Consider the following 144,179-nt stretch of genomic DNA (forward strand, 5'->3'; position numbering starts at 1 on the left):
GGCGGACACTGTGGAAACACCTGTCGGGCCGGCCGGAACCACATCTCAGACGTGCCAGAACCATGTGCATGAGATGCTGGAACCACACCCCGAACAGACGGAAAACACCTGCCAGACCCGTCTGAACAACCTGCCGAGCACGCCGGAGCCACCTGCTCGACTCGCCGGAACCACCTACCTGACATGCCCAAATCACCAGCCGGGTATGCCAGAACCACTTGGCGGACACTCCGGAATCATCTGCCGGACATGCCGGAACCAGCTCTCAGACACACCAGAACCACGTGCCGGAGACGCCGGAAGCACCTGCCGAGCATGCCGGAGCCACCTGCTCGACTCGCCAGAAACACCTGCCGGACACGCCAAAATCACCTGCCGGGTACGCCAGAACCACCTGGCGGACACTCCGAAACCACCTGTCGCGCATGCCGGAACCACCTCTCAGACGTGCCGGAAGCACGCGCCGGACACGCCGGAATCACCTACCGGACAGACCGGAACCACCTGCCGAGCACGCCGGAGCCACCTGTTCGACTCGCTGGAACCACCTGCCGGACAGGCCAATATCAACTGCTGGCTATGCCAGAACCACCTGGGGGACGGTCCGGAATCACCTGCCAGCCATGGCGGAACCACCTCTCAGACGTACCAGAACCACCTGCCGGAGAAGCTGGAAACACGTCCTGGACAGTCTGGAACCACCTGTCGGCCAAGCCTGAACCACCTGCCAAGCACAACGGAACAACCTGCCAGACACGCCAAAATCACCTGCGTGTTATGCCAGAACCACTTGGAGGACTCTCTGGGATGACCTGCCGGGCATGCCGGAACCACCTCTCAGACGTGCCAGAACCATGTGGCGGACAGTCCGGAATCACCTGTTGGGCATGCGCAACCACCTCTGAGACGTACCAGAACCACATGCCGTGCAGGCCGGAACCACCTACCGGACACACCGGAATCACCTTTCGGGCATGCCGGAACCACCTGTCATATGTGCCAGAAACACGTGCCGGAGACGCCGGAAGCACCTGCCAAGCACGTTGGAACCACCTGCTCAACTCGCCTGAACCACCTGCCGGACATGCCAAAATCACCTGCCGACTATGCCAGAACCACTTGGCGAACACTCCGGAATCACTTGCCGGGCATGCAGGAACCACCTCTCAGACATGCCAGAACCCCGTGCCAATGACCCCGGAAGCACCAGCCGAGCACGCCGGAACCACCTGCTCGACTCGCCAGAACCACCTGCCGATCACGCAAAAATCACCTGCCGGCTACGCCACAACCAGTTGGTGAACACTTTGGAATCACCTGCCAGGCTTGCTGGAACCACCTGCCAGTCATGCCAAAATCACCTGCCAACTATGCCAGAACCGCTTGGCGGACACTGCGGAAACACCTGTCGGGCCGGCTGGAACCACATCTCAGACGTGCCAGAAACGTGTTCATGAGATGCTGGAACCACACCCCGAACAGACGGATACCACCTGCCAGAACCGCCTGAACCACCTGCTGAGCACGCCGGAACCACCTGCTCGACACACCGGTACCACCTCCCTGACACGCCAAAATCACCTGCTGGGTATGCCAGAACCACTTGGCGCACACTCCGGAATCATCTGCCGGACATGCCGGAACCAGCTCTCAGACACACCAGAACCAAGTGCCGGAGACGCCGGAAGCACCTGCCGAGCATGCCGGAGCCACCTGCTCGACTCGCCAGAAACACCTGCCGGACACGCCAAAATCACCTGCCGGGTATGCCAGAACCACCTGGCGGACACTACGGAATCACCTGCCGCGCATGCCGGAACCACCTCTCAGACGTGCCGGAAGCACGTGCAAGACACTCCGGAAACACCTACCGGACAGACCGGAACCACCTGCCAAGAACGCCGGAGCCAACTGTTCGACTCGCTGGAACCACCTGCCGGACAGGCCAATATCAACTGCTGCCTATGCCAGAACCACCTGGGGGACAGTCCGGGATCACCTGCCAGCCGTGGCGGAACCACCTCTCAGACGTACCAGAACCACCTGCCGGAGAAGCTGGAAACGCGTCCTGGACAGACTGGAACCACGTGACGGCCATGCCTGAACCACCTGCCGAGCACGGCGGAACCACCTGCCGGACACGCCAAAATCATCTGCCGGCTACGCCAGAACCACTTGGACGACTCTCCGAAATGACCTGCCGGGCATGTTGGAACCACCTCTCAGACGTGCCAGAAGCACGTGGCGGACAGTCCGGAATCACCTGTTGGGCATACGCAACCACCTCTGAGACGTACCAGAACCACATGCCGTGCAGGCTGAAACCACCTACCGGACAGACCGGAATCACCTTTCGGGCATGCCGGAACCACCTGTCAGATGTGCCAGAAACACGTGCCGGAGACGCCGGAAGCACCTGCCGAGCACGTCGCAACCACCTGCTCAACTCGCCTGAACCACCTGCCGGACACGCCAAAATCACCTGCCCGCTACACCAGCACCACTTCGGGGACAAGCCGGAATCACGTGAGGGGCATGCCGGCACAGCCTCTCAGACTGAACCTCGTGCCGGACACCACAGAACCACCTGCTGGACAGACCGGAACCACCTGCCGGACACGCCGGAACCACCGGCTCGACCCGCCGGAACGACCGCTGGACATGCAAAATCACCTGCCGGCTACGCCGGAAACACTTGGCGAACACTCCGGAATCACCTGCCGTGCATGCCGGAACCACCTCTCAGATATGCCAGAACCACGTGCCAATGACCCCGGAAGCACCTGCCGAGCACGCCGGAACCACCTGCTCGACTCGCCAGAACCACCTGCCGGACACGCAAAAATCACCTGCCGGCTACGCCACAACCAGTTGGGGAACACTTCGGAATCACCTGCCGGGCTTGCTGGAACCACCTGCCGGTCATGCCAAAATCACCTGCCAACTACGCCAGTACCACTTGGCGGACACTGTGGAAACACCTGTCGGGCCGGCCGGAACCACATCTCAGACGTGCCAGAACCATGTGCATGAGATGCTGGAACCACACCCCGAACAGACGGAAAACACCTGCCAGACCCGTCTGAACAACCTGCCGAGCACGCCGGAGCCACCTGCTCGACTCGCCGGAACCACCTACCTGACATGCCCAAATCACCAGCCGGGTATGCCAGAACCACTTGGCGGACACTCTGGAATCATCTGCCAGACATGCCGGAACCAGCTCTCAGACACATCAGAACCAAGTGCCGGAGACGCCGGAAGCAGCTGCCGAGCATGCCGGAGCCACCTGCTCGACTCGCCAGAAACAGCTGCCGGACACGCCAAAATCACCTGCCGGGTACGCCAGAACCACCTGGCGGACACTCCGAAACCACCTGTCGCGCATGCCGGAACCACCTCTCAGACGTGCCGGAAGCACGCGCCGGACACACCGGACTCACGTACCGGACAGACCGGAACCACCTGCCGAGCACGCCGGAGCCACCTGTTCGACTCGCTGGAACCACCTGCCGGACAGGCCAATATCAACTGCTGGCTATGCCGGAACCACCTGGGGGACGGTCCGGAATCACCTGCCAGCCATGGCGGAACCACCTCTCAGACGTACCAGAACCACCTGCCGGAGAAGCTGGAAACACGTCCTGGACAGTCTGGAACCACCTGCCGGCCAAGCCTGAACCACCTGCCAAGCACAACGGAACAACCTGCCAGACACGCCAAAATCACCTGCGTGTTATGCCAGAACCACTTGGAGGACTCCTTGGGATGACCTGCCGGGCATGCCGGAACCACCTCTCAGACGTGCCAGAACCATGTGGCGGACAGTCCGGAATCACCTGTTGGGCATGCGCAACCACCTCTGAGACGTACCAGAACCACAACCGTGCAGGCTGGAACCACCTACCGGACACACCGGAATCACCTTTCGGGCATGCCGGAACCACCTGTCAGATGTGCCAGAAACACGTGCCGGAGACGCCGGAAGCACCTGCCAAGCACGTTGGAACCACCTGCTCAACTCGCCTGAACCACCTGCCGGACATGCCAAAATCACCTGCCGACTATGCCAGAACCACTTGGTGAACACTCCGGAATCACTTGCCGGGCATGCAGGAACCACCTCTCAGACATGCCAGAACCCCGTGCCAATGACCCCGGAAGCACCAGCCGAGCACGCCGGAACCACCTGCTCGACTCGCCAGAACCACCTGCCGATCACGCAAAAATCACCTGCCGGCTACGCCACAACCAGTTGGTGAACACTTTGGAATCACCTGCCAGGCTTGCTGGAACCACCTGCCAGTCATGCCAAAATCACCTGCCAACTACGCCAGAACCGCTTGGCGGACACTGCGGAAACACCTGTCGGGCCGGCCGGAACCACATCTCAGACGTGCCAGAACCATGTGCATGAGATGCTGGAACCACACCCCGAACAGACGGAAAACACCTGCCAGACCCGTCTGAACAACCTGCCGAGCACGCCGGAGCCACCTGCTCGACTCGCCGGAACCACCTACCTGACATGCCCAAATCACCAGCCGGGTATGCCAGAACCACTTGGCGGACACTCCGGAATCATCTGCCGGACATGCCGGAACCAGCTCTCAGACACACCAGAACCACGTGCCGGAGACGCCGGAAGCACCTGCCGAGCATGCCGGAGCCACCTGCTCGACTCGCCAGAAACACCTGCCGGACACGCCAAAATCACCTGCCGGGTACGCCAGAACCACCTGGCGGACACTCCGAAACCACCTGTCGCGCATGCCGGAACCACCTCTCAGACGTGCCGGAAGCATGTGCCGGACACGCCGGAATCACCTACCGGACAGACCGGAACCACCTGCCGAGCACGCCGGAGCCACCTGTTCGACTCGCTGGAACCACCTGCCGGACAGGCCAATATCAACTGCTGGCTATGCCAGAACCACCTGGGGGACGGTCCGGAATCACCTGCCAGCCATGGCGGAACCACCTCTCAGACGTACCAGAACCACCTGCCGGAGAAGCTGGAAACACGTCCTGGACAGTCTGGAACCACCTGCCGGCCAAGCCTGAACCACCTGCCAAGCACAACGGAACAACCTGCCAGACACGCCAAAATCACCTGCGTGTTATGCCAGAACCACTTGGAGGACTCTCTGGGATGACCTGCCGGGCATGCCGGAACCACCTCTCAGACGTGCCAGAACCATGTGGCGGACAGTCCGGAATCACCTGTTGGGCATGCGCAACCACATCTGAGACGTACTAGAACCACGTGCCGTGCACGCCGGAACCACCTACCGGACAGACCGGAATCAACTTTTGGGCATGCCGGAACCACCAGTCAGATGTGCCAGAAACACGTGCCGGAGACGCCGGAAGCACCTGCCGAGCACGTCGCAACCACCTGCTCAACTCGCCTGAACCACCTGCCGGACACGCCAAAATCACCTGCCCGCTACACCAGCACCACTTCGGGGACAAGCCGGAATCACGTGAGGGGCATGCCGGCACAGCCTCTCAGACTGAACCTCGTGCCGGACACCACAGAACCACCTGCCGGACAGACCGGAAACACCTGCCGGACACGCCGGAACCACCGGCTCGACCCGCCGGAACGACCGCTGGACATGCAAAATCACCTGCCGGCTACGCCGGAAACACTTGGCGAACACTCCGGAATCACCTGCCGGGCATGCCGGAACCACCTCTCAGATATGCCAGAACCACGTGCCAATGACCCCGGAAGCACCTGCCGAGCACGCCGGAACCACCTGCTCGACTCGCCAGAACCACCTGCCGGACACGCAAAAATCACCTGCCGGCTACGCCACAACCAGTTGGGGAACACTTCGGAATCACCTGCCGGGCTTGCTGGAACCACCTGCCGGTCATGCCAAAATCACCTGCCAACTACGCCAGTACCACTTGGCGGACACTGTGGAAACACCTGTCGGGCCGGCCGGAACCACATCTCAGACGTGCCAGAACCATGTGCATGAGATGCTGGAACCACACCCCGAACAGATGGAAAACACCTGCCAGACCCGTCTGAACAACGTGCCGAGCACGCCGGAGCCACCTGCTCGACTCGCCGGAACCACCTACCTGACATGCCCAAATCACCAGCCGGGTATGCCAGAACCACTTGGCGGACACTCCGGAATCATCTGCCGGACATGCCGGAACCAGCTCTCAGACACACCAGAACCACGTGCCGGAGACGCCGGAAGCACGTGCCGAGCATGCCGGAGCCACCTGCTCGACTCGCCAGAAACACCTGCCGGACACGCCAAAATCACCTGCCGGGTACGCCAGAACCACCTGGCGGACACTCCGAAACCACCTGTCGCACATGCCGGAACCACCTCTCAGACGTGCCGGAAGCACGTGCCGGACACGCCGGAATCACCTACCGGACAGACCTGAACCACCTGCCGAGCACGCCGGAGCCACCTGTTCGACTCGCTGGAACCACCTGCCGGACAGGCCAATATCAACTGCTGGCTATGCCAGAACCACCTGGGGGACGGTCCGGAATCACCTGCCAGCCATGGCGGAACCACCTCTCAGACGTACCAGAACCACCTGCCGGAGAAGCTGGAAACACGTCCTGGACAGTCTGGAACCACCTGCCGGCCAAGCCTGAACCACCTGCCAAGCACAACGGAACAACCTGCCAGACACGCCAAAATCACCTGCGTGTTATGCCAGAACCACTTGGAGGACTCTCTGGGATGACCTGCCGGGCATGCCGGAACCACCTCTCAGACATGCCAGAATCCCGTGCCAATGACCCCGGAAGCACCAGCCGAGAACTCCGCAACCACCTGCTCGACTCGCCAGAAACACCTGCCGGACACGCAAAAATCACCTGCCGGCTACGCCACAACCAGTTGGTGAACACTTTGGAATCACCTGCCAGGCTTGCTGGAACCACCTGCCAGTCATGCCAAAATCACCTACCAACTACGCCAGAACCGCTTGGCGGACACTGCGGAAACACCTGTCGGGCCGGCTGGAACCACATCTCAGACGTGCCAGAAACGTGTTCATGAGATGCTGGAACCACACCCCGAACAGACGGATACCACCTGCCAGAACCGCCTGAACCACCTGCTGAGCACGCCGGAACCACCTGCTCGACTCACCGGTACCACCTCCCTGACACGCCAAAATCACCTGCTGGGTATGCCAGAACCACTTGGCGGACACTCCGGAATCATCTGCCGGACATGCCGGAACCAGCTCTCAGACACACCAGAACCAAGTGCCGGAGACGCCGGAAGCACCTGCCGAGCATGCCGGAGCCACCTGCTCGACTCGCCAGAAACACCTGCCGGACACGCCAAAATCACCTGCCGGGTACGCCAGAACCACCTGGCGGACACTCCGAAACCACCTGTCGCGCATGCCGGAACCACCTCTCAGACGTGCCGGAAGCACGTGCCGGACACGCCGGAATCACCTACCGGACAGACCGGAACCACCTGCCGAGCACGCCGGAGCCACCTGTTCGACTCGCTGGAACCACCTGCCGGACAGGCCAATATCAACTGCTGGCTATGCCAGAACCACCTGGGGGACGGTCCGGAATCACCTGCCAGCCATGGCGGAACCACCTCTCAGACGTACCAGAACCACCTGCCGGAGAAGCTGGAAACACGTCCTGGACAGTCTGGAACCACCTGCCGGCCAAGCCTGAACCACCTGCCAAGCACAACGGAACAACCTGCCAGACACGCCAAAATCACCTGCGTGTTATGCCAGAACCACTTGGAGGACTCTCTGGGATGACCTGCCGGGCATGCCGGAACCACCTCTCAGACGTGCCAGAACCATGTGGCGGACAGTCCGGAATCACCTGTTGGGCATGCGCAACCACCTCTGAGACGTACCAGAACCACATGCCGTGCAGGCTGGAACCACCTACCGGACACACCGGAATCACCTTTCGGGCATGCCGGAACCACCAGTCAGATGTGCCAGAAACACGTGCCGGAGACGCCGGAAGCACCTGCCAAGCACGTTGGAACCACCTGCTCAACTCATCTGAACCACCTGCCGGACATGCCAAAATCACCTGCCGACTATGCCAGAACCACTTGGCGAACACTCCGGAATCACTTGCCGGGCATGCAGGAACCACCTCTCAGACATGCCAGAACCCCGTGCCAATGACCCCGGAAGCACCAGCCGAGCACGCCGGAACCACCTGCTCGACTCGCCAGAACCACCTGCCGATCACGCAAAAATCACCTGCCGGCTACGCCACAACCAGTTGGTGAACACTTTGGAATCACCTGCCAGGCTTGCTGGAACCACCTGCCAGTCATGCCAAAATCACCTGCCAACTACGCCAGAACCGCTTGGCGGACACTGCGGAAACACCTGTCGGGCCGGCTGGAACCACATCTCAGACGTGCCAGAAACGTGTTCATGAGATGCTGGAACCACACCCCGAACAGACGGATACCACCTGCCAGAACCGCCTGAACCACCTGCTGAGCACGCCGGAACCACCTGCTCGACTCACCGGTACCACCTCCCTGACACGCCAAAATCACCTGCTGGGTATGCCAGAACCACTTGGCGGACACTCCGGAATCATCTGCCGGACATGCCGGAACCAGCTCTCAGACACACCAGAACCAAGTGCCGGAGACGCCGGAAGCACCTGCCGAGCATGCCGGAGCCACCTGCTCGACTCGCCAGAAACACCTGCCGGACACGCCAAAATCACCTGCCGGGTATGCCAGAACCACCTGGCGGACACTACGGAATCACCTGCCGCGCATGCCAGAACCACCTCTCAGACGTGCCGGAAGCACGTGCCAGACACGCCGGAAACACCTACCGGACAGACCGGAACCACCTGCCAAGAACGCCGGAGCCACCTGTTCGACTCGCTGGAACCACCTGCCGGACAGGCCAATATCAACTGCTGGCTATGCCAGAACCACCTGGGGGACGGTCCGGGATCACCTGCCAGCCATGGCGGAACCACCTCTCAGACGTACCAGAACCACCTGCCGGAGAAGCTGGAAACACGTCCTGGACAGTCTGGAACCACCTGCCGGCCAAGCCTGAACCACCTGCCAAGCACAACGGAACAACCTGCCAGACACGCCAAAATCACCTGCGGGCTACGCCAGAACCACTTGGACGACTCTCCGAAATGACCTGCCGGGCATGTTGGAACCACCTCTCAGACGTGCCAGAAGCACGTGGCGGACAGTCCGGAATCACCTGTTGGGCATACGCAACCACCTCTGACACGTACCAGAACCACGTGCCGTGCACGCCGGAACCACCTACCGGACAGACCGGAATCAACTTTTGGGCATGCCGGAACCACCAGTCAGATGTGCCAGAAACACGTGCCGGAGACGCCGAAAGCACCTGCCGTGCACGTTGCAACCACCTGCTCAACTCGCCTGAACCACCTGCCGGACACGCCAAAATCACCTGCCCGCTACACCAGCACCACTTCGGGGACAAGCCGGAATCACGTGAGGGGCATGCCGGCACAGCCTCTCAGACTGAACCTCGTGCCGGACACCACAGAACCACCTGCCGGACAGACCGGAACCACCTGCCGGACACGCCGGAACCACCGGCTCGACCCGCCGGAACGACCGGTGGACATGCAAAATCACCTGCCGGCTATGCCGGAAACACTTGGCGAACACTGCGGAATCACCTGCCGGGCATGCCGGAACCACCTCTCAGATATGCCAGAACCACGTGCCAATGACCCCGGAAGCACCTGCCGAGAACGCCGGAACCACCTGCTCGACTCGCCAGAACCACCTGCCGGACACGCAAAAATCACCTGCCGGCTACGCCACCACCAGTTGGGGAACACTTCGGAATCACCTGCCGGGCTTGCTGGAACCACCTGCCGGTCATGCCAAAATCACCTGCCAACTACGCCAGTACCACTTGGCGGACACTGTGGAAACACCTGTCGGGCCGGCCGGAACCACATCTCAGACGTGCCAGAACCATGTGCATGAGATGCTGGAACCACACCCCGAACAGACGGAAAACACCTGCCAGACCCGTCTGAACAACGTGCCGAGCACGCCGGAGCCACCTGCTCGACTCGCCGGAACCACCTACCTGACATGCCCAAATCACCAGCCGGGTATGCCAGAACCACTTGGCGGACACTCCGGAATCATCTGCCGGACATGCCGGAACCAGCTCTCAGACACACCAGAACCACGTGCCGGAGACGCCGGAAGCACGTGCCGAGCATGCCGGAGCCACCTGCTCGACTCGCCAGAAACACCTGCCGGACACGCCAAAATCACCTGCCGGGTACGCCAGAACCACCTGGCGGACACTCCGAAACCACCTGTCGCACATGCCGGAACCACCTCTCAGACGTGCCGGAAGCACGTGCCGGACACGCCGGAATCACCTACCGGACAGACCGGAACCACCTGCCGAGCACGCCGGAGCCACCTGTTCGACTCGCTGGAACCACCTGCCGGACAGGCCAATATCAACTGCTGGCTATGCCAGAACCACCTGGGGGACGGTCCGGAATCACCTGCCAGCCATGGCGGAACCACCTCTCAGACGTACCAGAACCACCTGCCGGAGAAGCTGGAAACACGTCCTGGACAGTCTGGAACCACCTGCCGGCCAAGCCTGAACCACCTGCCAAGCACAACGGAACAACCTGCCAGACACGCCAAAATCACCTGCGTGTTATGCCAGAACCACTTGGAGGACTCTCTGGGATGACCTGCCGGGCATGCCAGAACCACCTCTCAGACGTGCCAGAACCATGTGGCGGACAGTCCGGAATCACCTGTTGGGCATGCGCAACCACCTCTGAGACGTCCCAGAACCACATGCCGTGCAGGCTGGAACCACCTACCGGACAGACCGGAATCACCTTTCGGGCATGCCGGAACCACCTGTCAGATGTGCCAGAAACACGTGCCGGAGACGCCGGAAGCACCTGCCAAGCACGTTGGAACCACCTGCTCAACTCGCCTGAACCACCTGCCGGACATGCCAAAATCACCTGCCGACTATGCCAGAACCACTTGGCGAACACTCCGGAATCACTTGCCGGGCATGCAGGAACCACCTCTCAGACATGCCAGAACCCCGTGCCAATGACCCCGGAAGCACCAGCCGAGCACGCCGGAACCACCTGCTCGACTCGCCAGAACCACCTGCCGATCACGCAAAAATCACCTGCCGGCTACGCCACAACCAGTTGGTGAACACTTTGGAATCACCTGCCAGGCTTGCTGGAACCACCTGCCAGTCATGCCAAAATCACCTGCCAACTACGCCAGAACCGCTTGGCGGACACTGCGGAAACACCTGTCGGGGCGGCTGGAACCACATCTCAGACGTGCCAGAAACGTGTTCATGAGATGCTGGAACCACACCCCAAACAGACGGAGACCACCTGCCAGAAGCGCCTGAACCACCTGCTGAGTAGGCCGGAACCACCTGCTCGACTCACCGGTACCACCTCCCTGACACGCCAAAATCACCTGCTGGGTATGCCAGAACCACTTGGCGGACACTCCGGAATCATCTGCCGGACATGCCGGAACCAGCTCTCAGACACACCAGAACCAAGTGCCGGAGACGCCGGAAGCACCTGCCGAGCATGCCGGAGCCACCTGCTCGACTCGCCAGAAACACCAGCCGGACACGCCAAAATCACCTGCCGGGTACGCCAGAACCACCTGGCGGACACTACGGAATCACCTGCCGCGCATGCCGGAACCACCTCTCAGACGTGCCGGAAGCACGTGCCGGACACGCCGGAAACACCTACCGGACAGACCGGAATCAACTTTTGGGCATGCCGGAACCACCAGTCAGATGTGCCAGAAACACGTGCCGGAGACGCCAGAAGCACCTGCCGAGCACGTCGCAACCACCTGCTCAACTCGCCTGAACCACCTGCCGGACACGCCAAAATCACCTGCCCGCTACACCAGCACCACTTCGGGGACAAGCCGGAATCACGTGAGGGGCATGCCGGCACAGCCTCTCAGACTGAACCTCGTGCCGGACACCACAGAACCACCTGCCGGACAGACCGGAACCACCTGCCGGACACGCCGGAACCACCGGCTCGACCCGCCGGAACGACCGCTGGACATGCAAAATCACCTGCCGGCTACGCCGGAAACACTTGGCGAACACTCCGGAATCACCTGCCGGGCATGCCGGAACCACCTCTCAGATATGCCAGAACCACGTGCCAATGACCCCGGAAGCACCTGCCGAGCACGCCGGAACCACCTGCTCGACTCGCCAGAACCACCTGCCGGACACGCAAAAATCACCTGCCGGCTACGCCACAACCAGTTGGGGAACACTTCGGAATCACCTGCCGGGCTTGCTGGAACCACCTGCCGGTCATGCCAAAATCACCTGCCAACTACGCCAGTACCACTTGGCGGACACTGTGGAAACACCTGTCGGGCCGGCCGGAACCACATCTCAGACGTGCCAGAACCATGTGCATGAGATGCTGGAACCACACCCCGAACAGACGGAAAACACCTGCCAGACCCGTCTGAACCACCTGCTGAGCACGCCGGAACCACCTGCTCGACTCACCGGTACCACCTCCCTGACACGCCAAAATCACCTGCTGGGTATGCCAGAACCACTTGGCGGACACTCCGGAATCATCTGCCGGACATGCCGGAACCAGCTCTCAGACACACCAGAACCAAGTGCCGGAGACGCCGGAAGCACCTGCCGAGCATGCTGGAGCCACCTGCTCGACTCGCCAGAAACACCAGCCGGACACGCCAAAATCACCTGCCGGGTACGCCAGAACCACCTGGCGGACACTACGGAATCACCTGCCGCGCATGCCGGAACCACCTCTCAGACGTGCCGGAAGCACGTGCCGGACACGCCGGAAACACCTACCGGACAGACCGGAATCAACTTTTGGGCATGCCGGAACCACCTCTCAGACGTGCCGGAAGCACGTGCCAGACACTCCGGAAACACATACCGGACAGACCGGAACCACCTGCCGAGCACGCCGGAGCCACCTGTTCGACTCGCTGGAACCACCTGCCGGACAGGCCAATATCAACTGCTGGCTATGCCAGAACCACCTGGGGGACGGTCCGGAATCGCCTGCCAGCCATGGCGGAACCACCTCTCAGACGTACCAGAACCACCTGCCGGAGAAGCTGGAAACACGTCCTGGACAGTCTGGAACCACCTGCCGGCCAAGCCTGAACCACCTGCCCAGCACAACGGAACAACCTGCCGGACACGCCGAAATCACCTGCGTGTTATGCCAGAACCACTTGGAGGACTCTCTGGGATGACCTGCCGGGCATGCCGGAACCACCTCTCAGATGTGCCAGAACCATGTGGCGGACAGTCCGGAATCACCTGTTGGGCATGCGCAACCACCTCTGAGACGTACCAGAACCACATGCCGTGCAGGCTGGAACCACCTACCGGACAGACCGGAATCACCTTTCGGGCATGCCGGAACCACCTGTCAGATGTGCCAGAAACACGTGCCGGAGACGCCGGAAGCACTTGCCAAGCACGTTGGAACCACCTGCTCAACTCGCCTGAACCACCTGCCGGACATGCCAAAATCACCTGCCGACTATGCCAGAACCACTTGGCGAACACTCCGGAATCACTTGCCGGTCATGCCGGAACCACCTCTCAGACATGCCAGAACCCCGTGCCAATGACCCCGGAAGCACCTGCCGAGCACGCCGGAACCACCTGCTCGACTCGCCAGAAACACCTGCCGGACACGCCAAAATCACCTGCCGGGTACGGTAGAACCACCTGGCGGACACTCCAAAATCACCTGTCGCGCATGCCGGAACCACCTCTCAGACGTGCCGGAAGCACGTGCCAGACGCGCCAGAAAATCCCACCGGACAGACCGGAACCACCAGCCAAGAACGCGGGAGCCACCTGTTCGACTCGCTGGAACCACCTGCCGGACAGGCCAATATCAACTGCTGACTATGCCAGAACCACCTGGGGGACCGTCCGGGATCACCTGCCAGCCATGGCGGAACCACCTCTCAGACGTACCAGAACCACCTGCCGGAGAAGCTGGAAACACGTCCTGGACAGACTGGAACCACGTGACGGCCATGCCTGAACCAACTGCCGAGCACGGCGGAACCACCTGCCGGACACGCCAAAATCACCTGCGGGCTACGCCAGAACCACTTGGACGACTCTCCGAAATGACCTGCCGGGCATGTTGGAACCACCTCTCAGACGTGCCAGAAGCACGTGGCGGACAGTCCGGAATCACCTGTTGGACATACGCAAGCACCTCTGAGACGTACCAGAACCACGTGCCGTGCACGCCGGAACCACCTACCGGACAGACCGGAATCAACTTTTGGGCATGCCGGAACCACCAGTCAGATGTGCCAGAAACACGTGCCGGAGACGCCGGAAGCACCTGCCGAGCACGTCGCAACCACCTGCTCAACTCGCCTGAACCACCTGCCGGACACGCCAAAATCACCTGCCCGCTACACCAGCACCACTTCGGGGACAAGCCGGAATCACGTGAGGGGCATGCCGGCACAGCCTCTCAGACTGAACCTCGTGCCGGACACCACAGAACCACCTGCCGGACAGACCGGAAACACCTGCCGGACACGCCGGAACCACCGGCTCGACCCGCCGGAACGACCGCTGGACATGCAAAATCACCTGCCGGCTACGCCGGAAACACTTGGCGAACACTCCGGAATCACCTGCCGGGCATGCCGGAACCACCTCTCAGATATGCCAGAACCACGTGCCAATGACCCCGGAAGCACCTGCCGAGCACGCCGGAACCACCTGCTCGACTCGCCAGAACCACCTGCCGGACACGCCAAAATCACCTGCCGGCTACGCCACAACCAGTTGGGGAACACTTCGGAATCACCTGCCGGGCTTGCTGGAACCACCTGCCGGTCATGCCAAAATCACCTGCCAACTACGCCAGTACCACTTGGCGGACACTGTGGAAACACCTGTCGGGCCGGCCGGAACCACATCTCAGACGTGCCAGAACCATGTGCATGAGATGCTGGAACCACACCCCGAACAGACGGAAAACACCTGCCAGACCCGTCTGAACAACCTGCCGAGCACGCCGGAGCCACCTGCTCGACTCGCCGGAACCACCTACCTGACATGCCCAAATCACCAGCCGGGTATGCCAGAACAACTTGGCGGACACTCCGGAATCATCTGCCAGACATGCCGGAACCAGCTCTCAGACACATCAGAACCAAGTGCCGGAGACGCCGGAAGCACCTGCCGAGCATGCCGGAGCCACCTTCTCGACTCGCCAGAAACACCTGCCGGACACGCCAAAATCACCTGCCGGGTACGCCAGAACCACCTGGCAGACACTCCGAAACCACCTGTCGCGCATGCCGGAACCACCTCTCAGACGTGCCGGAAGCACGTGCCGGACACGCCGGAATCACCTACCGGACAGACCGGAACCACCTGCCGAGCACGCCGGAGCCACCTGTTCGACTCGCTGGAACCACCTGCCGGACAGGCCAATATCAACTGCTGGCTATGCCAGAACCACCTGGGGGACGGTCCGGAATCACCTGCCAGCCATGGCGGAACCACCTCTCAGACGTACCAGAACCACCTGCCGGAGAAGCTGGAAACACGTCCTGGACAGTCTGGAACCACCTGCCGGCCAAGCCTGAACCACCTGCCAAGCACAACGGAACAACCTGCCAGACACGCCAAAATCACCTGTGTGTTATGCCAGAACAACTTGGAGGACTCTCTGCGATGACCTGCCGGGCATGCCGGAACCACCTCTCAGACGTGCCAGAACCATGTGGCGGACAGTCCGGAATCACCTGTTGGGCATGCGCAACCACCTCTGAGACGTACCAGAACCACATGCCGTGCAGGCTGGAACCACCTACCGGACAGACCGGAATCACCTTTCGGGCATGCCGGAACCACCTGTCAGATGTGCCAGAAACACGTGCCGGAGACGCCGGAAGCACCTGCCAAGCACGTTGGAACCACCTGCTCAACTCGCCTGAACCACCTGCCGGACATGCCAAAATCACCTGCCGACTATGCCAGAACCACTTGGCGAACACTCCGGAATCACTTGCCGGGCATGCAGGAACCACCTCTCAGACATGCCAGAACCCCGTGCCAATGACCCCGGAAGCACCAGCCGAGCACGCCGGAACCACCTGCTCGACTCGCCAGAACCACCTGCCGATCACGCAAAAATCACCTGCCGGCTACGCCACAACCAGTTGGTGAACACTTTGGAATCACCTGCCAGGCTTGCTGGAACCACCTGCCAGTCATGCCAAAATCACCTGCCAACTACGCCAGAACCGCTTGGCGGACACTGCGGAAACACCTGTCGGGCCGGCTGGAACCACATCTCAGACGTGCCAGAAACGTGTTCATGAGATGCTGGAACCACACCCCGAACAGACGGAAAACACCTGCCAGACCCGTCTGAACAACCTGCCGAGCACGCCGGAGCCACCTGCTCAACTCGCCGGAACCATCTACCTGACATGCCCAAATCACCAGGCGGGTATGCCAGAACCACTTGGCGGACACTCCGGAATCATCTGCCGGACATGCCGGAACCAGCTCTCAGACACATCAGAACCAAGTGCCGGAGACGCCGGAAGCACCTGCCGAGCATGCCGGAGCCACCTGCTCGACTCGCCAGAAACACCTGCCGGACACGCCAAAATCACCTGCCGGGTACGCCAGAACCACCTGGCGGACACTCCGAAACCACCTGTCGCGCATGCCGGAACCACCTCTCAGACGTGCCGGAAGCACGTGCCGGACACGCCGGAATCACCTACCGGACAGACCGGAACCACCTGCCGAGCACGCCGGAGCCACCTGTTCGACTCGCTGGAACCACCTGCCGGACAGGCCAATATCAACTGCTGACTATGCCAGAACCACCTGGGGGACCGTCCGGGATCACCTGCCAGCCATGGCGGAACCACCTCTCAGACGTACCAGAACCACCTGCCGGAGAAGCTGGAAACACGTCCTGGACAGACTGGAACCACGTGACGGCCATGCCTGAACCAACTGCCGAGCACGGCGGAACCACCTGCCGGACACGCCAAAATCACCTGCGGGCTACGCCAGAACCACTTGGACGACTCTCCGAAATGACCTGCCGGGCATGTTGGAACCACCTCTCAGACGTGCCAGAAGCACGTGGCGGACAGTCCGGAATCACCTGTTGGACATACGCAAGCACCTCTGAGACGTACCAGAACCACGTGCCGTGCACGCCGGAACCACCTACCGGACAGACCGGAATCAACTTTTGGGCATGCCGGAACCACCAGTCAGATGTGCCAGAAACACGTGCCGGAGACGCCGGAAGCACCTGCCGAGCACGTCGCAACCACCTGCTCAACTCGCCTGAACCACCTGCCGGACACGCCAAAATCACCTGCCCGCTACACCAGCACCACTTCGGGGACAAGCCGGAATCACGTGAGGGGCATGCCGGCACAGCCTCTCAGACTGAACCTCGTGCCGGACACCACAGAACCACCTGCCGGACAGACCGGAACCACCTGCCGGACACGCCGGAACCACCGGCTCGACCCGCCGGAACGACCGCTGGACATGCAAAATCACCTGCCGGCTACGCCGGAAACACTTGGCGAACACTCTGGAATCACCTGCCGGGCATGCCGGAACCACCTCTCAGATATGCCAGAACCACGTGCCAATGACCCCGGAAGCACCTGCCGAGCACGCCGGAACCACCTGCTCGACTCGCCAGAACCACCTGCCGGACACGCAGAAATCACCTGCCGGCTACGCCACAACCAGTTGGGGAACACTTCGGAATCACCTGCCGGGCTTGCTGGAACCACCTGCCGGTCATGCCAAAATCACCTGCCAACTACGCCAGTACCACTTGGCGGACACTGTGGAAACACCTGTCGGGCCGGCCGGAACCACATCTCAGACGTGCCAGAACCATGTGCATGAGATGCTGGAACCACACCCCGAACAGACGGAAAACACCTGCCAGACCCGTCTGAACAACCTGCCGAGCACGCCGGAGCCACCTGGTCGACTCGCCGGAACCACCTACCTGACATGCCCAAATCACCAGCCGGGTATGTCAGAACCGCTTGGCGGACACTCCGGAATCATCTGCCGGACATGCCGGAACCAGCTCTCAGACACACCAAAACCACGTGCCGGAGACGCCGGAAGCACCTGCCGAGCATGCCGGAGCCACCTGCTCGACTCGCCAGAAACACCTGCCGGACACGCCAAAATCACCTGCCGGGTATGCCAGAACCACCTGGCGGACACTACGGAATCACCTGTCGCGCATGCCGGAACCACCTCTCAGACGTGCCGGAAGCACGTGCCAGACACGCCGGAAACACCTACCGGACAGACCGGAACCACCTGCCGAGCACGCCGGAGCCACCTGTTCGACTCGCTGGAACCACCTGCCGGACAGGCCAATATCAACTGCTGGCTATGCCAGAACCACCTGGGGGACGGTCCAGAATCGCCTGCCAGCCATGGCGGAACCACCTCTCAGACGTACCAGAACCACCTGCCGGAGAAGCTGGAAACACGTCCTGGACAGTCTGGAACCACCTGCCGGCCAAGCCTGAACCACCTGCCCAGCACAACGGAACAACCTGCCAGACACGCCGAAATCACCTGCGTGTTATGCCAGAACCACTTGGAGGACTCTCTGGGATGACCTGCCGGGCATGCCGGAACCACCTCTCAGATGTGCCAGAACCATGTGGCGGACAGTCCGGAATCACCTGTTGGGCATGCGCAACCACCTCTGAGACGTACCAGAACCACATGCCGTGCAGGCTGGAACCACCTACCGGACAGACCGGAATCACCTTTCGGGCATGCCGGAACCACCTGTCAGATGTGCCAGAAACACGTGCCGGAGACGCCGGAAGCACTTGCCAAGCACGTTGGAACCACCTGCTCAACTCGCCTGAACCACCTGCCGGACATGCCAAAATCACCTGCCGACTATGCCAGAACCACTTGGCGAACACTCCGGAATCACTTGCCGGGCATGCCGGAACCACCTCTCAGACATGCCAGAACCCCGTGCCAATGACCCCGGAAGCACCTGCCGAGCACGCCGGAACCACCTGCTCGACTCGCCAGAAACACCTGCCGGACACGCCAAAATCACCTGCCGGGTACGGTAGAACCACCTGGCGGACACTCCAAAATCACCTGTCGCGCATGCCGGAACCACCTCTCAGACGTGCCGGAAGCACGTGCCAGACGCGCCAGAAAATCCCACCGGACAGACCGGAACCACCAGCCAAGAACGCGGGAGCCACCTGTTCGACTCGCTGGAACCACCTGCCGGACAGGCCAATATCAACTGCTGACTATGCCAGAACCACCTGGGGGACCGTCCGGGATCACCTGCCAGCCATGGCGGAACCACCTCTCAGACGTACCAGAACCACCTGCCGGAGAAGCTGGAAACACGTCCTGGACAGACTGGAACCACGTGACGGCCATGCCTGAACCAACTGCCGAGCACGGCGGAACCACCTGCCGGACACGCCAAAATCACCTGCGGGCTACGCCAGAACCACTTGGACGACTCTCCGAAATGACCTGCCGGGCATGTTGGAACCACCTCTCAGACGTGCCAGAAGCACGTGGCGGACAGTCCGGAATCACCTGTTGGACATACGCAAGCACCTCTGAGACGTACCAGAACCACGTGCCGTGCACGCCGGAACCACCTACCGGACAGACCGGAATCAACTTTTGGGCATGCCGGAACCACCAGTCAGATGTGCCAGAAACACGTGCCGGAGACGCCGGAAGCACCTGCCGAGCACGTCGCAACCACCTGCTCAACTCGCCTGAACCACCTGCCGGACACGCCAAAATCACCTGCCCGCTACACCAGCACCACTTCGGGGACAAGCCGGAATCACGTGAGGGGCATGCCGGCACAGCCTCTCAGACTGAACCTCGTGCCGGACACCACAGAACCACCTGCCGGACAGACCGGAACCACCTGCCGGACACGCCGGAACCACCGGCTCGACCCGCCGGAACGACCTGACGATCACGCAAAAATCACCTGCCGGCTACGCCACAACCAGTTGGTGAACACTTTGGAATCACCTGCCAGGCTTGCTGGAACCACCTGCCAGTCATGCCAAAATCACCTGCCAACTACGCCAGAACCGCTTGGCGGACACTGCGGAAACACCTGTCAGGCCGGCTGGAACCACATCTCAGACGTGCCAGAAACGTGTTCATGAGATGCTGGAACCACACCCCGAACAGACGGATACCACCTGCCAGAACCGCCTGAACCACCTGCTGAGCACGCCGGAACCACCTGCTCGACTCACCGGTACCACCTCCCTGACACGCCAAAATCACCTGCTGGGTATGCCAGAACCACTTGGCGGACACTCTGGAATCATCTGCCGGACATGCCGGAACCAGCTCTCAGACACACCAGAACCAAGTGCCGGAGACGCCGGAAGCACCTGCCGAGCATGCCGGAGCCACCTGCTCGACTCGCCAGAAACACCTGCCGGACACGCCAAAATCACCTGCCGGGTACGCCAGAACCACCTGGCGGACACTCCGAAATCACCTGTCGCGCATGCCGGAACCACCTCTCAGACGTGCCGGAAGCACGTGCCGGACACGCCGGAATCACCTACCGGACAGACCGGAACCACCTGCCGAGCACGCCGGAGCCACCTGTTCGACTCGCTGGAACCACCTGCCGCACAGTCCAATATCAAGTGCTGGCTATGCCAGAACCACCTGGGGGACGGTCCAGAATCACCTGCCAGCCATGGCGGAACCACCTCTCAGACGTACCAGAACCACCTGCCGGAGAAGCTGGAAACAGGTCCTGGACAGTCTGGAACCACCTGCCGGACAAGCCTGAACCACCTGCCAAGCACAACGAAACAACCTGCCAGACACGCCAAAATCACCTGCGTGTTATGCCAGAACCACTTGGAGGACTCTCTGGGATGACCTGCCGGGCATGCCGGAACCACCCCTCAGACGTGCCAGAACCATGTGGCGGACAGTCCGGAATCACCTGTTGGGCATGCGCAACCACCTCTGAGACGTACCAGAACCACATGCCGTGCAGGGTGGAACCACCTACCGGACAGACCGGAATCACCTTTCAGGCATGCCGGAACCACCAGTCAGATGTGCCAGAAACACGTGCCGGAGACGCCGGAAGCACCTGCCAAGCACGTTGGAACCACCTGCTCAACTCGCCTGAACCACCTGCCGGACATGCCAAAATCACCTGCCGACTATGCCAGAACCACTTGGCGAACACTCCGGAATCACTTGCCGGGCATGCAGGAACCACCTCTCAGACATGCCAGAACCCCGCGCCAATGACCCCGGAAGCACCAGCCGAGCACGCCGGAACCACCTGCTCGACTCGCCAGAACCACATGCCGATCACGCAGAAATCACCCCCCGGCTACGCCACAACCAGTTGGTGAACACTTTGGAATCACCTGCCAGGCTTGCTGGAACCACCTGCCAGTCATGCCAAAATCACCTGCCAACTACGCCAGAACCGCTTGGCGGACACTGCGGAAACACCTGTCGGGCCGGCTGGAACCACATCTCAGACGTGCCAGAAACGTGTTCATGAGATTTTGGAACCACACCCTGAACAGACGGATACCACCTGCCAGAACCGCCTGAACCACCTGCTGAGCACGCCGGAACCACCTGCTCGACTCACCGGTACCACCTCCCTGACACGCCAAAATCACCTGCTGGGTATGCCAGAACCACTTGGCGGACACTCCGGAATCATCTGCCGGACATGCCGGAACCAGCTCTCAGACACACCAGAACCAAGTGCCGGAGACGCCGGAAGAACCAGCGAGCATGCCGGAGCCACCTGCTCGACTCGCCAGAAACACCTGCCGGACATGCCAAAATCACCTGCTGGCTACGCCAGAACCACTTGGACGACTCTCCGAAATGACCTGCCGTGCATGTTGGAACCACCTCTCAGACGTGCCAGAAGCACGTGGCGGACAGTCCGGAATCACCTGTAGGGCATACGCAACAACCTCTGAGACATACCAGAACCATGTGCCGTGCACGCCGGAACCACCTACCGGACAGACCGGAATCAAATTTTGGGCATGCCGGAACCACCAGTCAGATGTGCCAGAATCACGTGCCGGAGACGCCGGAAGCACCTGCCGAGCACGTCGCAACCCCCTGCTCAACTCGCCTGAACCACCTGCCGGACACGCCAAAATCACCTGCCCGCTACACCAGCACCACTTCGGGGACAAGCCGGAATCACGTGAGGGGCATGCCGGCACAGCCTCTCAGACTGAACCTCGTGCCGGACACCACAGAACCACCTGCCGGACAGACCGGTACCACCTGCCGGACACGCCGGAACCACCGGCTCGACCCGCCGGAACGACTGCTGGACATGCAAAATCACCTGCCGGCTACGCCACAAACACTTGGCGAACACTCCGGAATCACCTGCCGGGCATGCCGGAACCACCTCTCAGATATGCCAGAACCACGTGCCAATGACCCCGGAAGCACCTGCCGAGCACGCCGGAACCACCTGCTCGACTCGCCAGAACCACCTGCCGGACACGCAGAAATCACCTGCCGGCTACGCCACAACCAGTTGGGGAACACTTCGGAATCACCTGCCGGGCTTGCTGGAACCACCTGCCGGTCATGCCAAAATCACCTGCCAACTACGCCAGTACCACTTGGCGGACACTGTGGAAACACCTGTCAGGCCAGCCGGAACCACATCTCAGACGTGCCAGAACCATGTGCATGAGATGCTGGAACCACACCCCAAACAGACGGAAAACACCTGCCAGACCCGTCTGAACAACCTGCCGAGCACGCCGGAGCCACCTGCTCGACTCGCCGGAACCACCTACCTGACATGCCCAAATCACCAGCCGGGTATGCCAGAACCACTTGGCGGACACTCCGGAATCATCTGCCGGACATGCCGGAACCAGCTCTCAGACACACCAGAACCACGTTCCGGAGACGGCGGAAGCACCTGCCGAGCATGCCGGAGCCACCTGCTCGACTCGCCAGAAACACCTGCCGGACACGCCAAAATCACCTGCCGGGTACGCCAGAACCACCTGGCGGACACTCCGAAACCACCTGTCGCGCATGCCGGAACCACCTCTCAGACGTGCCGGAAGCACGTGCCGGACATGCCGGAATCACCTACCGGACAGACCGGAACCACCTGCCGAGCACGCCGGAGCCACCTGTTCGACTCGCTGAACCACCTGCCGGAGAGGCCAATATCAACTGTTGGCTATGCCAGAACCACCTGGGGGACGGTCCGGAATCACCTGCCAGCCATGGCGGAACCACCTCTCAGACGTACCAGAATCACCTGCCGGAGAAGCTGGAAACACGTCCTGGACAGTCTGGAACCACCTGCCGGCCAAGCCTGAACCACCTGCCAAGCACAACGGAACAACCTGCCAGACACGCCAAAATCACCTGCGTGTTATGCCAGAACCACTTGGAGGACTCTCTGGGATGACCCGCCGGGCATGCCGGAACCACCTCTCAGACGTGCCAGAACCATGTGGCGGACAGTCCGGAATCACCTGTTGGGCATGCGCAACCACCTCTGAGACGTACCAGAACCACATGCCGTGCAGGCTGGAACCACCTACCGGACACTGCGGAATCACCTTTCGGGCATGCCGGAACCACCTGTCAGATGTGCCAGAAACACGTGCCGGAGACGCCGGAAGCACCTGCCAAGCACGTTGGAACCACCTGCTCAACTCGCCTGAACCACCTGCCGGACATGCCAAAATCACCTGCCGACTACGCCAGAACCACTTGGCGAACACTCCGGAATCACTTGCCGGGCATGCAGGAACCACCTCTCAGACATGCCAGAACCCCGTGCCAATGACCCCGGAAGCACCAGCCGAGCACGCCGGAACCACCTGCTCGACTCGCCAGAACCACCTGCCGATCACGCAAAAATCACCTGCCGGCTACGCCACAACCAGTTGGTGAACACTTTGGAATCACCTGCCAGGCTTGCTGGAACCACCTGCCAGTCATGCCAAAATCACCTGCCAACTACGCCAGAACCGCTTGGCGGACACTGCGGAAACACCTGTCGGGCCGGCTGGAACCACATCTCAGACGTGCCAGAAACGTGTTCATGAGATGCTGGAACCACACCCCGAACAGACGGATACCACCTGCCAGAACCGCCTGAACCACCTGCTGAGCACGCCGGAACCACCTGCTCGACTCACCGGTACCACCTCCCTGACACGCCAAAATCACCTGCTGGGTATGCCAGAACCACTTGGCGGACACTCCGGAATCATCTGCCGGACATGCCGGAACCAGCTCTCAGACACACCAGAACCAAGTGCCGGAGACGCCGGAAGCACCTGCCGAGCAGGCCGGAGCCACCTGCTCGACTCTCCAGAAACACCAGCCGGACACGCCAAAATCACCTGCCGGGTATGCCAGAACCACCTGGCGGACTCTACGGAATCACCTGCCGCGCATGCCGGAACCACCTCTCAGACGTGCCGGAAGCACGTGCCAGACGCGCCAGAAAATCCCACCGGACACACCGGAACCACCAGCCAAGAACGCGGGAGCAACCTGTTCGACTCGCTGGAACCACCTGCCGGACAGGCCAATATCAACTGCTGACTATGCCAGAACCACCTGGGGGACCGTCCGGGATCACCTGCCAGCCATGGCGGAACCACCTCTCAGACGTACCAGAACCACCTGCCGGAGAAGCTGGAAACACGTCCTGGACAGACTGGAACCACGTGACGGCCATGCCTGAACCAACTGCCGAGCACGGCGGAACCACCTGCCGTACACGCCAAAATCACCTGCGGGCTACGCCAGAACCACTTGGACGACTCTCCGAAATGACCTGACGGGCATGTTGGAACCACCTCTCAGACGTGCCAGAAGCACGTGGCGGACAGTCCGGAATCACCTGTTGGGCATACGCAAGCACCTCTGAGACGTACCAGAACCACGTGCCGTGCACGCCAGAACCACCTACCTGACAGACCGGAATCAACTTTTGGGCATGCCGGAACCACCAGTCAGATGTGCCAGAAACACGTGCCGGAGATGCCAGAAGCACCTGCCGAGCACGTCGCAACCACCTGCTCAACTCGCCTGAACCACCTGCCGGACACGCCAAAATCACCTGCCCGCTACACCAGCACCACTTCGGGGACAAGCCGGAATCACGTGAGGGGCATGCCGGCACAGCCTCTCAGACTGAACCTCGTGCCGGACACCACAGAACCACCTGCCGGACAGACCGGAACCACCTGCCGGACACGCCGGAACCACCGGCTCGAACCGCCGGAACGACCTGACGATCACGCAAAAATCACCTGCCGGCTACGCCACAACCAGTTGGTGAACACTTTGGAATCACCTGCCAGACTTGCTGGAACCACCTGCCAGTCATGCCAAAATCACCTGCCAACTACGCCAGAACCGCTTGGCGGACACTGCGGAAACACCTGTCGGGCCGGCTGGAACCACATCTCAGACGTGCCAGAACCATGTGCATGAGATGCTGGAACCACACCCCGAACAGACGGAAAACACCTGCCAGACCCGTCTGAACAACGTGCCGAGCACGCCGGAGCCACCTGCTCGACTCGCCGGAACCACCTACCTGACATGCCCAAATCACCAGCCGGGTATGCCAGAACCACTTGGCGGACACTCCGGAATCATCTGCCGGACATGCCGGAACCAGCTCTCAGACACACCAGAACCACGTGCCGGAGACGCCGGAAGCACGTGCCGAGCATGCCGGAGCCACCTGCTCGACTCGCCAGAAACACCTGCCGGACACGCCAAAATCACCTGCCGGGTACGCCAGAACCACCTGGCGGACACTCCGAAACCACCTGTCGCACATGCCGGAACCACCTCTCAGACGTGCCGGAAGCACGTGCCGGACACGCCGGAATCACCTACCGGACAGACCGGAACCACCTGCCGAGCACGCCGGAGCCACCTGTTCGACTCGCTGGAACCACCTGCCGGACAGGCCAATATCAACTGCTGGCTATGCCAGAACCACCTGGGGGACGGTCCGGAATCACCTGCCAGCCATGGCGGAACCACCTCTCAGACGTACCAGAACCACCTGCCGGAGAAGCTGGAAACACGTCCTGGACAGTCTGGAACCACCTGCCGGCCAAGCCTGAACCACCTGCCAAGCACAACGGAACAACCTGCCAGACACGCCAAAATCACCTGCGTGTTATGCCAGAACCACTTGGAGGACTCTCTGGGATGACCTGCCGGGCATGCCAGAACCACCTCTCAGACGTGCCAGAACCATGTGGCGGACAGTCCGGAATCACCTGTTGGGCATGCGCAACCACCTCTGAGACGTCCCAGAACCACATGCCGTGCAGGCTGGAACCACCTACCGGACAGACCGGAATCACCTTTCGGGCATGCCGGAACCACCTGTCAGATGTGCCAGAAACACGTGCCGGAGACGCCGGAAGCACCTGCCAAGCACGTTGGAACCACCTGCTCAACTCGCCTGAACCACCTGCCGGACATGCCAAAATCACCTGCCGACTATGCCAGAACCACTTGGCGAACACTCCGGAATCACTTGCCGGGCATGCAGGAACCACCTCTCAGACATGCCAGAACCCCGTGCCAATGACCCCGGAAGCACCAGCCGAGCACGCCGGAACCACCTGCTCGACTCGCCAGAACCACCTGCCGATCACGCAAAAATCACCTGCCGGCTACGCCACAACCAGTTGGTGAACACTTTGGAATCACCTGCCAGGCTTGCTGGAACCACCTGCCAGTCATGCCAAAATCACCTGCCAACTACGCCAGAACCGCTTGGCGGACACTGCGGAAACACCTGTCGGGGCGGCTGGAACCACATCTCAGACGTGCCAGAAACGTGTTCATGAGATGCTGGAACCACACCCCAAACAGACGGAGACCACCTGCCAGAAGCGCCTGAACCACCTGCTGAGTAGGCCGGAACCACCTGCTCGACTCACCGGTACCACCTCCCTGACACGCCAAAATCACCTGCTGGGTATGCCAGAACCACTTGGCGGACACTCCGGAATCATCTGCCGGACATGCCGGAACCAGCTCTCAGACACACCAGAACCAAGTGCCGGAGACGCCGGAAGCACCTGCCGAGCATGCCGGAGCCACCTGCTCGACTCGCCAGAAACACCAGCCGGACACGCCAAAATCACCTGCCGGGTACGCCAGAACCACCTGGCGGACACTACGGAATCACCTGCCGCGCATGCCGGAACCACCTCTCAGACGTGCCGGAAGCACGTGCCGGACACGCCGGAAACACCTACCGGACAGACCGGAATCAACTTTTGGGCATGCCGGAACCACCAGTCAGATGTGCCAGAAACACGTGCCGGAGACGCCAGAAGCACCTGCCGAGCACGTCGCAACCACCTGCTCAACTCGCCTGAACCACCTGCCGGACACGCCAAAATCACCTGCCCGCTACACCAGCACCACTTCGGGGACAAGCCGGAATCACGTGAGGGGCATGCCGGCACAGCCTCTCAGACTGAACCTCGTGCCGGACACCACAGAACCACCTGCCGGACAGACCGGAACCACCTGCCGGACACGCCGGAACCACCGGCTCGACCCGCCGGAACGACCGCTGGACATGCAAAATCACCTGCCGGCTACGCCGGAAACACTTGGCGAACACTCCGGAATCACCTGCCGGGCATGCCGGAACCACCTCTCAGATATGCCAGAACCACGTGCCAATGACCCCGGAAGCACCTGCCGAGCACGCCGGAACCACCTGCTCGACTCGCCAGAACCACCTGCCGGACACGCAAAAATCACCTGCCGGCTACGCCACAACCAGTTGGGGAACACTTCGGAATCACCTGCCGGGCTTGCTGGAACCACCTGCCGGTCATGCCAAAATCACCTGCCAACTACGCCAGTACCACTTGGCGGACACTGTGGAAACACCTGTCGGGCCGGCCGGAACCACATCTCAGACGTGCCAGAACCATGTGCATGAGATGCTGGAACCACACCCCGAACAGACGGAAAACACCTGCCAGACCCGTCTGAACCACCTGCTGAGCACGCCGGAACCACCTGCTCGACTCACCGGTACCACCTCCCTGACACGCCAAAATCACCTGCTGGGTATGCCAGAACCACTTGGCGGACACTCCGGAATCATCTGCCGGACATGCCGGAACCAGCTCTCAGACACACCAGAACCAAGTGCCGGAGACGCCGGAAGCACCTGCCGAGCATGCTGGAGCCACCTGCTCGACTCGCCAGAAACACCAGCCGGACACGCCAAAATCACCTGCCGGGTACGCCAGAACCACCTGGCGGACACTACGGAATCACCTGCCGCGCATGCCGGAACCACCTCTCAGACGTGCCGGAAGCACGTGCCGGACACGCCGGAAACACCTACCGGACAGACCGGAATCAACTTTTGGGCATGCCGGAACCACCTCTCAGACGTGCCGGAAGCACGTGCCAGACACTCCGGAAACACATACCGGACAGACCGGAACCACCTGCCGAGCACGCCGGAGCCACCTGTTCGACTCGCTGGAACCACCTGCCGGACAGGCCAATATCAACTGCTGGCTATGCCAGAACCACCTGGGGGACGGTCCGGAATCGCCTGCCAGCCATGGCGGAACCACCTCTCAGACGTACCAGAACCACCTGCCGGAGAAGCTGGAAACACGTCCTGGACAGTCTGGAACCACCTGCCGGCCAAGCCTGAACCACCTGCCCAGCACAACGGAACAACCTGCCGGACACGCCGAAATCACCTGCGTGTTATGCCAGAACCACTTGGAGGACTCTCTGGGATGACCTGCCGGGCATGCCGGAACCACCTCTCAGATGTGCCAGAACCATGTGGCGGACAGTCCGGAATCACCTGTTGGGCATGCGCAACCACCTCTGAGACGTACCAGAACCACATGCCGTGCAGGCTGGAACCACCTACCGGACAGACCGGAATCACCTTTCGGGCATGCCGGAACCACCTGTCAGATGTGCCAGAAACACGTGCCGGAGACGCCGGAAGCACTTGCCAAGCACGTTGGAACCACCTGCTCAACTCGCCTGAACCACCTGCCGGACATGCCAAAATCACCTGCCGACTATGCCAGAACCACTTGGCGAACACTCCGGAATCACTTGCCGGTCATGCCGGAACCACCTCTCAGACATGCCAGAACCCCGTGCCAATGACCCCGGAAGCACCTGCCGAGCACGCCGGAACCACCTGCTCGACTCGCCAGAAACACCTGCCGGACACGCCAAAATCACCTGCCGGGTACGGTAGAACCACCTGGCGGACACTCCAAAATCACCTGTCGCGCATGCCGGAACCACCTCTCAGACGTGCCGGAAGCACGTGCCAGACGCGCCAGAAAATCCCACCGGACAGACCGGAACCACCAGCCAAGAACGCGGGAGCCACCTGTTCGACTCGCTGGAACCACCTGCCGGACAGGCCAATATCAACTGCTGACTATGCCAGAACCACCTGGGGGACCGTCCGGGATCACCTGCCAGCCATGGCGGAACCACCTCTCAGACGTACCAGAACCACCTGCCGGAGAAGCTGGAAACACGTCCTGGACAGACTGGAACCACGTGACGGCCATGCCTGAACCAACTGCCGAGCACGGCGGAACCACCTGCCGGACACGCCAAAATCACCTGCGGGCTACGCCAGAACCACTTGGACGACTCTCCGAAATGACCTGCCGGGCATGTTGGAACCACCTCTCAGACGTGCCAGAAGCACGTGGCGGACAGTCCGGAATCACCTGTTGGACATACGCAAGCACCTCTGAGACGTACCAGAACCACGTGCCGTGCACGCCGGAACCACCTACCGGACAGACCGGAATCAACTTTTGGGCATGCCGGAACCACCAGTCAGATGTGCCAGAAACACGTGCCGGAGACGCCGGAAGCACCTGCCGAGCACGTCGCAACCACCTGCTCAACTCGCCTGAACCACCTGCCGGACACGCCAAAATCACCTGCCCGCTACACCAGCACCACTTCGGGGACAAGCCGGAATCACGTGAGGGGCATGCCGGCACAGCCTCTCAGACTGAACCTCGTGCCGGACACCACAGAACCACCTGCCGGACAGACCGGAAACACCTGCCGGACACGCCGGAACCACCGGCTCGACCCGCCGGAACGACCGCTGGACATGCAAAATCACCTGCCGGCTACGCCGGAAACACTTGGCGAACACTCCGGAATCACCTGCCGGGCATGCCGGAACCACCTCTCAGATATGCCAGAACCACGTGCCAATGACCCCGGAAGCACCTGCCGAGCACGCCGGAACCACCTGCTCGACTCGCCAGAACCACCTGCCGGACACGCAAAAATCACCTGCCGGCTACGCCACAACCAGTTGGGGAACACTTCGGAATCACCTGCCGGGCTTGCTGGAACCACCTGCCGGTCATGCCAAAATCACCTGCCAACTACGCCAGTACCACTTGGCGGACACTGTGGAAACACCTGTCGGGCCGGCCGGAACCACATCTCAGACGTGCCAGAACCATGTGCATGAGATGCTGGAACCACACCCCGAACAGACGGAAAACACCTGCCAGACCCGTCTGAACAACCTGCCGAGCACGCCGGAGCCACCTGCTCGACTCGCCGGAACCACCTACCTGACATGCCCAAATCACCAGCCGGGTATGCCAGAACAACTTGGCGGACACTCCGGAATCATCTGCCAGACATGCCGGAACCAGCTCTCAGACACATCAGAACCAAGTGCCGGAGACGCCGGAAGCACCTGCCGAGCATGCCGGAGCCACCTTCTCGACTCGCCAGAAACACCTGCCGGACACGCCAAAATCACCTGCCGGGTACGCCAGAACCACCTGGCAGACACTCCGAAACCACCTGTCGCGCATGCCGGAACCACCTCTCAGACGTGCCGGAAGCACGTGCCGGACACGCCGGAATCACCTACCGGACAGACCGGAACCACCTGCCGAGCACGCCGGAGCCACCTGTTCGACTCGCTGGAACCACCTGCCGGACAGGCCAATATCAACTGCTGGCTATGCCAGAACCACCTGGGGGACGGTCCGGAATCACCTGCCAGCCATGGCGGAACCACCTCTCAGACGTACCAGAACCACCTGCCGGAGAAGCTGGAAACACGTCCTGGACAGTCTGGAACCACCTGCCGGCCAAGCCTGAACCACCTGCCAAGCACAACGGAACAACCTGCCAGACACGCCAAAATCACCTGTGTGTTATGCCAGAACAACTTGGAGGACTCTCTGGGATGACCTGCCGGGCATGCCGGAACCACCTCTCAGACGTGCCAGAACCATGTGGCGGACAGTCCGGAATCACCTGTTGGGCATGCGCAACCACCTCTGAGACGTACCAGAACCACATGCCGTGCAGGCTGGAACCACCTACCGGACAGACCGGAATCACCTTTCGGGCATGCCGGAACCACCTGTCAGATGTGCCAGAAACACGTGCCGGAGACGCCGGAAGCACCTGCCAAGCACGTTGGAACCACCTGCTCAACTCGCCTGAACCACCTGCCGGACATGCCAAAATCACCTGCCGACTATGCCAGAACCACTTGGCGAACACTCCGGAATCACTTGCCGGGCATGCAGGAACCACCTCTCAGACATGCCAGAACCCCGTGCCAATGACCCCGGAAGCACCAGCCGAGCACGCCGGAACCACCTGCTCGACTCGCCAGAACCACCTGCCGATCACGCAAAAATCACCTGCCGGCTACGCCACAACCAGTTGGGGAACACTTCGGAATCACCTGCCGGGCTTGCTGGAACCACCTGCCGGTCATGCCAAAATCACCTGCCAACTACGCCAGTACCACTTGGCGGACACTGTGGAAACACCTGTCGGGCCGGCCGGAACCACATCTCAGACGTGCCAGAACCATGTGCATGAGATGCTGGAACCACACCCCGAACAGACGGAAAACACCTGCCAGACCCGTCTGAACCACCTGCTGAGCACGCCGGAACCACCTGCTCGACTCACCGGTACCACCTCCCTGACACGCCAAAATCACCTGCTGGGTATGCCAGAACCACTTGGCGGACACTCCGGAATCATCTGCCGGACATGCCGGAACCAGCTCTCAGACACACCAGAACCAAGTGCCGGAGACGCCGGAAGCACCTGCCGAGCATGCTGGAGCCACCTGCTCGACTCGCCAGAAACACCAGCCGGACACGCCAAAATCACCTGCCGGGTACGCCAGAACCACCTGGCGGACACTACGGAATCACCTGCCGCGCATGCCGGAACCACCTCTCAGACGTGCCGGAAGCACGTGCCGGACACGCCGGAAACACCTACCGGACAGACCGGAATCAACTTTTGGGCATGCCGGAACCACCTCTCAGACGTGCCGGAAGCACGTGCCAGACACTCCGGAAACACATACCGGACAGACCGGAACCACCTGCCGAGCACGCCGGAGCCACCTGTTCGACTCGCTGGAACCACCTGCCGGACAGGCCAATATCAACTGCTGGCTATGCCAGAACCACCTGGGGGACGGTCCGGAATCGCCTGCCAGCCATGGCGGAACCACCTCTCAGACGTACCAGAACCACCTGCCGGAGAAGCTGGAAACACGTCCTGGACAGTCTGGAACCACCTGCCGGCCAAGCCTGAACCACCTGCCCAGCACAACGGAACAACCTGCCGGACACGCCGAAATCACCTGCGTGTTATGCCAGAACCACTTGGAGGACTCTCTGGGATGACCTGCCGGGCATGCCGGAACCACCTCTCAGATGTGCCAGAACCATGTGGCGGACAGTCCGGAATCACCTGTTGGGCATGCGCAACCACCTCTGAGACGTACCAGAACCACATGCCGTGCAGGCTGGAACCACCTACCGGACAGACCGGAATCACCTTTCGGGCATGCCGGAACCACCTGTCAGATGTGCCAGAAACACGTGCCGGAGACGCCGGAAGCACTTGCCAAGCACGTTGGAACCACCTGCTCAACTCGCCTGAACCACCTGCCGGACATGCCAAAATCACCTGCCGACTATGCCAGAACCACTTGGCGAACACTCCGGAATCACTTGCCGGTCATGCCGGAACCACCTCTCAGACATGCCAGAACCCCGTGCCAATGACCCCGGAAGCACCTGCCGAGCACGCCGGAACCACCTGCTCGACTCGCCAGAAACACCTGCCGGACACGCCAAAATCACCTGCCGGGTACGGTAGAACCACCTGGCGGACACTCCAAAATCACCTGTCGCGCATGCCGGAACCACCTCTCAGACGTGCCGGAAGCACGTGCCAGACGCGCCAGAAAATCCCACCGGACAGACCGGAACCACCAGCCAAGAACGCGGGAGCCACCTGTTCGACTCGCTGGAACCACCTGCCGGACAGGCCAATATCAACTGCTGACTATGCCAGAACCACCTGGGGGACCGTCCGGGATCACCTGCCAGCCATGGCGGAACCACCTCTCAGACGTACCAGAACCACCTGCCGGAGAAGCTGGAAACACGTCCTGGACAGACTGGAACCACGTGACGGCCATGCCTGAACCAACTGCCGAGCACGGCGGAACCACCTGCCGGACACGCCAAAATCACCTGCGGGCTACGCCAGAACCACTTGGACGACTCTCCGAAATGACCTGCCGGGCATGTTGGAACCACCTCTCAGACGTGCCAGAAGCACGTGGCGGACAGTCCGGAATCACCTGTTGGACATACGCAAGCACCTCTGAGACGTACCAGAACCACGTGCCGTGCACGCCGGAACCACCTACCGGACAGACCGGAATCAACTTTTGGGCATGCCGGAACCACCAGTCAGATGTGCCAGAAACACGTGCCGGAGACGCCGGAAGCACCTGCCGAGCACGTCGCAACCACCTGCTCAACTCGCCTGAACCACCTGCCGGACACGCCAAAATCACCTGCCCGCTACACCAGCACCACTTCGGGGACAAGCCGGAATCACGTGAGGGGCATGCCGGCACAGCCTCTCAGACTGAACCTCGTGCCGGACACCACAGAACCACCTGCCGGACAGACCGGAAACACCTGCCGGACACGCCGGAACCACCGGCTCGACCCGCCGGAACGACCGCTGGACATGCAAAATCACCTGCCGGCTACGCCGGAAACACTTGGCGAACACTCCGGAATCACCTGCCGGGCATGCCGGAACCACCTCTCAGATATGCCAGAACCACGTGCCAATGACCCCGGAAGCACCTGCCGAGCACGCCGGAACCACCTGCTCGACTCGCCAGAACCACCTGCCGGACACGCAAAAATCACCTGCCGGCTACGCCACAACCAGTTGGGGAACACTTCGGAATCACCTGCCGGGCTTGCTGGAACCACCTGCCGGTCATGCCAAAATCACCTGCCAACTACGCCAGTACCACTTGGCGGACACTGTGGAAACACCTGTCGGGCCGGCCGGAACCACATCTCAGACGTGCCAGAACCATGTGCATGAGATGCTGGAACCACACCCCGAACAGACGGAAAACACCTGCCAGACCCGTCTGAACAACCTGCCGAGCACGCCGGAGCCACCTGCTCGACTCGCCGGAACCACCTACCTGACATGCCCAAATCACCAGCCGGGTATGCCAGAACAACTTGGCGGACACTCCGGAATCATCTGCCAGACATGCCGGAACCAGCTCTCAGACACATCAGAACCAAGTGCCGGAGACGCCGGAAGCACCTGCCGAGCATGCCGGAGCCACCTTCTCGACTCGCCAGAAACACCTGCCGGACACGCCAAAATCACCTGCCGGGTACGCCAGAACCACCTGGCAGACACTCCGAAACCACCTGTCGCGCATGCCGGAACCACCTCTCAGACGTGCCGGAAGCACGTGCCGGACACGCCGGAATCACCTACCGGACAGACCGGAACCACCTGCCGAGCACGCCGGAGCCACCTGTTCGACTCGCTGGAACCACCTGCCGGACAGGCCAATATCAACTGCTGGCTATGCCAGAACCACCTGGGGGACGGTCCGGAATCACCTGCCAGCCATGGCGGAACCACCTCTCAGACGTACCAGAACCACCTGCCGGAGAAGCTGGAAACACGTCCTGGACAGTCTGGAACCACCTGCCGGCCAAGCCTGAACCACCTGCCAAGCACAACGGAACAACCTGCCAGACACGCCAAAATCACCTGTGTGTTATGCCAGAACAACTTGGAGGACTCTCTGCGATGACCTGCCGGGCATGCCGGAACCACCTCTCAGACGTGCCAGAACCATGTGGCGGACAGTCCGGAATCACCTGTTGGGCATGCGCAACCACCTCTGAGACGTACCAGAACCACATGCCGTGCAGGCTGGAACCACCTACCGGACAGACCGGAATCACCTTTCGGGCATGCCGGAACCACCTGTCAGATGTGCCAGAAACACGTGCCGGAGACGCCGGAAGCACCTGCCAAGCACGTTGGAACCACCTGCTCAACTCGCCTGAACCACCTGCCGGACATGCCAAAATCACCTGCCGACTATGCCAGAACCACTTGGCGAACACTCCGGAATCACTTGCCGGGCATGCAGGAACCACCTCTCAGACATGCCAGAACCCCGTGCCAATGACCCCGGAAGCACCAGCCGAGCACGCCGGAACCACCTGCTCGACTCGCCAGAACCACCTGCCGATCACGCAAAAATCACCTGCCGGCTACGCCACAACCAGTTGGTGAACACTTTGGAATCACCTGCCAGGCTTGCTGGAACCACCTGCCAGTCATGCCAAAATCACCTGCCAACTACGCCAGAACCGCTTGGCGGACACTGCGGAAACACCTGTCGGGCCGGCTGGAACCACATCTCAGACGTGCCAGAAACGTGTTCATGAGATGCTGGAACCACACCCCGAACAGACGGAAAACACCTGCCAGACCCGTCTGAACAACCTGCCGAGCACGCCGGAGCCACCTGCTCAACTCGCCGGAACCATCTACCTGACATGCCCAAATCACCAGGCGGGTATGCCAGAACCACTTGGCGGACACTCCGGAATCATCTGCCGGACATGCCGGAACCAGCTCTCAGACACATCAGAACCAAGTGCCGGAGACGCCGGAAGCACCTGCCGAGCATGCCGGAGCCACCTGCTCGACTCGCCAGAAACACCTGCCGGACACGCCAAAATCACCTGCCGGGTACGCCAGAACCACCTGGCGGACACTCCGAAACCACCTGTCGCGCATGCCGGAACCACCTCTCAGACGTGCCGGAAGCACGTGCCGGACACGCCGGAATCACCTACCGGACAGACCGGAACCACCTGCCGAGCACGCCGGAGCCACCTGTTCGACTCGCTGGAACCACCTGCCGGACAGGCCAATATCAACTGCTGACTATGCCAGAACCACCTGGGGGACCGTCCGGGATCACCTGCCAGCCATGGCGGAACCACCTCTCAGACGTACCAGAACCACCTGCCGGAGAAGCTGGAAACACGTCCTGGACAGACTGGAACCACGTGACGGCCATGCCTGAACCAACTGCCGAGCACGGCGGAACCACCTGCCGGACACGCCAAAATCACCTGCGGGCTACGCCAGAACCACTTGGACGACTCTCCGAAATGACCTGCCGGGCATGTTGGAACCACCTCTCAGACGTGCCAGAAGCACGTGGCGGACAGTCCGGAATCACCTGTTGGACATACGCAAGCACCTCTGAGACGTACCAGAACCACGTGCCGTGCACGCCGGAACCACCTACCGGACAGACCGGAATCAACTTTTGGGCATGCCGGAACCACCAGTCAGATGTGCCAGAAACACGTGCCGGAGACGCCGGAAGCACCTGCCGAGCACGTCGCAACCACCTGCTCAACTCGCCTGAACCACCTGCCGGACACGCCAAAATCACCTGCCCGCTACACCAGCACCACTTCGGGGACAAGCCGGAATCACGTGAGGGGCATGCCGGCACAGCCTCTCAGACTGAACCTCGTGCCGGACACCACAGAACCACCTGCCGGACAGACCGGAACCACCTGCCGGACACGCCGGAACCACCGGCTCGACCCGCCGGAACGACCGCTGGACATGCAAAATCACCTGCCGGCTACGCCGGAAACACTTGGCGAACACTCTGGAATCACCTGCCGGGCATGCCGGAACCACCTCTCAGATATGCCAGAACCACGTGCCAATGACCCCGGAAGCACCTGCCGAGCACGCCGGAACCACCTGCTCGACTCGCCAGAACCACCTGCCGGACACGCAGAAATCACCTGCCGGCTACGCCACAACCAGTTGGGGAACACTTCGGAATCACCTGCCGGGCTTGCTGGAACCACCTGCCGGTCATGCCAAAATCACCTGCCAACTACGCCAGTACCACTTGGCGGACACTGTGGAAACACCTGTCGGGCCGGCCGGAACCACATCTCAGACGTGCCAGAACCATGTGCATGAGATGCTGGAACCACACCCCGAACAGACGGAAAACACCTGCCAGACCCGTCTGAACAACCTGCCGAGCACGCCGGAGCCACCTGGTCGACTCGCCGGAACCACCTACCTGACATGCCCAAATCACCAGCCGGGTATGTCAGAACCGCTTGGCGGACACTCCGGAATCATCTGCCGGACATGCCGGAACCAGCTCTCAGACACACCAAAACCACGTGCCGGAGACGCCGGAAGCACCTGCCGAGCATGCCGGAGCCACCTGCTCGACTCGCCAGAAACACCTGCCGGACACGCCAAAATCACCTGCCGGGTATGCCAGAACCACCTGGCGGACACTACGGAATCACCTGTCGCGCATGCCGGAACCACCTCTCAGACGTGCCGGAAGCACGTGCCAGACACGCCGGAAACACCTACCGGACAGACCGGAACCACCTGCCGAGCACGCCGGAGCCACCTGTTCGACTCGCTGGAACCACCTGCCGGACAGGCCAATATCAACTGCTGGCTATGCCAGAACCACCTGGGGGACGGTCCAGAATCGCCTGCCAGCCATGGCGGAACCACCTCTCAGACGTACCAGAACCACCTGCCGGAGAAGCTGGAAACACGTCCTGGACAGTCTGGAACCACCTGCCGGCCAAGCCTGAACCACCTGCCCAGCACAACGGAACAACCTGCCAGACACGCCGAAATCACCTGCGTGTTATGCCAGAACCACTTGGAGGACTCTCTGGGATGACCTGCCGGGCATGCCGGAACCACCTCTCAGATGTGCCAGAACCATGTGGCGGACAGTCCGGAATCACCTGTTGGGCATGCGCAACCACCTCTGAGACGTACCAGAACCACATGCCGTGCAGGCTGGAACCACCTACCGGACAGACCGGAATCACCTTTCGGGCATGCCGGAACCACCTGTCAGATGTGCCAGAAACACGTGCCGGAGACGCCGGAAGCACTTGCCAAGCACGTTGGAACCACCTGCTCAACTCGCCTGAACCACCTGCCGGACATGCCAAAATCACCTGCCGACTATGCCAGAACCACTTGGCGAACACTCCGGAATCACTTGCCGGGCATGCCGGAACCACCTCTCAGACATGCCAGAACCCCGTGCCAATGACCCCGGAAGCACCTGCCGAGCACGCCGGAACCACCTGCTCGACTCGCCAGAAACACCTGCCGGACACGCCAAAATCACCTGCCGGGTACGGTAGAACCACCTGGCGGACACTCCAAAATCACCTGTCGCGCATGCCGGAACCACCTCTCAGACGTGCCGGAAGCACGTGCCAGACGCGCCAGAAAATCCCACCGGACAGACCGGAACCACCAGCCAAGAACGCGGGAGCCACCTGTTCGACTCGCTGGAACCACCTGCCGGACAGGCCAATATCAACTGCTGACTATGCCAGAACCACCTGGGGGACCGTCCGGGATCACCTGCCAGCCATGGCGGAACCACCTCTCAGACGTACCAGAACCACCTGCCGGAGAAGCTGGAAACACGTCCTGGACAGACTGGAACCACGTGACGGCCATGCCTGAACCAACTGCCGAGCACGGCGGAACCACCTGCCGGACACGCCAAAATCACCTGCGGGCTACGCCAGAACCACTTGGACGACTCTCCGAAATGACCTGCCGGGCATGTTGGAACCACCTCTCAGACGTGCCAGAAGCACGTGGCGGACAGTCCGGAATCACCTGTTGGACATACGCAAGCACCTCTGAGACGTACCAGAACCACGTGCCGTGCACGCCGGAACCACCTACCGGACAGACCGGAATCAACTTTTGGGCATGCCGGAACCACCAGTCAGATGTGCCAGAAACACGTGCCGGAGACGCCGGAAGCACCTGCCGAGCACGTCGCAACCACCTGCTCAACTCGCCTGAACCACCTGCCGGACACGCCAAAATCACCTGCCCGCTACACCAGCACCACTTCGGGGACAAGCCGGAATCACGTGAGGGGCATGCCGGCACAGCCTCTCAGACTGAACCTCGTGCCGGACACCACAGAACCACCTGCCGGACAGACCGGAACCACCTGCCGGACACGCCGGAACCACCGGCTCGACCCGCCGGAACGACCTGACGATCACGCAAAAATCACCTGCCGGCTACGCCACAACCAGTTGGTGAAAACTTTGGAATCACCTGCCAGGCTTGCTGGAACCACCTGCCAGTCATGCCAAAATCACCTGCCAACTACGCCAGAACCGCTTGGCGGACACTGCGGAAACACCTGTCAGGCCGGCTGGAACCACATCTCAGACGTGCCAGAAACGTGTTCATGAGATGCTGGAACCACACCCCGAACAGACGGATACCACCTGCCAGAACCGCCTGAACCACCTGCTGAGCACGCCGGAACCACCTGCTCGACTCACCGGTACCACCTCCCTGACACGCCAAAATCACCTGCTGGGTATGCCAGAACCACTTGGCGGACACTCTGGAATCATCTGCCGGACATGCCGGAACCAGCTCTCAGACACACCAGAACCAAGTGCCGGAGACGCCGGAAGCACCTGCCGAGCATGCCGGAGCCACCTGCTCGACTCGCCAGAAACACCTGCCGGACACGCCAAAATCACCTGCCGGGTACGCCAGAACCACCTGGCGGACACTCCGAAATCACCTGTCGCGCATGCCGGAACCACCTCTCAGACGTGCCGGAAGCACGTGCCGGACACGCCGGAATCACCTACCGGACAGACCGGAACCACCTGCCGAGCACGCCGGAGCCACCTGTTCGACTCGCTGGAACCACCTGCCGCACAGTCCAATATCAAGTGCTGGCTATGCCAGAACCACCTGGGGGACGGTCCAGAATCACCTGCCAGCCATGGCGGAACCACCTCTCAGACGTACCAGAACCACCTGCCGGAGAAGCTGGAAACAGGTCCTGGACAGTCTGGAACCACCTGCCGGACAAGCCTGAACCACCTGCCAAGCACAACGAAACAACCTGCCAGACACGCCAAAATCACCTGCGTGTTATGCCAGAACCACTTGGAGGACTCTCTGGGATGACCTGCCGGGCATGCCGGAACCACCCCTCAGACGTGCCAGAACCATGTGGCGGACAGTCCGGAATCACCTGTTGGGCATGCGCAACCACCTCTGAGACGTACCAGAACCACATGCCGTGCAGGGTGGAACCACCTACCGGACAGACCGGAATCACCTTTCAGGCATGCCGGAACCACCAGTCAGATGTGCCAGAAACACGTGCCGGAGACGCCGGAAGCACCTGCCAAGCACGTTGGAACCACCTGCTCAACTCGCCTGAACCACCTGCCGGACATGCCAAAATCACCTGCCGACTATGCCAGAACCACTTGGCGAACACTCCGGAATCACTTGCCGGGCATGCAGGAACCACCTCTCAGACATGCCAGAACCCCGCGCCAATGACCCCGGAAGCACCAGCCGAGCACGCCGGAACCACCTGCTCGACTCGCCAGAACCACATGCCGATCACGCAGAAATCACCCCCCGGCTACGCCACAACCAGTTGGTGAACACTTTGGAATCACCTGCCAGGCTTGCTGGAACCACCTGCCAGTCATGCCAAAATCACCTGCCAACTACGCCAGAACCGCTTGGCGGACACTGCGGAAACACCTGTCGGGCCGGCTGGAACCACATCTCAGACGTGCCAGAAACGTGTTCATGAGATTTTGGAACCACACCCTGAACAGACGGATACCACCTGCCAGAACCGCCTGAACCACCTGCTGAGCACGCCGGAACCACCTGCTCGACTCACCGGTACCACCTCCCTGACACGCCAAAATCACCTGCTGGGTATGCCAGAACCACTTGGCGGACACTCCGGAATCATCTGCCGGACATGCCGGAACCAGCTCTCAGACACACCAGAACCAAGTGCCGGAGACGCCGGAAGAACCAGCGAGCATGCCGGAGCCACCTGCTCGACTCGCCAGAAACACCTGCCGGACATGCCAAAATCACCTGCTGGCTACGCCAGAACCACTTGGACGACTCTCCGAAATGACCTGCCGTGCATGTTGGAACCACCTCTCAGACGTGCCAGAAGCACGTGGCGGACAGTCCGGAATCACCTGTAGGGCATACGCAACAACCTCTGAGACATACCAGAACCATGTGCCGTGCACGCCGGAACCACCTACCGGACAGACCGGAATCAAATTTTGGGCATGCCGGAACCACCAGTCAGATGTGCCAGAATCACGTGCCGGAGACGCCGGAAGCACCTGCCGAGCACGTCGCAACCCCCTGCTCAACTCGCCTGAACCACCTGCCGGACACGCCAAAATCACCTGCCCGCTACACCAGCACCACTTCGGGGACAAGCCGGAATCACGTGAGGGGCATGCCGGCACAGCCTCTCAGACTGAACCTCGTGCCGGACACCACAGAACCACCTGCCGGACAGACCGGTACCACCTGCCGGACACGCCGGAACCACCGGCTCGACCCGCCGGAACGACTGCTGGACATGCAAAATCACCTGCCGGCTACGCCACAAACACTTGGCGAACACTCCGGAATCACCTGCCGGGCATGCCGGAACCACCTCTCAGATATGCCAGAACCACGTGCCAATGACCCCGGAAGCACCTGCCGAGCACGCCGGAACCACCTGCTCGACTCGCCAGAACCACCTGCCGGACACGCAGAAATCACCTGCCGGCTACGCCACAACCAGTTGGGGAACACTTCGGAATCACCTGCCGGGCTTGCTGGAACCACCTGCCGGTCATGCCAAAATCACCTGCCAACTACGCCAGTACCACTTGGCGGACACTGTGGAAACACCTGTCAGGCCAGCCGGAACCACATCTCAGACGTGCCAGAACCATGTGCATGAGATGCTGGAACCACACCCCAAACAGACGGAAAACACCTGCCAGACCCGTCTGAACAACCTGCCGAGCACGCCGGAGCCACCTGCTCGACCCGCCGGAACCACCTACCTGACATGCCCAAATCACCAGCCGGGTATGCCAGAACCACTTGGCGGACACTCCGGAATCATCTGCCGGACATGCCGGAACCAGCTCTCAGACACACCAGAACCACGTTCCGGAGACGGCGGAAGCACCTGCCGAGCATGCCGGAGCCACCTGCTCGACTCGCCAGAAACACCTGCCGGACACGCCAAAATCACCTGCCGGGTACGCCAGAACCACCTGGCGGACACTCCGAAACCACCTGTCGCGCATGCCGGAACCACCTCTCAGACGTGCCGGAAGCACGTGCCGGACATGCCGGAATCACCTACCGGACAGACCGGAACCACCTGCCGAGCACGCCGGAGCCACCTGTTCGACTCGCTGAACCACCTGCCGGAGAGGCCAATATCAACTGTTGGCTATGCCAGAACCACCTGGGGGACGGTCCGGAATCACCTGCCAGCCATGGCGGAACCACCTCTCAGACGTACCAGAATCACCTGCCGGAGAAGCTGGAAACACGTCCTGGACAGTCTGGAACCACCTGCCGGCCAAGCCTGAACCACCTGCCAAGCACAACGGAACAACCTGCCAGACACGCCAAAATCACCTGCGTGTTATGCCAGAACCACTTGGAGGACTCTCTGGGATGACCCGCCGGGCATGCCGGAACCACCTCTCAGACGTGCCAGAACCATGTGGCGGACAGTCCGGAATCACCTGTTGGGCATGCGCAACCACCTCTGAGACGTACCAGAACCACATGCCGTGCAGGCTGGAACCACCTACCGGACACTGCGGAATCACCTTTCGGGCATGCCGGAACCACCTGTCAGATGTGCCAGAAACACGTGCCGGAGACGCCGGAAGCACCTGCCAAGCACGTTGGAACCACCTGCTCAACTCGCCTGAACCACCTGCCGGACATGCCAAAATCACCTGCCGACTACGCCAGAACCACTTGGCGAACACTCCGGAATCACTTGCCGGGCATGCAGGAACCACCTCTCAGACATGCCAGAACCCCGTGCCAATGACCCCGGAAGCACCAGCCGAGCACGCCGGAACCACCTGCTCGACTCGCCAGAACCACCTGCCGATCACGCAAAAATCACCTGCCGGCTACGCCACAACCAGTTGGTGAACACTTTGGAATCACCTGCCAGGCTTGCTGGAACCACCTGCCAGTCATGCCAAAATCACCTGCCAACTACGCCAGAACCGCTTGGCGGACACTGCGGAAACACCTGTCGGGCCGGCTGGAACCACATCTCAGACGTGCCAGAAACGTGTTCATGAGATGCTGGAACCACACCCCGAACAGACGGATACCACCTGCCAGAACCGCCTGAACCACCTGCTGAGCACGCCGGAACCACCTGCTCGACTCACCGGTACCACCTCCCTGACACGCCAAAATCACCTGCTGGGTATGCCAGAACCACTTGGCGGACACTCCGGAATCATCTGCCGGACATGCCGGAACCAGCTCTCAGACACACCAGAACCAAGTGCCGGAGACGCCGGAAGCACCTGCCGAGCAGGCCGGAGCCACCTGCTCGACTCTCCAGAAACACCAGCCGGACACGCCAAAATCACCTGCCGGGTATGCCAGAACCACCTGGCGGACTCTACGGAATCACCTGCCGCGCATGCCGGAACCACCTCTCAGACGTGCCGGAAGCACGTGCCAGACGCGCCAGAAAATCCCACCGGACACACCGGAACCACCAGCCAAGAACGCGGGAGCAACCTGTTCGACTCGCTGGAACCACCTGCCGGACAGGCCAATATCAACTGCTGACTATGCCAGAACCACCTGGGGGACCGTCCGGGATCACCTGCCAGCCATGGCGGAACCACCTCTCAGACGTACCAGAACCACCTGCCGGAGAAGCTGGAAACACGTCCTGGACAGACTGGAACCACGTGACGGCCATGCCTGAACCAACTGCCGAGCACGGCGGAACCACCTGCCGTACACGCCAAAATCACCTGCGGGCTACGCCAGAACCACTTGGACGACTCTCCGAAATGACCTGACGGGCATGTTGGAACCACCTCTCAGACGTGCCAGAAGCACGTGGCGGACAGTCCGGAATCACCTGTTGGGCATACGCAAGCACCTCTGAGACGTACCAGAACCACGTGCCGTGCACGCCAGAACCACCTACCTGACAGACCGGAATCAACTTTTGGGCATGCCGGAACCACCAGTCAGATGTGCCAGAAACACGTGCCGGAGATGCCAGAAGCACCTGCCGAGCACGTCGCAACCACCTGCTCAACTCGCCTGAACCACCTGCCGGACACGCCAAAATCACCTGCCCGCTACACCAGCACCACTTCGGGGACAAGCCGGAATCACGTGAGGGGCATGCCGGCACAGCCTCTCAGACTGAACCTCGTGCCGGACACCACAGAACCACCTGCCGGACAGACCGGAACCACCTGCCGGACACGCCGGAACCACCGGCTCGAACCGCCGGAACGACCTGACGATCACGCAAAAATCACCTGCCGGCTACGCCACAACCAGTTGGTGAACACTTTGGAATCACCTGCCAGACTTGCTGGAACCACCTGCCAGTCATGCCAAAATCACCTGCCAACTACGCCAGAACCGCTTGGCGGACACTGCGGAAACACCTGTCGGGCCGGCTGGAACCACATCTCAGACGTGCCAGAACCATGTGCATGAGATGCTGGAACCACACCCCGAACAGACGGAAAACACCTGCCAGACCCGTCTGAACAACGTGCCGAGCACGCCGGAGCCACCTGCTCGACTCGCCGGAACCACCTACCTGACATGCCCAAATCACCAGCCGGGTATGCCAGAACCACTTGGCGGACACTCCGGAATCATCTGCCGGACATGCCGGAACCAGCTCTCAGACACACCAGAACCACGTGCCGGAGACGCCGGAAGCACGTGCCGAGCATGCCGGAGCCACCTGCTCGACTCGCCAGAAACACCTGCCGGACACGCCAAAATCACCTGCCGGGTACGCCAGAACCACCTGGCGGACACTCCGAAACCACCTGTCGCACATGCCGGAACCACCTCTCAGACGTGCCGGAAGCACGTGCCGGACACGCCGGAATCACCTACCGGACAGACCGGAACCACCTGCCGAGCACGCCGGAGCCACCTGTTCGACTCGCTGGAACCACCTGCCGGACAGGCCAATATCAACTGCTGGCTATGCCAGAACCACCTGGGGGACGGTCCGGAATCACCTGCCAGCCATGGCGGAACCACCTCTCAGACGTACCAGAACCACCTGCCGGAGAAGCTGGAAACACGTCCTGGACAGTCTGGAACCACCTGCCGGCCAAGCCTGAACCACCTGCCAAGCACAACGGAACAACCTGCCAGACACGCCAAAATCACCTGCGTGTTATGCCAGAACCACTTGGAGGACTCTCTGGGATGACCTGCCGGGCATGCCAGAACCACCTCTCAGACGTGCCAGAACCATGTGGCGGACAGTCCGGAATCACCTGTTGGGCATGCGCAACCACCTCTGAGACGTCCCAGAACCACATGCCGTGCAGGCTGGAACCACCTACCGGACAGACCGGAATCACCTTTCGGGCATGCCGGAACCACCTGTCAGATGTGCCAGAAACACGTGCCGGAGACGCCGGAAGCACCTGCCAAGCACGTTGGAACCACCTGCTCAACTCGCCTGAACCACCTGCCGGACATGCCAAAATCACCTGCCGACTATGCCAGAACCACTTGGCGAACACTCCGGAATCACTTGCCGGGCATGCAGGAACCACCTCTCAGACATGCCAGAACCCCGTGCCAATGACCCCGGAAGCACCAGCCGAGCACGCCGGAACCACCTGCTCGACTCGCCAGAACCACCTGCCGATCACGCAAAAATCACCTGCCGGCTACGCCACAACCAGTTGGTGAACACTTTGGAATCACCTGCCAGGCTTGCTGGAACCACCTGCCAGTCATGCCAAAATCACCTGCCAACTACGCCAGAACCGCTTGGCGGACACTGCGGAAACACCTGTCGGGGCGGCTGGAACCACATCTCAGACGTGCCAGAAACGTGTTCATGAGATGCTGGAACCACACCCCAAACAGACGGAGACCACCTGCCAGAAGCGCCTGAACCACCTGCTGAGTAGGCCGGAACCACCTGCTCGACTCACCGGTACCACCTCCCTGACACGCCAAAATCACCTGCTGGGTATGCCAGAACCACTTGGCGGACACTCCGGAATCATCTGCCGGACATGCCGGAACCAGCTCTCAGACACACCAGAACCAAGTGCCGGAGACGCCGGAAGCACCTGCCGAGCATGCCGGAGCCACCTGCTCGACTCGCCAGAAACACCAGCCGGACACGCCAAAATCACCTGCCGGGTACGCCAGAACCACCTGGCGGACACTACGGAATCACCTGCCGCGCATGCCGGAACCACCTCTCAGACGTGCCGGAAGCACGTGCCGGACACGCCGGAAACACCTACCGGACAGACCGGAATCAACTTTTGGGCATGCCGGAACCACCAGTCAGATGTGCCAGAAACACGTGCCGGAGACGCCAGAAGCACCTGCCGAGCACGTCGCAACCACCTGCTCAACTCGCCTGAACCACCTGCCGGACACGCCAAAATCACCTGCCCGCTACACCAGCACCACTTCGGGGACAAGCCGGAATCACGTGAGGGGCATGCCGGCACAGCCTCTCAGACTGAACCTCGTGCCGGACACCACAGAACCACCTGCCGGACAGACCGGAACCACCTGCCGGACACGCCGGAACCACCGGCTCGACCCGCCGGAACGACCGCTGGACATGCAAAATCACCTGCCGGCTACGCCGGAAACACTTGGCGAACACTCCGGAATCACCTGCCGGGCATGCCGGAACCACCTCTCAGATATGCCAGAACCACGTGCCAATGACCCCGGAAGCACCTGCCGAGCACGCCGGAACCACCTGCTCGACTCGCCAGAACCACCTGCCGGACACGCAAAAATCACCTGCCGGCTACGCCACAACCAGTTGGGGAACACTTCGGAATCACCTGCCGGGCTTGCTGGAACCACCTGCCGGTCATGCCAAAATCACCTGCCAACTACGCCAGTACCACTTGGCGGACACTGTGGAAACACCTGTCGGGCCGGCCGGAACCACATCTCAGACGTGCCAGAACCATGTGCATGAGATGCTGGAACCACACCCCGAACAGACGGAAAACACCTGCCAGACCCGTCTGAACCACCTGCTGAGCACGCCGGAACCACCTGCTCGACTCACCGGTACCACCTCCCTGACACGCCAAAATCACCTGCTGGGTATGCCAGAACCACTTGGCGGACACTCCGGAATCATCTGCCGGACATGCCGGAACCAGCTCTCAGACACACCAGAACCAAGTGCCGGAGACGCCGGAAGCACCTGCCGAGCATGCTGGAGCCACCTGCTCGACTCGCCAGAAACACCAGCCGGACACGCCAAAATCACCTGCCGGGTACGCCAGAACCACCTGGCGGACACTACGGAATCACCTGCCGCGCATGCCGGAACCACCTCTCAGACGTGCCGGAAGCACGTGCCGGACACGCCGGAAACACCTACCGGACAGACCGGAATCAACTTTTGGGCATGCCGGAACCACCTCTCAGACGTGCCGGAAGCACGTGCCAGACACTCCGGAAACACATACCGGACAGACCGGAACCACCTGCCGAGCACGCCGGAGCCACCTGTTCGACTCGCTGGAACCACCTGCCGGACAGGCCAATATCAACTGCTGGCTATGCCAGAACCACCTGGGGGACGGTCCGGAATCGCCTGCCAGCCATGGCGGAACCACCTCTCAGACGTACCAGAACCACCTGCCGGAGAAGCTGGAAACACGTCCTGGACAGTCTGGAACCACCTGCCGGCCAAGCCTGAACCACCTGCCCAGCACAACGGAACAACCTGCCGGACACGCCGAAATCACCTGCGTGTTATGCCAGAACCACTTGGAGGACTCTCTGGGATGACCTGCCGGGCATGCCGGAACCACCTCTCAGATGTGCCAGAACCATGTGGCGGACAGTCCGGAATCACCTGTTGGGCATGCGCAACCACCTCTGAGACGTACCAGAACCACATGCCGTGCAGGCTGGAACCACCTACCGGACAGACCGGAATCACCTTTCGGGCATGCCGGAACCACCTGTCAGATGTGCCAGAAACACGTGCCGGAGACGCCGGAAGCACTTGCCAAGCACGTTGGAACCACCTGCTCAACTCGCCTGAACCACCTGCCGGACATGCCAAAATCACCTGCCGACTATGCCAGAACCACTTGGCGAACACTCCGGAATCACTTGCCGGTCATGCCGGAACCACCTCTCAGACATGCCAGAACCCCGTGCCAATGACCCCGGAAGCACCTGCCGAGCACGCCGGAACCACCTGCTCGACTCGCCAGAAACACCTGCCGGACACGCCAAAATCACCTGCCGGGTACGGTAGAACCACCTGGCGGACACTCCAAAATCACCTGTCGCGCATGCCGGAACCACCTCTCAGACGTGCCGGAAGCACGTGCCAGACGCGCCAGAAAATCCCACCGGACAGACCGGAACCACCAGCCAAGAACGCGGGAGCCACCTGTTCGACTCGCTGGAACCACCTGCCGGACAGGCCAATATCAACTGCTGACTATGCCAGAACCACCTGGGGGACCGTCCGGGATCACCTGCCAGCCATGGCGGAACCACCTCTCAGACGTACCAGAACCACCTGCCGGAGAAGCTGGAAACACGTCCTGGACAGACTGGAACCACGTGACGGCCATGCCTGAACCAACTGCCGAGCACGGCGGAACCACCTGCCGGACACGCCAAAATCACCTGCGGGCTACGCCAGAACCACTTGGACGACTCTCCGAAATGACCTGCCGGGCATGTTGGAACCACCTCTCAGACGTGCCAGAAGCACGTGGCGGACAGTCCGGAATCACCTGTTGGACATACGCAAGCACCTCTGAGACGTACCAGAACCACGTGCCGTGCACGCCGGAACCACCTACCGGACAGACCGGAATCAACTTTTGGGCATGCCGGAACCACCAGTCAGATGTGCCAGAAACACGTGCCGGAGACGCCGGAAGCACCTGCCGAGCACGTCGCAACCACCTGCTCAACTCGCCTGAACCACCTGCCGGACACGCCAAAATCACCTGCCCGCTACACCAGCACCACTTCGGGGACAAGCCGGAATCACGTGAGGGGCATGCCGGCACAGCCTCTCAGACTGAACCTCGTGCCGGACACCACAGAACCACCTGCCGGACAGACCGGAAACACCTGCCGGACACGCCGGAACCACCGGCTCGACCCGCCGGAACGACCGCTGGACATGCAAAATCACCTGCCGGCTACGCCGGAAACACTTGGCGAACACTCCGGAATCACCTGCCGGGCATGCCGGAACCACCTCTCAGATATGCCAGAACCACGTGCCAATGACCCCGGAAGCACCTGCCGAGCACGCCGGAACCACCTGCTCGACTCGCCAGAACCACCTGCCGGACACGCAAAAATCACCTGCCGGCTACGCCACAACCAGTTGGGGAACACTTCGGAATCACCTGCCGGGCTTGCTGGAACCACCTGCCGGTCATGCCAAAATCACCTGCCAACTACGCCAGTACCACTTGGCGGACACTGTGGAAACACCTGTCGGGCCGGCCGGAACCACATCTCAGACGTGCCAGAACCATGTGCATGAGATGCTGGAACCACACCCCGAACAGACGGAAAACACCTGCCAGACCCGTCTGAACAACCTGCCGAGCACGCCGGAGCCACCTGCTCGACTCGCCGGAACCACCTACCTGACATGCCCAAATCACCAGCCGGGTATGCCAGAACAACTTGGCGGACACTCCGGAATCATCTGCCAGACATGCCGGAACCAGCTCTCAGACACATCAGAACCAAGTGCCGGAGACGCCGGAAGCACCTGCCGAGCATGCCGGAGCCACCTTCTCGACTCGCCAGAAACACCTGCCGGACACGCCAAAATCACCTGCCGGGTACGCCAGAACCACCTGGCAGACACTCCGAAACCACCTGTCGCGCATGCCGGAACCACCTCTCAGACGTGCCGGAAGCACGTGCCGGACACGCCGGAATCACCTACCGGACAGACCGGAACCACCTGCCGAGCACGCCGGAGCCACCTGTTCGACTCGCTGGAACCACCTGCCGGACAGGCCAATATCAACTGCTGGCTATGCCAGAACCACCTGGGGGACGGTCCGGAATCACCTGCCAGCCATGGCGGAACCACCTCTCAGACGTACCAGAACCACCTGCCGGAGAAGCTGGAAACACGTCCTGGACAGTCTGGAACCACCTGCCGGCCAAGCCTGAACCACCTGCCAAGCACAACGGAACAACCTGCCAGACACGCCAAAATCACCTGTGTGTTATGCCAGAACAACTTGGAGGACTCTCTGGGATGACCTGCCGGGCATGCCGGAACCACCTCTCAGACGTGCCAGAACCATGTGGCGGACAGTCCGGAATCACCTGTTGGGCATGCGCAACCACCTCTGAGACGTACCAGAACCACATGCCGTGCAGGCTGGAACCACCTACCGGACAGACCGGAATCACCTTTCGGGCATGCCGGAACCACCTGTCAGATGTGCCAGAAACACGTGCCGGAGACGCCGGAAGCACCTGCCAAGCACGTTGGAACCACCTGCTCAACTCGCCTGAACCACCTGCCGGACATGCCAAAATCACCTGCCGACTATGCCAGAACCACTTGGCGAACACTCCGGAATCACTTGCCGGGCATGCAGGAACCACCTCTCAGACATGCCAGAACCCCGTGCCAATGACCCCGGAAGCACCAGCCGAGCACGCCGGAACCACCTGCTCGACTCGCCAGAACCACCTGCCGATCACGCAAAAATCACCTGCCGGCTACGCCACAACCAGTTGGTGAACACTTTGGAATCACCTGCCAGGCTTGCTGGAACCACCTGCCAGTCATGCCAAAATCACCTGCCAACTACGCCAGAACCGCTTGGCGGACACTGCGGAAACACCTGTCGGGCCGGCTGGAACCACATCTCAGACGTGCCAGAAACGTGTTCATGAGATGCTGGAACCACACCCCGAACAGACGGAAAACACCTGCCAGACCCGTCTGAACAACCTGCCGAGCACGCCGGAGCCACCTGCTCAACTCGCCGGAACCATCTACCTGACATGCCCAAATCACCAGGCGGGTATGCCAGAACCACTTGGCGGACACTCCGGAATCATCTGCCGGACATGCCGGAACCAGCTCTCAGACACATCAGAACCAAGTGCCGGAGACGCCGGAAGCACCTGCCGAGCATGCCGGAGCCACCTGCTCGACTCGCCAGAAACACCTGCCGGACACGCCAAAATCACCTGCCGGGTACGCCAGAACCACCTGGCGGACACTCCGAAACCACCTGTCGCGCATGCCGGAACCACCTCTCAGACGTGCCGGAAGCACGTGCCGGACACGCCGGAATCACCTACCGGACAGACCGGAACCACCTGCCGAGCACGCCGGAGCCACCTGTTCGACTCGCTGGAACCACCTGCCGGACAGGCCAATATCAACTGCTGACTATGCCAGAACCACCTGGGGGACCGTCCGGGATCACCTGCCAGCCATGGCGGAACCACCTCTCAGACGTACCAGAACCACCTGCCGGAGAAGCTGGAAACACGTCCTGGACAGACTGGAACCACGTGACGGCCATGCCTGAACCAACTGCCGAGCACGGCGGAACCACCTGCCGGACACGCCAAAATCACCTGCGGGCTACGCCAGAACCACTTGGACGACTCTCCGAAATGACCTGCCGGGCATGTTGGAACCACCTCTCAGACGTGCCAGAAGCACGTGGCGGACAGTCCGGAATCACCTGTTGGACATACGCAAGCACCTCTGAGACGTACCAGAACCACGTGCCGTGCACGCCGGAACCACCTACCGGACAGACCGGAATCAACTTTTGGGCATGCCGGAACCACCAGTCAGATGTGCCAGAAACACGTGCCGGAGACGCCGGAAGCACCTGCCGAGCACGTCGCAACCACCTGCTCAACTCGCCTGAACCACCTGCCGGACACGCCAAAATCACCTGCCCGCTACACCAGCACCACTTCGGGGACAAGCCGGAATCACGTGAGGGGCATGCCGGCACAGCCTCTCAGACTGAACCTCGTGCCGGACACCACAGAACCACCTGCCGGACAGACCGGAACCACCTGCCGGACACGCCGGAACCACCGGCTCGACCCGCCGGAACGACCGCTGGACATGCAAAATCACCTGCCGGCTACGCCGGAAACACTTGGCGAACACTCTGGAATCACCTGCCGGGCATGCCGGAACCACCTCTCAGATATGCCAGAACCACGTGCCAATGACCCCGGAAGCACCTGCCGAGCACGCCGGAACCACCTGCTCGACTCGCCAGAACCACCTGCCGGACACGCAGAAATCACCTGCCGGCTACGCCACAACCAGTTGGGGAACACTTCGGAATCACCTGCCGGGCTTGCTGGAACCACCTGCCGGTCATGCCAAAATCACCTGCCAACTACGCCAGTACCACTTGGCGGACACTGTGGAAACACCTGTCGGGCCGGCCGGAACCACATCTCAGACGTGCCAGAACCATGTGCATGAGATGCTGGAACCACACCCCGAACAGACGGAAAACACCTGCCAGACCCGTCTGAACAACCTGCCGAGCACGCCGGAGCCACCTGGTCGACTCGCCGGAACCACCTACCTGACATGCCCAAATCACCAGCCGGGTATGTCAGAACCGCTTGGCGGACACTCCGGAATCATCTGCCGGACATGCCGGAACCAGCTCTCAGACACACCAAAACCACGTGCCGGAGACGCCGGAAGCACCTGCCGAGCATGCCGGAGCCACCTGCTCGACTCGCCAGAAACACCTGCCGGACACGCCAAAATCACCTGCCGGGTATGCCAGAACCACCTGGCGGACACTACGGAATCACCTGTCGCGCATGCCGGAACCACCTCTCAGACGTGCCGGAAGCACGTGCCAGACACGCCGGAAACACCTACCGGACAGACCGGAACCACCTGCCGAGCACGCCGGAGCCACCTGTTCGACTCGCTGGAACCACCTGCCGGACAGGCCAATATCAACTGCTGGCTATGCCAGAACCACCTGGGGGACGGTCCAGAATCGCCTGCCAGCCATGGCGGAACCACCTCTCAGACGTACCAGAACCACCTGCCGGAGAAGCTGGAAACACGTCCTGGACAGTCTGGAACCACCTGCCGGCCAAGCCTGAACCACCTGCCCAGCACAACGGAACAACCTGCCAGACACGCCGAAATCACCTGCGTGTTATGCCAGAACCACTTGGAGGACTCTCTGGGATGACCTGCCGGGCATGCCGGAACCACCTCTCAGATGTGCCAGAACCATGTGGCGGACAGTCCGGAATCACCTGTTGGGCATGCGCAACCACCTCTGAGACGTACCAGAACCACATGCCGTGCAGGCTGGAACCACCTACCGGACAGACCGGAATCACCTTTCGGGCATGCCGGAACCACCTGTCAGATGTGCCAGAAACACGTGCCGGAGACGCCGGAAGCACTTGCCAAGCACGTTGGAACCACCTGCTCAACTCGCCTGAACCACCTGCCGGACATGCCAAAATCACCTGCCGACTATGCCAGAACCACTTGGCGAACACTCCGGAATCACTTGCCGGGCATGCCGGAACCACCTCTCAGACATGCCAGAACCCCGTGCCAATGACCCCGGAAGCACCTGCCGAGCACGCCGGAACCACCTGCTCGACTCGCCAGAAACACCTGCCGGACACGCCAAAATCACCTGCCGGGTACGGTAGAACCACCTGGCGGACACTCCAAAATCACCTGTCGCGCATGCCGGAACCACCTCTCAGACGTGCCGGAAGCACGTGCCAGACGCGCCAGAAAATCCCACCGGACAGACCGGAACCACCAGCCAAGAACGCGGGAGCCACCTGTTCGACTCGCTGGAACCACCTGCCGGACAGGCCAATATCAACTGCTGACTATGCCAGAACCACCTGGGGGACCGTCCGGGATCACCTGCCAGCCATGGCGGAACCACCTCTCAGACGTACCAGAACCACCTGCCGGAGAAGCTGGAAACACGTCCTGGACAGACTGGAACCACGTGACGGCCATGCCTGAACCAACTGCCGAGCACGGCGGAACCACCTGCCGGACACGCCAAAATCACCTGCGGGCTACGCCAGAACCACTTGGACGACTCTCCGAAATGACCTGCCGGGCATGTTGGAACCACCTCTCAGACGTGCCAGAAGCACGTGGCGGACAGTCCGGAATCACCTGTTGGGCATACGCAACCACCTCTGACACGTACCAGAACCACGTGCCGTGCACGCCGGAACCACCTACCGGACAGACCGGAATCAACTTTTGGGCATGCCGGAACCACCAGTCAGATGTGCCAGAAACACGTGCCGGAGACGCCGGAAGCACCTGCCGAGCACGTCGCAACCACCTGCTCAACTCGCCTGAACCACCTGCCGGACACGCCAAAATCACCTGCCCGCTACACCAGCACCACTTCGGGGACAAGCCGGAATCACGTGAGGGGCATGCCGGCACAGCCTCTCAGACTGAACCTCGTGCCGGACACCACAGAACCACCTGCCGGACAGACCGGAACCACCTGCCGGACACGCCGGAACCACCGGCTCGACCCGCCGGAACGACCTGACGATCACGCAAAAATCACCTGCCGGCTACGCCACAACCAGTTGGTGAACACTTTGGAATCACCTGCCAGGCTTGCTGGAACCACCTGCCAGTCATGCCAAAATCACCTGCCAACTACGCCAGAACCGCTTGGCGGACACTGCGGAAACACCTGTCAGGCCGGCTGGAACCACATCTCAGACGTGCCAGAAACGTGTTCATGAGATGCTGGAACCACACCCCGAACAGACGGATACCACCTGCCAGAACCGCCTGAACCACCTGCTGAGCACGCCGGAACCACCTGCTCGACTCACCGGTACCACCTCCCTGACACGCCAAAATCACCTGCTGGGTATGCCAGAACCACTTGGCGGACACTCTGGAATCATCTGCCGGACATGCCGGAACCAGCTCTCAGACACACCAGAACCAAGTGCCGGAGACGCCGGAAGCACCTGCCGAGCATGCCGGAGCCACCTGCTCGACTCGCCAGAAACACCTGCCGGACACGCCAAAATCACCTGCCGGGTACGCCAGAACCACCTGGCGGACACTCCGAAATCACCTGTCGCGCATGCCGGAACCACCTCTCAGACGTGCCGGAAGCACGTGCCGGACACGCCGGAATCACCTACCGGACAGACCGGAACCACCTGCCGAGCACGCCGGAGCCACCTGTTCGACTCGCTGGAACCACCTGCCGCACAGTCCAATATCAAGTGCTGGCTATGCCAGAACCACCTGGGGGACGGTCCAGAATCACCTGCCAGCCATGGCGGAACCACCTCTCAGACGTACCAGAACCACCTGCCGGAGAAGCTGGAAACAGGTCCTGGACAGTCTGGAACCACCTGCCGGACAAGCCTGAACCACCTGCCAAGCACAACGAAACAACCTGCCAGACACGCCAAAATCACCTGCGTGTTATGCCAGAACCACTTGGAGGACTCTCTGGGATGACCTGCCGGGCATGCCGGAACCACCCCTCAGACGTGCCAGAACCATGTGGCGGACAGTCCGGAATCACCTGTTGGGCATGCGCAACCACCTCTGAGACGTACCAGAACCACATGCCGTGCAGGGTGGAACCACCTACCGGACAGACCGGAATCACCTTTCAGGCATGCCGGAACCACCAGTCAGATGTGCCAGAAACACGTGCCGGAGACGCCGGAAGCACCTGCCAAGCACGTTGGAACCACCTGCTCAACTCGCCTGAACCACCTGCCGGACATGCCAAAATCACCTGCCGACTATGCCAGAACCACTTGGCGAACACTCCGGAATCACTTGCCGGGCATGCAGGAACCACCTCTCAGACATGCCAGAACCCCGCGCCAATGACCCCGGAAGCACCAGCCGAGCACGCCGGAACCACCTGCTCGACTCGCCAGAACCACATGCCGATCACGCAGAAATCACCCCCCGGCTACGCCACAACCAGTTGGTGAACACTTTGGAATCACCTGCCAGGCTTGCTGGAACCACCTGCCAGTCATGCCAAAATCACCTGCCAACTACGCCAGAACCGCTTGGCGGACACTGCGGAAACACCTGTCGGGCCGGCTGGAACCACATCTCAGACGTGCCAGAAACGTGTTCATGAGATTTTGGAACCACACCCTGAACAGACGGATACCACCTGCCAGAACCGCCTGAACCACCTGCTGAGCACGCCGGAACCACCTGCTCGACTCACCGGTACCACCTCCCTGACACGCCAAAATCACCTGCTGGGTATGCCAGAACCACTTGGCGGACACTCCGGAATCATCTGCCGGACATGCCGGAACCAGCTCTCAGACACACCAGAACCAAGTGCCGGAGACGCCGGAAGAACCAGCGAGCATGCCGGAGCCACCTGCTCGACTCGCCAGAAACACCTGCCGGACATGCCAAAATCACCTGCTGGCTACGCCAGAACCACTTGGACGACTCTCCGAAATGACCTGCCGTGCATGTTGGAACCACCTCTCAGACGTGCCAGAAGCACGTGGCGGACAGTCCGGAATCACCTGTAGGGCATACGCAACAACCTCTGAGACATACCAGAACCATGTGCCGTGCACGCCGGAACCACCTACCGGACAGACCGGAATCAAATTTTGGGCATGCCGGAACCACCAGTCAGATGTGCCAGAATCACGTGCCGGAGACGCCGGAAGCACCTGCCGAGCACGTCGCAACCCCCTGCTCAACTCGCCTGAACCACCTGCCGGACACGCCAAAATCACCTGCCCGCTACACCAGCACCACTTCGGGGACAAGCCGGAATCACGTGAGGGGCATGCCGGCACAGCCTCTCAGACTGAACCTCGTGCCGGACACCACAGAACCACCTGCCGGACAGACCGGTACCACCTGCCGGACACGCCGGAACCACCGGCTCGACCCGCCGGAACGACTGCTGGACATGCAAAATCACCTGCCGGCTACGCCACAAACACTTGGCGAACACTCCGGAATCACCTGCCGGGCATGCCGGAACCACCTCTCAGATATGCCAGAACCACGTGCCAATGACCCCGGAAGCACCTGCCGAGCACGCCGGAACCACCTGCTCGACTCGCCAGAACCACCTGCCGGACACGCAGAAATCACCTGCCGGCTACGCCACAACCAGTTGGGGAACACTTCGGAATCACCTGCCGGGCTTGCTGGAACCACCTGCCGGTCATGCCAAAATCACCTGCCAACTACGCCAGTACCACTTGGCGGACACTGTGGAAACACCTGTCAGGCCAGCCGGAACCACATCTCAGACGTGCCAGAACCATGTGCATGAGATGCTGGAACCACACCCCAAACAGACGGAAAACACCTGCCAGACCCGTCTGAACAACCTGCCGAGCACGCCGGAGCCACCTGCTCGACCCGCCGGAACCACCTACCTGACATGCCCAAATCACCAGCCGGGTATGCCAGAACCACTTGGCGGACACTCCGGAATCATCTGCCGGACATGCCGGAACCAGCTCTCAGACACACCAGAACCACGTTCCGGAGACGGCGGAAGCACCTGCCGAGCATGCCGGAGCCACCTGCTCGACTCGCCAGAAACACCTGCCGGACACGCCAAAATCACCTGCCGGGTACGCCAGAACCACCTGGCGGACACTCCGAAACCACCTGTCGCGCATGCCGGAACCACCTCTCAGACGTGCCGGAAGCACGTGCCGGACATGCCGGAATCACCTACCGGACAGACCGGAACCACCTGCCGAGCACGCCGGAGCCACCTGTTCGACTCGCTGAACCACCTGCCGGAGAGGCCAATATCAACTGTTGGCTATGCCAGAACCACCTGGGGGACGGTCCGGAATCACCTGCCAGCCATGGCGGAACCACCTCTCAGACGTACCAGAATCACCTGCCGGAGAAGCTGGAAACACGTCCTGGACAGTCTGGAACCACCTGCCGGCCAAGCCTGAACCACCTGCCAAGCACAACGGAACAACCTGCCAGACACGCCAAAATCACCTGCGTGTTATGCCAGAACCACTTGGAGGACTCTCTGGGATGACCCGCCGGGCATGCCGGAACCACCTCTCAGACGTGCCAGAACCATGTGGCGGACAGTCCGGAATCACCTGTTGGGCATGCGCAACCACCTCTGAGACGTACCAGAACCACATGCCGTGCAGGCTGGAACCACCTACCGGACACTGCGGAATCACCTTTCGGGCATGCCGGAACCACCTGTCAGATGTGCCAGAAACACGTGCCGGAGACGCCGGAAGCACCTGCCAAGCACGTTGGAACCACCTGCTCAACTCGCCTGAACCACCTGCCGGACATGCCAAAATCACCTGCCGACTACGCCAGAACCACTTGGCGAACACTCCGGAATCACTTGCCGGGCATGCAGGAACCACCTCTCAGACATGCCAGAACCCCGTGCCAATGACCCCGGAAGCACCAGCCGAGCACGCCGGAACCACCTGCTCGACTCGCCAGAACCACCTGCCGATCACGCAAAAATCACCTGCCGGCTACGCCACAACCAGTTGGTGAACACTTTGGAATCACCTGCCAGGCTTGCTGGAACCACCTGCCAGTCATGCCAAAATCACCTGCCAACTACGCCAGAACCGCTTGGCGGACACTGCGGAAACACCTGTCGGGCCGGCTGGAACCACATCTCAGACGTGCCAGAAACGTGTTCATGAGATGCTGGAACCACACCCCGAACAGACGGATACCACCTGCCAGAACCGCCTGAACCACCTGCTGAGCACGCCGGAACCACCTGCTCGACTCACCGGTACCACCTCCCTGACACGCCAAAATCACCTGCTGGGTATGCCAGAACCACTTGGCGGACACTCCGGAATCATCTGCCGGACATGCCGGAACCAGCTCTCAGACACACCAGAACCAAGTGCCGGAGACGCCGGAAGCACCTGCCGAGCAGGCCGGAGCCACCTGCTCGACTCTCCAGAAACACCAGCCGGACACGCCAAAATCACCTGCCGGGTATGCCAGAACCACCTGGCGGACTCTACGGAATCACCTGCCGCGCATGCCGGAACCACCTCTCAGACGTGCCGGAAGCACGTGCCAGACGCGCCAGAAAATCCCACCGGACACACCGGAACCACCAGCCAAGAACGCGGGAGCAACCTGTTCGACTCGCTGGAACCACCTGCCGGACAGGCCAATATCAACTGCTGACTATGCCAGAACCACCTGGGGGACCGTCCGGGATCACCTGCCAGCCATGGCGGAACCACCTCTCAGACGTACCAGAACCACCTGCCGGAGAAGCTGGAAACACGTCCTGGACAGACTGGAACCACGTGACGGCCATGCCTGAACCAACTGCCGAGCACGGCGGAACCACCTGCCGTACACGCCAAAATCACCTGCGGGCTACGCCAGAACCACTTGGACGACTCTCCGAAATGACCTGACGGGCATGTTGGAACCACCTCTCAGACGTGCCAGAAGCACGTGGCGGACAGTCCGGAATCACCTGTTGGGCATACGCAAGCACCTCTGAGACGTACCAGAACCACGTGCCGTGCACGCCAGAACCACCTACCTGACAGACCGGAATCAACTTTTGGGCATGCCGGAACCACCAGTCAGATGTGCCAGAAACACGTGCCGGAGATGCCAGAAGCACCTGCCGAGCACGTCGCAACCACCTGCTCAACTCGCCTGAACCACCTGCCGGACACGCCAAAATCACCTGCCCGCTACACCAGCACCACTTCGGGGACAAGCCGGAATCACGTGAGGGGCATGCCGGCACAGCCTCTCAGACTGAACCTCGTGCCGGACACCACAGAACCACCTGCCGGACAGACCGGAACCACCTGCCGGACACGCCGGAACCACCGGCTCGAACCGCCGGAACGACCTGACGATCACGCAAAAATCACCTGCCGGCTACGCCACAACCAGTTGGTGAACACTTTGGAATCACCTGCCAGACTTGCTGGAACCACCTGCCAGTCATGCCAAAATCACCTGCCAACTACGCCAGAACCGCTTGGCGGACACTGCGGAAACACCTGTCGGGCCGGCTGGAACCACATCTCAGACGTGCCAGAAACGTGTTCATGAGATGCTGGAACCACACCCCGAACAGACGGATACCACCTGCCAGAACCGCCTGAACCACCTGCTCAGCACGCCGGAACCACCTGCTCGACTCACCGGTACCACCTCCCTGACACGCCAAAATCACCTGCTGGGTATGCCAGAACCACTTGGCGGACACTCTGGAATCATCGGCCGGACATGCCGGAACCAGCTCTCAGACACACCAGAACCACGTGCCGGAGACGCCGGAAGCACCTGCCGAGCATGCCGGAGCCACCTGCTCGACTCGCCAGAAACACCTGCCGGACACGCCAAAATCACCTGCCGGGTACGCCAGAACCACCTGGGGGACACTCCGAAATCACCTGTCGCGCATGCCGGAACCACCTCTCAGACGTGCCGGAAGCACGTGCCGGACACGCCGGAATCACCTACCGGACAGACCGGAACCACCTGCCGAGCACGCCGGAGCCACCTGTTCGACTCGCTGGAACCACCTGCCGCACAGGCCAATATCAAGTGCTGGCTATGCCAGAACCACCTGGGGGACGGTCCGGAATCACCTGCCAGCCATGGCGGAACCACCTCTCAGACGTACCAGAACCACCTGCCGGAGAAGCTGGAAACAGGTCCTGGACAGTCTGGAACCACCTGCCGGCCAAGCCTGAACCACCTGCCAAGCACAACGGAACAACCTGCCAGACACGCCAAAATCACCTGCGTGTTATGCCAGAACCACTTGGAGGACTCTCTGGGATGACCTGCCGGGCATGCCGGAACCACCTCTCAGACGTGCCAGAACCATGTGGCGGACAGTCCGGAATCACCTGTTGGGCATGCGCAACCACCTCTGAGACGTACCAGAACCACATGCCGTGCAGGGTGGAACCACCTACCGGACAGACCGGAATCACCTTTCAGGCATGCCGGAACCACCAGTCAGATGTGCCAGAAACACGTGCCGGAGACGCCGGAAGCACCTGCCAAGCACGTTGGAACCACCTGCTCAACTCGCCTGAACCACCTGCCGGACATGCCAAAATCACCTGCCGACTATGCCAGAACCACTTGGCGAACACTCCGGAATCACTTGCCGGGCATGCAGGAACCACCTCTCAGACATGCCAGAACCCCGCGCCAATGACCCCGGAAGCACCAGCCGAGCACGCCGGAACCACATGCTCGACTCGCCAGAACCACATGCCGATCACGCAGAAATCACCCCCCGGCTACGCCACAACCAGTTGGTGAACACTTTGGAATCACCTGCCAGGCTTGCTGGAACCACCTGCCAGTCATGCCAAAATCACCTGCCAACTACGCCAGAACCGCTTGGCGGACACTGCGGAAACACCTGTCGGGCCGGCTGGAACCACATCTCAGACGTGCCAGAAACGTGTTCATGAGATGTTGGAACCACACCCTGAACAGACGGATACCACCTGCCAGAACCGCCTGAACCACCTGCTCAGCACGCCGGAACCACCTGCTCGACTCACCGGTACCACCTCCCTGACACGCCAAAATCACCTGCTGGGTATGCCAGAACCACTTGGCGGACACTCCGGAATCATCTGCCGGACATGCCGGAACCAGCTCTCAGACACACCAGAACCAAGTGCCGGAGACGCCGGAAGCACCAGCGAGCATGCCGGAGCCACCTGCTCGACTCGCCAGAAACACCTGCCGGACACGCCAAAATCACCTGCTGGCTACGCCAGAACCACTTGGACGACTCTCCGAAATGACCTGCCGGGCATGTTGGAACCACCTCTCAGACGTGCCAGAAGCACGTGGCGGACAGTCCGGAATCACCTGTAGGGCATACGCAACCACCTCTGAGACGTACCAGAACCATGTGCCGTGCACGCCGGAACCACCTACCGGACAGACCGGAATCAACTTTTGGGCATGCCGGAACCACCAGTCAGATGTGCCAGAAACACGTGCCGGAGACGCCGGAAGCACCTGCCGAGCACGTCGCAACCCCCTGCTCAACTCGCCTGAACCACCTGCCGGACACGCCAAAATCACCTGCCCGCTACACCAGCACCACTTCGGGGACAAGCCGGAATCACGTGAGGGGCATGCCGGCACAGCCTCTCAGACTGAACCTCGTGCCGGACACCACAGAACCACCTGCCGGACAGACCGGAACCACCTGCCGGACACGCCGGAACCACCGGCTCGACCCGCCGGAACGACCGCTGGACATGCAAAATCACCTGCCGGCTACGCCACAAACACTTGGCGAACACTCCGGAATCACCTGCCGGGCATGCCGGAACCACCTCTCAGATATGCCAGAACCACGTGCCAATGACCCCGGAAGCACCTGCCGAGCACGCCGGAACCACCTGCTCGACTCGCCAGAACCACCTGCCGGACACGCAGAAATCACCTGCCGGCTACGCCACAACCAGTTGGGGAACACTTCGGAATCACCTGCCGGGATTGCTGGAACCACCTGCCGGTCATGCCAAAATCACCTGCCAACTACGCCAGTACCACTTGGCGGACACTGTGGAAACACCTGTCGGGCCGGCCGGAACCACATCTCAGACGTGCCAGAAACGTGTTCATGAGATGTTGGAACCACACCCTGAACAGACGGATACCACCTGCCAGAACCGCCTTAACCACCTGCTGAGCACGCCGGAACCACCTGCTCGACTCACCGGTACCACCTCCCTGACACGCCAAAATCACCTGCTGGGTATGCCAGAACCACTTGGCGGACACTCCGGAATCATCTGCCGGACATGCCGGAACCAGCTCTCAGACACACCAGAACCAAGTGCCGGAGACGCCGGAAGCACCTGCCGAGCAGGCCGGAGCCACCTGCTCAACTCGTCAGAAACACCTGTCGTACACGCCAAAATCACCTGCCGGGTATGCCAGAACCACCTGGCGGACACTCCGAAATCACCGTTCGCGCATGCCGGAACCACCTCTCAGACGTGCCGGAAGCACGTGCCGGACACGCCGGAAACAACTACAGGACAGACCGGAACCACCTGCCAAGAACGCCGGAGCAACCTGTTCGACTCGCTGGAACCACCTGCCGGACAGCCCAATATCAACTGATGGCTATGCCAGAACCACCTGGGGGACAGTCCGGGATCACCTGCCAGCCGTGGAGGAACCACCTCTCAGACGTACCAGAACCACCTGGCAGAGAAGCTGGAAACACGTACTGGACAGACTGGAACCACGTGACGGCCATGCCTGAACCACCTGCCGAGCACGGCGGAACCACCTGCCGGACACGCCAAAATCACCTGCGGGCTACGCCAGAACCACTTGGACGACTCTCCGAAATGACCTGCCGGGCATGTTGGAACCACCTCTCAGACGTGCCAGAAGCACGTGGCGGACAGTCCGGAATCACCTGTTGGGCATACGCAACCACCTCTGACACGTACCAGAACCACGTGCCGTGCACGCCGGAACCACGTACAGGACAGACCGGAATCAACTTTTGGGCATGCCGGAACCACCAGTCAGATGTGCCAGAAACACGTGCCGGAGACGCCAGAAGCACCTGCCCGCTACACCAGCACCACTTCGGGGACAAGCCGGAATCACGTGAGGGGCATGCCGGCACAGCCTCTCAGACTGAACCTCGTGCCGGACACCACAGAACCACCTGCCGGACAGTCCGGAACCACCTGCCGGACACGCCGGAACCACCGGCTCGACCCGCCGGAACGACCGCTGGACATGCAAAATCACCTGCCGGCTACGCCGGAAACACTTGGCGAACACTCCGGAATCACCTGCCGGGCATGCCGGGACCACCTCTCAGATATGCCAGGACCACGTGCCAATGACCCCGGAAGCACCTGCCGAGCACGCCGGAACCACCTGCTCGACTCGCCGGAACCACCTACCTGACATGCCCAAATCACCAGCCGGGTATGCCAGAACCACTTGGCGGACACTCCGGAATCATCTGCCGGACATGCCGGAACCAGCTCTCAGACACACCAGAACCACGTGCCGGAGACGCCGGAAGCACCTGCCGAGCATGCTGGAGCCACCTGCTCGACTCGCCAGAAACACCTGCCGGACACGCCAAAATCACCTGCCGGGTACGCCAGAACCACCTGGCGGACACTCCGAAACCACCTGTCGCGCATGCCGGAACCACCTCTCAGACGTGCCGGAAGCACGTGCCGGACACGCCGGAATCACCTACCGGACAGACCGGAACCACCTGCCGAGCACGCCGGAGCCACCTGTTCGACTCGCTGGAACCACCTGCCGGACAGGCCAATATCAACTGCTGGCTATGCCAGAACCACCTGGGGGACGGTCCGGAATCACCTGCCAGCCATGGCGGAACCACCTCTCAGACGTACCAGAACCACCTGCCAGAGAAGCTGGAAACGCGTCCTGGACAGCCTGGAACCACCTGCCGGCCAAGCCTGAACCACCTGCCAAGCACAACGGAACAACCTGCCAGACACGCCAAAATCACCTGCGTGTTATGCCAGAACCACTTGGAGGACTCTCTGGGATGACCTGCCGGGCATGCCGGAACCCCCTCTCAGACGTGCCAGAACCATGTGGCGGACAGTCCGGAATCACCTGTTGGGCATGCGCAACCACCTCTGAGACGTCCCAGAACCACATGCCGTGCAGGCTGGAACCACCTACCGGACAGACCGGAATCACCTTTCGGGCATGCCGGAACCACCTGTCAGATGTGCCAGAAACACGTGCCGGAGACGCCGGAAGCACCTGCCAAGCACGTTGGAACCACCTGCTCAACTCGCCTGAACCACCTGCCGGACATGCCAAAATCACCTGCCGACTATGCCAGAACCACTTGGCGAACACTCCGGAATCACTTGCCGGGCATGCAGGAACCACCTCTCAGACATGCCAGAACCCCGTGCCAATGACCCCGGAAGCACCAGCCGAGCACGCCGGAACCACCTGCTCGACTCGCCAGAACCACCTGCCGATCACGCAAAAATCACCTGCCGGCTACGCCACAAACAGTTGGTGAACACTTTGGAATCACCTGCCAGGCTTCCTGGAACCACCTGCCAGTCATGCAAAAATCACCTGCCAACTATGCCAGAACCGCTTGGCGGACACTGCGGAAACACCTGTCGGGCCGGCTGGAACCACATCTCAGACGTGCCAGAAACGTGTTCATGAGATGCTGGAACCACACCCCGAACAGACGGATACCACCTGCCAGAACCGCCTGAACCACCTGCTGAGCACGCCGGAACCACCTGCTCGACTCACCGGTACCACCTCCCTGACACGCCAAAATCACCTGCTGGGTATGCCAGAACCACTTGGCGGACACTCCGGAATCATCTGCCGGACATGCCGGAACCAGCTCTCAGACACACCAGAACCAAGTGCCGGAGACGCCGGAAGCACCTGCCGAGCATGCCGGAGCCACCTGCTCGACTCGCCAGAAACACCTGCCGGACACGCCAAAATCACCTGCCGGGTATGCCAGAACCACCTGGCGGACACTACGGAATCACCTGCCGCGCATGCCGGAACCACCTCTCAGACGTGCCGGAAGCACGTGCCGGACACGCCGGAAACACCTACCGGACAGACCGGAACCACCTGCCAAGAACGCCGGAGCCACCTGTTCGACTCGCTGGAACCACCTGCCGGACAGGCCAATATCAACTGCTGGCTTTGCCAGAACCAGCTGGGGTACAGTCCGGGATCACCTGCCAGCCATGGCGGAACCACCTCTCAGACGTACCAGAACCACCTGCCGGAGAAGCTGGAAGCACGTCCTGGACAGAATGGAACCACGTGACGGCCATGCCTGAACCACCTGCCGAGCACGGCGGAACCACCTGCCGAACACGCCAAAATCACCTGCGGGCTACGCCAGAACCACTTGGACGACTCTCCGAAATGACCTGCCGGGCATGTTGGAACCACCTCTCAGACGTGCCAGAAGCACGTGGCGGACAGTCCGGAATCACCTGTTGGGCATACGCAACCACCTCTGACACGTACCAGAACCACGTGCCGTGCACGCCGGAACCACCTACCGGACAGACCGGAATCAACTTTTGGGCATGCCGGAACCACCAGTCAGATGTGCCAGAAACACGTGCCGGAGACGCCGGAAGCACCTGCCGAGCACGTCGCAACCACCTGCTCAACTCGCCTGAACCAGCTGCCGGACACGCCAAAATCACCTGCCCGCTACACCAGCACCACTTCGGGGACAAGCCAGAATCACGTGAGGGGCATGCCGGCACAGCCTCTCAGACTGAACCTCGTGCCGGACACCACAGAACCACCTGCCGGACAGACCGGAACCACCTGCCGGACACGCCGGATCCACCGGCTCGACCCGCCGGAACGACCGCTGGACATGCAAAATCACCTGCCGGCTACGCCGGAAACACTTGGCGAACACTCCGGAATCACCTGCCGGGCATGCCGGAACCACCTCTCAGATATGCCAGAACCACGTGCCAATGACCCCGGAAGCACCTGCCGAGCACGCCGGAACCACCTGCTCGACTCGCCAGAACCACCTGCCGGACACGCAAAAATCACCTGCCGGCTACGCCACAACCAGTTGGGGAACACTTCGGAATCACCTGCCGGGCTTGCTGGAACCACCTGCCGGTCATGCCAAAATCACCTGCCAACTACGCCAGTACCACTTGGCGGACACTGTGGAAACACCTGTCGGGCCGGCCGGAACCACATCTCAGACGTGCCAGAACCATGTGCATGAGATGCTGGAACCACACCCCGAACAGACGGAAAACACCTGCCAGACCCGTCTGAACAACCTGCCGAGCACGCCGGAGCCACCTGCTCGACTCGCCGGAACCACCTACCTGACATGCCCAAATCACCAGCCAGGTATGCCAGAAGGACTTGGCGGACACTCCGGAATCATCTGCCGGACATGCCGGAACCAGCTCTCAGACACACCAGAACCACGTGCCGGAGACGCCGGAAGCAGCTGCCGAGCATGCCGGAGCCACCTGCTCGACTCGCCAGAAACACCTGCCGGACACGCCAAAATCACCTGCCGGGTAAGCCAGAACCACCTGGCGGACACTCCGAAACCACCTGTCGCGCATGCCGGAACCACCTCTCAGACGTGCCGGAAGCACGTGCCGGACACGCCGGAAACACCTACCGGACAGACCGGAACCACCTGCCAAGAACGCCGGAGCCACCTGTTCGACTCGCTGGAACCACCTGCCGGACAGGCCAATATCAACTGCTGGCTATGCCAGAACCACCTGGGGGACGGTCCGGAATCACCTGCCAGCCATGGCGGAACCACCTCTCAGACATACCAGAACCACCTGCCGGAGAAGCTGGAAACACGTCCCGGACAGTCTGGAACCACCTGCCGGCCAAGCCTGAACCACCTGCCAAGCACAACGGAACAACCTGCCAGACACGCCAAAATCACCTGCGTGTTATGCCAGAACCACTTGGAGGACTCTCTGGGATGACCTGCCGGGCATTCCGGAACCACCTCTCAGACGTGCCAGAACCATGTGGCGGACAGTCCGGAATCACCTGTTGGGCATGCGCAACCACCTCTGAGACGTACCAGAACCACAGGCCATGCAGGGTGGAACCACCTACCGGACAGACCGGAATCACCTTTCGGGCATGCCGGAACCACCTGTCAGATGTGCCAGAAACACGTGCCGGAGACGCCGGAAGCACCTGCCAAGCACGTTGGAACCACCTGCTCAACTCGCCTGAACCACCTGCCGGACATGCCAAAATCACCTGCCGACTATGCCAGAACCACTTGGCGAACACTCCGGAATCACTTGCCGGGCATGCAGGAACCACCTCTCAGACATGCCAGAACCCCGTGCCAATGACCCCGGAACCACCAGCCGAGCACGCCGGAACCACCTGCTCGACTCGCCAGAACCACCTGCCGATCACGCAAAAATCACCTGCCGGCTACGCCACAAGCAGTTGGTGAACACTTTGGAATCACCTGCCAGGCTTGCTGGAACCACCTGCCAGTCATGCCAAAATCACCTGCCAACTACGCCAGAACCGCTTGGCGGACACTGCGGAAACACCTGTCGGGCCGGCTGGAACCACATCTCAGACGTGCCAGAAACGTGTTCATGAGATGCTGGAACCACACCCCGAACAGACGGATACCACCTGCCAGAACCGCCTGAACCACCTGCTGAGCACGCCGGAACCACCTGCTCGACTCACCGGTACCACCTCCCTGACACGCCAAAATCACCTGCTGGGTATGCCAGAACCACTTGGCGGACACTCCGGAATCATCTGCCGGACATGCCGGAACCAGCTCTCAGACACACCAGAACCAAGTGCCGGAGACGCCGGAAGCACCTGCCGAGCATGCCGGAGCCACCTGCTCGACTCGCCAGAAACACCTGCCGGACACGCCAAAATCACCTGCCGGGTATGCCAGAACCACCTGGCGGACACTATGGAATCACCTGCCGCGCATGACGGAACCACCTCTCAGACGTGCCGGAAGCACGTGCCGGACACGCCGGAAACACCTACCGGACAGACCGGAACCACCTGCCAAGAACGCCGGAGCCACCTGTTCGACTCGCTGGAACCACCTGCCGGACAGGCCAATATCAACTCCTGGCTTTGCCAGAACAACCTGGGGTACAGTCCGGGATCATCTGCCAGCCATGGCGGAACCACCTCTCAGACGTACCAGAACCACCTGCCGGAGAAGCTGGAAGCACGTCCTGGACAGAATGGAACCACGTGACGGCCATGCCTGAACCACCTGACGAGCACGGCGGAACCACCTGCCGGACACGCCAAAATCACCTGCGGGCTACGCCAGAACCACTTGGACGACTCTCCGAAATGACCTGCTGGGCATGTTGGAACCACCTCTCAGACGTGCCAGAAGCACGTGGCGGACAGTCCGGAATCACCTGTTGGGCATACGCAACCACCTCTGACACGTACCAGAACCACGTGCCGTGCACGCCGGAACCACCTACCGGACAGACCGGAATCAACTTTTGGGCATGCCGGAACCACCAGTCAGATGTGCCAGAAACACGTGCCGGAGACGCCGAAAGCACCTGCCGAGCACGTCGCAACCACCTGCTCAACTCGCCTGAACCAGCTGCCGGACACGCCAAAATCACCTGCCCGCTACACCAGCACCACTTCGGGGACAAGCCGGAATCACGTGAGGGGCATGCCGGCACAGCCTCTCAGACTGAACCTCGTGCCGGACACCACAGAACCACCTGCCGGACAGACCGGAACCACCTGCCGGACACGCCAGAACCACCGGCTCGACCCGCCGGAATGACCGCTGGACATGCTAAATCACCTGCAGGCTACGCCGGAAACACTTGGCGAACACTCCGGAATCACCTGCCGGGCATGCCGGAACCACCTCTCAGATATGCGAGAACCACGTGCCAATGACCCCGGAAGCACCTGCCGAGCACGCCGGAACCACCTGCTCGACTCGCCAGAACCACCTGTCGGACACGCGAAAATCACCTGCCGGCTACGCCACAACCAGTTGGGGAACACTTCGGAATCACCTGCCGGGCTTGCTGGAACCACCTGCCGGTCATGCCAAAATCACCTGCCAACTACGCCAGTACCACTTGGCGGACACTGTGGAAACACCTGTCGGGCCGGCCGGAACCACATCTCAGACGTGCCAGAACCATGTGCATGAGATGCTGGAACCACACCCCGAACAGACGGAAAACACCTGCCAGACCCGTCTGAACAACCTGCCGAGCACGCCGGAGCCACCTGCTCGACTCGCCGGAACCACCTACCTGACATGCCCAAATCACCAGCCGGGTATGCCAGAACGACTTGGCGGACACTCCGGAATCATCTGCCGGACATGCCGGAACCAGCTCTCAGACACACCAGAACCACGTGCCGGAGACGCCGGAAGCACCTGCCGAGCATGCCGGAGGCACATGCTCGACTCGCCAGAAACAGCTGCCGGACACGCCATAATCACCTGCCGGGTACGCCAGAACCACCTGGCGGACACTCCGAAACCACCTGTCGCGCATGCCGGAACCACATCTCAGACGTGCCGGAAGCACGTGCCGGACACGCCGGAATCACCTACCGGACAGACCAGAACCACCTGCCGAGCACGCCGGAGCCACCTGTTCGACTCGCTGGAACCACCTGCCGGACAGGCCAATATCAACTGCTGGCTATGCCAGAACCACCTGGGGGACGGTCCGGAATCACCTGCCAGCCATGGCGGAACCACCTCTCAGACGTACCAGAACCACCTGCCGGAGAAGCTGGAAACACGTCCCGGACAGTCTGGAACCACCTGCCGGCCAAGCCTGAACCACCTGCCAAGCACAACGGAACAACCTGCCAGACACGCCAAAATCACCTGCGTGTTATGCCAGAACCACTTGGAGGACTCTCTGGGATGACCTGCCGGGCATGCCGGAACCACCTCTCAGACGTGCCAGAACCATGTGGCGGACAGTCCGGAATCACCTGTTGGGCATGCGCAACCACCTCTGAGACGTACCAGAACCACAGGCCGTGCAGGCTGGAACCACCTAACGGACAGACCGGAATCACCTTTCGGGCATGCCGGAACCACCTGTCAGATGTGCCAGAAACACGTGCCGGAGACGCCGGAAGCACCTGCCAAGCACGTTGGAACCACCTGCTCAACTCGCCTGAACCACCTGCCGGACATGCCAAAATCACCTGCCGACTATGCCAGAACCACTTGGCGAACACTCCGGAATCACTTGCCGAGCATGCAGGAACCACCTCTCAGACATGCCAGAACCCCGTGCCAATGACCCCGGAAGCACCAGCCGAGCACGCCGGAACCACCTGCTCGACTCGCCAGAACCACCTGCCGATCACGCAAAAATCACCTGCCGGCTACGCCACAACCAGTTGGTGAACACTTTGGAATCACCTGCCAGGCTTGCTGGAACCACCTGCCAGTCATGCCAAAATCACCTGCCAACTACGCCAGAACCGCTTGGCGGACACTGCGGAAACACCTGTCGGGCCGGCTGGAACCACATCTCAGACGTGCCAGAAACGTGTTCATGAGATGCTGGAACCACACCCCGAACAGACGGAAAACACCTGCCAGACCCGTCTGAACAACCTGCCGAGCACGCCGGAGCCACCTGCTCGACTCGCCGGAACCACCTACCTGACATGCCCAAATCACCAGCCGGGTATGCCAGAACCACTTGGCGGACACTCCGGAATCATCTGCCGGACATGCCGGAACCAGCTCTCAGACACACCAGAACCACGTGCCGGAGACGCCGGAAGCACCTGCCGAGCATGCCGGAGCCACCTGCTCGACTCGCCAGAAACACCTGCCGGACACGCCAAAATCACCTGCCGGGTACGCCAGAACCACCTGGCGGACACTCCGAAACCACCTGTCGCGCATGCCGGAACCACCTCTCAGACGTGCCGGAAGCACGTGCCGGACACGCCGGAATCACCTACCGGACAGACCGGAACCACCTGCCGAGCACGCCGGAGCCACCTGTTCGACTCGCTGGAACCACCTGCCGGACAGGCCAATATCAACTGCTGGCTATGCCAGAACCACCTGGGGGACGGTCCGGAATCACCTGCCAGCCATGGCGGAACCACCTCTCAGACGTACCAGAACCACCTGCCGGAGAAGCTGGAAACACGTCCTGGACAGTCTGGAACCACCTGTCGGCCAAGCCTGAACCACCTGCCAAGCACAACGGAACAACCTGCCAGACACGCCAAAATCACCTGCGTGTTATGCCAGAACCACTTGGAGGACTCTCTGGGATGACCTGCCGGGCATGCCGGAACCACCTCTCAGACGTGCCAGAAGCACGTGGCGGACAGTCCGGAATCACCTGTTGGGCATACGCAACCACCTCTGACACGTACCAGAACCACGTGCCGTGCACGCCGGAACCACCTACCGGACAGACCGGAATCAACTTTTGGGCATGCCGGAACCACCAGTCAGATGTGCCAGAAACACGTGCCGGAGACGCCGGAAGCACCTGCCGAGCACGTCGCAACCACCTGCTCAACTCGCCTGAACCACCTGCCGGACACGCCAAAATCACCTGCCCGCTACACCAGCACCACTTCGGGGACAAGCCGGAATCACGTGAGGGGCATGCCGGCACAGCCTCTCAGACTGAACCTCGTGCCGGACACCACAGAACCACCTGCCGGACAGACCGGAACCACCTGCCGGACACGCCGGAACCACCGGCTCGACCCGCCGGAACGACCGCTGGACATGCAAAATCACCTGCCGGCTACGCCGGAAACACTTGGCGAACACTCCGGAATCACCTGCCGGGCATGCCGGAACCACCTCTCAGATATGCCAGAACCACGTGCCAATGACCCCGGAAGCACCTGCCGAGCACGCCGGAACCACCTGCTCGACTCGCCAGAACCACCTGCCGGACACGCAAAAATCACCTGCCGGCTACGCCACAACCAGTTGGGGAACACTTCGGAATCACCTGCCGGGCTTGCTGGAACCACCTGCCGGTCATTTCAAAATCACCTGCCAACTATGCCAGTACCACTTGGCGGACACTGTGGAAACACCTGTCGGGCCGGCCGGAACCACATCTCAGACGTGCCAGAACCATGTGCATGAGATGCTGGAACCACACCCCGAACAGACGGAAAACACCTGCCAGACCCGTCTGAACAACCTGCCGAGCACGCCGGAGCCACCTGTTCGACTCGCCGGAACCACCTACCTGACATGCCCAAATCACCAGCCGGGTATGCCAGAACCACTTGGCGGACACTCCGGAATCATCTGCCGGACATGCCGGAACCAGCTCTCAGACACACCAGAACCACGTGCCGGAGACGCCGGAAGCACCTGCCGAGCATGCCGGAGCCACCTGCTCGACTCGCCAGAAACACCTGCCGGACACGCCAAAATCACCTGCCGGGTACGCCAGAACCACCTGGCGGACACTCCGAAACCACCTGTCGCGCATGCCGGAACCACCTCTCAGACGTGCCGGAAGCACGTGCCGGACACGCCGGAATCACCTACCGGACAGACCGGAACCACCTGCCGAGCACGCCGGAGCCACCTGTTCGACTCGCTGGAACCACCTGCCGGACAGGCCAATATCAACTGCTGGCTATGCCAGAACCACCTGGGGGACGGTCCGGAATCACCTGCCAGCCATGGCGGAACCACCTCTCAGACGTACCAGAACCACCTGCCGGAGAAGCTGGAAACACGTCCTGGACAGTCTGGAACCACCTGTCGGCCAAGCCTGAACCACCTGCCAAGCACAACGGAACAACCTGCCAGACACGCCAAAATCACCTGCGTGTTATGCCAGAACCACTTGGAGGACTCTCTGGGATGACCTGCCGGGCATGCCGGAACCACCTCTCAGACGTGCCAGAACCATGTGGCGGACAGTCCGGAATCACCTGTTGGGCATGCGCAACCACCTCTGAGACGTACCAGAACCACATGCCGTGCAGGCCGGAACCACCTACCGGACACACCGGAATCACCTTTCGGGCATGCCGGAACCACCTGTCAGATGTGCCAGAAACACGTGCCGGAGACGCCGGAAGCACCTGCCAAGCACGTTGGAACCACCTGCTCAACTCGCCTGAACCACCTGCCGGACATGCCAAAATCACCTGCCGACTATGCCAGAACCACTTGGCGAACACTCCGGAATCACTTGCCGGGCATGCAGGAACCACCTCTCAGACATGCCAGAACCCCGTGCCAATGACCCCGGAAGCACCAGCCGAGCACGCCGGAACCACCTGCTCGACTCGCCAGAACCACCTGCCGATCACGCAAAAATCACCTGCCGGCTACGCCACAACCAGTTGGTGAACACTTTGGAATCACCTGCCAGGCTTGCTGGAACCACCTGCCAGTCATGCCAAAATCACCTGCCAACTATGCCAGAACCGCTTGGCGGACACTGCGGAAACACCTGTCGGGCCGGCTGGAACCACATCTCAGACGTGCCAGAAACGTGTTCATGAGATGCTGGAACCACACCCCGAACAGACGGATACCACCTGCCAGAACCGCCTGAACCACCTGCTGAGCACGCCGGAACCACCTGCTCGACTCACCGGTACCACCTCCCTGACACGCCAAAATCACCTGCTGGGTATGCCAGAACCACTTGGCGGACACTCCGGAATCATCTGCCGGACATGCCGGAACCAGCTCTCAGACACACCAGAACCAAGTGCCGGAGACGCCGGAAGCACCTGCCGAGCATGCTGGAGCCACCTGCTCGACTCGCCAGAAACACCTGCCGGACACGCCAAAATCACCTGCCGGGTATGCCAGAACCACCTGGCGGACACTACGGAATCACCTGCCGCGCATGCCAGAACCACCTCACAGACGTGCCGGAAGCACGTGCCAGACACGCCGGAAACACCTACCGGACAGACCGGAACCACCTGCCAAGAACGCCGGAGCCACCTGTTCGACTCGCTGGAACCACCTGCCGGACAGGCCAATATCAACTGCTGGCTATGCCAGAACCACCTGGGGGACAGTCCGGGATCACCTGCCAGCCATGGCGGAACCACCTCTCAGACGTACCAGAACCACCTGCCGGAGAAGCTGGAAACACGTCCTGGACAGACTGGAACCACGTGACGGCCATGCCTGAACCACCTGCCGAGCACGGCGGAACCACCTGCCGGACACGCCAAAATCATCTGCCGGCTACGCCAGAACCACTTGGACGACTCTCCGAAATGACCTGCCGGGCATGTTGGAACCACCTCTCAGACGTGCCAGAAGCACGTGGCGGACAGTCCGGAATCACCTGTAGGGCATACGCAACAACCTCTGAGACGTACCAGAACCATGTGCCGTGCACGCCGGAACGACCTACCGGACAGAGCGGAATCAACTTTTGGGCATGCCGGAACCACCAGTCAGATGTGCCAGAAACACGTGCCGGAGACGCCGGAAGCACCTGCCGAGCACGTCGCAACCCCCTGCTCAACTCGCCTGAACCACCTGCCGGACACGCCAAAATCACCTGCCCGCTACACCAGCACCACTTCGGGGACAAGCCGGAATCACGTGAGGGGCATGCCGGCACAGCCTCTCAGACTGAACCTCGTGCCGGACACCACAGAACCACCTGCCGGACAGACCGGAACCACCTGCCGGACACGCCGGAACCACCGGCTCGACCCGCCGGAACGACCGCTGGACATGCAAAATCACCTGCCGGCTACGCCACAAACACTTGGCGAACACTCCGGAATCACCTGCCGGGCATGCCGGAACCACCTCTCAGATATGCCAGAACCACGTGCCAATGACCCCGGAAGCACCTGCCGAGCACGCCGGAACCACCTGCTCGACTCGCCAGAACCACCTGCCGGACACGCAGAAATCACCTGCCGGCTACGCCACAACCAGTTGGGGAACACTTCGGAATCACCTGCCGGGCTTGCTGGAACCACCTGCCGGTCATGCCAAAATCACCTGCCAACTACGCCAGTACCACTTGGTGGACACTGTGGAAACACCTGTCAGGCCAGCCGGAACCACATCTCAGACGTGCCAGAACCATGTGCATGAGATGCTGGAACCACACCCCGAACAGACGGAAAACACCTGCCAGACCCGTCTGAACAACCTGCCGAGCACGCCGGAGCCACCTGCTCGACTCGCCGGAACCACCTACCTGACATGCCCAAATCACCAGCCGGGTATGCCAGAACCACTTGGCGGACACTCCGGAATCATCTGCCGGACATGCCGGAACCAGCTCTCAGACACACCAGAACCACGTGCCGGAGACGCCGGAAGCACCTGCCGAGCATGCCGGAGCCACCTGCTCGACTCGCCAGAAACACCTGCCGGACACGCCAAAATCACCTGCCGGGTACGCCAGAACCACCTGGCGGACACTCCGAAACCACCTGTCGCGCATGCCGGAACCACCTCTCAGACGTGCCGGAAGCACGTGCCGGACACGCCGGAATCACCTACCGGACAGACCGGAACCACCTGCCGAGCACGCCGGAGCCACCTGTTCGACTCGCTGGAACCACCTGCCGGACAGGCCAATATCAACTGCTGGCTATGCCAGAACCACCTGGGGGACGGTCCGGAATCACCTGCCAGCCATGGCGGAACCACCTCTCAGACGTACCAGAACCACCTGCCAGAGAAGCTGGAAACGCGTCCTGGACAGCCTGGAACCACCTGCCGGCCAAGCCTGAACCACCTGCCAAGCACAACGGAACAACCTGCCAGACACGCCAAAATCACCTGCGTGTTATGCCAGAACCACTTGGAGGACTCTCTGGGATGACCTGCCGGGCATGCCGGAACCACCTCTCAGACGTGCCAGAACCATGTGGCGGACAGTCCGGAATCACCTGTTGGGCATGCGCAACCACCTCTGAGACGTCCCAGAACCACATGCCGTGCAGGCTGGAACCACCTATCGGACAGACCGGAATCACCTTTCGGGCATGCCGGAACCACCTGTCAGATGTGCCAGAAACACGTGCCGGAGACGCCGGAAGCACCTGCCAAGCACGTTGGAACCACCTGCTCAACTCGCCTGAACCACCTGCCGGACATGCCAAAATCACCTGCCGACTATGCCAGAACCACTTGGCGAACACTCCGGAATCACTTGCCGGGCATGCAGGAACCACCTCTCAGACATGCCAGAACCCCGTGCCAATGACCCCGGAAGCACCAGCCGAGCACGCCGGAACCACCTGCTCGACTCGCCAGAACCACCTGCCGATCACGCAAAAATCACCTGCCGGCTACGCCACAACCAGTTGGTGAACACTTTGGAATGACCTGCCAGGCTTGCTGGAACCACCTGCCAGTCATGCCAAAATCACCTGCCAACTATGCCAGAACCGCTTGGCGGACACTGCGGAAACACCTGTCGGGCCGGCTGGAACCACATCTCAGACGTGCCAGAAACGTGTTCATGAGATGCTGGAACCACACCCCGAACAGACGGATACCACCTGCCAGAACCGCCTTAACCACCTGCTGAGCACGCCGGAACCACCTGCTCGACTCACCGGTACCACCTCCCTGACACGCCAAAATCACCTGCTGGGTATGCCAGAACCACTTGGCGGACACTCCGGAATCATCTGCCGGACATGCCGGAACCAGCTCTCAGACACACCAGAACCAAGTGCCGGAGACGCCGGAAGCACCTGCCGAGCATGCCGGAGCCACCTGCTCGACTCGCCAGAAACACCTGCCGGACACGCCAAAATCACCTGCCGGGTATGCCAGAACCACCTGGCGGACACTACGGAATCACCTGCCGCGCATGCCGGAACCACCTCACAGACGTGCCGGAAGCACGTGCCAGACACGCCGGAAACACCTACCGGACAGACCGGAACCACCTGCCAAGAACGCCGGAGCCACCTGTTCGACTCGCTGGAACCACCTGCCGGACAGGCCAATATCAACTGCTGGCTATGCCAGAACCACCTGGGGGACAGTCCGGGATCACCTGCCAGCCATGGCGGAACCACCTCTCAGACGTACCAGAACCACCTGCCGGAGAAGCTGGAAACACGTCCTGGACAGACTGGAACCACGTGACGGCCATGCCTGAACCACCTGCCGAGCACGGCGGAACCACCTGCCGGACACGCCAAAATCATCTGCCGGCTACGCCAGAACCACTTGGACGACTCTCCGAAATGACCTGCCGGGCATGTTGGAACCACCTCTCAGACGTGCCAGAAGCACGTGGCGGACAGTCCGGAATCACCTGTTGGGCATACGCAACCACCTCTGACACGTACCAGAACCACATGCCGTGCACGCCGGAACCACCTACCGGACAGACCGAAATCAACTTTTGGGCATGCCGGGACCACCAGTCAGATGTGCCAGAAACACGTGCCGGAGACGCCGGAAGCACCTGCCGAGCACGTCGCAACCACCTGCTCAACTCGCCTGAACCAGCTGCCGGACACGCCAAAATCACCTGCCCGCTACACCGGCACCACTTTGGGGACAAGCCGGAATCACGTGAGGGGCATGCCGGCACAGCCTCTCAGACTGAACCTCGTGCCGGACACCACAGAACCACCTGCCGGACAGACCGGAACCACCTGCCGGACACGCTGGAACCACCGGCTCGACCCGCCGGAACGACCGCTGGACATGCAAAATCACCTGCCGGCTACGCCGGAAACACTTGGCGAACACTCCGGAATCACCTGCCGGGCATGCCGGAACCACCTCTCAGATATGCCAGAACCACGTGCCAATGACCCCGGAAGCACCTGCCGAGCACGCCGGAACCACCTGCTCGACTCGCCAGAACCACCTGCCGGACACGCAAAAATCACCTGCCGGCTACGCCACAACCAGTTGGGGAACACTTCGGAATCACCTGCCGGGCTTGCTGGAACCACCTGCCGGTCATGCCAAAATCACCTGCCAACTACGCCAGTACCACTTGGCGGACACTGTGGAAACACCTGTCGGGCCGGCCGGAACCACATCTCAGACGTGCCAGAACCATGTGCATGAGATGCTGGAACCACACCCCGAACAGACGGAAAACACCTGCCAGACCCGTCTGAACAACCTGCCGAGCACGCCGGAGCCACCCGCTCGACTCGCCGGAACCACCTACCTGACATGCCCAAATCACCAGCGGGGTATGCCAGAACCACTTGGCGGACACTCCGGAATCATCTGCCGGACATGCCGGAACCAGCTCTCAGACACACCAGAACCAAGTGCCGGAGACGCCGGAAGCATTTGCCGAGCATGCCGGAGCCACCTGCTCGACTCGCCAGAAACACCTGCCGGACACGCCAAAATCACCTGCCGGGTATGCCAGAACCACCTGGCGGACACTACGGAATCACCTGCCGCGCATGCCGGAACCACCTCTCAGACGTGCCGGAAGCACGTGCCAGACACGCCGGAAACACCTACCGGACAGACCGGAACCACCTGCCAAGAACGCCGGAGCCACCTGTTCGACTCGCTGGAACCACCTGCCGGACAGGCCAATATCAACTGCTGGCTATGCCAGAACCACCTGGGGGACAGTCCGGGATCACCTGCCAGCCATGGCGGAACCACCTCTCAGACGTACCAGAACCACCTGCCGGAGAAGCTGGAAACACGTCCTGGACAGACTGGAACCACGTGGCGGCCATGCCTGAACCACCTGCCGAGCACGGCGGAACCACCTGCCGGACACGCCAAAATCACCTGCGGGCTACGCCAGAACCACTTGGACGACTCTCCGAAATGACCTGCCGGGCATGATGGAACCACCTCTCAGACGTGCCAGAAGCACGTGGCGGACAGTCCGGAATCACCTGTTGGGCATACGCAACCACCTCTGACACGTACCAGAACCACGTGCCGTGCACGCCGGAACCACCTACCGGACAGACCGGAATCAACTTTTGGGCATGCCGGAACCACCAGTCAGATGTGCCAGAAACACGTGCCGGAGACGCCGGAAGCACCTGCCGAGCACGTCGCAACCACCTGCTCAACTCGCCTGAACCAGCTGCTGGTCACGCCAAGATCACCTGCCCGCTACACCAGCACCACTTCGGGGACAAGCCGGAATCACGTGAGGGGCATGCCGGCACAGCCTCTCAGACTGAACCTCGTGCCGGACACCACAGAACCACCTTCCGGACAGACCGGAACCACCGGCCGGACCCGCCGGAACCACCACCTCGACCCGCCGGAACGACCGCTGGACATGCAAAATCACCTGCCGGCTACGCCGGAAACACTTGGCGAACACTCCGGAATCACCTGCCGGGCATGCCGGAACCACCTCTCAGATATGCCAGAACCACGTGCCAATGACCCCGGAAGCACCTGCCGAGCACGCCGGAACCACCTGCTCGACTCGCCAGAACCACCTGCCGGACACGCAGAAATCACCTGCCGGCTACGCCACAACCAGTTGGGGAACACTTCGGAATCACCTGCCGGGCTTGCTGGAACCACCTGCCGGTCATGCGAAAATCACCTGCTGGGTATGCCAGAACCACTTGGCGGACACTCCGGAATCATCTGCCGGACATGCCGGAACCAGCTCTCAGACACACCAGAACCACGTGCCGGAGACGCCGGAAGCACCTGCCGAGCATGCCGGAGCCACCTGCTCGACTCGCCAGAAACACCTGCCGGACACGCCAAAATCACCTGCCGGGTACGCCAGAACCACCTGGCGGACACTCCGAAACCACCTGTCGCGCATGCCGGAACCACCTCTCAGACGTGCCGGAAGCACGTGCCGGACACGCCGGACTCACGTACCGGACAGACCGGAACCACCTGCCGAGCACGCCGGAGCCACCTGTTCGACTCGCTGGAACCACCTGCCGGACAGGCCAATATCAACTGCTGGCTATGCCGGAACCACCTGGGGTACGGTCCAGAATCACCTGCCAGCCATGGCGGAACCACCTCTCAGACGTACCAGAACCACCTGCCGGAGAAGCTGGAAACACGTCCTGGACAGTCTGGAACCACCTGCCGGCCAAGCCTGAACCACCTGCCAAGCACAACGGAACAACCTGCCAGACACGCCAAAATCACCTGCGTGTTATGCCAGAACCACTTGGAGGACTCTCTGGGATGACCTGCCGGGCATGCCGGAACCACCTCTCAGACGTGCCAGAACCATGTGGCGTACAGTCCGGAATCACCTGTTGGGCATGCGCAACCACCTCTGAGACGTACCAGAACCACATGCCGTGCAGGCTGGAACCACCTACCGGACACACCGGAATCACCTTTCGGGCATGCCGGAACCACCTGTCAGATGTGCCAGAAACACGTGCCGGAGACGCCGGAAGCACCTGCCAAGCACGTTGGAACCACCTGCTCATCTCGCCTGAACCACCTGCCGGACAAGCCAAAATCACCTGCCGACTATGCCAGAACCACTTGGCGAACACTCCGGAATCACTTGCCGGGCATGCAGGAACCACCTCTCAGACATGCCAGAACCCCGTGCCAATGACCCCGGAAGCACCAGCTGAGCACGCCGGAACCACCTGCTCGACTCGCCAGAACCACCTGCCGATCACGCAAAAATCACCTGCCGGCTATGCCACAACCAGTTGGTGAACACTTTGGAATCACCTGCCAGTCATGCCAAAATCACCTGCCAACTACGCCAGAACAACTTGGCGGACACTGCGGAAACACCTGTCGGGCCGGCTGGAACCACATCTCAGACGTGCCAGAAATGTGTTCATGAGATGCTGGAACCACACCCTGAACAGACGGATACCACCTGCCAGAACCGCCTGAACCACCTGCTGAGCACGCCGGAACCACCTGCTCGACTCACCGGTACCACCTCCCTGACACGCCAAAATCACCTGCCGGGTATGCCAGAACCACCTGTCGGACACTACGGAATCACCTGCCGTGCATGCCGGAACCACCTCTCAGACGTGCCCGAAGCACGTGCCAGACACGCCGGAAACACATACCGGACAGACCGGAACCACCTGCCAAGAACGCCGGAGCCACCTGTTCGACTCGCTGGAACCACCTGCCGGACAGGCCAATATCAACTGCTGGCTATGCCAGAACCACATGGGGGACAGTTCGGGATCACCTGCCAGCCATGGCGGAACCACCTCTCAGACGTACCAGAACCACCTGCCGGAGAAGCTGGAAACACGTCCTGGACAGACTGGAACCACGTGACGGCCATGCCTGAACCACCTGCCGAGCACGGAGGAACCACCTGCCGGACACGCCAAAGTCACCTGCGGGCTACGCCAGAACCACTTGGACGACTCTCCGAAATGACCTGCCGGGCATGTTGGAACCACCTCTCAGACGTGCCAGAAGCACGTGGCGGACAGTCCGGAATCACCTGTTGGGCATACGCAACCACCTCTGACACGTACCAGAACCACGTGCCGTGCACGCCGGAACCACCTACCGGACAGACCGGAATCAACTTTTGGGCATGCCGGAACCACCAGTCAGATGTGCCAGAAACACGTGCCGGAGACGCCGGAAGCACCTGCCGAGCACGTCGCAACCACCTGCTCAACTCGCCTGAACCACCTGCCGGACACGCCAAAATCACCTGCCCGCTACACCAGCACCACTTCGGGGACAAGCCGGAATCACGTGAGGGGCATGCCGGCACAGCCTCTCAGACTGAACCTCGTGCCGGACACCACAGAACCACCTGCCGGACAGACCGGAACCACCTGCCGGACACGCCGGAACCACCGGCTCGACCCGCCGGAACGACCGCTGGACATGCAAAATCACCTGCCGGCTACGCCACAAACACTTGGCGAACACTCCGGAATCACCTGCCGGGCATGCCGGAACCACCTCTCAGATATGCCAGAACCACGTGCCAATGACCCCGGAAGCACCTGCCGAGCACGCCGGAACCACCTGCTCGACTCGCCAGAACCACCTGCCGGACACGCAAAAATCACCTGCCGGCTACGCCACAACCAGTTGGGGAACACTTCGGAATCACCTGCCGGGCTTGCTGGAACCACCTGCCGGTCATGCCAAAATCACCTGCCAACTACGCCAGTACCACTTGGCGGACACTGTGGAAACACCTGTCGGGCCGGCCGGAACCACATCTCAGACGTGCCAGAACCATGTGCATGAGATGCTGGATCCACACCCCGAACAGACGGAAAACACCTGCCAGACCCGTCTGAACAACCTGCCGAGCACGCCGGAGCCACCTGCTCGACTCGCCGGAACCACCTACCTGACATGCCCAAATCACCAGCCGGGTATGCCAGAACCACTTGGCGGACACTCCGGAATCATCTGCCGGACATGCCGGAACCAGCTCTCAGACACATCAGAACCAAGTGCCGGAGACGCCGGAAGCACCTGCCGAGCATGCCGGAGCCACCTGCTCGACTCGCCAGAAACACCTGCCGGACACGCCAAAATCACCTGCCGGGTACGCCAGAACCACCTGGCGGACACTCCGAAACCACCTGTCGCGCATGCCGGAACCACCTCTCAGACGTGCCGGACACGCCGGAATCACCTACCGGACAGACCGGAACAACGTGCCGAGCACGCCGGAACCACCTGTTCGACTCGCTGGAACCACCTGCCGGACAGGCCAATATCAACTGCTGGCTATGCCAGAACCACCTGGGGGACGGTCCGGAATCACCTGCCAGCCATGGCGGAACCACCTCTCAGACGTACCAGAACCACCTGCCGGAGAAGCTGGAAACACGTCCTGGACAGTCTGGAACCACCTGCCGGCCAAGCCTGAACCACCTGCCAAGCACAACGGAACAACCTGCCAGACACGCCAAAATCACCTGCGTGTTATGCCAGAACCACTTGGAGGACTCTCTGGGATGACCTGCCGGGCATGCCGGAACCACCTCTCAGACGTGCCAGAACCATGTGGCGGACAGTCCGGAATCACCTGTTGGGCATGCGCAACCACATCTGAGACGTACCAGAACCACATGCCGTGCAGGCTGGAACCACCTACCGGACAGACCGGAATCACCTTTCGGGCATGCCGGAACCACCTGTCAGATGTGCCAGAAACACGTGCCGGAGACGCCGGAAGCACCTGCCAAGCACGTTGGAACCACCTGCTCAACTCGCCTGAACCACCTGCCGGACATGCCAAAATCACCTGCCGACTATGCCAGAACCACTTGGCGAACACTCCGGAATCACTTGCCGGGCATGCAGGAACCACCTCTCAGACATGCCAGAACCCCGTGCCAATGACCCCGGAAGCACCAGCCGAGCACGCCGGAACCACCTGCTCGACTCGCCAGAACCACCTGCCGATCACGCAAAAATCACCTGCCGGCTACGCCACAACCAGTTGGTGAACACTTTGGAATCACCTGCCAGGCTTGCTGGAACCACCTGCCAGTCATGCCAAAATCACCTGCCAACTACGCCAGAACCGCTTGGCGGACACTGCGGAAACACCTGTCGGGCCGGCTGGAACCACATCTCAGACGTGCCAGAAACGTGTTCATGAGATGCTGGAACCACACCCCGAACAGACGGATACCACCTGCCAGAACCGCCTGAACCACCTGCTGAGCACGCCGGAACCACCTGCTCGACTCACCGGTACCACCTCCCTGACACGCCAAAATCACCTGCTGGGTATGCCAGAACCACTTGGCGGACACTCCGGAATCATCTGCCGGACATGCCGGAACCAGCTCTCAGACACACCAGAACCAAGTGCCGGAGACGCCGGAAGCACCTGCCGAGCATGCCGGAGCCACCTGCTCGACTCGCCAGAAACACCTGCCGGACACGCCAAAATCACCTGCCGGGTATGCCAGAACCACCTGGCGGACACTACGGAATCACCTGGCGCGCATGCCGGAACCACCTCTCAGACGTGCCGGAAGCACGTGCAAGACACTCCGGAAACACCTACCGGACAGACCGGAACCACCTGCCAAGAACGCCGGAGCCACCTGTTCGACTCGCTGGAACCACCTGCCGGACAGGCCAATATCAACTTCTGCCTATGCCAGAACCACCTGGAGGACAGTCCGGGATCACCTGCCAGCCGTGGTGGAACCACCTCTCAGACGTACCAGAACCACCTGCCGGAGAAGCTGGAAACGCGTCCTGGACAGACTGGAACCACGTGACGGCCATGCCTGAACCACCTGCCGAGCACGGCGGAACCACCTGCCGGACACGCCAAAATCACCTGCGGGCTACGCCAGAACCACTTGGACGACTCTCCGAAATGACCTGCCGGGCATGTTGGAACCACCTCTCAGACGTGCCAGAAGCACGTGGCGGACAGTCCGGAATCACCTGTTGGGGATACGCAACCACCTCTGACACGTACCAGAACCACGTGCCGTGCACGCCGGAACCACCTACCGGACAGACCGGAATCCACTTTTGGGCATGCCGGAACCACCAGTCGGATGTGCCAGAAACACGTGCCGGAGACGCCGGAATCACCTGCCGAGCACGTCGCAACCCCCTGCTCAACTCGCCTGAACCACCTGCCGGACACGCCAAAATCACCTGCCCTCTACACCAGCACCACTTCGGGGACAAGCCGGAATCACGTGAGGGGCATGCCGGCACAGCCTCTCAGACTGAACCTCGTGCCGGACACCACAGAACCACCTGCCGGACAGACCGGAACCACCTGCCGGACACGCCGGAACCACCAGCTCGACCCGCCGGAACGACCGCTGGACATGCAAAATCACCTGCCGGCTACGCCGGAAACACTTGGCGAACACTCCGGAATCACCTGCCGGGCATGCCGGAACCACCTCTCAGATATGCCAGAACCACGTGCCAATGACCCCGGAAGCACCTGCCGAGCACGCCGGAACCACCTGCTCGACTCGCCAGAACCACCTGCCGGACACGCAAAAATCACCTGCCGGCTACGCCACAACCAGTTGGGGAACACTTCGGAATCACCTGCCGGGCTTGCTGGAACCACCTGCCGGTCATGCCAAAATCACCTGCCAACTACGCCAGTACCACTTGGCGGACACTGTGGAAACACCTGTCGGGCCGGCCGGAACCACATCTCAGACGTGCCAGAACCATGTGCATGAGATGCTGGAACCACACCCCGAACAGACGGAAAACAGCTGCTGGACCCGTCTGAACAACCTGCCGACCACGCCGGAGCTACCTGCTCGACTCGCCGGAACCACCTTCCTGACATGCCCAAATCACCAGCCGGGTATGCCAGAACCACTTGGCGGACACTCCGGAATCATCCGCCGGAATTGCCGGAACCAGGTCTCAGACACACCAGAACCACGTGCCGTAGACGCCAGAAGCACCTGCCGAGCATGCCGGAGCCACCTGTTCGACTCGCTGGAACCACCTGCCGGACAGGCCAATATCAACTGCTGGCTATGCCAGAACCACCTGGGGGGCAGTCCGGGATCACCTGCCAGCCATGGCGGAACCACCTCTCAGACGTACCAGAACCGCCTGCCGGAGAAGCTGGAAACACGTCCTGGACAGACTGGAACCACGTGACGGCCATGCCTGAACCACCTGCCGAGCACGGCGGAACCACCTGCCGGACACGCCAAAATCACCTGCGGGCTACGCCAGAACCACTTGGACGACTCTCCGAAATGACCTGCTGGGCATGTTGGAACCACCTCTCAGACGTGCCAGAAGCACATGGCGGACAGTCCGGAATCACCTGTTGGGCATACGCAACCACCTCTGACACGTACCAGAACCACGTGCCGTGCACGCCGGAACCACCTAACGGACAGACCGGAATCAACTTTTGGGCATGCCGGAACCACCAGTCAGATGTGCCAGAAACACGTGCCGGAGACGCCAGAAGCACCTACCGAGCATGCCGGAGCCACCTGCTCGACTCGCCGGAACCACCTACCTGACATGCCCAAATCACCAGCCGGGTATGCCAGAACCACTTGGCGGACACTCCGGAATCATCTGCCGGACATGCCGGAACCAGCTCTCAGACACACCAGAACCACGTGCCGGAGACGCCGGAAGCACCTGCCGAGCATGCCGGAGCCACCTGCTCGACTCGCCAGAAACACCTGCCGGACACGCCAAAATCACCTGCCGGGTACGCCAGAACCACCTGGCGGACACTCCGAAACCACCTGTCGCGCATGCCGGAACCACCTCTCAGACGTGCCGGAAGCACGTGCCGGACACGCCGGACTCACGTACCGGACAGACCGGAACCACCTGCCGAGCACGCCGGAGCCACCTGTTCGACTCGCTGGAACCACCTGCCGGACAGGCCAATATCAACTGCTGGCTATGCCAGAACCACCTGGGGGACAGTCCGGGATCACCTGCCAGCCATGGCGGAACCACCTCTCAGACGTACCAGAACCACCTGCCGGAGAAGCTGGAAACACGTCCTGGACAGTCTGGAACCACCTGCCGGCCAAACCTGAACCACCTGCCAAGCACAACGGAACAACCTGCCAGACACGCCAAAATCACCTGCGTGTTATGCCAGAACCACTTGGAGGACTCTCTGTGATGACCTGCCGGGCATGCCGGAACCACCTCTCAGACGTGCCAGAACCATGTGGCGGACAGTCCGGAATCACCTGTTGGGCATGCGCAACCACCTCTGAGACGTACCAGAACCACATGCCGTGCAGGCTGGAACCACCTACCGGACACACCGGAATCACCTTTCGGGCATGCCGGAACCACCTGTCAGATGTGCCAGAAACACGTGCCGGAGACGCCGGAAGCACCTGCCAAGCACGTTGGAACCACCTGCTCAACTCGCCTGAACCACCTGCCGGACATGCCAAAATCACCTGCCGACTATGCCAGAACCACTTGGCGAACACTCCGGAATCACTTGCCGGGCATGCAGGAACCACCTCTCAGACATGCCAGAACCCCGTGCCAATGACCCCGGAAGCACCAGCCGAGCACGCCGGAACCACCTGCTCGACTCGCCAGAACCACCTGCCGATCACGCAAAAATCACCTGCCGGCTACGCCACAACCAGTTGGTGAACACTTTGGAATCACCTGCCAGGCTTGCTGGAACCACCTGCCAGTCATGCCAAAATCACCTGCCAACTACGCCAGAACCGCTTGGCGGACACTGCGGAAACACCTGTCGGGCCGGCTGGAACCACATCTCAGACGTGCCAGAAACGTGTTCATGAGATGCTGGAACCAAACCCCGAACAGACGGATACCACCTGCCAGAACCGCCTGAACCACCTGCTGAGCACGCCGGAACCACCTGCTCGACTCACCGGTACCACCTCCCTGACACGCCAAAATCACCTGCTGGGTATGCCAGAACCACTTGGCGGACACTCCGGAATCATCTGCCGGACATGCCGGAACCAGCTCTCAGACACACCAGAACCAAGTGCCGGAGACGCCGGAAGCACCTGCCGAGCATGCCGGAGCCACCTGCTCGACTCGCCTGAACCACCTGCCGGACACGCCAAAATCACCTGCCCGCTACACCAGCACCACTTCGGGGACAAGCCGGAATCACGTGAGGGCCATTCCGGAACAGCCTCTCAGACTGAACCTCGTGCCGGACACCACAGAACCACCTGCCGGACAGACCGGAACCACCTGCCGGACACGCCGGAACCACCGGCTCGACCCGCCGGAACGACCGCTGGACATGCAAAATCACCTGCCGGCTACGCCGGAAACACTTGGCGAACACTCCGGAATCACCTGCCGGGCATGCCGGAACCACCTCTCAGATATGCCAGAACCACGTGCCAATGACCCCGGAAGCACCTGCCGAGCACGCCGGAACCACCTGCTCGACTCGCCAGAACCACCTGCCGGACACGCAAAAATCACCTGCCGGCTACGCCACAACCAGTTGGGGAACACTTCGGAATCACCTGCCGGGCTTGCTGGAACCACCTGCCGGTCATGCCAAAATCACCTGCCAACTACGCCAGTACCACTTGGCGGACACTGTGGAAACACCTGTCGGGCCGGCCGGAACCACATCTCAGACGTGCCAGAACCATGTGCATGAGATGCTGGAACCACACCCCGAACAGACGGAAAACACCTGCCAGACCCGTCTGAACAACCTGCCGAGCACGCCGGAGCCACCTGCACGACTCGCCGGAACCACCTACCTGACATGCCCAAATCACCAGCCGGGTATGCCAGAACCACTTGGCGGACACTCCGGAATCATCTGCCAGACATGCCGGAACCAGCTCTCAGACACATCAGAAGCACGTGCCGGAGACGCCGGAAGCAGCTGCCGAGCATGCCGGAGCCACCTGCTCGACTCGCCAGAAACACCTGCCGGACACGCCAAAATCACCTGCCGGGTACGCCAGAACCACCTGGCGGACACTCCGAAACCACCTGTCGCGCATGCCGGAACCACCTCTCAGACGTGCCGGAAGCACGTGCCGGACACGCCGGAATCACCTACCGGACAGACCGGAACCACCTGCCGAGCACGCCGGAGCCACCTGTTCGACTCGCTGGAACCACCTGCCGGACAGGCCAATATCAACTGCTGGCTATGCCAGAACCACCTGGGGGACGGTCCGGAATCACCTGCCAGCCATGGCGGAACCACCTCTCAGACGTACCAGAACCACCTGCCGGAGAAGCTGGAAACACGTCCTGGACAGTCTGGAACCACCTGCCGGCCAAGCCTGAACCACCTGCCAAGCACAACGGAACAACCTGCCAGACACGCCAAAATCACCTGCGTGTTATGCCAGAACCACTTGGAGGACTCTCTGGGATGACCTGCCGGGCATGCCGGAACCACCTCTCAGACGTGCCAGAACCATGTGGCGGACAGTCCGGAATCACCTGTTGGGCATGCGCAACCACCTCTGAGACGTACCAGAACCACATGCCGTGCAGGCTGGAACCACCTACCAGACACACCGGAATCACCTTTCGGGCATGCCAAAACCACCTGTCAGATGTGCCAGAAACACGTGCCGGAGACGCCGGAAGCACCTGCCAAGCACGTTGGAACCACCTGCTCAACTCGCCTGAACCACCTGCCGGACATGCCAAAATCACCTGCCGACTATGCCAGAACCACTTGGCGAACACTCCGGAATCACTTGCCGGGCATGCAGGAACCACCTCTCAGACATGCCAGAACCCCGTGCCAATGACCCCGGAAGCACCAGCCGAGCACGCCGGAACCACCTGCTCGACTCGCCAGAACCACCTGCCGATCACGCAAAAATCACCTGCCGGCTACGCCACAAGCAGTTGGTGAACACTTTGGAATCACCTGCCAGGCTTGCTGGAACCACCTGCCAGTCATGCCAAAATCACCTGCCAACTACGCCAGAACCGCTTGGCGGACACTGCGGAAACACCTGTCGGGCCGGCTGGAACCACATCTCAGACGTGCCAGAAACGTGTTCATGAGATGCTGGAACCACACCCCGAACAGACGGATACCACCTGCCAGAACCGCCTGAACCACCTGCTCAGCACGCCGGAACCACCTGCTCGACTCACCGGTACCACCTCCCTGACACGCCAAAATCACCTGCTGGGTATGCCAGAACCACTTGGCGGACACTCCGGAATCATCTGCCGGACATGCCGGAACCAGCTCTCAGACACACCAGAACCAAGTGCCGGAGACGCCGGAAGCACCTGCCGAGCATGCCGGAGCCACCTGCTCGACTCGCCAGAAACACCTGCCGGACACGCCAAAATCACCTGCCGGGTATGCCAGAACCACCTGGAGGACACTACGGAATCACATGCCGCGCATGCCGGAACCACCTCTCAGACGTGCCGGAAGCACGTGCCGGACACGCCGGAAACACCTACCGGGCAGACCGGAACCACCTGCCAAGAACGCCGGAGCCACCTGTTCGACTCGCTGGAACCACCTGCCGGACAGGCCAATATCAACTGCTGGCTATGCCAGAACCACCTGGGGGACAGTCCGGGATCACCTGCCAGCCATGGCGGAACCACCTCTCAGACGTAGCAGAACCACCTGCCGGAGAAGCTGGAAACACGTCCTGGACAGACTGGAACCACGTGACGGCCATGCCTGAATCAGCTGCCGAGCACGGCGGAACCACCTGCCGGACACGCCAAAATCACCCGCGGGCTACGCCAGAACCACTTGGACGACTCTCCGAAATGACCTGCCGTGCATGTTGGAACCACCTCTCAGACGTGCCAGAAGCACGTGGCGGACTGTCCGGAATCACCTGTTGGGCATACGCAACCACCTCTGACACGTACCAGAACCACGTGCCGTGCACGCCGGAACCACCTACCGGACAGACCGGAATCAACTTTTGGGCATGCCCGAACCACCAGTCAGATGTGCCAGAAACACGTGCCGGAGACGCCGGAAGCACCTGCCTAGCACGTCGCAACCACCTGCTCAACTCGCCTTAAGCAGCTGCCGGACACGCCAAAATCACCTGCCCGCTACACCAGCACCACTTCGGGGACAATCCGGAATCACGTGAGGGCCATGCCGGAACAGCCTCTCAGACTGAACCTCGTGCCGGACACCACAGAACCACCTGCCGGAGAGACCGGAACCACCTGCCGGACACGCCGGAACCACAAGCTCGACCCGCCGGAACGACCGCTGGACATGCAAAATCACCTGCCGGCTACGCCGGAAACACTTGTCGAACACTCCGGAATCACCTGCCGGGCATGCCGGAACCACCTCTCAGATATGCCAGAACCACGTGCCAATGACCCCGGAAGCACCTGCCGAGCACGCCGGAACCACCTGCTCGACTCGCCAGAACCACCTGCCGGACACGCAAAAATCACCTGCCGGCTACGCCACAACCAGTTGGGGAACACTTCGGAATCACCTGCCGGGCTTGCTGGAACCACCTGCCGGTCATGCCAAAATCACATGCCAACTACGCCAGTACCACTTGGCGGACACTGTGGAAACACCTGTCGGGCCGGCCGGAACCACATCTCAGACGTGCCAGAACCATGTGCATGAGATGCTGGAACCACACCCCGAACAGACGGAAAACACCTGCCAGACCCGTCTGAACAACCTGCCGAGCACGCCGGAGCCACCTGCTCGACTCGCCGGAACCACCTACCTGACATGCCCAAATCACCAGCCGGGTATGCCAGAACCACTTGGCGGACACTCCGGAATCATCTGCCGGACATGCCGGAACCAGCTCTCAGAAACACCAGAACCACGTGCCGGAGCCGCCGGAAGCAGCTGCCGAGCATGCCGGAGCCACCTGCTCGACTCGCCAGAAACACCTGCCGGACACGCCAAAATCACCTGCCGGGTACGCCAGAACCACCTGGCGGACACTCCGAAACCACCTGTCGCGCATGCCGGAACCACCTCTCAGACGTGCCGGAAGCACGTGCCAGACACGCCGGAATCACCTACCGGACAGACCGGAACCACCTGCCGAGCACGCCGGAGCCACCTGTTCGACTCGCTGGAACCACCTGCCGGACAGGCCAATATCAACTGCTGGCTATGCCAGAACCACCTGGGGGACGGTCCGGAATCACCTGCCAGCCATGGCGGAACCACCTCTCAGACGTACCAGAACCACCTGCCGGAGAAGCTGGAAACACGTCCTGGACAGTCTGGAACCACCTGCCGGCCAAGCCTGAACCACCTGCCAAGCACAACGGAACAACCTGCCAGACACGCCAAAATCACCTGCGTGTTATGCCAGAAACACTTGGAGGACTCTCTGGGATGACCTGCCGGGCATGCCGGAACCACCTCTCACACGTGCAAGAACCATGTGGCGGACAGTCCGGAATCACCTGTTGGGCATGCGCAACCACCTCTGAGATGTCCCAGAACCACATGCCGTGCAGGCTGGAACCACCTACCGGACACACCGGAATCACCTTTCGGGCATGCAGGAACCACCTGTCAGATGTGCCAGAAACACGTGCCGGAGACGCCGGAAGCACCTGCCAAGCACGTTGGAACCACCTGCTCAACTCGCCTGAACCACCTGCCGGACATGCCAAAATCACCTGCCGACTATGCCAGAACCACTTGGCGAACACGCCGGAATCACTTGCCGGGCATGCAGGAACCACCTCTCAGACATGCCAGAACCCCGTGCCAATGACCCCGGAAGCACCAGCCGAGCACGCCGGAACCACCTGCTCGACTCGCCAGAACCACCTGCCGATCACGCAAAAATCACCTGCCGGCTACGCCACAACCAGTTGGTGAACACTTTGGAATCACCTGCCAGGCTTGCTGGAACCACCTGCCAGTCATGCCAAAATCACCTGCCAACTACGCCAGAACCGCTTGGCGGACACTGCGGAAACACCTGTCGGGCCGGCTGGAACCACATCTCAGACGTGCCAGAAACGTGTTCATGAGATGCTGGAACCACACCCCGAACAGACGGATACCACCTGCCAGAACCGCCTGAACCACCTGCTGAGCACGCCGGAACCACCTGCTCGACTCACCGGTACCACCTCCCTGACACGCCAAAATCACCTGCTGGGTATGCCAGAACCACTTGGCGGACACTCCGGAATCATCTGCCGGACATGCCGGAACCAGCTCTCAGACACACCAGAACCAAGTGCCGGAGACGCCGGAAGCACCTGCCGAGCATGCCGGAGCCACCTGCTCGACTCGCCAGAAACACCTGCCGGACACGCCAAAATCACCTGCCGGGTATGCCAGAACCACCTGGCGGACACTACGGAATCACCTGCCGCGCATGCCGGAACCACCTCTCAGACGTGCCGGAAGCACGTGCCGGACATGCCGGAAACACCTAACGGACAGACCGGAACCACCTGCCAAGAACGCCGGAGCCACCTGTTCGACTCGCTGGAACCACCTTACGGACAGGCCAATATCAACTGCTGGCTATGCCAGAACCACCTGGGGGACAGTCCGGGATCACCTGCCAGCCATGGCGGAACCACCTCTCAGACGTACCAGAACCACCTGCCGGAGAAGCTGGAAACACGTCCTGGACAGACTGGAACCACGTGACGGCCATGCCTGAACCACCTGCCGAGCACGGCGGAACCACCTGCCGGACACGCCAAAATCACCTGCGGGCTACGCCAGAACCACTTGGACGACTCTCCGAAATGACCTGCCGGGCATGTTGGAACCACCTCTCAGACGTGCCAGAAGCACATGGCGGACAGTCCGGAATCACCTGTTGGGCATACGCAACCACCTCTGAGACGTACCAGAACCACGTGCCGTGCACGCCGGAACCACCTACCGGACAGACCGGAATCAACTCTTGGGCATGCCGGAACCACCAGTCAGATGTGCCAGAAACACGTGCCGGAGACGCCGGAAGCACCTGCCGAGCACGTCGCAACCACCTGCTCAACTCGCCTGAACCACCTGCCGGACATGCCAAAATCACCTGCCCGCTACACCAGCACCACTTCGGGGACAAGCCGGAATCACGTGAGGGGCATGCCGGCACAGCCTCTCAGACTGAACCTCGTGCCGGACACCACAGAACCACCTGCCGGACAGACCGGAACCACCTGCCGGACACGCCGGAACCACTGGCTCGACCCGCCGGAACGACCGCTGGACATGCAAAATCACCTGCCGGCTACGCCGGAAACACTTGGCGAACACTCCGGAATCACCTGCCGGGCATGCCGGAACCACCTCTCAGATATGCCAGAACCACGTGCCAATGACCCCGGAAGCACCTGCCGAGCACGCCGGAACCACCTGCTCGACTCGCCAGAACCACCTGCCGGACACGCAAAAATCACCTGCCGGCTACGCCACAACCAGTTGGGGAACACTTCGGAATCACCTGCCGGGCTTGCTGGAACCACCTGCCGGTCATGCCAAAATCACCTGCCAACTACGCCAGTACCACTTGGCGGACACTGTGGAAACACCTGTCGGGCCGGCCGGAACCACATCTCAGACGTGCCAGAACCATGTGCATGAGATGCTGGAACCACACCCCGAACAGACGGAAAACACCTGCCAGACCCGTCTGAACAACCTGCCGAGCACGCCGGAGCCACCTGCTCGACTCGCCGGAACCACCTACCTGACATGCCCAAATCACCAGCCGGGTATGCCAGAACCACTTGGCGGACACTCCGGAATCATCTGCCGGACATGCCAGAACCAGCTCTCAGACACACCAGAACCACGTGCCGGAGACGCCGGAAGCACCTGCCGAGCATGCCGGAGCCACCTGCTCGACACGCCAGAAACACCTGCCGGACACGCCAAAATCACCTGCCGGGTACGCCAGAACCACCTGGCGGACACTCCGAAACCACCTGTCGCGCATGCCGGAACCACCTCTCAGACGTGCCGGAAGCATGTGCCGGACACGCCGGAATCACCTACCGGACAGACCGGAACCACCTGCCGAGCACGCCGGAGCCACCTGTTCGACTCGCTGGAACCACCTGCCAGACAGGCCAATATCAACTGCTGGCTATGCCAGAACCACCTGGGGGACGGTCCGGAATCACCTGCCAGCCATGGCGGAACCACCTCTCAGACGTACCAGAACCACCTGCCGGAGAAGCTGGAAACACGTCCTGGACAGTCTGGAACCACCTGCCGGCCAAGCCTGAACCACCTGCCAAGCACAACGGAACAACCTGCCAGACACGCCAAAATCACCTGCGTGTTATGCCAGAACCACTTGGAGGACTCTCTGGGATGACCTGCCGGGCATGCCGGAACCACCTCTCAGACGTGCCAGAACCATGTGGCGGACAGTCCGGAATCACCTGTTGGGCATGCGCAACCACATCTGAGACGTACCAGAACCACGTGCCGTGCACGCCGGAACCACCTACCGGACAGACCGGAATCAACTTTTGGGCATGCCGGAACCACCAGTCAGATGTGCCAGAAACACGTGCCAGAGACGCCGGAAGCACCTGCCGAGCAAGTCGCAACCACCTGCTCAACTCGCCTTAACCAGCTGCCGGACACGCCAAAATCACCTGCCCGCTACACCAGCACCACTTCGGGGACAAGCCGGAAACACGTGAGGGGCATGCCGGCACAGCCTCTCAGACTGAACCTCGTGCCGGACACCACAGAACCACCTGCCGGACAGACCGGAACCACCTGCCGGACACGCCGGAACCACCGGCTCGACCCGCCGGAACGAACGCTGGACGTGCAAAATCACCTGCCGGCTACGCCGGAAACACTTGGCGAACACTCCGGAATCACCTTTCGGGCGTGCCGGAACCACCTGTCAGATGTGCCAGAAGCACGTGCCGGAGACGCCGGAAGCACCTGCCAAGCACGTTGGAACCACCTGCTCAACTCACCTGAACCACCTGCCGGACATGCCAGAATCACCTGCCGACTATGCCAGAACCACTTGGCGAACACTCCGGAATCACTTGCCAGGCATGCAGGAACCACCTCTCAGATATGCCAGAACCACGTGCCAATGACCCCGGAAGCACCTGCCGAGCACGCCGGAACCACCTGCTCGACTCGCCAGAACCACCTGCCGGACACGCAAAAATCACCTGCCGGCTATGCCACAACCAGTTGGGGAACACTTCGGAATCACCTGCCGGGCTTGCTGGAACCACCTGCCGGTCATGCCAAAATCACCTGCCAACTACGCCAGTACCACTTGGCGGACACTGTGGAAACACCTGTCGGGCCGGCCGGAACCACATCTCAGACGTGCCAGAACCATGTGCATGAGATGCTGGAACCACACCCCGAACAGACGGAAAACACCTGCCAGACCCGTCTGAACAACGTGCCGAGCACGCCGGAGCCACCTGCTCGACTCGCCGGAACCACCTACCTGACATGCCCAAATCACCAGCCGGGTATGCCAGAACCACTTGGCGGACACTCCGGAATCATCTGCCGGACATGCCGGAACCAGCTCTCAGACACACCAGAACCACGTGCCGGAGACGCCGGAAGCACGTGCCGAGCATGCCGGAGCCACCTGCTCGACTCGCCAGAAACACCTGCCGGACACGCCAAAATCACCTGCCGGGTACGCCAGAACCACCTGGCGGACACTCCGAAACCACCTGTCGCGCATGCCGGAACCACCTCTCAGACGTGCCGGAAGCACGTGCCGGACACGCCGGAATCACCTACCAGACAGACCGGAACCACCTGCCGAGCACGCCGGAGCCACCTGTTCGACTCGCTGGAGCCACCTGCCGGACAGGCCAATATCAACTGCTGGCTATGCCAGAACCACCTGGGGGACGGTCCGGAATCACCTGCCAGCCATGGCGGAACCACCTCTCAGACGTACCAGAACCACCTGCCGGAGAAGCTGGAAACACGTCCTGGACAGTCTGGAACCACCTGCCGGCCAAGCCTGAACCACCTGCCAAGCACAACGGAACAACCTGCCAGACACGCCAAAATCACCTGCGTGTTATGCCAGAACCACTTGGAGGACTCTCTGGGATGACCTGCCGGGCATGCCGGAACCACCTCTCAGACATGCCAGAACCCCGTGCCAATGACCCCGGAAGCACCAGCCGAGAACTCCGCAACCACCTGCTCGACTCGCCAGAACCACCTGCCGGACACGCAAAAATCACCTGCCGGCTACGCCACAACCAGTTGGTGAACACTTTGGAATCACCTGCCAGGCTTGCTGGAACCACCTGCCAGTCATGCCAAAATCACCTGCCAACTACGCCAGAACCGCTTGGCGGACACTGCGGAACCACCTGTCGGGCCGGCTGGAACCACATCTCAGACGTGCCAGAAACGTGTTCATGAGATGCTGGAACCACACCCCGAACAGACGGATACCACCTGCCAGAACCGCCTGAACCACCTGCTGAGCACGCCGGAACCACCTGCTCGACTCACCGGTACCACCTCCCTGACACGCCAAAATCACCTGCTGGGTATGCCAGAACCACTTGGCGGACACTCCGGAATCATCTGCCGGACATGCCGGAACCAGCTCTCAGACACACCAGAACCAAGTGCCGGAGACGCCGGAAGCACCTGCCGAGCATGCCGGAGCCACCTGCTCGACTCGCCAGAAACACCTGCCGGACACGCCAAAATCACCTGCCGGGTACGCCAGAACCACCTGGCGGACACTCCGAAACCACCTGTCGCGCATGCCGGAACCACCTCTCAGACGTGCCGGAAGCACGTGCCGGACACGCCGGAATCACCTACCGGACAGACCGGAACCACCTGCCGAGCACGCCGGAGCCACCTGTTCGACTCGCTGGAACCACCTGCCGGACAGGCCAATATCAACTGCTGGCTATGCCAGAACCACCTGGGGGACGGTCCGGAATCACCTGCCAGCCATGGCGGAACCACCTCTCAGACGTACCAGAACCACCTGCCGGAGAAGCTGGAAACACGTCCTGGACAGTCTGGAACCACCTGCCGGCCAAGCCTGAACCACCTGCCAAGCACAACGGAACAACCTGCCAGACACGCCAAAATCACCTGCGTGTTATGCCAGAACCACTTGGAGGACTCCTTGGGATGACCTGCCGGGCATGCCGGAACCACCTCTCAGACGTGCCAGAACCATGTGGCGGACAGTCCGGAATCACCTGTTGGGCATGCGCAACCACCTCTGAGACGTACCAGAACCACAACCGTGCAGGCTGGAACCACCTACCGGACACACCGGAATCACCTTTCGGGCATGCCGGAACCACCTGTCAGATGCGCCAGAAACACGTGCCGGAGACGCCGGAAGCACCTGCCAAGCACGTTGGAACCACCTGCTCAACTCGCCTGAACCACCTGCCGGACATGCCAAAATCACCTGCCGACTATGCCAGAACCACTTGGCGAACACTCCGGAATCACTTGCCGGGCATGCAGGAACCACCTCTCAGACATGCCAGAACCCCGTGCCAATGACCCCGGAAGCACCAGCCGAGCACGCCGGAACCACCTGCTCGACTCGCCAGAACCACCTGCCGATCACGCAAAAATCACCTGCCGGCTACGCCACAACCAGTTGGTGAACACTTTGGAATCACCTGCCAGGCTTGCTGGAACCACCTGCCAGTCATGCCAAAATCACCTGCCAACTACGCCAGAACCGCTTGGCGGACACTGCGGAAACACCTGTCGGGCCGGCTGGAACCACATCTCAGACGTGCCAGAAACGTGTTCATGAGATGCTGGAACCACACCCCGAACAGACGGATACCACCTGCCAGAACCGCCTGAACCACCTGCTGAGCACGCCGGAACCACCTGCTCGACTCACCGGTACCACCTCCCTGACACGCCAAAATCACCTGCTGGGTATGCCAGAACCACTTGGCGGACACTCCGGAATCATCTGCCGGACATGCCGGAACCAGCTCTCAGACACACCAGAACCACGTGCCGGAGACGCCGGAAGCACCTGCCGAGCATGCCGGAGCCACCTGCTCGACTCGCCAGAAACACCTGCCGGACACGCCAAAATCACCTGCCGGGTATGCCAGAACCACCTGGCGGACACTACGGAATCACCTGCCGCGCATGCCGGAACCACCTCTCAGACGTGCCGGAAGCACGTGCCAGACACGCCGGAAACACATACCTGACAGACCGGAACCACCTGCCAAGAACGCCGGAGCCACCTGTTCGACTCGCTGGAACCACCTGCCGGACAGGCCAATATCAACTGCTGCCTATGCCAGAACCACCTGGGGGACAGTCCGGGATCACCTGCCAGCCATGGCGGAACCACCTCTCAGACGTACCAGAACCACCTGCCGGAGAAGCTGGAAACACGTCCTGGACAGACTGGAACCACGTGACGGCCATGCCTGAACCACCTGCCGAGCACGGCGGAACCACCTGCCGGACACGCCAAAATCACCCGCGGGCTACGCCAGAACCACTTGGACGACTCTCCGAAATGACCTGCCGGGCATGTTGGAACCACCTCTCAGACGTGCCAGAAGCACGTGGCGGACAGTCCGGAATCACCTGTTGGGCATACGCAACCACCTCTGACACGTACCAGAACCACGTGCCGTGCACGCCGGAACCACCTACCGGACAGACCGGAATCAACTTTTGGGCATGCCGGAACCACCAGTCAGATGTGCCAGAAACACGTGCCGGAGACGCCGAAAGCACCTGCCGAGCACGTCGCAACCACCTGCTCAACTCGCCTGAACCACCTGCCGGACACGCCAAAGTCACCTGCCCGCTACACCAGCACCACTTCGGGGACAAGCCGGAATCACGTGAGGGGCATGCCGGCATAGCCTCTCAGACTGAACCTCGTGCCGGACACCACAGAACCACCTGCCGGACAGACCGGAACCACCTGCCGGACACGCCGGAACCACCGGCTCGACCCGCCGGAACGACCGCTGGACATGCAAAATCACCTGCCGGCTACGCCACACACACTTGGCGAACACTCCGGAATCACCTGCCGGGCATGCCGGAACCACCTCTCAGATATGCCAGAACCACGTGCCAATGACCCCGGAAGCACCTGCCGAGCACGCCGGAACCACCTGCTCGACTCGCCAGAACCACCTGCCGGACACGCAAAAATCACCTGCCGGCTACGCCACAACCAGTTGGGGAACACTTCGGAATCACCTGCCGGGCTTGCTGGAACCACCTGCCGGTCATGCCAAAATCACCTGCCAACTACGCCAGTACCACTGGGCGGACACTGTGGAAACACCTGTCGGGCCGGCCGGAACCACATCTCAGACGTGCCAGAACCATGTGCATGAGATGCTGGAACCACACCCCGAACAGACGGAAAACACCTGCCAGACCCGTCTGAACAACCTGCCGAGCACGCCGGAGCCACCTGCACGACTCGCCGGAACCACCTACCTGACATGCCCAAATCACCAGCCGGGTATGCCAGAACCACTTGGTGGACACTCCGGAATCATCTGCCGGACATGCCGGAACCAGCTCTCAGACACACCAGAACCACGTGCCGGAGACGCCGGAAGCACCTGCCGAGCATGCCGGAGCCACCTGCTCGACTCGCCAGAAACACCTGCCGGACACGCCAAAATCACCTGCCGGGTACGCCAGAACCACCTGGCGGACACTCCGAAACCACCTGTCGCGCATGCCGGAACCACCTCTCAGACGTGCCGGAAGCACGTGCCGGACACGCCGGAATCACCTACCGGACAGACCGGAACCACCTGCCGAGCACGCCGGAGCCACCTGTTCGACTCGCTGGAACCACCTGCCGGACAGGCCAATATCAACTGCTGGCTATGCCAGAACCACCTGGGGGACGGTCCGGAATCACCTGCCAGCCATGGCGGAACCACCTCTCAGACGTACCAGAACCACCTGCCGGAGAAGCTGGAAACACGTCCTGGACAGTCTGGAACCACCTGCCGGCCAAGCCTGAACCACCTGCCAAGCACAACGGAACAACCTGCCAGACACGCCAAAATCACCTGCGTGTTATGCCAGAACCACTTGGAGGACTCTCTGGGATGACCTGCCGGGCATGCCAGAACCACCTCTCAGACGTGCCAGAACCATGTGGCGGACAGTCCGGAATCACCTGTTGGGCATGCGCAACCACCTCTGAGACGTACCAGAACCACATGCCGTGCAGGCTGGAACCACCTACCGGACACACCGGAATCACCTTTCGGGCATGCCGGAACCACCTGTCAGATGCGCCAGAAACACGTGCCGGAGACGCCGGAAGCACCTGCCAAGCACGTTGGAACCACCTGCTCAACTCGCCTGAACCACCTGCCGGACATGCCAAAATCACCTGCCGACTATGCCAGAACCACTTGGCGAACACTCCGGAATCACTTGCCGGGCATGCAGGAACCACCTCTCAGACATGCCAGAACCCCGTGCCAATGACCCCGGAACCACCAGCCACGCATGCCGGAACCACCTCTCAGACGTGCCGGAAGCACGTGCCAGACACGCCGGAAACACATACCTGACAGACCGGAACCACCTGCCAAGAACGCCGGAGCCACCTGTTCGACTCGCTGGAACCACCTGCCGGACAGGCCAATATCAACTGCTGGCTATGCCAGAACCACCTGGGGGACAGTCCGGGATCACCTGCCAGCCATGGCGGAACCACCTCTCAGACGTACCAGAACCACCTGCCGGAGAAGCTGGAAACACGTCCTGGACAGACTGGAACCACGTGACGGCCATGCCTGAACCACCTGCCGAGCACGGCGGAACCACCTGCCGGACACGCCAAAATCACCTGCGGGCTACGCCAGAACCACTTGGACGACTCTCCGAAATGACCTGCCGGGCATGTTGGAACCACCTCTCAGACGTGCCAGAAGCACGTGGCGGACAGTCCGGAATCGCCTTTTGGGCATACGCAACCACCTCTGACACGTACCAGAACCACGTGCCGTGCACGCCGGAACCACCTACCGGACAGACCGGAATCAACTTTTGGGCATGCCGGAACCACCAGTCAGATGTGCCAGAAACACGTGCCGGAGACGCCGGAAGCACCTGCCGAGCACGTCGCAACCACCTGCTCAACTCGCCTGAACCACCTGCCGGACACGCCAAAATCACCTGCCCGCTACACCAGCACCACTTCGGGGACAAGCCGGAATCACGTGAGGGGCATGCCGGCACAGCCTCTCAGACTGAACCTCGTGCCGGACACCACAGAACCACCTGCCGGACAGACCGGAACCACCTGCCGGACACGCCGGAACCACCGGCTCGACCCGCCGGAACGACCGCTGGACATGCAAAATCACCTGCCGGCTACGCCGGAAACACTTGGCGAACACTCCGGAATCACCTGCCGGGCATGCCGGAACCACCTCTCAGATATGCCAGAACCACGTGCCAATGACCCCGGAAGCACCTGCCGAGCACGCCGGAACCACCTGCTCGACTCGCCAGAACCACCTACCTGACATGCCCAAATCACCAGCCGGGTATGCCAGAACCACTTGGCGGACACTCCGGAATCATCTGCCGGACATGCCGGAACCAGCTCTCAGACACACCAGAACCACGTGCCGGAGACGCCGGAAGCACCTGCCGAGCATGCCGGAGCCACCTGCTCGACTCGCCAGAAACACCTGCTGGACACGCCAAAATCACCTGCCGGGTATGCCAGAACCACCTGGCGGACACTCCGAAACCACCTGTCGCGCATGCCGGAACCACCTCTCAGACGTGCCGGAAGCACATGCCGGACACGCCGGAATCACCTACCGGACAGACCGGAACCACCTGCCGAGCACGCCGGAGCCACCTGTTCGACTCGCTGGAACCACCTGCCGGACAGGCCAATATCAACTGCTGGCTATGCCAGAACCACCTGGGGGACGGTCCGGAATCACCTGCCAGCCATGGCGGAACCACCTCTCAGACGTACCAGAACCACCTGCCGGAGAAGCTGGAAACACGTCCTGGACAGTCTGGAACCACCTGCCGGCCAAGCCTGAACCACCTGCCAAGCACAACGGAACAACCTGCCAGACACGCCAAAATCACCTGCGTGTTATGCCAGAACCACTTGGAGGACTCTCTGGGATGACCTGCCGGGCATGCCGGAACCACCTCTCAGACGTGCCAGAACCATGTGGCGGACAGTCCGGAATCACCTGTTGGGCATGCGCAACCACCTCTGAGACGTACCAGAACCACATGCCGTGCAGGCTGGAACCACCTACCGGACAGACCGGAATCATCTTTCGGGCATGCCGGAACCACCTGTCAGATGTGCCAGAAACACGTGCCGGAGACGCCGGAAGCATCTGACAAGCACGTTGGAACCACCTGCTCAACTCGCCTGAACCACCTGCCGGACATGCCAAAATCACCTGCCGACTATGCCAGAACCACTTGGCGAACACTCCGTATTCACTTGCCAGGCATGCAGGAACCACCTCTCAGACATGCCAGAACCCCGTGCCAATGACCCCGGAACCACCAGCCGAGCACGCCGGAACCACCTGCTCGACTCGCCAGAACCACCTGCCGATCACGCAAAAATCACCTGCCGGCTACGCCACAACCAGTTGGTGAACACTTTGGAATCACCTGCCAGGCTTGCTGGAACCACCTGCCAGTCATAACAAAATCACCTGCCAACTACGCCAGAACCGCTTGGCGGACACTGCGGAAACACCTGTCGGGCCGGCTGGAACCACATCTCAGACGTGCCAGAAACGTGTTCATGAGATGCTGGAACCACACCCCGAACAGACGGATACCACCTGCCAGAACCGCCTGAACCACCTGCTGAGCACGCCGGAACCACCTGCTCGACTCACCGGTACCACCTCCCTGACACGCCAAAATCACCTGCTGGGTATGCCAGAACCACTTGGCGGACACTCCGGAATCATCTGCCGGACATGCCGGAACCAGCTCTCAGACACACCAGAACCAAGTGCCGGAGACGCCGGAAGCACCTGCCGAGCATGCCGGAGCCACCTGCTCGACTCGCCAGAAACACCAGCCGGACACGCCAAAATCACCTGCCGGGTACGCCAGAACCACCTGGCGGACACTACGGAATCACCTGCCGCGCATGCCGGAACCACCTCTCAGACGTGCCGGAAGCACGTGCCGGACACGCCGGAAACACCTACCGGACAGACCGGAATCAACTTTTGGGCATGCCGGAACCACCAGTCAGATGTGCCAGAAACACGTGCCGGAGACGCCAGAAGCACCTGCCGAGCACGTCGCAACCACCTGCTCAACTCGCCTGAACCAGCTGCCGGACACGCCAAAATCACCTGCCCGCTACACCAGCACCACTTCGGGGACAAGCCGGAATCACGTGAGGGGCATGCCGGCACAGCCTCTCAGACTGAACCTCGTGCCGGACACCACAGAACCACCTGCCGGAGAGACCGGAACCACCTGCCGGACACGCCGGAACCACCGGCTCGACCCGCCGGAACGACCGCTGGACATGCAAAATCACCTGCCGGCTACGCCGGAAACACTTGGCGAACACTCCGGAATCACCTGCCGGGCATGCCGGAACCACCTCTCAGATATGCCAGAACCACGTGCCAATGACCCCGGAAGCACCTGCCGAGCACGCCGGAACCACCTGCTCGACTCGCCAGAACCACCTGCCGGACACGCAAAAATCACCTGCCGGCTACGCCACAACCAGTTGGGGAACACTTCGGAATCACCTGCCGGGCTTGCTGGAACCACCTGCCGGTCATGCCAAAATCACCTGCCAACTACGCCAGTACCACTTGGCGGACACTGTGGAAACACCTGTCGGGCCGGCCGGAACCACATCTCAGACGTGCCAGAACCATGTGCATGAGATGCCGGAACCACACCCCGAACAGACGGAAAACACCTGCCAGACCCGTCTGAACAACCTGCCGAGCACGCCGGAGCCACCTGTTCGACTCGCCGGAACCACCTACCTGACATGCCCAAATCACCAGCCGGGTATGCCAGAACCACTTGGCGGACACTCCGGAATCATCTGCCAGACATGCCGGAACCAGCTCTCAGACACATCAGAACCAAGTGCCGGAGACGCCGGAAGCACCTGCCGAGCATGCCGGAGCCACCTGCTCGACTCGCCAGAAACACCTGCCGGACACGCCAAAATCACCTGCCGGGTACGCCAGAACCACCTGGCGGACACTCCGAAACCACCTGTCGCGCATGCCGGAACCACCTCTCAGACGTGCCGGAAGCACGTGCCGGACACGCCGGAATCACCTACCGGACAGACCGGAACAACCTGCCGAGCACGCCGGAGCCACCTGTTCGACTCGCTGGAACCACCTGCCGGACAGGCCAATATCAACTGCTGGCTATGCCAGAACCACCTGGGGGACGGTCCGGAATCACCTGCCAGCCATGGCGGAACCACCTCTCAGACGTACCAGAACCACCTGCCGGAGAAGCTGGAAACACGTCCTGGACAGTCTGGAACCACCTGCCGGCCAAGCCTGAACCACCTGCCAAGCACAACGGAACAACCTGCCAGACACGCCAAAATCACCTGCGTGTTATGCCAGAACCACTTGGAGGACTCTCTGGGATGACCTGCCGGGCATGCCGGAACCACCTCTCACACGTGCCAGAACCATGTAGCGGACAGTCCGGAATCACCTGTTGGGCATGCGCAACCACCTCTGAGACGTACCAGAACCACATGCCGTGCAGGCTGGAACCACCTACCGGACACACCGGAATCACCTTTCGGGCATGCCGGAACCACCTGTCAGATGTGCCAGAAACACGTGCCGGAGACGCCGGAAGCACCTGCCAAGCACGTTGGAACCACCTGCTCAACTCGCCTGAACCACCTGCCGGACATGCCAAAATCACCTGCCGACTATGCCAGAACCACTTGGCGAACACTCCGGAATCACTTGCCGGGCATGCAGGAACCACCTCTCAGACATGCCAGAACCCCGTGCCAATGACCCCGGAACCACCAGCCGAGCATGCCGGAACCACCTGCTCGACTCGCCAGAACCACCTGCCGATCACGCAAAAATCACCTGCCGGCTACGCCACAACCAGTTGGTGAACACTTTGGAATCACCTGCCAGGCTTGCTGGAACCACCTGCCAGTCATGCCAAAATCACCTGCCAACTACGCCAGAACCGCTTGGCGGACACTGCGGAAACACCTGTCGGGCCGGCTGGAACCACATCTCAGACGTGCCAGAAACGTGTTCATGAGATGCTGGAACCACACCCCGAACAGACGGATACCACCTGCCAGAACCGCCTGAACCACCTGCTCAGCACGCCGGAACCACCTGTTCGACTCACCGGTACCACCTCCCTGACACGCCAAAATCACCTGCTGGGTATGCCAGAACCACTTGGCGGACACTCCGGAATCATCTGCCGGACATGCCGGAACCAGCTCTCAGACACACCAGAACCAAGTGCCGGAGACGCCGGAAGCACCTGCCGATCATGCCGGAGCCACCTGCTCGACTCGCCAGAAACACCAGCCGGACACGCCAAAATCACCTGCCGGGTACGCCAGAACCACCTGGCGGACACTACGGAATCACCTGCCGCGCATGCCGGAACCACCTCTCAGACGTGCCGGAAGCACGTGCCAGACACGCCGGAAACACCTACCGGACAGACCGGAATCAACTTTTGGGCATGCCGGAACCACCAGTCAGATGTGCCAGAAACACGTGCCGGAGACGCCGGAAGCACCTGCCGAGCACGTCGCAACCACCTGCTCAACTCGCCTGAACCAGCTGCCGGACACGCCAAAATCACCTGCCCGCTACACCAGCACCACTTCGGGGACAAGCCGGAATCACGTGAGGGGCATGCCGGCACAGCCTCTCAGACTGAACCTCGTGCCGGACACCACAGAACCACCTGCCGGACAGACCGGAACCACCTGCCGGACACGCCGGAACCACCGGCTCGACCCACCGGAACGACCGCTGGACATGCAAAATCACCTGCCGGCTACGCCGGAAACACTTGGCGAACACTCCGGAATCACCTGCCGGGCATGCCGGAACCACCTCTCAGATATGCCAGAACCACGTGCCAATGACCCCGGAAGCACCTGCCGAGCACGCCGGAACCACCTGCTCGACTCGCCAGAACCACCTGCCGGACACGCAAAAATCACCTGCCGGCTACGCCACAACCAGTTGGGGAACACTTCGGAATCACCTGCCGGGCTTGCTGGAACCACCTGCCGGTCATGCCAAAATCACCTGCCAACTACGCCAGTACCACTTGGCGGACACTGTGGAAACACCTGTCGGGCCGGCCGGAACCACATCTCAGACGTGCCAGAACCATGTGCATGAGATGCTGGAACCACACCCCGAACAGACGGAAAACACCTGCCAGACCCGTCTGAACAACCTGCCGAGCACGCCGGAGCCACCTGCTCAACTCGCCGGAACCACCTACCTGACATGCCCAAATCACCAGCCGGGTATGCCAGAACCACTTGGCGGACACTCCGGAATCATCTGCCAGACATGCCGGAACCAGCTCTCAGACACATCAGAACCAAGTGCCGGAGACGCCGGAAGCACCTGCCGAGCATGCCGGAGCCACCTGCTCGACTCGCCAGAAACACCTGCCGGACACGCCAAAATCACCTGCCGGGTACGCCAGAACCACCTGGCGGACACTCCGAAACCACCTGTCGCGCATGCCGGAACCACCTCTCAGACGTGCCGGAAGCACGTGCCGGACACGCCGGAATCACCTACCGGACAGACCGGAACAACCTGCCGAGCACGCCGGAGCCACCTGTTCGACTCGCTGGAACCACCTGCCGGAAAGGCCAATATCAACTGCTGGCTATGCCAGAACCACCTGGGGGACGGTCCGGAATCACCTGCCAGCCATGGCGGAACCACCTCTCAGACGTACCAGAACCACCTGCCGGAGAAGCTGGAAACACGTCCTGGACAGTCTGGAACCACCTGCCGGCCAAGCCTGAACCACCTGCCAAGCACAACGGAACAACCTGTCAGACATGCCAAAATCACCTGCGTGTTATGCCAGAACCACTTGGAGGACTCTCTGGGATGACCTGCCGGGCATGCCGGAACCACCTCTCAGACGTGCCAGAACCATGTGGCGGACAGTCCGGAATCACCTGTTGGGCATGCGCAACCACCTCTGAGACGTACCAGAACCACATGCCGTGCAGGCTGGAACCACCTACCGGACAGACCGGAATCACCTTTCGGGCATGCCGGAACCACCTGTCAGATGTGCCAGAAACACGTGCCGGAGACGCCGGAAGCACCTGCCAAGCATGTTGGAACCACCTGCTCAACTCGCCTGAACCACCTGCCGGACATGCCAAAATCACCTGCCGACTATGCCAGAACCACTTGGCGAACACTCCGGAATCACTTGCCGGGCATGCAGGAACCACCTCTCAGACATGCCAGAACCCCGTGCCAATGACCCCGGAAGCACCAGCCGAGCACGCCGGAACCACATGCTCGACTCGCCAGAACCACCTGCCGATCACGCAAAAATCACCTGCCGGCTACGCCACAACCAGTTGGTGAACACTTTGGAATCACCTGCCAGGCTTGCTGGAACCACCTGCCAGTCATGCCAAAATCACCTGCCAACTACGCCAGAACCGCTTGGCGGACACTGCGGAAACACCTGTCGGGCCGGCTGGAACCACATCTCAGACGTGCCAGAAACGTGTTCATGAGATGCTGGAACCACACCCCGAACAGACGGATACCACCTGCCAGAACCGCCTGAACCACCTGCTGAGCACGCCGGAACCACCTGCTCGACTCACTGGTACCACCTCCCTGACACGCCAAAATCACCTGCTGGGTATGCCAGAACCACTTGGCGGACACTCTGGAATCATCTGCCGGACATGCAGGAACCAGCTCTCAGACACACCAGAACCAAGTGCCGGAGACGCCGGAAGCACCTGCCGAGCATGCCGGAGCCACCTGCTCGACTCGCCAGAAACACCTGCCGGACACGCCAAAATCACCTGCCGGGTATGCCAGAACCACCTGGCGGACACTACGGAATCACCTGCCGCGCATGCCGGAACCACCTCTCAGACGTGCCGGAAGCACGTGCCAGACACGCCGGAAACACATACCGGACAGACCGGAACCACCTGCCAAGAACGCCGGAGCCACCTGTTCGACTCGCTGGAACCACCTGCCAGACAGGCCAATATCAACTGCTGGCTATGCCAGAACCACCTGGGGGACAGTCCGGGATCACCTGCCAGCCATGGCGGAACCACCTCTCAGACGTACCAGAACCACCTGCCGGAGAAGCTGGAAACACGTACTGGACAGACTGGAACCACGTGACGGCCATGCCTGAACCACCTGCCGAGCACGGCGGAACCACCTGCCGGACACGCCAAAATCACCTGAGGGCTACGCCGGAACCACTTGGACGACTCTCCGAAATGACCTGCCGGGCATGTTGGAACCACCTCTCAGACGTGCCAGAAGCACGTGGCGGACAGTCCGGAATCACCTGTTGGGCATACGCAACCACCTCTGACACGTACCAGAACCACGTGCCGTGCACGCCGGAACCACCTACCGGACAGACCGGAATCAACTTTTGGGCATGCCGGAACCACCAGTCAGATGTGCCAGAAACACGTGCCGGAGACGCCGGAAGCACCTTCCGAGCACGTCGCAACCACCTGCTCAACTCGCCTGAACCACCTGCCGGACACGCCAAAATCACCTGCCCGCTACACCAGCACCACTTCGGGGACAAGCCGGAATCACGTAAGGGGCATGCCGGCACAGCCTCTCAGACTGAACCTCGTGCCGGACACCACACAACCACCTGCCGGACAGACCGGAACCACCTGCCGGACACGCCGGAACCACCGGCTCGACCCGCCGGAACGACCGCTGGACATGCAAAATCACCTGCCGGCTACGCCGGAAACACTTGGCGATCACTCCGGAATCACCTGCCGGGCATGCCGGAACCACCTCTCAGATATGCCAGAACCACGTGCCAATGACCCCGGAAGCACCTGCCGAGCACGCCGGAACCACCTGCTCGACTCGCCAGAACCACCTGCCGGACACGCAAAAATCACCTGCCGGCTACGCCACAACCAGTTGGGGAACACTTCGGAATCACCTGCCGGGCTTGCTGGAACCACCTGCCGGTCATGCCAAAATCACCTGCCAACTACGCCAGTACCACTTGGCGGACACTGTGGAAACACCTGTCGGGCCGGCCGGAACCACATCTCAGACGTGCCAGAACCATGTGCATGAGATGCTGGAACCACACCCCGAACAGACGGAAAACACCTGCCAGACCCGTCTGAACAACCTGCCGAGCACGCCGGAGCCACCTGCACGACTCGCCGGAACCACCTACCTGACATGCCCAAATCACCAGCCGGGTATGCCAGAACCACTTGGTGGACACTCCGGAATCATCTGCCGGACATGCCGGAACCAGCTCTCAGACACACCAGAACCACGTGCCGGAGACGCCGGAAGCACCTGCCGAGCATGCCGGAGCCACCTGCTCGACTCGCCAGAAACACCTGCCGGACACGCCAAAATCACCTGCCGGGTACGCCAGAACCACCTGGCGGACACTCCGAAACCACCTGTCGCGCATGCCGGAACCACCTCTCAGACGTGCCGGAAGCACGTGCCGGACACGCCGGAATCACCTACCGGACAGATCGGAACCACCTGCCAAGAACGCCGGAGCCACCTGTTCGACTCGCTGGAACCACCTGCCGGACAGGCCAATATCAACTGCTGGCTATGCCAGAACCACCTGGGGGACAGTCCGGGATCACCTGCCAGCCATGGCGGAACCACCTCTTAGACGTACCAGAACCACCTGCTGGAGAAGCTGGAAACACGTCCTGGACAGACTGGAACCACGTGACGGCCATGCCTGAACCACCTGCCGAGCACGGCGGAACCACCTGCCGGACACGCCAAAATCACCTGCGGGCTACGCCAGAACCACTTGGATGAGTCTCCGAAATGACCTGCCGGGCATGTTGGAACCACCTCTCAGACGTGCCAGAAGCACGTGGCGGACAGTCCGGAATCACCTGTTGGGCATACGCAACCACCTCTGACACGTACCAGAACCACGTGCCGTGCATGCCGGAACCACCTACCGGACAGACCGGAATCAACTTTTGGGCATGCCGGAACCACCAGTCAGATGTGCCAGAAACACGTGCCGGAGACGCCGGAAGCACCTGCCGAGCACGTCGCAACCACCTGCTCAACTCGCCTGAACCACCTGCCGGACACGCCAAAATCACCTGCCGGGTACGCCAGAACCACCTGGCGGACACTCCGAAACCACCTGTCGCGCATGCCGGAACCACCTCTCAGACGTGCCGGAAGCACGTGCCGGACACGCCGGAATCACCTACCGGACAGACCGGAACCACCTGCCGAGCACGCCGGAGCCACCTGTTCGACTCGCTGGAACCACCTGCCGGACAGGCCAATATCAACTGCTGGCTATGCCAGAACCACCTGGGGGACGGTCCGGGATCACCTGCCAGCCATGGCGGAACCACCTCTCAGACGTACCAGAACCACCTGCCGGAGAAGCTGGAAACACGTCCTGGACAGTCTGGAACCACCTGCCGGCCAAGCCTGAACCACCTGCCAAGCACAACGGAACAACCTGCCAGACACGCCAAAATCACCTGCGTGTTATGCCAGAACCACTTGGAGGACTCTCTGGGATGACCTGCCGGGCATGCCGGAACCACCTCTCAGACGTGCCAGAACCATGTGGCGGACAGTCCGGAATCACCTGTTGGGCATGCGCAACCACCTCTGAGACGTACCAGAACCACATGCCGTGCAGGCTGGAACCACCTACCGGACAGACCGGAATCACCTTTCGGGCATGCCGGAACCACCTGTCAGATGTGCCAGAAACACGTGCCGGAGACGCCGGAAGAATCTGCCGAGCATGCCGGAGCCACCTGCTCGACTCGCCAGAAACACCAGCCGGACACGCCAAAATCACCTGCCGGGTACGCCAGAACCACCTGGCGGACACTCCGGAATCACCTGCCGCGCATGCCGGAACCACCTCTCAGACGTGCCGGAAGCACGTGCCGGACACGCCGGAAACACCTACCGGACAGACCGGAATCAACTTTTGGGCATGCCGGAACCACCAGTCAGATGTGCCAGAAACACGTGCCGGAGACGCCAGAAGCACCTGCCGAGCACGTCGCAACCACCTGCTCAACTCGCCTGAACCACCTGCCGGACAAGCCAAAATCACCTGCCCGCTACACCAGCACCACTTCGGGGACAAGCCGGAATCACGTGAGGGGCATGCCGGCACAGCCTCTCAGACTGAACCTCGTGCCGGACACCACAGAACCACCTGCCGGACAGACCGGAACCACCTGCCGGACACGCCGGAACCACCGGCTCGACCCGCCGGAACGACCGCTGGACATGCAAAATCACCTGCCGGCTACGCCGGAAACACTTGGCGAACACTCCGGAATCACCTGCCGGGCATGCCGGAACCACCTCTCAGATATGCCAGAACCACGTGCCAATGACCCCGGAAGCACCTGCCGAGCACGCCGGAACCACCTGCTCGACTCGCCAGAACCACCTGCCGGACACGCAAAAATCACCTGCCGGCTACGCCACAACCAGTTGGGGAACACTTCGGAATCACCTGCCGGGTTTGCTGGAACCACCTGCCGGTCATGCCAAAATCACCTGCCAACTACGCCAGTACCACTTGGCGGACACTGTGGAAACACCTGTCGGGCCGGCCGGAACCACATCTCAGACGTGCCAGAACCATGTGCATGAGATGCTGGAACCACACCCCGAACAGACGGAAAACACCTGCCAGACCCGTCTGAACAACCTGCCGAGCACGCCGGAGCCACCTGCTCAACTCGCCGGAACCACCTACCTGACATGCCCAAATCACCAGCCGGGTATGCCAGAACCACTTGGCGGACACTCCGGAATCATCTGCCAGACATGCCGGAACCAGCTCTCAGACACATCAGAACCAAGTGCCGGAGACGCCGGAAGCACCTGCCGAGCATGCCGGAGCCACCTGCTCGACTCGCCAGAAACACCTGCCGGACACGCCAAAATCACCTGCCGGGTACGCCAGAACCACCTGGCGGACACTCCGAAACCACCTCTCGCGCATGCCGGAACCACCTCTCAGACGTGCCGGAAGCACGTGCCGGACACGCCGGAATCACCTACCGGACAGACCGGAACCACCTGCCGAGCACGCCGGAGCCACCTGTTCGACTCGCTGGAACCACCTGCCGGACAGGCCAATATCAACTGCTGGCTATGCCAGAACCACCTGGGGGACGGTCCGGAATCACCTGCCAGCCATGGCGGAACCACCTCTCAGACGTACCAGAACCACCTGCCGGAGAAGCTGGAAACACGTCCTGGACAGTCTGGAACCACCTGCCGGCCAAGCCTGAACCACCTGCCAAGCACAACGGAACAACCTGCCAGACACGCCAAAATCACCTGCGTGTTATGCCAGAACCACTTGGAGGACTCTCTGGGATGACCTGCCGGGCATGCCGGAACCACCTCTCAGACGTGCCAGAACCATGTGGCGGACAGTCCGGAATCACCTGTTGGGCATGCGCAACCACCTCTGAGACGTACCAGAACCACATGCCGTGCAGGCTGGAACCACCTACCGGACAGACCGGAATCACCTTTCGGGCATGCCGGAACCACCTGTCAGATGTGCCAGAAACACGTGCCGGAGACGCCGGAAGCACCTGCCAAGCACGTTGGAACCACCTGCTCAACTCGCCTGAACCACCTGCCGGACATGCCAAAATCACCTGCCGACTATGCCAGAACCACTTGGCGAACACTCCAGAATCACTTGCCGGGCATGCAGGAACCACCTCTCAGACATGCCAGAACCCCGTGCCAATGACCCCGGAAGCACCAGCCGAGCACGCCGGAACCACCTGCTCGACTCGCCAGAACCACCTGCCGATCACGCAAAAATCACCTGCCGGCTACGCCACAACCAGTTGGTGAACACTTTGGAATCACCTGCCAGGCTTGCTGGAACCACCTGCCAGTCATGCCAAAATCACCTGCCAACTACGCCAGAACCGCTTGGCGGACACTGCGGAAACACCTGTCGGGCCGGCTGGAACCACATCTCAGACGTGCCAGAAACGTGTTCATGAGATGCTGGAACCACACCCCGAACAGACGGATACCACCTGCCAGAACCGCCTGAACCACCTGCTGAGCACGCCGGAACCACCTGCTCGACTCACTGGTACCACCTCCCTGACACGCCAAAATCACCTGCTGGGTATGCCAGAACCACTTGGCGGACACTCTGGAATCATCTGCCGGACATGCAGGAACCAGCTCTCAGACACACCAGAACCAAGTGCCGGAGACGCCGGAAGCACCTGCCGAGCATGCCGGAGCCACCTGCTCGACTCGCCAGAAACACCTGCCGGACACGCCAAAATCACCTGCCGGGTATGCCAGAACCACCTGGCGGACATTACGGAATCACCTGCCGCGCATGCCGGAACCACCTCTCAGACGTGCCGGAAGCACGTGCCAGACACGCCGGAAACACATACCGGACAGACCGGAACCACCTGCCAAGAACGCCGGAGCCACCTGTTCGACTCGCTGGAACCACCTGCCAGACAGGCCAATATCAACTGCTGGCTATGCCAGAACCACCTGGGGGACAGTCCGGGATCACCTGCCAGCCATGGCGGAACCACCTCTCAGACGTACCAGAACCACCTGCCGGAGAAGCTGGAAACACGTCCTGGACAGACTGGAACCACGTGACGGCCATGCCTGAACCACCTGCCGAGCACGGCGGAACCACCTGCCGGACACGCCAAAATCACCTGCGGGCTACGCCGGAACCACTTGGACGACTCTCCGAAATGACCTGCCGGGCATGTTGGAACCACCTCTCAGACGTGCCAGAAGCACGTGGCGGACAGTCCGGAATCACCTGTTGGGCATATGCAACCACCTCTGACACGTACCAGAACCACGTGCCGTGCACGCCGGAACCACCTACCGGACAGACCGGAATCAACTTTTGGGCATGCCGGAACCACCAGTCAGATGTGCCAGAAACACGTGCCGGAGACGCCGGAAGCACCTGCCGAGCACGTCGCAACCCCCTGCTCAACTCGCCTGAACCACCTGCCGGACACGCCAAAATCACCTGCCCGCTACACCAGCACCACTTCGGGGACAAGCCGGAATCACGTAAGGGGCATGCCGGCACAGCCTCTCAGACTGAACCTCGTGCCGGACACCACACAACCACCTGCCGGACAGACCGGAACCACCTGCCGGACACGCCGGAACCACCGGCTCGACCCGCCGGAACGACCGCTGGACATGCATAATCACCTGCCGGCTACGCCGGAAACACTTGGCGATCACTCCGGAATCACCTGCCGGGCATGCCGGAACCACCTCTCAGATATGCCAGAACCACGTGCCAATGACCCCGGAAGCACCTGCCGAGCACGCCGGAACCACCTGCTCGACTCGCCAGAACCACCTGCCGGACACGCAAAAATCACCTGCCGGCTACGCCACAACCAGTTGGGGAACACTTCGGAATCACCTGCCGGGCTTGCTGGAACCACCTGCCGGTCATGCCAAAATCACCTGCCAACTACGCCAGTACCACTTGGCGGACACTGTGGAAACACCTGTCGGGCCGGCCGGAACCACATCTCAGACGTGCCAGAACCATGTGCATGAGATGCTGGAACCACACCCCGAACAGACGGAAAACACCTGCCAGACCCGTCTGAACAACCTGCCGAGCACGCCGGAGCCACCTGCACGACTCGCCGGAACCACCTACCTGACATGCCCAAATCACCAGCCGGGTATGCCAGAACCACTTGGCGGACACTCCGGAATCATCTGCCGGACATGCCGGAACCAGCTCTCAGACACATCAGAACCAAGTGCCGGAGACGCCGGAAGCACCTGCCGAGCATGCCGGAGCCACCTGCTCGACTCGCCAGAAACACCTGCCGGACACGCCAAAATCACCTGCCGGGTACGCCAGAACCACCTGGCGGACACTCCGAAACCACCTGTCGCGCATGCCGGAACCACCTCTCAGACGTGCCGGAAGCACGTGCCGGACACGCCGGAATCACCTACCGGACAGACCGGAACCACCTGCCGAGCACGCCGGAGCCACCTGTTCGACTCGCTGGAACCACCTGCCGGACAGGCCAATATCAACTGCTGGCTATGCCAGAACCACCTGGGGGACGGTCCGGGATCACCTGCCAGCCATGGCGGAACCACCTCTCAGACGTACCAGAACCACCTGCCGGAGAAGCTGGAAACACGTCCTGGACAGTCTGGAACCACCTGCCGGCCAAGCCTGAACCACCTGCCAAGCACAACGGAACAACCTGCCAGACACGCCAAAATCACCTGCGTGTTATGCCAGAACCACTTGGAGGACTCTCTGGGATGACCTGCCGGGCATGCCGGAACCACCTCTCAGACGTGCCAGAACCATGTGGCGGACAGTCCGGAATCACCTGTTGGGCATGCGCAACCACCTCTGAGACGTACCAGAACCACATGCCATGCAGGCTGGAACCACCTACCGGACACACCGGAATCACCTTTCGGGCATGCCGGAACCACCTGTCAGATGTGCCAGAAACACGTGCCGGAGACGCCGGAAGCACCTGCCAAGCACGTTGGAACCACCTGCTCAACTCGCCTGAACCACCTGCCGGACATGCCAAAATCACCTGCCGACTATGCCAGAACCACTTGGCGAACACTCCGGAATCACTTGCCGGGCATGCAGGAACCACCTCTCAGACATGCCAGAACCCCGTGCCAATGACCCCGGAAGCACCAGCCGAGCACGCCGGAACCACCTGCTCGACTCGCCAGAACCACCTGCCGATCACGCAAAAATCACCTGCCGGCTACGCCACAACCAGTTGGTGAACACTTTGGAATCACCTGCCAGGCTTGCTGGAACCACCTGCCAGTCATGCCAAAATCACCTGCCAACTACGCCAGAACCAATTGGCGGACACTGCGGAAACACCTGTCGGGCCGGCTGGAACCACATCTCAGACGTGCCAGAAACGTGTTCATGAGATGCTGGAACCACACCCCGAACAGACGGATACCACCTGCCAGAACCGCCTGAACCACCTGCTGAGCACGCCGGAACCACCTGCTCGACTCACTGGTACCACCTCCCTGACACGCCAAAATCACCTGCTGGGTATGCCAGAACCACTTGGCGGACACTCCGGAATCATCTGCCGGACATGCCGGAACCAGCTCTCAGACACACCAGAACCAAGTGCCGGAGACGCCGGAAGCACCTGCCGAGCATGCCGGAGCCACCTGCTCGACTCGCCAGAAACACCTGCCGGACACGCCAAAATCACCTGCCGGGTACGCCAGAACCACCTGGCGGACACTCCGAAATCACCTGTCGCGCATGCCGGAACCACCTCTCAGACGTGACGGAAGCACGTGCCGGACACGCCGGAATCACCTACCGGACAGACCGGAACCACCTGCCGAGCACGCCGGAGCCACCTGTTTGACTCGCTGAACCACCTGCCGGAGAGGCCAATATCAACTGCTGGCTATGCCAGAACCACCTGGGGGACGGTCCGGAATCACCTGCCAGCCATGGCGGAACCACCTCTCAGACGTACCAGAATCACCTGCCGGAGAAGCTGGAAACACGTCCTGGACAGTCTGGAACCACCTGCCGGCCAAGCCTGAACCACCTGCCAAGCACAACGGAACAACCTGCCAGACACGCCAAAATCACCTGCGTGTTATGCCAGAACCACTTGGAGGACTCTCTGGGATGACCTGCCGGGCATGCCGGAACCACCTCTCAGACGTGCCAGAACCATGTGGCGGACAGTCCGGAATCACCTGTTGGGCATGCACAACCACCTCTGAGACGTACCAGAACCACATGCCGTGCAGGCTGGAACCACCTACCGGACACACCGGAATCACCTTTCGGGCATGCCGGAACCACCTGTCAGATGTGCCAGAAACACGTGCCGGAGACGCCGGAAGCACCTGCCAAGCACGTTGGAACCACCTGCTCAACTCGCCTGAACCACCTGCCGGACATGCCAAAATCACCTGCCGACTACGCCAGAACCACTTGGCGAACACTCCGGAATCACTTGCCGGGCATGCAGGAACCACCTCTCAGACATGCCAGAACCCCGTGCCAATGACCCCGGAAGCACCAGCCGAGCACGCCGGAACCACCTGCTCGACTCGCCAGAACCACCTGCCGATCACGCAAAAATCACCTGCCGGCTACGCCACAACCAGTTGGTGAACACTTTGGAATCACCTGCCAGGCTTGCTGGAACCACCTGCCAGTCATGCCAAAATCACCTGCCAACTATGCCAGAACCGCTTGGCGGACACTGCGGAAACACCTGTCGGGCCGGCTGGAACCACATCTCAGACGTGCCAGAAACGTGTTCATGAGATGCTGGAACCACACCCCGAACAGACGGATACCACCTGCCAGAACCTCCTTAAACACCTGCTGAGCACGCCGGAACCACCTGCTCGACTCACCGGTACCACCTCCCTGACACGCCAAAATCACCTGCTGGGTATGCCAGAACCACTTGGCGGACACTCCGGAATCATCTGCCGGACATGCCGGAACCAGCTCTCAGACACACCAGAACCAAGTGCCGGAGACGCCGGAAGCACCTGCCGAGCAGGCCGGAGCCACCTGCTCGACTCTCCAGAAACACCAGACGGACACGCCAAAATCACCTGCCGGGTATGCCAGAACCACATGGCGGACTCTACGGAATCACCTGCCGCGCATGCCGGAACCACCTCTCAGACGTGCCGGAAGCACGTGCCAGACGCGCCAGAAAATCCCACCGGACACACCGGAACCACCAGCCAAGAACGCGGGAGCAACCTGTTCGACTCGCTGGAACCACCTGCCGGACAGGCCAATATCAACTGCTGACTATGCCAGAACCACGTGGGGGACCGTCCGGGATCACCTGCCAGCCATGGCGGAACCACCTCTCAGACGTACCAGAACCACCTGCCGGAGAAGCTGGAAACACGTCCTGGACAGACTGGAACCACGTGACGGCCATGCCTGAACCAACTGCCGAGCACGGCGGAACCACCTGCCGTACACGCCAAAATCACCTGCGGGCTACGCCAGAACCACTTGGACGACTCTCCGAAATGACCTGACGGGCATGTTGGAACCACCTCTCAGACGTGCCAGAAGCACGTGGCGGACAGTCCGGAATCACCTGTTGGGCATACGCAAGCACCTCTGAGACGTACCAGAACCACGTGCCGTGCACGCCAGAACCACCTACCGGACAGACCGGAATCAACTTTTGGGCATGCCGGAACCACCAGTCAGATGTGCCAGAAACACGTGCCGGAGATGCCAGAAGCACCTGCCGAGCACGTCGCAACCACCTGCTCAACTCGCCTGAACCACCTGCCGGACACGCCAAAATCACCTGCCCGCTACACCAGCACCACTTCGGGGACAAGCCGGAATCACGTGAGGGGCATGCCGGCACAGCCTCTCAGACTGAACCTCGTGCCGGACACCACAGAACCAGCTGCCGGACAGACCGGAACCACCTGCCGGACACGCCGGAACCACCGGCTCGACCCGCCGGAACGACCTGACGATCACGCAAAAATCACCTGCCGGCTACGCCACAACCAGTTGGTGAACACTTTGGAATCACCTGCCAGACTTGCTGGAACCACCTGCCAGTCATGCCAAAATCACCTGCCAACTACGCCAGAACCGCTTGGCGGACACTGCGGAAACACCTGTCGGGCCGGCTGGAACCACATCTCAGACGTGCCAGAAACGTGTTCATGAGATGCTGGAACCACACCCCGAACAGACGGATACCACCTGCCAGAACCGCCTGAACCACCTGCTGAGCACGCCGGAACCACCTGCTCGACTCACCGGTACCACCTCCCTGACACGCCAAAATCACCTGCTGGGTATGCCAGAACCACTTGGCGGACACTCTGGAATCATCGGCCGGACATGCCGGAACCAGCTCTCAGACACACCAGAACCAAGTGCCGGAGACGCCGGAAGCACCTGCCGAGCATGCCGGAGCCACCTGCTCGACTCGCCAGAAACACCTGCCGGACACGCCAAAATCACCTGCCGGGTACGCCAGAACCACCTGGGGGACACTCCGAAATCACCTGTCGCGCATGCCGGAACCACCTCTCAGACGTGCCGGAAGCACGTGCCGGACACGCCGGAATCACCTACCGGACAGACCGGAACCACCTGCTGAGCACGCCGGAGCCACCTGTTCGACTCGCTGGAACCACCTGCCGCACAGGCCAATATCAACTGCTGGCTATGCCAGAACCACCTGGGGGACGGTCCAGAATCACCTGCCAGCCATGGCGGAACCACCTCTCAGACGTACCAGAACCACCTGCCGGAGAAGCTGGAAACAGGTCCTGGACAGTCTGGAACCACCTGCCGGCCAAGCCTGAACCACCTGCCAAGCACAACGGAACAACCTGCCAGACACGCCAAAATCACCTGCGTGTTATGCCAGAACCGCTTGGAGGACTCTCTGGGATGACCTCCCGGGCATGCCGGAACCACCTCTCAGACGTGCCAGAACCATGTGGCGGACAGTCCGGAATCACCTGTTGGGCATGCGCAACCACCTCTGAGACGTACCAGAACCACATGCCGTGCAGGGTGGAACCACCTACCGGACAGACCGGAATCACCTTTCAGGCATGCCGGAACCACCTGTCAGATGTGCCAGAAACACGTGCCGGAGACGCCGGAAGCACCTGCCAAGCACGTTGGAACCACCTGCTCAACTCGCCTGAACCACCTGCCGGACATGCCAAAATCACCTGCCGACTATGCCAGAACCACTTGGCGAACACTCCGGAATCACTTGCCGGGCATGCAGGAACCACCTCTCAGACATGCCAGAACCCCGCGCCAATGACCCCGGAAGCACCAGCCGAGCACGCCGGAACCACATGCTCGACTCGCCAGAACCACATGCCGATCACGCAGAAATCACCCCCCGGCTACGCCACAACCAGTTGGTGAACACTTTGGAATCACCTGCCAGGCTTTCTGGAACCACCTGCCAGTCATGCCAAAATCACCTGCCAACTACACCAGAACCGCTTGGCGGACACTGCGGAAACACCTGTCGGGCCGGCTGGAACCACATCTCAGACGTGCCAGAAACGTGTTCATGAGATGTTGGAACCACACCCTGAACAGACGGATACCACCTGCCAGAACCGCCTGAACCACCTGCTGAGCACGCCGGAACCACCTGCTCGACTCACCGGTACCACCTCCCTGACACGCCAAAATCACCTGCTGGGTATGCCAGAACCACTTGGCGGACACTCCGGAATCATCTGCCGGACATGCCGGAACCAGCTCTCAGACACACCAGAACCAAGTGCCGGAGACGCTGGAAGCACCAGCGAGCATGCCGGAGCCACCTGCTCGACTCGCCAGAAACACCTGCCGGACACGCCAAAATCACCTGCTGGCTACGCCAGAACCACTTGGACGACTCTCCGAAATGACCTGCCGGGCATGTTGGAACCACCTCTCAGACGTGCCAGAAGCACGTGGCGGACAGTCCGGAATCACCTGTAGGGCATACGCAACAACCTCTGAGACGTACCAGAACCATGTGCCGTGCACGCCGGAACCACCTACCGGACAGACCGGAATCAACTTTTGGGCATGCCGGAACCACCAGTCAGATGTGCCAGAAACACGTGCCGGAGACGCCGGAAGCACCTGCCGAGCACGTCGCAACCCCCTGCTCAACTCGCCTGAACCACCTGCCGGACACGCCAAAATCACCTGCCCGCTACACCAGCACCACTTCGGGGACAAGCCGGAATCACGTGAGGGGCATGCCGGCACAGCCTCTCAGACTGAACCTCGTGCCGGACACCACAGAACCACCTGCCGGACAGACCGGAACCACCTGCCGGACACGCCGGAACCACCGGCTCGACCCGCCGGAACGACCGCTGGACATGCAAAATCACCTGCCGGCTACGCCACAAACACTTGGCGAACACTCCGGAATCACCTGCCGGGCATGCCGGAACCACCTCTCAGATATGCCAGAACCACGTGCCAATGACCCCGGAAGCACCTGCCGAGCACGCCGGAACCACCTGCTCGACTCGCCAGAACCACCTGCCGGACACGCAGAAATCACCTGCCGGCTACGCCACAACCAGTTGGGGAACACTTCGGAATCACCTGCCGGGCTTGCTGGAACCACCTGCCGGTCATGCCAAAATCACCTGCCAACTACGCCAGTACCACTTGGCGGACACTGTGGAAACACCTGTCAGGCCAGCCGGAACCACATCTCAGACGTGCCAGAACCATGTGCATGAGATGCTGGAACCACACCCCAAACAGACGGAAAACACCTGCCATACCCGTCTGAACAACCTGCCGAGCACGCCGGAGCCACCTGCTCGACTCGCCGGAACCACCTACCTGACATGCCCAAATCACCAGCCGGGTATGCCAGAACCACTTGGCGGACACTCCGGAATCATCTGCCGGACATGCCGGAACCAGCTCTCAGACACACCAGAACCACGTGCCGGAGACGCCGGAAGCACCTGCCGAGCATGACGGAGCCACCTGCTCGACTCGCCAGAAACACCTGCCGGACACGCCAAAATCACATGCCGGGTACGCCAGAACCACCTGGCGGACACTCCGAAACCACCTGTCGCGCATGCCGGAACCACCTCTCAGACGTGCCGGAAGCACGTGCCGGACACGCCGGAATCACCTACCGGACAGACCGGAACCACCTGCCGAGCACGCCGGAGCCACCTGTTCGACTCGCTGGAACCACCTGCCGGACAGGCCAATATCAACTGCTGGCTATGCCAGAACCACCTGGGGGACGGTCCGGAATCACCTGCCAGCCATGGCGGAACCACCTCTCAGACGTACCAGAACCACCTGCCGGAGAAGCTGGAAACACGTCCTGGACAGACTGGAACCACGTGACGGCCATGCCTGAACCACATGCCGAGCACGGCGGAACCACCTGCCGGACACGCCAAAATCACCCGCGGGCTACGCCAGAACCACTTGGACGACTCTCCGAAATGACCTGCCGGGCATGTTGGAACCACCTCTCAGACGTGCCAGAAGCACGTGGCGGACAGTCCGGAATCACCTGTTGGGCATACGCAACCACCTCTGAGACGTACCAGAACCACGTGCCGTGCACGCCGGAACCACCTACCAGACAGACCGGAATCAACTTTTGGGCATGCCGGAACCACCAGTCAGATGTGCCAGAAACACGAGCCGGAGACGCCAGAAGCACCTGCCCGCTACACCAGCACCACTTCGGGGACAAGCCGGAATCACGTGAGGGGCATGCCGGCACAGCCTCTCAGACTGAACCTCGTGCCGGACACCACAGAACCACCTGCCGGACAGACCGGAACCACCTGCCGGACACGCCGGAACCACCGGCTCGACCCGCCGGAACGACCGCTGGACATGCAAAATCACCTGCCGGCTACGCCGGAAACACTTGGCGAACACTCCGGAATCACCTGCCGGGCATGCCGGGACCACCTCTCAGATATGCCAGAACCACGTGCCAATGACCCCGGAAGCACCTGCCGAGCACGCCGGAACCACCTGCTCGACTCGCCAGAACCACATGCCGATCACGCAGAAATCACCTGCCGGCTACGCCACAACCAGTTGTTGAACACTTTGGAATCACCTGCCAGGCTTGCTGGAACCACCTGCCAGTCATGCCAAAATCACCTGCCAACTACGCCAGAACCGCTTGGCGGACACTGCGGAAACACCTGTCGGGCCGGCTGGAACCACATCTCAGACGTGCCAGAAACGTGTTCATGAGATTTTGGAAGCACACCCTGAACAGACGGATACCACCTGCCAGAACCGCCTGAACCACCTGCTGAGCACGCCGGAACCACCAGCTCGACTCACCGGTACCACCTCCCTGACACGCCAAAATCACCTGCTGGGTATGCCAGAACCACATGGCGGACACTCCGGAATCATCTGCCGGACATGCCGGAACCAGCTCTCAGACACACCAGAACCAAGTGCCGGAGACGCCGGAAGCACCAGCGAGCATGCCGGAGCCACCTGCTCGACTCGCCAGAAACACCTGCCGTACATGCCAAAATCACCTGCTGGCTACGCCAGAACCCTTGGACGACTCTCCGAAATGACCTGCCGGGCATGTTGGAACCACCTCTCAGACGTGCCAGAAGCACGTGGCGGACAGTCCGGAATCACCTGTAGGGCATACGCAACAACCTCTGAGACGTACCAGAACCATGTGCCGTGCACGCCGGAACCACCTACCGGACAGACCGGAATCAACTTTTGGGCATGCCGGAACCACCAGTCAGATGTGCCAGAAACACGTGCCGGAGACGCCGGAAGCACCTGCCGAGCACGTCGCAACCCCCTGCTCAACTCGCCTGAACCAGCTGCCGGACACGCCAAAATCACCTGCCCGCTACACCAGCACCACTTCGTGGACAAGCCGGAATCACGTGAGGGGCATGCCGGCACAGCCTCTCAGACTGAACCTCGTGCCGGACACCACAGAACCACCTGCCGGACAGACCGGAACCACCTGCCGGACACGCCGGAACCACCGGCTCGACCCGCCGGAACGACCGCTGGACATGCAAAATCACCTGCCGGCTACGCCACACACACTTGGCGAACACTCCGGAATCACCTGCCGGGCATGCCGGAACCACCTCTCAGATATGCCAGAACCACGTGCCAATGACCCCGGAAGCACCTGCCGAGCACGCCGGAACCACCTGCTCGACTCGCCAGAACCACCTGCTGGACACGCAGAAATCACCTGCCGGCTACGCCACAACCAGTTGGGGAACACTTCGGAATCACCTGCCGGGCTTGCTGGAACCACCTGCCGGTCATGCCAAAATCACCTGCCAACTACGCCAGTACCACTTGGCGGACACTGTGGAAACACCTGTCAGGCCAGCCGGAACCACATCTCAGACGTGCCAGAACCATGTGCATGAGATGCTGGAACCACACCCCAAACAGACGGAAAACACCTGCCATACCCGTCTGAACAACCTGCCGAGCACGCCGGAGCCACCTGCTCGACTCGCCGGAACCACCTACCTGACATGCCCAAATCACCAGCCGGGTATGCCAGAACCACTTGGCGGACACTCCAGAATCATCTGCCGGACATGCCGGAACCAGCTCTCAGACACACCAGAACCACGTGCCGGAGACGCCGGAAGCACCTGCCGAGCATGACGGAGCCACCTGCTCGACTCGCCAGAAACACCTGCCGGACACGCCAAAATCACATGCCGGGTACGCCAGAACCACCTGGCGGACACTCCGAAACCACCTGTCGCGCATGCCGGAACCACCTCTCAGACGTGCCGGAAGCACGTGCCGGACACGCCGGAATCACCTACCGGACAGACCGGAACCACCTGCCGAGCACGCCGGAGCCACCTGTTCGACTCGCTGGAACCACCTGCCGGACAGGCCAATATCAACTGCTGGCTATGCCAGAACCACCTGGGGGACGGTCCGGAATCACCTGCCAGCCATGGCGGAACCACCTCTCAGACGTACCAGAACCACCTGCCGGAGAAGCTGGAAACACGTCCTGGACAGACTGGAACCACGTGACGGCCATGCCTGAACCACATGCCGAGCACGGCGGAACCACCTGCCGGACACGCCAAAATCACCCGCGGGCTACGCCAGAACCACTTGGACGACTCTCCGAAATGACCTGCCGGGCATGTTGGAACCACCTCTCAGACGTGCCAGAAGCACGTGGCAGACAGTCCGGAATCACCTGTTGGGCATACGCAACCACCTCTGAGACGTACCAGAACCACGTGCCGTGCACGCCGGAACCACCTACCAGACAGACCGGAATCAACTTTTGGGCATGCCGGAACCACCAGTCAGATGTGCCAGAAACACGAGCCGGAGACGCCAGAAGCACCTGCCCGCTACACCAGCACCACTTCGGGGACAAGCCGGAATCACGTGAGGGGCATGCCGGCACAGCCTCTCAGACTGAACCTCGTGCCGGACACCACAGAACCACCTGCCGGACAGACCGGAACCACCTGCCGGACACGCCGGAACCACCGGCTCGACCCGCCGGAACGACCGCTGGACATGCAAAATCACCTGCCGGCTACGCCGGAAACACTTGGCGAACACTCCGGAATCACCTGCCGGGCATGCCGGGACCACCTCTCAGATATGCCAGAACCACGTGCCAATGACCCCGGAAGCACCTGCCGAGCACGCCGGAACCACCTGCTCGACTCGCCAGAACCACATGCCGATCACGCAGAAATCACCTGCCGGCTACGCCACAACCAGTTGTTGAACACTTTGGAATCACCTGCCAGGCTTGCTGGAACCACCTGCCAGTCATGCCAAAATCACCTGCCAACTACGCCAGAACCGCTTGGCGGACACTGCGGAAACACCTGTCGGGCCGGCTGGAACCACATCTCAGACGTGCCAGAAACGTGTTCATGAGATTTTGGAAGCACACCCTGAACAGACGGATACCACCTGCCAGAACCGCCTGAACCACCTGCTGAGCACGCCGGAACCACCAGCTCGACTCACCGGTACCACCTCCCTGACACGCCAAAATCACCTGCTGGGTATGCCAGAACCACATGGCGGACACTCCGGAATCATCTGCCGGACATGCCGGAACCAGCTCTCAGACACACCAGAACCAAGTGCCGGAGACGCCGGAAGCACCAGCGAGCATGCCGGAGCCACCTGCTCGACTCGCCAGAAACACCTGCCGTACACGCCAAAATCACCTGCTGGCTACGCCAGAACCCTTGGACGACTCTCCGAAATGACCTGCCGGGCATGTTGGAACCACCTCTCAGACGTGCCAGAAGCACGTGGCGGACAGTCCGGAATCACCTGTAGGGCATACGCAACAACCTCTGAGACGTACCAGAACCACGTGCCGTGCACGCCGGAACCACCTACCGGACAGACCGGAATCAACTTTTGGGCATGCCGGAACCACCAGTCAGATGTGCCAGAAACACGTGCCGGAGACGCCGGAAGCACCTGCCGAGCACGTCGCAACCCCCTGCTCAACTCGCCTGAACCAGCTGCCGGACACGCCAAAATCACCTGCCCGCTACACCAGCACCACTTCGTGGACAAGCCGGAATCACGTGAGGGGCATGCCGGCACAGCCTCTCAGACTGAACCTCGTGCCGGACACCACAGAACCACCTGCCGGACAGACCGGAACCACCTGCCGGACACGCCGGAACCACCGGCTCGACCCGCCGGAACGACCGCTGGACATGCAAAATCACCTGCCGGCTACGCCGGAAACACTTGGCGAACACTCCGGAATCACCTGCCGGGCATGCCGGAACCACCTCTCAGATATGCCAGAACCACGTGCCAATGACCCCGGAAGCACCTGCCGAGCACGCCGGAACCACCTGCTCGACTCGCCAGAACCACCTGCCGGACACGCAAAAATCACCTGCCGGCTACGCCACAGCCAGTTGGGGAACACTTCGGAATCACCTGCCGGGCTTGCTGGAACCACCTGCTGGTCATGCCAAAATCACCTGCCAACTACGCCAGTACCACTTGGCGGACACTGTGGAAACACCTGTCGGGCCGGCCGGAACCACATCTCAGACGTGCCAGAACCATGTGCATGAGATGCTGGAACCACACCCCGAACAGACGGAAAACACCTGCCAGACCCGTCTGAACAACCTGCCGAGCACGCCGGAGCCACCTGCTCGACTCGCCGGAACCACCTACCTGACATGCCCAAATCACCAGCCGGGTATGCCAGAACCACTTGGCGGACACTCCGGAATCATCTGCCGGACATGCCGGAACCAGCTCTCAGACACACCAGAACCACGTGCCGGAGACGCCGGAAGCACCTGCCGAGCATGCCGGAGCCACCTGCTCGACTCGCCAGAAACACCTGCCGGACACGCCAAAATCACCTGCCGGGTACGCCAGAACCACCTGGCGGACACTCCGAAACCACCTGTCGCGCATGCCGGAACCACCTCTCAGACGTGCCGGAAGCACGTGCCGGACACGCCGGAATCACCTACCGGACAGACCGGAACCACCTGCCGAGCACGCCGGAGCCACCTGTTCGACTCGCTGGAACCACCTGCCGGACAGGCCAATATCAACTGCTGGCTATGCCAGAACCACCTGGGGGACGGTCCGGAATCACCTGCCAGCCATGGCGGAACCACCTCTCAGACGTACCAGAACCACCTGCCGGAGAAGCTGGAAACACGTCCTGGACAGTCTGGAACCACCTGCCGGCCAAGCCTGAACCACCTGCCAAGCACAACGGAACAACCTGCCAGACACGCCAAAATCACCTGCGTGTTATGCCAGAACCACTTGGAGGACTCTCTGGGATGACCTGCCGGGCATGCCGGAACCACCTCTCAGACGTGCCAGAACCATGTGGCGGACAGTCCGGAATCACCTGTTGGGCATGCGCAACCACCTCTGAGACGTACCAGAACCACATGCCGTGCAGGCTGAAACCACCTACCGGACAGACCGGAATCACCCTTCGGGCATGCCGGAACCACCTGTCAGATGTGCCAGAAACACGTGCCGGAGACGCCGGAAGCACCTGCCAAGCACGTTGGAACCACCTGCTCAACTCGCCTGAACCACCTGCCGGACATGCCAAAATCACCTGCCGACTATGCCAGAACCACTTGGCGAACACTCCGGAATCACTTGACGGGCATGCAGGAACCACCTCTCAGACATGCCAGAACCCCGTGCCAATGACCCCGGAAGCACCAGCCGAGCACGCCGGAACCACCTGCTCGACTCGCCAGAACCACCTGCCGATCACGCAAAAATCACCTGCCGGCTACGCCACAACCAGTTGGGGAACACTTCGGAATCACCTGCGGGGCTTGCTGGAACCACCTGCCGGTCATGCCAAAATCACCTGCCAACTACGCCAGTACCACTTGGCGGACACTGTGGAAACACCTGTCAGGCCGGCCGGAACCACATCTCAGACGTGCCAGAACCATGTGCATGAGATGCTGGAACCACACCCCGAACAGACGGAAAACACATGCCAGACCCGTCTGAACAACCTGCCGAGCACGCCGGAGCCACCTGCTCAACTCGCCGGAACCACCTACCTGACATGCCCAAATCACCAGCCGGGTATGCCAGAACCACTTGGCGGACACTCCGGAATCATCTGCCGGACATGCCGGAACCAGCTCTCAGACACATCAGAACCAAGTGCCGGAGACGCCGGAAGCACCTGCCGAGCATGCCGGAGCCACCTGCTCGACTCGCCAGAAACACCTGCCGGACACGCCAAAATCACCTGCCGGGTACGCCAGAACCACCTGGCGGACACTCCGAAACCACCTGTCGCGCATGCCGGAACCACCTCTCAGACGTGCCGGAAGCACGTGCCGGACACGCCGGAATCGCCTACCGGACAGACCGGAACCACCTGCCGAGCACGCCGGAGCCACCTGTTCGACTCGCTGGAACCACCTGCCGGACAGGCCAATATCAACTGCTGGCTATGCCAGAACAACCTGGGGGACGGTCCGGAATCACCTGCCAGCCATGGCGGAACCACCTCTCAGACGTACCAGAACCACCTGCCGGAGAAGCTGGAAACACGTCCTGGACAGTCTGGAACCACCTGCCGGCCAAGCCTGAACCACCTGCCAAGCACAACGGAACAACCTGCCAGACACGCCAAAATCACCTGCGTGTTATGCCAGAACCGCTTGGAGGACTCTCTGGGATGACCTGCCGGGCATGCCGGAACCACCTCTCAGACGTGCCAGAACCATGTGGCGGACAGTCCGGAATCACCTGTTGGGCATGCGCAACCACCTCTGAGACGTACCAGAACCACATGCCATGCAGGCTGGAACCACCTACCGGACACACCGGAATCACCTTTCGGGCATGCCGGAACCACCTGTCAGATGTGCCAGAAACACGTGCCGGAGACGCCGGAAGCACCTGCCAAGCACGTTGGAACCACCTGCTCAACTCGCCTGAACCACCTGCCGGACATGCCAAAATCACCTGCCGACTATGCCAGAACCACTTGGCGAACACTCCGGAATCACTTGCCGGGCATGCAGGAACCACCTCTCAGACATGCCAGAACCCCGTGCCAATGACCCCGGAAGCACCAGCCGAGCACGCCGGAACCACCTGCTCGACTCGCCAGAACCACCTGCCGATCACGCAAAAATCACCTGCCGGCTACGCCACAACCAGTTGGTGAACACTTTGGAATCACCTGCCAGGCTTGCTGGAACCACCTGCCAGTCATGCCAAAATCACCTGCCAACTACGCCAGAACCAATTGGCGGACACTGCGGAAACACCTGTCGGGCCGGCTGGAACCACATCTCAGACGTGCCAGAAACGTGTTCATGAGATGCTGGAACCACACCCCGAACAGACGGATACCACCTGCCAGAACCGCCTGAACCACCTGCTGAGCACGCCGGAACCACCTGCTCGACTCACTGGTACCACCTCCCTGACACGCCAAAATCACCTGCTGGGTATGCCAGAACCACTTGGCGGACACTCCGGAATCATCTGCCGGACATGCCGGAACCAGCTCTCAGACACACCAGAACCAAGTGCCGGAGACGCCGGAAGCACCTGCCGAGCATGCCGGAGCCACCTGCTCGACTCGCCAGAAACACCTGCCGGACACGCCAAAATCACCTGCCGGGTACGCCAGAACCACCTGGCGGACACTCCGAAATCACCTGTCGCGCATGCCGGAACCACCTCTCAGACGTGCCGGAAGCACGTGCCGGACAGGCCGGAATCACCTACCGGACAGACCGGAACCACCTGCCGAGCACGCCGGAGCCACCTGTTTGACTCGCTGAACCACCTGCCGGAGAGGCCAATATCAACTGCTGGCTATGCCAGAACCACCTGGGGGACGGTCCGGAATCACCTGCCAGCCATGGCGGAACCACCTCTCAGACGTACCAGAATCACCTGCCGGAGAAGCTGGAAACACGTCCTGGACAGTCTGGAACCACCTGCCGGCCAAGCCTGAACCACCTGCCAAGCACAACGGAACAACCTGCCAGACACGCCAAAATCACCTGCGTGTTATGCCAGAACCACTTGGAGGACTCTCTGGGATGACCTGCCGGGCATGCCGGAACCACCTCTCAGACGTGCCAGAACCATGTGGCGGACAGTCCGGAATCACCTGTTGGGCATGCACAACCACCTCTGAGACGTACCAGAACCACATGCCGTGCAGGCTGGAACCACCTACCGGACACACCGGAATCACCTTTCGGGCATGCCGGAACCACCTGTCAGATGTGCCAGAAACACGTGCCGGAGACGCCGGAAGCACCTGCCAAGCACGTTGGAACCACCTGCTCAACTCGCCTGAACCACCTGCCGGACATGCCAAAATCACCTGCCGACTACGCCAGAACCACTTGGCGAACACTCCGGAATCACTTGCCGGGCATGCAGGAACCACCTCTCAGACATGCCAGAACCCCGTGCCAATGACCCCGGAAGCACCAGCCGAGCACGCCGGAACCACCTGCTCGACTCGCCAGAACCACCTGCCGATCACGCAAAAATCACCTGCCGGCTACGCCACAACCAGTTGGTGAACACTTTGGAATCACCTGCCAGGCTTGCTGGAACCACCTGCCAGTCATGCCAAAATCACCTGCCAACTATGCCAGAACCGCTTGGCGGACACTGCGGAAACACCTGTCGGGCCGGCTGGAACCACATCTCAGACGTGCCAGAAACGTGTTCATGAGATGCTGGAACCACACCCCGAACAGACGGATACCACCTGCCAGAACCTCCTTAAACACCTGCTGAGCACGCCGGAACCACCTGCTCGACTCACCGGTACCACCTCCCTGACACGCCAAAATCACCTGCTGGGTATGCCAGAACCACTTGGCGGACACTCCGGAATCATCTGCCGGACATGCCGGAACCAGCTCTCAGACACACCAGAACCAAGTGCCGGAGACGCCGGAAGCACCTGCCGAGCAGGCCGGAGCCACCTGCTCGACTCTCCAGAAACACCAGACGGACACGCCAAAATCACCTGCCGGGTATGCCAGAACCACATGGCGGACTCTACGGAATCACCTGCCGCGCATGCCGGAACCACCTCTCAGACGTGCCGGAAGCACGTGCCAGACGCGCCAGAAAATCCCACCGGACACACCGGAACCACCAGCCAAGAACGCGGGAGCAACCTGTTCGACTCGCTGGAACCACCTGCCGGACAGGCCAATATCAACTGCTGACTATGCCAGAACCACGTGGGGGACCGTCCGGGATCACCTGCCAGCCATGGCGGAACCACCTCTCAGACGTACCAGAACCACCTGCCGGAGAAGCTGGAAACACGTCCTGGACAGACTGGAACCACGTGACGGCCATGCCTGAACCAACTGCCGAGCACGGCGGAACCACCTGCCGTACACGCCAAAATCACCTGCGGGCTACGCCAGAACCACTTGGACGACTCTCCGAAATGACCTGACGGGCATGTTGGAACCACCTCTCAGACGTGCCAGAAGCACGTGGCGGACAGTCCGGAATCACCTGTTGGGCATACGCAAGCACCTCTGAGACGTACCAGAACCACGTGCCGTGCACGCCAGAACCACCTACCGGACAGACCGGAATCAACTTTTGGGCATGCCGGAACCACCAGTCAGATGTGCCAGAAACACGTGCCGGAGATGCCAGAAGCACCTGCCGAGCACGTCGCAACCACCTGCTCAACTCGCCTGAACCACCTGCCGGACACGCCAAAATCACCTGCCCGCTACACCAGCACCACTTCGGGGACAAGCCGGAATCACGTGAGGGGCATGCCGGCACAGCCTCTCAGACTGAACCTCGTGCCGGACACCACAGAACCAGCTGCCGGACAGACCGGAACCACCTGCCGGACACGCCGGAACCACCGGCTCGACCCGCCGGAACGACCTGACGATCACGCAAAAATCACCTGCCGGCTACGCCACAACCAGTTGGTGAACACTTTGGAATCACCTGCCAGACTTGCTGGAACCACCTGCCAGTCATGCCAAAATCACCTGCCAACTACGCCAGAACCGCTTGGCGGACACTGCGGAAACACCTGTCGGGCCGGCTGGAACCACATCTCAGACGTGCCAGAAACGTGTTCATGAGATGCTGGAACCACACCCCGAACAGACGGATACCACCTGCCAGAACCGCCTGAACCACCTGCTGAGCACGCCGGAACCACCTGCTCGACTCACCGGTACCACCTCCCTGACACGCCAAAATCACCTGCTGGGTATGCCAGAACCACTTGGCGGACACTCTGGAATCATCGGCCGGACATGCCGGAACCAGCTCTCAGACACACCAGAACCAAGTGCCGGAGACGCCGGAAGCACCTGCCGAGCATGCCGGAGCCACCTGCTCGACTCGCCAGAAACACCTGCCGGACACGCCAAAATCACCTGCCGGGTACGCCAGAACCACCTGGGGGACACTCCGAAATCACCTGTCGCGCATGCCGGAACCACCTCTCAGACGTGCCGGAAGCACGTGCCGGACAGGCCGGAATCACCTACCGGACAGACCGGAACCACCTGCCGAGCACGCCGGAGCCACCTGTTCGACTCGCTGGAACCACCTGCCGCACAGGCCAATATCAACTGCTGGCTATGCCAGAACCACCTGGGGGACGGTCCAGAATCACCTGCCAGCCATGGCGGAACCACCTCTCAGACGTACCAGAACCACCTGCCGGAGAAGCTGGAAACAGGTCCTGGACAGTCTGGAACCACCTGCCGGCCAAGCCTGAACCACCTGCCAAGCACAACGGAACAACCTGCCAGACACGCCAAAATCACCTGCGTGTTATGCCAGAACCGCTTGGAGGACTCTCTGGGATGACCTGCCGGGCATGCCGGAACCACCTCTCAGACGTGCCAGAACCATGTGGCGGACAGTCCGGAATCACCTGTTGGGCATGCGCAACCACCTCTGAGACGTACCAGAACCACATGCCGTGCAGGGTGGAACCACCTACCGGACAGACCGGAATCACCTTTCAGGCATGCCGGAACCACCAGTCAGATGTGCCAGAAACACGTGCCGGAGACGCCGGAAGCACCTGCCAAGCACGTTGGAACCACCTGCTCAACTCGCCTGAACCACCTGCCGGACATGCCAAAATCACCTGCCGACTATGCCAGAACCACTTGGCGAACACTCCGGAATCACTTGCCGGGCATGCAGGAACCACCTCTCAGACATGCCAGAACCCCGCGCCAATGACCCCGGAAGCACCAGCCGAGCACGCCGGAACCACATGCTCGACTCGCCAGAACCACATGCCGATCACGCAGAAATCACCCCCCGGCTACGCCACAACCAGTTGGTGAACACTTTGGAATCACCTGCCAGGCTTTCTGGAACCACCTGCCAGTCATGCCAAAATCACCTGCCAACTACACCAGAACCGCTTGGCGGACACTGCGGAAACACCTGTCGGGCCGGCTGGAACCACATCTCAGACGTGCCAGAAACGTGTTCATGAGATGTTGGAACCACACCCTGAACAGACGGATACCACCTGCCAGAACCGCCTGAACCACCTGCTGAGCACGCCGGAACCACCTGCTCGACTCACCGGTACCACCTCCCTGACACGCCAAAATCACCTGCTGGGTATGCCAGAACCACTTGGCGGACACTCCGGAATCATCTGCCGGACATGCCGGAACCAGCTCTCAGACACACCAGAACCAAGTGCCGGAGACGCCGGAAGCACCAGCGAGCATGCCGGAGCCACCTGCTCGACTCGCCAGAAACACCTGCCGGACACGCCAAAATCACCTGCTGGCTACGCCAGAACCACTTGGACGACTCTCCGAAATGACCTGCCGGGCATGTTGGAACCACCTCTCAGACGTGCCAGAAGCACGTGGCGGACAGTCCGGAATCACCTGTAGGGCATACGCAACAACCTCTGAGACGTACCAGAACCATGTGCCGTGCACGCCGGAACCACCTACCGGACAGACCGGAATCAACTTTTGGGCATGCCGGAACCACCAGTCAGATGTGCCAGAAACACGTGCCGGAGACGCCGGAAGCACCTGCCGAGCACGTCGCAACCCCCTGCTCAACTCGCCTGAACCACCTGCCGGACACGCCAAAATCACCTGCCCGCTACACCAGCACCACTTCGGGGACAAGCCGGAATCACGTGAGGGGCATGCCGGCACAGCCTCTCAGACTGAACCTCGTGCCGGACACCACAGAACCACCTGCCGGACAGACCGGAACCACCTGCCGGACACGCCGGAACCACCGGCTCGACCCGCCGGAACGACCGCTGGACATGCAAAATCACCTGCCGGCTACGCCACAAACACTTGGCGAACACTCCGGAATCACCTGCCGGGCATGCCGGAACCACCTCTCAGATATGCCAGAACCACGTGCCAATGACCCCGGAAGCACCTGCCGAGCACGCCGGAACCACCTGCTCGACTCGCCAGAACCACCTGCCGGACACGCAGAAATCACCTGCCGGCTACGCCACAACCAGTTGGGGAACACTTCGGAATCACCTGCCGGGCTTGCTGGAACCACCTGCCGGTCATGCCAAAATCACCTGCCAACTACGCCAGTACCACTTGGCGGACACTGTGGAAACACCTGTCAGGCCAGCCGGAACCACATCTCAGACGTGCCAGAACCATGTGCATGAGATGCTGGAACCACACCCCAAACAGACGGAAAACACCTGCCATACCCGTCTGAACAACCTGCCGAGCACGCCGGAGCCACCTGCTCGACTCGCCGGAACCACCTACCTGACATGCCCAAATCACCAGCCGGGTATGCCAGAACCACTTGGCGGACACTCCGGAATCATCTGCCGGACATGCCGGAACCAGCTCTCAGACACACCAGAACCACGTGCCGGAGACGCCGGAAGCACCTGCCGAGCATGACGGAGCCACCTGCTCGACTCGCCAGAAACACCTGCCGGACACGCCAAAATCACATGCCGGGTACGCCAGAACCACCTGGCGGACACTCCGAAACCACCTGTCGCGCATGCCGGAACCACCTCTCAGACGTGCCGGAAGCACGTGCCGGACACGCCGGAATCACCTACCGGACAGACCGGAACCACCTGCCGAGCACGCCGGAGCCACCTGTTCGACTCGCTGGAACCACCTGCCGGACAGGCCAATATCAACTGCTGGCTATGCCAGAACCACCTGGGGGACGGTCCAGAATCACCTGCCAGCCATGGCGGAACCACCTCTCAGACGTACCAGAACCACCTGCCGGAGAAGCTGGAAACACGTCCTGGACAGACTGGAACCACGTGACGGCCATGCCTGAACCACATGCCGAGCACGGCGGAACCACCTGCCGGACACGCCAAAATCACCCGCGGGCTACGCCAGAACCACTTGGACGACTCTCCGAAATGACCTGCCGGGCATGTTGGAACCACCTCTCAGACGTGCCAGAAGCACGTGGCGGACAGTCCGGAATCACCTGTTGGGCATACGCAACCACCTCTGAGACGTACCAGAACCACGTGCCGTGCACGCCGGAACCACCTACCGGACAGACCGGAATCAACTTTTGGGCATGCCGGAACCACCAGTCAGATGTGCCAGAAACACGAGCCGGAGACGCCAGAAGCACCTGCCCGCTACACCAGCACCACTTCGGGGACAAGCCGGAATCACGTGAGGGGCATGCCGGCACAGCCTCTCAGACTGAACCTCGTGCCGGACACCACAGAACCACCTGCCGGACAGACCGGAACCACCTGCCGGACACGCCGGAACCACCGGCTCGACCCGCCGGAACGACCGCTGGACATGCAAAATCACCTGCCGGCTACGCCGGAAACACTTGGCGAACACTCCGGAATCACCTGCCGGGCATGCCGGGACCACCTCTCAGATATGCCAGAACCACGTGCCAATGACCCCGGAAGCACCTGCCGAGCACGCCGGAACCACCTGCTCGACTCGCCAGAACCACATGCCGATCACGCAGAAATCACCTGCCGGCTACGCCACAACCAGTTGTTGAACACTTTGGAATCACCTGCCAGGCTTGCTGGAACCACCTGCCAGTCATGCCAAAATCACCTGCCAACTACGCCAGAACCGCTTGGCGGACACTGCGGAAACACCTGTCGGGCCGGCTGGAACCACATCTCAGACGTGCCAGAAACGTGTTCATGAGATTTTGGAAGCACACCCTGAACAGACGGATACCACCTGCCAGAACCGCCTGAACCACCTGCTGAGCACGCCGGAACCACCAGCTCGACTCACCGGTACCACCTCCCTGACACGCCAAAATCACCTGCTGGGTATGCCAGAACCACATGGCGGACACTCCGGAATCATCTGCCGGACATGCCGGAACCAGCTCTCAGACACACCAGAACCAAGTGCCGGAGACGCCGGAAGCACCAGCGAGCATGCCGGAGCCACCTGCTCGACTCGCCAGAAACACCTGCCGTACACGCCAAAATCACCTGCTGGCTACGCCAGAACCCTTGGACGACTCTCCGAAATGACCTGCCGGGCATGTTGGAACCACCTCTCAGACGTGCCAGAAGCACGTGGCGGACAGTCCGGAATCACCTGTAGGGCATACGCAACAACCTCTGAGACGTACCAGAACCATGTGCCGTGCACGCCGGAACCACCTACCGGACAGACCGGAATCAACTTTTGGGCATGCCGGAACCACCAGTCAGATGTGCCAGAAAGACGTGCCGGAGACGCCGGAAGCACCTGCCGAGCACGTCGCAACCCCCTGCTCAACTCGCCTGAACCAGCTGCCGGACACGCCAAAATCACCTGCCCGCTACACCAGCACCACTTCGTGGACAAGCCGGAATCACGTGAGGGGCATGCCGGCACAGCCTCTCAGACTGAACCTCGTGCCGGACACCACAGAACCACCTGCCGGACAGACCGGAACCACCTGCCGGACACGCCGGAACCACCGGCTCGACCCGCCGGAACGACCGCTGGACATGCAAAATCACCTGCCGGCTACGCCGGAAACACTTGGCGAACACTCCGGAATCACCTGCCGGGCATGCCGGAACCACCTCTCAGATATGCCAGAACCACGTGCCAATGACCCCGGAAGCACCTGCCGAGCACGCCGGAACCACCTGCTCGACTCGCCAGAACCACCTGCCGGACACGCAAAAATCACCTGCCGGCTACGCCACAGCCAGTTGGGGAACACTTCGGAATCACCTGCCGGGCTTGCTGGAACCACCTGCTGGTCATGCCAAAATCACCTGCCAACTACGCCAGTACCACTTGGCGGACACTGTGGAAACACCTGTCGGGCCGGCCGGAACCACATCTCAGACGTGCCAGAACCATGTGCATGAGATGCTGGAACCACACCCCGAACAGACGGAAAACACCTGCCAGACCCGTCTGAACAACCTGCCGAGCACGCCGGAGCCACCTGCTCGACTCGCCGGAACCACCTACCTGACATGCCCAAATCACCAGCCGGGTATGCCAGAACCACTTGGCGGACACTCCGGAATCATCTGCCGGACATGCCGGAACCAGCTCTCAGACACACCAGAACCAAGTGCCGGAGACGCCGGAAGCACCTGCCGAGCATGCCGGAGCCACCTGCTCGACTCGCCAGAAACACCTGCCGGACACGCCAAAATCACCTGCCGGGTACGCCAGAACCACCTGGCGGACACTCCGAAACCACCTGTCGCGCATGCCGGAACCACCTCTCAGACGTGCCGGAAGCACGTGCCGGACACGCCGGAATCACCTACCGGACAGACCGGAACCACCTGCCGAGCACGCCGGAGCCACCTGTTCGACTCGCTGGAACCACCTGCCGGACAGGCCAATATCAACTGCTGGCTATGCCAGAACCACCTGGGGGACGGTCCGGAATCACCTGCCAGCCATGGCGGAACCACCTCTCAGACGTACCAGAACCACCTGCCGGAGAAGCTGGAAACACGTCCTGGACAGTCTGGAACCACCTGCCGGCCAAGCCTGAACCACCTGCCAAGCACAACGGAACAACCTGCCAGACACGCCAAAATCACCTGCGTGTTATGCCAGAACCACTTGGAGGACTCTCTGGGATGACCTGCCGGGCATGCCGGAACCACCTCTCAGACGTGCCAGAACCATGTGGCGGACAGTCCGGAATCACCTGTTGGGCATGCGCAACCACCTCTGAGACGTACCAGAACCACATGCCGTGCAGGCTGAAACCACCTACCGGACAGACCGGAATCACCCTTCGGGCATGCCGGAACCACCTGTCAGATGTGCCAGAAACACGTGCCGGAGACGCCGGAAGCACCTGCCAAGCACGTTGGAACCACCTGCTCAACTCGCCTGAACCACCTGCCGGACATGCCAAAATCACCTGCCGACTATGCCAGAACCACTTGGCGAACACTCCGGAATCACTTGACGGGCATGCAGGAACCACCTCTCAGACATGCCAGAACCCCGTGCCAATGACCCCGGAAGCACCAGCCGAGCACGCCGGAACCACCTGCTCGACTCGCCAGAACCACCTGCCGATCACGCAAAAATCACCTGCCGGCTACGCCACAACCAGTTGGTGAACACTTTGGAATCACCTGCCAGGCTTGCTGGAACCACCTGCCAGTCATGCCAAAATCACCTCCCAACTATGCCAGAACCGCTTGGCGGACACTGCGGAAACACCTGTCGGGCCGGCTGGAACCACATCTCAGACGTGCCAGAAACGTGTTCATGAGATGCTGGAACCACACCCCGAACAGACGGATACCACCTGCCAGAACCGCCTGAACCACCTGCTGAGCACGCCGGAACCACCTGCTCGACTCACCGGTACCACCTCCCTGACACGCCAAAATCACCTGCTGGGTATGCCAGAACCACTTGGCGGACACTCCGGAATCATCTGCCGGCCATGCCGGAACCAGCTCTCAGACACACCAGAACCAAGTGCCGGAGACGCCGGAAGCACCTGCCGAGCATGCCGGAGCCACCTGCTCGACTCGCCAGAAACACCTGCCGGACACGCCAAAATCACCTGCCGGGTATGCCAGAACCACCTGGCGGACACTACGGAATCACCTGCCGCGCATGCCGGAACCACCTCTCAGATGTGCCGGAAGCACGTGCCGGACACGCCGGAAACACCTACCGGACAGACCGGAACCACCTGCCAAGAACGCCGGAGCCACCTGTTCGACTCGCTGGAACCACCTGCCGGACAGGCCAATATCAACTGCTGGCTTTGCCAGAACCAGCTGGGGTACAGTCCGGGATCACCTGCCAGCCATGGCGGAACCACCTCTCAGACGTACCAGAACCACCTGCCGGAGAAGCTGGAAGCACGTCCTGGACAGAATGGAACCACGTGACGGCCATGCCTGAACCACCTGCCGAGCACGGCGGAACCACCTGCCGGACACGCCAAAATCACCTGCGGGCTACGCCAGAACCACTTGGACGACTCTCCGAAATGACCTGCCGGGCATGTTGGAACCACCTCTCAGACGTGCCAGAAGCACGTGGCGGACAGTCCGGAATCACCTGTTGGGCATACGCAACCACCTCTGACACGTACCAGAACCACGTGCCGTGCACGCCGGAACCACCTACCGGACTGACCGGAATCAACTTTTGGGCATGCCGGAACCACCAGTCAGATGTGCCACAAACACGTGCCAGAGACGCCGGAAGCACCTGCCGAGCACGTCGCAACCACCTGCTCAACTCGCCTGAACCAGCTGCCGGACACGCCAAAATCACCTGCCCGCTACACCAGCACCACTTCGGGGACAAGCCGGAATCACGTGAGGGGCATGCCGGCACAGCCTCTCAGACTGAACCTCGTGCCGGACACCACAGAACCACCTGCCGGACAGACCGGAACCACCTGCCGGACACGCCGGATCCACCGGCTTGACCCGCCGGAACGACCGCTGGACATGCAAAATCACCTGCCGGCCACGCCGGAAACACTTGGCGAACACTCCGGAATCACCTGCCGGGCATGCCGGAACCACCTCTCAGATATGCCAGAACCACGTGCCAATGACCCCGGAAGCACCTGCCGAGCATGCCGGAACCACCTCTCAGACGTGCCAGAACCATGTGGCGGACAGTCCGGAATCACCTGTTGGGCATGCGCAACCACCTCTGAGACGTACCAGAACCACATGCCGTGCAGGCTGAAACCACCTACCGGACAGACCGGAATCACCTTTCGGGCATGCCGGAACCACCTGTCAGATGTGCCAGAAACACGTGCCGGAGACGCCGGAAGCACCTGCCAAGCACGTTGGAACCACCTGCTCAACTCGCCTGAACCACCTGCCGGACATGCCAAAATCACCTGCCGACTATGCCAGAACCACTTGGCGAACACTCCGGAATCACTTGCCGGGCATGCAGGAACCACCTCTCAGACATGCCAGAACCCCGTGCCAATGACCCCGGAAGCACCAGCCGAGCACGCCGGAACCACCTGCTCGACTCGCCAGAACCACCTGCCGATCACGCAAAAATGACCTGCCGGCTACGCCACAACCAGTTGGTGAACACTTTGGAATCACCTGCCAGGCTTGCTGGAACCACCTGCCAGTCATGCCAAAATCACCTGCCAACTACGCCAGAACCGCTTGGCGGACACTGCGGAAACACCTGTCGGGCCGGCTGGAACCACATCTCAGACGTGCCAGAAACGTGTTCATGAGATGCTGGAACCACACCCCGAACAGACGGATACCACCTGCCAGAACCGCCTGAACCACCTGCTGAGCACGCCGGAACCACCTGCTCGACTCACCGGTACCACCTCCCTGACACGCCAAAATCACCTGCTGGGTATGCCAGAACCACTTGGCGGACACTCCGGAATCATCTGCCGGACATGCCGGAACCAGCTCTCAGACACACCAGAACCAAGTGCCGGAGACGCCGGAAGCACCTTCCGAGCATGCCGGAGCCACCTGCTCGACTCGCCAGAAACACCTGCCGGACACGCCAAAATCACCTGCCGGGTATGCCAGAACCACCTGGCGGACACTATGGAATCACCTGCCGCGCATGACGGAACCACCTCTCAGACGTGCCGGAAGCACGTGCCGGACACGCCGGAACCACCTACCGGACAGACCGGAATCAACTTTTGGGCATGCCGGAACCACCAGTCAGATGTGCCAGAAACACGTGCCGGAGACGCCGGAAGCACCTGCCGAGCACGTCGCAACCCCCTGCTCAACTCGCCTGAACCACCTGCCGGACACGCCAAAATCACCTGCCCGCTACACCAGCACCACTTCGGGGACAAGCCGGAATCACGTGAGGGGCATGCCGGCACAGCCTCTCAGACTGAACCTCGTGCCGGACACCACAGAACCACCTGCCGGACAGACCGGAACCACCTGCCGGACACGCCGGAACCACCGGCTCGACCCGCCGGAACGACCGCTGGACATGCAAAATCACCTGCCGGCTACGCCACAAACACTTGGCGAACACTCCGGAATCACCTGCCGGGCATGCCGGAACCACCTCTCAGATATGCCAGAACCACGTGCCAATGACCCCGGAAGCACCTGCCGAGCACGCCGGAACCACCTGCTCGACTCGCCAGAACCACCTGCCGGACACGCAGAAATCACCTGCCGGCTACGCCACAACCAGTTGGGGAACACTTCGGAATCACCTGCCGGGCTTGCTGGAACCACCTGCCGGTCATGCCAAAATCACCTGCCAACTACGCCAGTACCACTTGGCGGACACTGTGGAAACACCTGTCAGGCCAGCCGGAACCACATCTCAGAC

Source organism: Equus caballus, chromosome 24, assembly GCF_041296265.1.
Source record: "Equus caballus isolate H_3958 breed thoroughbred chromosome 24, TB-T2T, whole genome shotgun sequence".
Lineage (NCBI taxonomy): Eukaryota > Metazoa > Chordata > Mammalia > Perissodactyla > Equidae > Equus > Equus caballus.